Source organism: Polyodon spathula, chromosome 13 (assembly GCF_017654505.1).
Source record: "Polyodon spathula isolate WHYD16114869_AA chromosome 13, ASM1765450v1, whole genome shotgun sequence".
Taxonomy (NCBI): domain Eukaryota; kingdom Metazoa; phylum Chordata; class Actinopteri; order Acipenseriformes; family Polyodontidae; genus Polyodon; species Polyodon spathula.
In genome coordinates, this window is record NC_054546.1 from 32,197,272 (window position 1) to 32,341,450 (window position 144,179).

Here is a 144,179-nt window from a genome sequence, read left to right on the forward strand (position 1 = left end):
GTCATGTTTGAATCCTTTTACGCAGAGTTATCAATCTTAGCTCACAGGGAGCGCTGCATTGTCTCTTGCGCTTTGAATCACAGCAGAACATCTAACAGGGATAGTTTGCTTCATCTCACTTCTGTGACTCCTACTGGTCAGGCATTCCACTAGTCCAGGCAGAAACTTCCAAGCCTAGGCCTCGCCTCCAGGGTTCGATGGCTCAGTAACATCTCCATTAGATCAGGTGGGTTAAAAGAGTCATGAACTTCACAGATCAGGCTGGAAGAGTGAGGTGACATTCAAATAAGGCATTTCAAATTGGGGATAAAAAAATGGGGGGAAAAAATTGGCCACACTGCTAATGAACACATATTCAGAGAACAGTAAAACATGGAGGTTTTTCACTGAAGGTCAGTGGAGGTACTAGAGCATTAGGCAATCCAAGCTTGTTATTGTAACTTGCAAAGGGTACACAACAGCATCATAATAGATAGCAATTTTGCAGCCTGTGTTTACAAACCAGTAACCATTATATTTACTTCTCTGCTTCTGCTTCTCCAACAGGCACACACTCCAGCCTGTGATGTAGGAGAGCCAATACCCTGACATAAGAACACATATGGGACTTCACAGACTTGAACCATAGGAAGCTGCTAATAGACCTATATAATAAAGAACAATGACTGTCTGGTTTCACAGACCCCCATTAGCACCAATCTTGGAACTACCTAATATTAGGTAGGGTAGTCCGGGATTAGCGCTAATCAGAGAAACCAGCCAAATAGATTAGTAGTGTCTTGACTGTAGACTGACTCCAGTATTGACTGTATTTTTACCTAAATGTGCAATTACCTAATTTGGATTTAGTTTCTAGACCAGCTGCCATAGCAAATACAAGCTTTTTGCTTGACATCTTTTGTCACTGTCCTCAACAGATCAGTTTCAGCTGCTCAATATTTGAAGAATGTCTGCTTTTCATCAGCCTCTTCAACTTGATCCATGTTGCCTGACTGGATTCAGTCTGGGCTATGGACCAAAAACTTGAAGTTCCCACCCCAGTGTTATAACAAGGAAATGAATCGAGGGTGTCAATAATTATGCACACCACTGCATGTACATATAAAGGTGCAATCAGCAAATAATATCCAAATCGAATATCAGACAGTTAATAACTGACGACAGTTGATGTACTGAGAACAATTTATTATTATTAAAAAGAAAAATTCCTTAAATTCAACTTTTGGTAGCCACCATATATCCTGAACCTTTGTGTACATAAAAAAACAAATATATATATATATATATATATATATATATATATATATATATATATATATATATATATATATATATATATATATGCTTTTGAATAATAGTGTTCACAATGCATTGGTTATCGTCAGTTATTACCTGTCTGATATTTGATTTTTGTATACTGCAGTTATAGCTCCCTTCAAACCTATATATATAGGATGCAATTTTCTAACCCATTTTTTGAACTGTGTATCATTTTTGCTAATTTTTCTACACAAATTTAAAATGACCAATACAGACGCCACCACACCCAGTGCAACCTCCATTCTCACTCTCCATTTGTAATTTTTTCCCTGCTAGACTGAAGCGATGAATAGGTGAACTATGCCCAGATGATTTTCCCTCCCAACCAATGACAGTGCAAGGGTCCAGCCAAGCTGGTAAATTTGGTGCAGCCAGTATTCAAACTAGCAAGCTCCTGATTGTATGACTCACCTTGAACTCCAGCATGGTAGTGCCTTTACTGGTTGAGCCACTGGGGACCAAATTCTGTCAGGAGCCAATTCTGTTGGTACACCAGTGGCATGCCTGACTGTCCCTCGCCTTTCACAAGCTCTTTAATTGTAGCTACCGAAATAATTTCATACATCTTACCTATTTTACACTTCCATTGGCTAAATAGATACCAAATGTGCATTTCTGAAAGGCACACATGCTATAGCACACACGTACTTTCATTTTAAAATGTGGTGCCACTTTAGGTTAAAGGAAGCGCTTTGTTTATGTCTTATTCTCTGGCTATCTGTTTACACTTACACTTCCTCGGCCATTTCACCTCAGCAATGTCTTATTCGTCAAAGTATGTTACTGGATGACAGCATGTCAGTCTACGGAGGAAGCAGCTGGTTTTCTAATGGTAGAAAAGAAGCCATTGAAGGAGTGGGAACAATTTCACCCTTCAGGTGAAACAAGCAAGCAAGCAACTGTTTCACTAACTGGAAGCACGACTTGCAAACAGAGATTTATTTAGCCAAGCGAAGTACCATATACCACGTTTTAAAATAAAAAATACAAGTTTACTATAAAACACAACCTGGAAGAATTAAGGAATTATTTTGTGAGCCACAATCATTTAAAAAATGTATAATTGTTGTACAAACTGGAACAAAAGTGTAGTTAATCTGTAGTTCCTTATACCGGTACAGGATGTTCATTATTGTGGTAATTCTCCATTTTAATGGCCACTTTTTTGTTATTAACTGTTAATACACTGTTGAAGCACCTATCACATGGTTGAACAACTGATTCAGGTCAAATGCGTGATACAGAATTTGAATCCTCACACTATACAAATAATGCAATGCAGGGAAAATACTGTAGTGACCCAACAGCGCTTCAAAACGAATTAAATAAAAAATACAGCCGCAAAATATAGGTCAGTGTTATATAAACACACACTAGTCTTCTGTTAAGGTCTACAAACTGATTCAGTAAACAGACCCTTAAAAAAAACACAAGAAGTACCCCACCTCCTTCTTAACAAAGCAATAACCGCCCAAAGCCTCACAGATCACATCTCAGTCGGAAACAAAACACAGACCCAGAGACCAAAATGAATTTTGGCGCTCTGACGTCAGAATCTTCCCCATAATTCCGTTCTACGCGTGCGCATTACTTACTGCAAATTTGGGCAGCGTTCTGAGTGCAAAGATGGCGGGCGCTTCCGACCCTCTGGAAGATATGCTGTTCTCCGAGGTGGACGAAAAAGCCGTTAGCGATCTTGTGGGCTCGCTAGAGTCAGAACTAACTGGCCAAAGCAACCCAGCAGCTCCCAACACAGAAATCAGGAGCACTGCAGCCGCCGGCGCCGCTAACCACCACTTAGGAAGAATGCTACCTGTCCAAGTGGGTACTATACTACAGCAACAGCAGCAACAACAACAACAACAAGGACAGCATAAAGCTGTGCTAAACCAGGAGCCCAGCTGCAAAGCACTTAGCTCCGGGAAAACTGTGATACCGTCTTCTCTTAGTTCCATTCCGCCCTTTGAAGGGGCTTCCATCACTTCTGGGACCGGGGTAAACGCGAATAGTAGCGGTTTACAATCACATGGAGCATCTAATATTACAGCACTGGCTGCACCTGGTTTAACTTTGCCACCTCCGCTGGTGAGCATTAACCCTGCCAACAGGAGCTCTGTTTTGGGGCTGGCAGGAGCAACGACGACAGGAGCAGCAGCAACAGATCCTTTGAAAAACCACATTGCTTCAACCATAAGGACTGCTCCACCAGGGATACAGAGTTTAAACGGGAACGGAGGAGTTGTCGTGAACTCTCCTGCCAGTGTACATTTTTCTACCGGTGGCGGTACAGTACAGCTCCTTAATAACGTAGTAAACTCCGTTGCTAGTACCAGTAGTACCGTTAATTCTAATTTGACTGTGGCATCTAGTGTAAATACTACCGCTTTTAGTGCAACACAAACTGTGTTCCCTGCTGGTCAAGCCGACCGGGCAGGCACTCCTACAATAGCGCTACAGAGACCTCCTTCAAGCCACATAACGAACATTGCACAGAACGGGAATGGTACTGCAACTTCTACTTTGATCCAGTCTGGTGCAAGGGCAGGTACCCCTGCAGCTGCAGGAACGCAACTAGTAAACCATAAGAGTGCGGATGCCAGCGGTATTCCTAAAACAGACTCTCCAGCACAGTCTAAGATCGTTATGCCAAGTCAACCGTGTGTTGTGAATTCATTAATGAACCCTACCACTTCTGCACCTGTAATGAACCCACCCACGAGTCAGCCACACAGTTCAATAGCGAACTCCGTGCCCGCAGTAAGCAGTGCTGTTTCTCTGAACGCCGTGGCTAAGCCTGCTACTGTGAACATTGTAGGACCGCCAGTTGGAGCCCCTGTCGGAGTGGTCAGACCTGGTACCCCGTCACCTTCACAGGTTATGCCCACTCCTGCTCATCCTCAGCAGCCTCGACCCGGAGTGAGTGCACCTCAGCAGAGGCTTGTAGCTCCACAGCTGATTGTCAGACCACCTCAACAGACCACTATTCAGCTGCCTTCTGGATTTACTATTCCACAGGGTGAGTTAAACATGCTTTGAAGTAAACTTTTTTAAATTGCTGAATTCTTTGAACTAAACATTGCTAGCCAACCGTAATCTATGTATTACTCTGGAATGTCACTTAAAAGCCTATCAGAACAGGTAGTGTCTCCCCCCACAATTCCTCAGTCAAATTTTGGAATGTGCTGGATCACTAGAACTGCAACAGTCAGTACTGTAGAGACCAATATAGGAACTGAAGGGAAGAAAGTCCCAGATCTGCATGTGTGTGTTTGTTTATTTTAGGAGTCAGTTATAAATTAGGGTTGGCAATAAGACACTGATTCTATAGCATTTCTATCCAATGCAGGAAATACTATGGTATTGTTTATCCACATTGTATTGAGCGAGGGATATCTAATTAATAACCAGGAATAGGTGTGCAGTGGTAGCCCCTGTAATCCTTGAAAGGCAGTGTTTTATCAACAGTATTGTAATACAAAACTTTCCCCTAGAGTAGGGGAAGTGATTTAGCAAATGTGATCATTTTAATTATTGCAATAAAGTGTGCATTCTGAAAAAAAGGAAAATTATTTGTGTACTTGCTGTTCAGGTTGATAAACTCTGTATTGAATACTGTATTTGGGATATTTTACTCACTTCCTGAGTCCCTAACAAAACAAAAGTTGTTTTTCTGTAACCCTTTCCACAAATATGTATACTATAAGGCAGTGGTTCCTAACTTTTTGGGTGTGCGGACCCCTTGTTAACCGCCAAAAGTTTCGCAGACCACCATGTGCGACTTTCATAGTGACACAGTCACTATACAAGGACATTCAATTAATATTGCTTTACACTATAGAGCGGCAATTGATAACGATGCCATATGGGACATTGATTAACTTACCTAATGATGACTGGTGCTGTCAGGTTGGAGTGGTGAGTTTTAGCTTTAAATCTGATTCCATATCCAGCCTACTCCGGTACTTGCAATTCAACGCAACAAGCTCAGAAAATCCACTTTCATAAGAGTATATGGTAGTGAGCGTGTAACCAGATGCCAGTCAGATTTAAAGAGCTATCACATGAAAGCTCTGTTAGGCTGTCTTATTCCTTTGATGTTAAGTTCATGTGCATTTCACTGTCATCGTTCTCGAATGGGTTTCTAATCGACTCATTTTTTGAGTTTGTAAGTGGCACCGAAGATTAGCTTGCTTCAAAGTTTAGTTCCACAACACCTTGTAACGCACAACATGCAGCGGTCGCGGCTCCTATTCGCTGCAGGTCAAAGTAAATCAGTTTTCCATGTATGTTTCTCTGTATATCTGCATGTTGCAGGGTTTCATTTGGTACTCCACCAGTAGCGGCTCATGACTTAAATGCAGCCATTGGAAGGTCGGTCATGATGCAGGAAGGATTTTTACTTGTGTGAACCATAGCTGTCGTAGTCTCTGCAGGAGCCACCTGAACGATCACCATAACCTCCTTGTCCCCAACCTCTCTGGTAATAGCCTCTGTCAGAGGAGGAGTATCCCCCTCACTTCTGTCAAAACGTCCACCGCTGCTGTATCATCTGTCACCACAACCACCACCACCACCACCCCCTCTTGAGAAGCCACGGCCACCCCATCCACCACCACCTCTGGGGCCACCACGGTAGAATCCACTGCCGCCGCCACATGGGCCCCCCTGTATCCTCCTCCTCCACCTCCGGACATGCCTGCCTGGTCAACACGGATCTGCCTGCCATCAACAGACTTTCCATTCATGGCCATCATTGCGTCTTTAGCGTCATCTGGGTTCTCAAAGGTAACGAAGCCAAAGCCTCTTGATCTCTGCGTTTCTCTGTCCTTGATGACAGCAACCTCGGAAATCTGTCCATACTTGGCGAAGACGTCCTCCAATCCTTGTTTGTTGGTATCGAAGCTCTGCCAACAAAAAACTTTCCTTCGTCAGACATTTTAGATTGTCGCTAAATGTATTTTATATAGAGGTGTAGAAATCAGTTCTTGCTGCAGAGGAGATGGGTTAGGTGCCGCCTCGTACTGTTGAGTGTTGACCCAACAAAAACGGCACTATTGTCACAACACTTCCGGGTATTTAGGAACACTTTGTTGCATTCCTAAACCAAACAGTAACATTTAAAATGAGCGATTCTGCATATCGGGCCTGCAGCTTCAGGATCTAAAAAGAATATTACAAAATCTTAAATACAAGTTTTTATTAAATATGCTGCATTGAGAGAGAGAGAGAGAGCTGTGTACAAAATGATCAATAAGAAAAAAGAAAAGGATATTTTAGGTACTTAAAAAGGTCCTTCATCGGCTGAAATGTTTTTTTTTTTTTTAATTCAGCCGATGAAGGACTTACAGTTCGAAACGTCCTGATTGATTTATAATCAGTTATTCTATCTTTTAAGTACCTAAAATATCCTTTTCTTCTTATGTTGTAGTTACGTTGTCATATTTGCTGCGTCTTAATTGTTATACAATACAGAAGTAAAATAATGTGTATATATTAACAATTACCGTTTTGAAATCGGACAGCGGTATCAGTATCTACATTTAAATCCCATTCATAATTTTTATATAGCAGATTGATCGTGGTTGTGGGTGTCGCCATCTTTCTGTTCAGCTCTGAGAGTCTGTGAGTTCGTTGAGTCAACGCTGAGCAAACGCTGTGCGTCACTAGCTCTCGACGGTGAGTTTAGGAACGATTTTAAGAGTTGTTGCTTCTCAGTGTTGAATTTAGGAACGCAGCTATAGCAACGCCTTCATAAAGTTGCAGCGTGTAACATAATTTAGTAACCAGGCTAAACACGTCACACGCTGCAACCAGTGTAATACAGTGGCAGGCGCTACATTCTGCCGAAGATGGTTTGTCTTGTGAAATTAAGCTTGCCGGTGCGAGAAGGCAATTTTTATTGTTTTTCCACTGACCCCCTGCGAAGGCCCCGCGGACCTCTAGGGGGATACCACCGCTGTAAGGGGTAGATGTAAGGATACGCGCAAAGTGATTTGCAGGTGCAAACCCTCCACAATGCATCCATCATCGTGTTTAGAAGCCGCAAAGTCTGATTTTAATGGCTGCTAAAAATGCAGCGTATGAAAGAATGGTGTTCTCCTGGCGTTATGCACCCGCTATCAAATTTGCACTTTGCCTTCATTAATCCATTACAATTATATTAAAATGAAGAAAACAGAAAGGAATTGAGCGGGAACTGGATACTAAGTGGGTTCAAACATTATAATATGAAGCAAGGATTTTTGCCTTGCGCTTAGGCAGCTACCCTCCAAAAATGTTACCCCTCTAACAAGGTGTAAACCATTGTAGAAGCAAGTAGGAATGTGCTTTTGGTACATTTTTATGAAAGTTTAAATGCTATGCAGTGCAGGTATCGGCATTTAAACGTTTTAAAACATATCTACATACACACACACACACTCTTTACATTGTATTGTGATGTATCCTGACAGCCCTGGTTTAGTATTTTCTAAGAACCCCTAAATAAGCAAATAATGTTTTAACATCGCAAAGACTTAACTACACCAAAAAAAACCAAAACAAAAAAAACTTGCACACACCAAAATACATATTGAAATTAGGACTATCACTCGATTTTTTCAAATTTTTGATCCGTTAATTTATGGGCGTTAGTTGATTAACATGTAGAATCGGTACATTCAATTTTTATTAAGTAACCGTCTTATAGGGGCAGTCCTGCAAGTAATAATAATAATAATAATAATAATAAAAATCAGTAGAATAATAACAATAAAGCCCAATGGGAATGTGGTCTTTTTAAAAGCATTCGTGTTATTATTTTTATCTTGGTAAATGTCTCTCTTTGTATTTGTGCTGAGCCATTGAGATGTATCTGTGCTGGCCTGGTGCACATGAAGTGAATAAACTAAACTTTATTTATTTTTTATTTTTTTAAAACATTATGTTCAAATAACAACAAAACAAAACCAATAAATAAAAAAAAAAAACAAACAAACAAAAAAAACCACAGCTTACATATGTTACACAATCTGTCAAATGCACATAGTCCAGTACATTGTTGTATTAACTCTTCTGTCAGGGATCGGTGCCACAAACGGGAAACCAATTATATATGTGTTTAAATATCCCCTTCTTTTGACAAATTATATAGATATGAAGAACTTTCTAATTTTTTTAAACAAGTGATTTGCATTGAAGTGTACTAGTAAATTGAAGCCTATACATAATTCATTTACAGTTATGTGTTCTCTGAATTAATGTTGAAAAAAACAAAACTTTCTTAAGATCCTGTTATACATAGTCACAATCGCCATCTAGAGTGTTCTGTATGTTATGGATGTTTGTTTTTTACTGCATTCAGTTACTCGATCCACGGTAATTCTGAATGTTTTTATTTCAAATGATGCAGCATTGAACTTTTTTGTGGTACAGCAATTTTGTTTGGCATAATTATTTATCTACGAAAGTTTTCTCCTCCAATTCCTCAAAATAATTCCAAATGTGACTTTGCCTCGTTCCTTTGTTTTGAGGTGCAATTTTAGTGTGGACTGAACCATACCACACCCACTACAGCAGGGGTCTCCAACCCTGGTCCTGGAGAGGCCCTATCCCTCAGGTTTTATAGGTCTCTTTACGTCATCAGTGGCTAAAGAGCTGAAACGCCTGTTAATCTTGATTAATTAAGCCAATAATTGGTTCAATTAACAGAGATTGGTTGAAATGAAAACCAGCAGCCACAGTAGCTCTTCAGGACCAGGGTTGGAGACCCCTGCACTACAGCATGAACACAGAGTGCACCAATGAAGCGCCAGATCGACCAAGAATAAAACCCGCCCCAGTGTCAATCTTTTTGTTGCACCAATTAGAAAAACTACTTGGAGGCAATTGCCAAACTCCTTCCTTTTTATATTATCCGCTCTTATTGTGGCACCTCAGCAGTCGGGATGATTTGGAATAAAAGCTCATTTTGGGATTCTTCCATGTTGGATTAAGATTTGGTGCACTTTGCAAGATGAAGACGACCCTGCATATTCAATCCCACGGTCACTTTGTTTGGGATTCTGGAGGATGCAGTTCTAAAGCGTTATCGTATCACTTCGCAGGTCGTCCTAAACCTAATAGCTGAATTGAGGGATGAGCCTCTGGTCCCTTTCGGAGCATTTGGCATGTCTGGAGGGATAGCCCAATTCACCTTTTCCAGTGATAGGTGAATTTAAGGATCTCATGCAGAAAAGGGCAGGCCAATAAATATAATTTCCTAAGGATACTAACATAACTGATGTTGGCTGAGGCTTTTCCAAACAACTCAGTTTCATGCTGAGTGACCTCAACCGTAAGAACTCTCACAACTTCTCAGCAAACTTTTCTTTTCTGTAAGAGGATTTTGCTGCCCTTCTGACTTTTTTTTTTGGTTTGTATTTGAGCTCCTACTGCTCTCTGTACTCCTAAATCCATCACCTTAATAGACTGATGCGCTCATTGAGACCCTCGATCACAATTGTGGATCAGTATTTGAGTGTTGAGTAATTTGCATTAGTCTTAAGCTTACATGGGGCATGCAGTGCAAATGCATCTGTAATTATTTACACTGCGCCTATACTTGCGTCTACCCCCCAAGTATTTGTATTACCTTCAAAAAACCAGGTATAAACTGTTTCTTCCAGTACAGTCTGCTTACCAGACAGTAACAACATAAACACATCAACTACTGAATGTTTAAAACTGATTTGGGTAACGGCAAACCAACATTTAAGGGTGATCTGATATCAAATAAAAAGTGTTAGTCCAAATTAGTGGTCACAGACAGACAACCACTGGTTTCTGTCCTGGTCATAAGGTTGGTACATGTAGACGCACTAAAGAGCTATTTAGCAAAAGCATTGCAAATCAGAATTGAAAGTAAAGTGCAATTTTCAACATGTACAGGTATACATTTTTTTAAATAGTTTTCTAGAGTGCGTTCTCATTTTGAAGTAGTTTACTGAGTCAATACCACCATCAAATCTACAACTATTGAAATGGTTTAAAATGACCTACCACTAGGGTTTAAAGTATAGGGTGATATACAAGGTTTCAAACTGCAGTAATACAGATGCAGTAAAAGATGTGGCCAAGCTTTTGTCACATGTTTAAACTTTATTACAAGGATTGCTGCTGATCATATTTATTGAACAACAATGATGCAAACAGAATACCACATAAATAAAGTCAGGGATCACGCAATCCATTGGGGGGGGGGGGGGGGGGGGACACACTCTCAAATCATCTTGGTTCAAACCCTGCCTGCATACTCTGTCAGTTTTTAAACACAATATGATGGATGCATTTTGAGGCATAGGGTTATTAAAGTTTTGCGGCTGTGATACTGCAGCAATACATTTCAGACAGCAGTGGCTACAGGAACAGCAAATGAAAAACTCTTGAGCTATGTTTCCAAGTAATCCTTTCCATCTACAATGCAGTAGACGCCCCTGCCTACTTTGAAGTGCAGATAATACGTTACATTACATTATGGGTAGACCCCTTCCTGATTTTTATTGAACCCTGACTGCTGGTAGTTCAGCCTGTATTGAAATGGCTTAATTTGCTGTTTTTGCGAGGACCTCAACAAACAGATTGCATATGGAGAGAGGTTTTATATTATGCCATATTTGAATGCATTTTTTCGTAAAGTGTACTTGCTGCTCTAGATTGTTATTGATCCAAAACCTGACGAGTGATTTTCTTTTGAATTCACCTCCTATCACGATAAAACTGGCATTCAGCAAAACCAAATCAGCAGTTGGAGTCTTTTGAAAATGTCAAAAGATACTGCATTTATTTGTGACATACCAATGCTGTCCTGGTAGCATTTTAAAGAATGTTACAAGTACAATTGTCAGTTTTATATTTTTACCAGTGTTGGAAGACTGAGGCAGAAGCAAATAGTATTAAACATGTTTATACTTTTGTGTTTCAAGGGCACTGTCATATTGTATAGAGAATGATTTTAGAATCAAAATTCAATTTAGGGTTGGGAAAATATTGAAAATCTCTGAAATGCAAATTGTGGGAAAAAAAATTGATAATTAAATTTTTTTATATTTAAAAAAAATATATATTTAAAAAAACAAAACAAAACAAAAATACACGCCCATTTAATACTGCTCAATTTATTTTAAATTTCCCGTTTCGGCTACTTTCACTCCCCGCCTTTTCGCAACGAAATGTTGCAAAGCCTCATAACCGCTGGGTCATCGTTAGGACAGAAGTGGCAACTGATCTAATACGCTGCAAGACGTGCTAATTAAATATTACCAGAACAGATGGAAAACATGGAATTACTTGTGAAATAAATGAAAAATAGCATAACAAATTCAGCTGCCATTAAAAATCATCAGAATGAGTATAATTTACATTTCCGAAAGCTCTAATTATTTTTATAATGCATTTTTTTTTTATCGTGAATTCTGTTTGATACAGTATTACCAAGTTATCATGAATAATCCCAATCCTAATTCCAATTGCTTCTAAACACTACAATTCAAATTTGTATTGTGGAAATACTGAAGTATACTAACAAGTGGCTTCGAAGAAATTGAAGAGAAGTGTGATTTGAGCAGTTAAGTGGACATTTACCTTTCATGAGCACGAACATAACATTAAAAAAAAAAAGAGTCAATGGCACTGGCTGACACTAAGGTGCCATAAGAGCTTCTCCTCACACCTCTGCCTTTTTCTCAAACAGACTGCCTATTATGCCTTTTTTTTCTACTTTTCTACACAATTTGAAATTCCCATTTCAAATGTTGTTTCACTACTGCAACCCACTTACTGCTCAGGAGAACTGAAGATAGTACGCGCCCTCTGTTCCCAAGCCACCATCTTCACCAGCATCCTCTCAGCAATGCATGTCATCAAACTACCAAACCCTGGAAGCGAGGACAATGCAGCTTACAGGCAAGTCTGCAGACATCTAGCCAGACTACAGGGTCGCTAGTGTGTGGTGAGCCGAGGACACCCTGGCCGACCCAAGCCCCCCCACTCAAAAGGTGGCGCTCGGCCAATTGTGCGCCGCACCCTGGGAGCTCATGTCTGCGGTCGGCATTAGAATAGCCTGGACTTGAACCAGCAACCTCAAGGCTATAGGGCGCATTCTGCACTACACTCAGAGTGCCTTTACCAGATGCACCACTCGGGAGCCCATTTTGATGCACATGTGTGACGTGACCTATAAAATTCACAGCAGCTGTAAAGATTTTTGGCATAAACTGGCAAGACATAAATCATTCACAACTGACTTATGCTGGTTAAAAACAGGACACAAACACTCCTTTTTATTTAAAATTGCAACTACAATTTGTAAGATTCTAACTTCTAAAAATGAAGCTGTTTACTTGAAATTGTCAGCATTTTTTTTGTCTGAAAAAAAAAAACAAAAAAACACCAATTATAATTGTAAAACCAGATTACTTGCAAGACCTTCTAATTTAACTTTGAGTGGTTTATGTCTGGTGTGTGGACTTGATCAGGTTTATTTTTTCTGTCTGATTGAAAAAAAAAAAACTTTTGGAGTATACAGCTTTGAGAATTTAGCCCCTCATGTTTAAAAACAAATTCAAACAATACTTATGGGGCACTTATTTAAGGGACAGACCAGACAGAAGTTGTTAATTCTCTTAATTTATTGATGAACTTTGTGTGCCATTTCTGGTGTCACCTGATCACTTCCTCTCTCTTCCCTTTTGAAATATTCAGTAAGGTTCCTACCTACGATAATTGTACCTAACACACTCTAAGGCTGCCATTTGTTACTGAATGTCCCCTTCTCGCATTCTTCCAAGCTAAACTTTTATGTGTTGTTTCTTAGACTGTGCATACTGTAAACACACATACAGTCTACACAGATATTTTCTGCTGCATATGCCCTGTTGGTGTAGCATGTACTTTTCTACCAATTTACCTGATTTCTTTAATACCACAGATTAATTTGCATTAGATAGAATACAGTTTACATTAATTTGTTGTACAGAAATTAAGGTAGCCTATTCTAGCATTCAAAAAAATGAAGAGAGATCAGGGCAAATTTCAACTTACGCATTAAAGAACTTTACATTTTCAGAGCCACAGTTTGCTTACTTTGTTCAGCAGAAACTCCAGCCCAAAGATTTACCCATCGTAACTTGTGTAGACAGTCTCCTTAACTTACATGGCAACAAACGAAACAAAATGGGAGTCTTGTATCTATTTTGAGTCTAACTAATTGCATATGCGACCTCCAGAGGCGAGAGGCATGAACAGCAAGTGAGTTACCAGACACTGATGTGCTTTCTAGTCCCAAATTTATATAATAATAAATACCTAAATAAAAATCCACCCTGAACCATTACCTTCAGTGGTGTTTTCTATCTGCCAAGCAGTAATTGGGTTATTTTATACAATTGTCCTGTCTTTTATTCTTTGCTAGATTTAATGGACTTGTCTCTGTGTTATATTTAATTAAGTGCTTTCCAGTATCATTTTGTACTTCTAGGATTTTTGGATTGATACATTTTGTAGAAATGGTTATATACTGTGGATCTGCACAAATATAGAAAATAGTGTGCAGAACTAATATAAGTGGGCTATTGGTGGTATGGAGGAGCCAAGACTGAATCTAGACCTCGCAAGCAAATGTGACTCTACAGCAGGTGTTTTTGGTTTGGTTTTTAACCGATCTGAAGTTACGTTTCTAAAGACTGTTTCCATAACGTTTCATAAATCATTTGAAATTTGTTTTGAAACATTAATTCTTTATATTTTTCCATGTCAAGCCTTTACTTGTTTGGTTGCATGTAATATATTTTTTTAAATTTAGTTGACCTGTAATGAAACAAATCCTGTCAATCCAACTATAGCCTTAACCCTTATGTCAACAAACCTTGCATTACCTTATGAGCATCTTTTCTGCAATCTGGTACAAAATTCAAATGTTTACAATTGTATCGAAGCAGACTATTGAAATGGGAATGGAAACAAGGTCAGTTATTCCAATTGAGAATTGCTATTGTATTTGATAAATATAGTTAGAATTATTTGTAGTAGATGTAGTTATGAAATTACTTTAAAATCGATTTGTTTGGATGAAGTCCAGTGTTTTTTCCTAATGTTTGTTTTAAGCAAAGGTTTCTTCTAAATAAAGCAGTAGATTTCACAGTATATATGAGCATCATCCAATGGAGTCGTGGTGCAACATACTAGAAGGCCCCTTCCTTTACAGTTACACCTGAAAGGGGACCCCTTTTGACTGCGGCACCCTGACCTACCATTTTACTAATTTAGATTTATTTTTTTAAATGTTTTTGTATGAAACAAACACAATTAGATTTCATGCTGGGCAGAAACTATTTTAGGTAATTTTTCTTTTTCCTAGAGAAACCTGCTTTAGCATTCACTATTGTTCAAGTCTTATTGAAAACTGAGTGCTCCAGAGACGTTTAGTGGAAAATTATACATGTTCTGGCACATGTTAAATTTGATTGAAAGTTTTAAAGGCTTTATATAAAGAATATACAGTAGTTCCCTGTCAAGCTGAAACAGAAACACATGCCAGACAGAAAAGCATAGTACTGCAGTGTTTTATGTTTGACTAGTTACCTCATTTCCAGTACCTGGACCTACATACTTATTTTCTATCTGCATTGCCTTCTACTAGCACTTAAAAATGTGGTAATTGCATCCTCTGCTCTCTGTTTCAATTAAGTTTGTGACATGCACTATACCAAACTGAATGTCAAGATGCAAGCTGCCCAGATCCAATGTTCAGGAGTGTACTTTTTTCTGTACTGTTTTGTGCAAACTGTATTGATTGAAGGCTGAAGTTTTGATTACGACTGTAAGACGGAGGTCATCAGCCTTCACTTTTCCAGTTAAGCAGGGTCAATTATATCATTAAGGATCTGGTTGGAACAAAGTCTTACTCTTTTCAATGAAACAAGAACAATATAAAAGCATCATTTTGAATCTCACAGTTTGTGCCATTTTTTCTGCTGTTTTACCTTGCTTCTTGCAGCAGAATACATTTACAGATAGGGAAAGGCTGACATTCCAAAGTTTGAGACCAATGAATTAAAAAAAAAAAAAAAAAAAAAAAAAATCACCACAATTCCGGTCACCCATATGTAGTGCTTGAGACCACAGACTTATGTGCTGTCCGAGTTAAAGGTTGCGTGGTGGACAGTGCAAAAACATCTGAGAAGTGCCCATGCAATCAAAAACACAGCAGTATATTAACTTTGTTATAAATACACATCCTTTAAATGCAGTATAAATTAACTTAGTCTGTTTTTATATTTTAAATCTTTTCTAGGTGAATCTAAAATGCATCTTCCCTTTTCTCTCTCTTCCAGGAATGGTTCTGGTACGGACGGAGACTGGTCAGCTGGTCATGGTTCCTCAGCAAGCGCTGGCCCAGGCCCAGGCTCATGCTCAAGCCCAAGCTCAAGCTCAGGCTCAAGCTCAGGCTCAAGCTCAGGCTCAAGCTCAGGCTCAGGCTCAAAACAGCATCTCTCCCAGACCATCTGCACCCACCAGCGGACCCACCTTCCGACTGGCAACAACGCAGGTATGAACACATTCACTGTGGTGTATACAGGGTAGTTGAAGAAACTTGGTCTCTGCTGTTAATCAGAGTGGTGTGGAGACTCCAAAGACATGAGCAACAAGATTTAAGGACCACTTCCAGAGTAGGCCTATCTGAAACCTACACAGAATCGCAGTTACAAAAGTAATGAAGGCTCTTTTATTATTTTCAATGATTTCATGCAGTGGTCCTCAAACAAAATGTTTTGGTAGCCTCATAGTTTGACTAGCCACACTTCCTGGTGGCTGCACTGCTAACTTAGTATAGCATATTAAAAAAATAAGAAAATATACAGTTAGAACCAAAAGTTTTGCATCACCTAGAATTTTAGGATGGTGGCATAATTACATCATGTAATCAAATAAACTACCACGAAAGCGACAACAGTAGTACAGTATTATTTTCATGTTAGATTTTGAAATGTCACATTGTTCAATGTGTCAGTTTTTTGTAAAGTATAAGGAAAACTACAAAGCAGTATATAATTCAATATGTTAAGGAACAATAGACAACAGATTTAATTTGACTTTGTGCACTTCTAAATGGTTTTCATTTATTTCTGTAATATGGCAAAAAGTTACAGCAGCCACTGTATTGGATCTTAATCCCTAGGCCCTTTTTTAATGATAAACTGGGCACATAAATCAGATGCTTTGCAAGTTATTTTTTATTGCTTTGACAACAGACCAATCCTGGGTGTCTGTTTGCAGACAGAGTAAAATAATCTAATATAAATGAATACATTACCTAAGTTAAAGTACATTACTAATGTATTCCAGTTATATGGATGCAAAAACTACTTTCACTTTCCTGTTCGTCATTTGCTGGACAATTTCCAGCTAAATTTCATTAATGTATAAGACTTTCAATATCAATAACATAAATGATCATACATTCACTTTTGTTAAATAATTATATAATTAGCATTTGTAGAGTTTTGCAAAAAAATTGCTGAAATAATTTGACATCCTGTTTCTTGTAACTTTTCTTTTCCTCATCTGCAAAATCTAATTGTTTGACGTTATGGTTGGCCAATAGCAGCTAACAAAAACAGAAGCGGGAATAATATTAAGAAAACCAAAAATATGCCTGGAGAACTGTTCAAATTCCCAGCAACTGCTCCTCACATGTTTATATATGTGTGTATGTGTGTGTATGTATATATATGTATGTGTATATATATGTATATATAATATATATATATATATGTATATATATATATATATATATTACACACACACACACACACACAAAGTAGCAAGAAGCTCGGTGTCCAGTTTCAGTGAAGTGTGTTTGCTTGACTGGTCAGTTCATTATTTTGAAGTTCTGTTGGATTAACTGTCAAAATGGCCACCATTTGTCACAGCGAGGGCTTTCATACTGTTGCAGTCTTTTGTCATGAGTGAAACATTCACGCAACACTTGTTCATGGGTAGCATCTTTAGTCTCAGTTTGAAAAAGTTTTATCAAGTGACTTCATCCCCACTCTACACAAGGCATTTGATTTCACGTATAGTGAATATTTTAACTTTCATAAACTAATGAAAAAAAGCAATGTCGTTTGCAAAATTACAAGACACAGAATTTGCTGTACTTTTAAGCTGTACTTAATTGTACCCCCCCCCCCCCACAAGTACAGTATTAACATGCACAAAAAACTACAAAATGAAACAACTAAAAACACAAATTAAATGTGCTGGGTGTACCGTTACAGTAGGTAAACTGTCCAGGATGGAAGGATTGAGGTACACTTTGCTTCACCCAAGTAGAAATTGATAAGTGGAGCATGAATTGTGGTTAGTAAAGGGTAGCACTGCCATCTAGCTGCCTGGACTGATAGTGGGATTCATCACCAAAATACCAAACAAAACAGTATTATGTAGTAGCTTGCTGGAAATTTTGCACTTTCATTGAATTATGAAAACCATGATATTGTGAGTTTTGATATAGGGCTAGTAGTAATTTGAATGCTATGTTTTAAATTTATTTAAGTTCATTATAATTTATGGTTCAATGCTGAAAACTTTTTTTTAGATTAAGTATAAAACCAATTGCTGCACCTTGACAGAGTATAAATAGTGTACTTTCTCTGATGGATATATAATATACCATAAAATACAATAAAGGAACCATTGTGAAGACTTTGGTAATTGATGAACCATACCCTCTCCTGTTCAAACAAAGTATAATTATCAATACTTTTTTTTTCTCTGACAAAACACAAAAAGCCTCTGTGATGGGTGCTCTTGTTTTGTGGTTGTTTATTGGGTTTAATTTGACGTTTTTAAGCGGAACTGGAGAATCTGGGACTCATTTAATCAAAATTAAACTCTAGCTAAAGCATGGAACACAGAGTCTGGCCATTATAAACTGAAACATGCCTGTCCTGTCATAGAGTTCCTGATTTATTATGCTTTTTTTAAATTTAATTTAATTAATACAATGTGATTCGATGATTATGTAAGAATTACATTACGATATGATATAGTAAACTATCTGCAAACCAAAAAAAAAAAGAAAAAATCTAAAGAGGGTTGTTAAACTCTATGACACTGCTTGAATTATTGAGAAGAAAACTTAAATTATAGAGTATAAGAAACAAGTTGGTTTGAACACAGTTCAAGAATTTTAGGATTAAAATAAATGTTGATGCTGTTTTTTCTATGTAGCCTTTCCAGGTTTCTATCGCACTGCAAAGTCATTTTATGTGCAAAGTGAGCGTTCAGTGGAACAACAGGCTGGGTGCCTGCAGCACAGCAGTAACAGCAGACTATACAAGTAAAGACAGTCACTCCTATTGGATGTGTATTTTATTTGTGATTGCAACAGGATATGTTGTACATTTTCTGCTAGTTTCAACATAGTAGTTTAGACAAAAGTTTACATACCCCAATGGAAATGTATGATTTCCAGAAAACTTTCAAAAACAAAATTTTTTAGGAAAAATCTTTTGTAGCAAAAGTTTTGCTTTTCTGGATGAGGAAAAAAACGATGAAGAAAGATGTCTACAATTCTTTATTTATGCAGTTTTTTTTTTTTTCCAAAACTCCAAAAAGGCTATTGATGCTATGATTGTATTGGCTATAATCTGAGATTGACTGCCAAAGATGGCATTTACATGGACAAGTCATGACACTTTTCCTCACAGTGTTTTTGCCGTACTTTTTAAGAAATGCGTTGCTGTGCTGTTCTGATTTAGGAAAAAAAAAGTCAGCTGTACCAGTGCAGATTATTCAATTCCTAGTAATTTAAGGGAGGGGATATTTAATTGTCTGCCCAGTAGTAGTACCCTAAAAGAATGACTGAATATTGTGAAGGGAGCTTCAGGTGTTGCCTTGAAGATTTGCAAAAATTAACAAGAGGAAAGAATTAACTTGTCTTGCATATTCCGAATTATCACGTGTTACTTGTTTGTGTCTCATTACCTTTCCAACACACAAACACATAAAGTATATAAAATAAAACTTTTACTAAGTACAACTTTTATTAGTTAAATATGTGCAACATCTGAAAGTATTTAATTAAAGCAGTCTATAAATGTATGTGGAAAATGTGGGAACACAAGGGGGTTACACTACAATACAATAATAAAAAAAAAAAATCCTTAGGCCTATATGAATATAAGATTGAGAAAAGGGGGATATGTAAAAGTACATGCAAGGTTCCTGAGCAGCTTCATGCACTGGCAGTTCTATAGGCGAAGTATCAGGCTGAGCATCCTAATGTTCCTGTACACATCTGCCGGTCCCTATACCCAGCCTCTGCTCCAAGAAGCCAGTGATTACTGGGCTGCAGCTGGGGTAGACGTGCCAGGCGCAGAAGCCGCTTAACACACACATTATAATGAAATGTGGATGTCTTATAATATTATAAACATTCTTTATTTAAAGCGAAACGGTATATTTATGTTTGTTAACAATATCCGTTTACTTATTGCACGATATGCCAGTTGATCCTAACAATTCATTCCAGTTCTGTGCGGTGGAAGAAGAGGTGCAGCTCTGTTATTCCTGGACATCTTAAAAGAATTATAGAAAGAAAATACTACTACTACTAATAGTAATAATATGAGGCTAAAAGTTTGGTTAGTTGTGCTTAACAGCATGTATTTATACAAGCATTAATAATAGGCTGTGTATGAGAGGTTTACATTTGCAGTGTCTTTTGCTTTCTTTCTTGGCTGTGTGGTTTGGAACAGCTTGCTGAGGAATGACGTGAGATTCCGGCAGTTAAACGGGATCTTGACTGCTGAAATCCAGTGAGAAACGAGCACAATTTCTGCTCCGGTGTACATGGGTTTTTACAGCTATTATTATCGTGAGGACGTGATTGACCCTGCCCTTAAAGTTGCGCTAGCCAAAGGACGTTCTTTTGCTGTTTCACAATGTACACGAGTCATGACTGTAGAGTCGATTCACATGCATGCAAACCCAGTCATCGATATTCAAAGTGAATTGGCTGCAGGTGAGGCTGGGATTTCCATGGTGATGGTCTCAATGGTTGCAGGCAAGGAAAAAGCCACTTTTAGGAAAACGTCACAAGGACAATTGTGTTAAGTTTGCAAAACGGAATTTCAATGGTGGATGCGAGTACTGTTCACGCCGATAGTCGTTACGTTTGGAGAAAGTCTGGTGAGGTGTACAAAGAAAAGAACACCATACCTGCTGTCAAGCATTGAGGTGGTAATATTCTTCTATGAGGCTGTTTTTTCCTCTAATTGAGCAGAAAATGTAATTCTGATACATGGTAAACTGGATTCCATGGGATACCTAAAGATATTGGCCAATTATCTGAAACCCTCCACTACAAAACTTTGTTTAAAGCACAACTGGATGTTCCAACACCACAACGATCCAACGCACACGTCAAAATCTACTTCAGAATTGATAAAGAAGAATAAAATCAAGGTTCTGAAATGGCCTAGTCAAAGTCCCAATCTAAATTCGATTGAAAATCTTTGGTATGAGTTGAAGGCTGTGCAAAAGAGAAGTCCTCAGAATTTGAATGAACTGGAACAATTTTGCGTTGAAGAAATGGTAAAAAAAATAAATAAATACTAAAGAATCATGCCAAAAGCTTACCGACAAATATCCTAATTATTTAAAATAGGTTATTGCTAAAGGTGCCTCAACTAGCTCTTCACTTCATTTTCCTTGTCAGGGTATGAATGCTTTTCAATTGGCATTTCTGGAGTTTTGCAAAAAAAAATTGCTGAAATAAATAAGATCTATTTCTTGTAACTTGTTTTCCTTATCCACAAAAGCAAAACTTTTACTACAAGAGGTTTTTCCTATAATTTGTTTTTGAGATTTCTAAAATTATAAATTTCCATTGGGGTATGTAAACTTTTTACCAACTGTATCTTGATTAACACTAATCTTGAACTTAAGATGTTTTTGGTTAGGTGCTAATAAAGGTTTGTGGAACCAGTTTATAATTTATCTTAAATTCCCAAATGATGCTTCCTCTTTAAAATGTAATGTACATTTATTTGCTCTGACACATTTTATTTCTGTTTATCCTTATTGAATGACTTGAAAGAGCAAAACAAAAATAAAATAATACTAATTGCCCCCAGTACACCACCAGCAACACTTCCTTACAATCTTTGAACTCTTCTTATAAACAGACAACCCAAATGCACACAGTGAACATTGTTACAAGCTTTGAGAGTTGGTCAGCTCACTTAGAGAGATTCTGTTTTTTTGATATTGTGATTTGACATGTGGTGGTAGAAGACACTGCAGGAGCAATTGAAATCAGTCACACCTGGTTCTGTTTGCATCTTAGGGTTCCATATCGTTTCTCATATCTCTGTGGCATACCTTGCTGCCTACAGTGAATCCTGCTTAAATGGAGAATTCTGTTGAATGTGATTATAACGGCAGGAGGTTGGTTTAGACAGACGCAGATCTTCAAGATACTTCTGTAATACTCACATGGATGCTGTTTAGACCCCATAGCCTTACAGTGCGGAGAAAGTTTGAGAACCCCAATGATGATAATTATGGGAATTCCATAGTTTTACCATGATAGCCTCCTTGAATCAAAAGTCTTTTCTTAAATATCCAATAGGGTTTATATGAACTAATTCCATGTCTTTTGAAGCAAAAAGATGTATGAATTAGTCAAACAATGAGTAATTAAGATTTAGGGTATGTGAAAAAGTAAGTGAACCCCTGGTTTTATCAGCTCAATTAAGGGGATAATTAGAATCAAGTGTTTTTAAATAATAGGTAAATCTTCAGGGGTGAGTTTGGGAGGCTCCACGCTATGTAAAGATCAGAAACTTTGTGAGTTTGGTCTTCACCATACAGGTGTGTGGAAACACATCATGCCATGATCAAAAGAAATCTCTGAGTACCTCAGAAAAACAGTTATTGAAGCTCATCAGTCTAGAAAGGGTTACAAAACCATTTCTAAGGATCTGGAGCTCCGCCATCCCACTGTCAGTCTACAAATGGAGAAAGTTCAAGACCACAGTCACTCTACCCAGGAGCGGTTTTCCTACCAAAATCTCTCCAAGAACAAACTACAAAATTGTCAAGGAAGTCACAAAGAACCCCAGAGTAAAATCCAAGGATCTGCAGGCCACTCTCGTCTTGGCTAATGTGAGTGTTCATGACTCAACTATCAGAAAAATACTGAACAAGAGTGGTGCTCGTGGAAGGATAGCCAGGAGGAAACCACTTCTGTCTAAAAAGAACATTGCTGCCCGTTTGAAGTTCCCCAAAGAGCACATAGATGATCCACAAGACCTCTGGAACAATGTTCTCTGGACAGACTAGTCAAAGGTAGAACTTTTTGGCCTCAATAAAAAACGTTATGTTTGGTGAAAACCAAACGCTGCGTTTGAACAGAAGAATCATTCGAACCGTCAAGCATGGTAGTGGGAGTGTGATGGTTTGAGGCTGCTTTGCTGCCTCAGGACCTGGATGGCTTGCCATCATTGACACAACCATGAATTCTGCATTGTGTCGGAAGATTCAAGAGGAGAATGTCAGACCATCCCTCCTTGAGCTGAAGCTGAACCGAAAGTGGGTCATGCAGCAAGACAATGATCCTAAACATACAAGCAGATCTACAAAAGAATGGCTGCAGAAGAAGTCAAAGTCCAGACCTAAACCCCATCGAAATGTTGTGGCAGGACCTGAAGCGAGCTGTCCATGCAAGGAAGCCCTCAAGTGTCACAGAGTCGAAGCACTTCTATAAGGAGGAATGGGCTAAAATTCCTCAAAACCGATGTGATAGTCTGACCAACAGTCACAGGAAAAGCTTAGTTGAAGTCATTGCTGCTCAAGGGGTTGCCACCAGTTACTGAATCTAAAGATTCACATACTTTTTCCACATGGATATTGAATGTTCCATCATTTGTGGATAAATAAATGTTGAAAAAGTATCATGTTTTTGTGTCATTTTGTTTAGTCCCAATGAAATACACGGCATGTGTTGCAATGCTGGTCAATATTGGATATTGGTCCTACTCTAGACTGACACTGCTTTATTATCCGTTGCAAAAAGGCTGTGCTTTGGGCATCCAGTATGTCATACTTACATTTACATATAGGAAACTGCTTATCAAATTGTGATGAAACTTGACAAAAACTTTATTTAGCACAATTTTATATTCCTCCGTGGTGGATGAATGTCTCTGGTAAAGGGTTGCTGGGCATTTTGGTATTTGTTGCCTGTTATCTCTCGCTCAGACCACTACATAACTTGAAATCCCTGGATAAATAATCCAACACCTCTTCAATAATAGGAAAAAAAAAAACACAAAAAAAAAAACAATTGACAAGATGCCCCACAAGTAGAATAGTACAAAAACAGCAAATTGTAATTTTATAATTTTTTATATGATTTATTTTTTGTGTGCAGACCTCAGTTATGCATTTACTAATGGTGTATAACAACTAGGTGGGTTTTCAGCAATGGTGACAGGTATCGCATTCAAATTGATGGGTCCCAACAGCTGGCCTCCATAACTATTAACTATTAACTACTAACTACTTTTACCTACTTCACATGAGCACCATTTGTGCTTTCTACTTTTGTTCAATTATATATATATATATGTATGTATGTGTGTGTGTGTGTGTAATTGTGTCTGTATAATATATATGTGTGTATGTATGTGTGTGTGTATATATATATATATATATATATATATATATATATATATATATATATATATATATATAATATATATATATTATATATATAAGATATATATTATAATTATTTTCGATTAAATATATAATTATTTTATAAAAGCTAACAACACTTTCAAGTCATGAATGAATAATAATCTGATTTGATGCATACCTCACAGTAACACAGTCCCTCCAGCTTGCCCCATGCATCAGTCTACAAGCCTCTTCACGCCCCTTGGCACACACTTATTTTGGGGGCCCTGGGACCTACAGCTGGGTAGAATGTTGATGGCAGATCCGCTTTCATGTTTGTCTCCTCCTGAAATATAGCTTCAGGTTTTGAAATGCATGAAGTCGATCAATACCCGGTTAGGATTATGGGCACATCATGGAATAGATTGCAGTTCATGTTGAGGGGGTCATGCTGCAGGGTAACAGTGTAGCTTGGCAGCTTTGGACATGGTGGTGGAAGCTAGTTTATCAGTTTTAACTAAAGTAGATGGAGCAAATAATGCTTTTATTTGTTCCCAATTTTAACGGGTAACCAGCAAGAAACCACTCATTGCAGTACTACTTTTTCCTGATTCTTGCCATTTGTTATTTCTGTTACAATTGTATTATTCCTCTCTGAAAATGTGTCTTGACTTAAAATAAGTTGTGCAACGTGTTTATTATTTCAACTGTTGATCGTTAATTACAATGTCTTGACTATGGGCCGGACCAAATCAAAGTTAGCACTTGGCGAACAAGGACGCGAAAGCATTTGCAGTAATAAAACACAAATTCAAAACAGTCCATCCTCAAGACACACTGACCTCATATATTGAACACTTGCACACAACACTGAATAACAAAATGAATAATTTACAGTATGACATATTACATGTATTATTACTATAATATATGTTGTGTTTGTTGCACCCTTAAACGAAGTACGCACAAGACCGTTTTCTTTTTTAGCCTACTACTTTTGTTTTTGCCACAGTTAGAGTTAAATATTTAATAAAGCAATACATATTATTTCTTTTAATATGTACAAACAACGTATTCTTTTCTGCTCATGGAGAGCTTTGCCTGGAGCTGCATCTCTCTCGGTGAAAGCTTTTAGATATATTTTCTTATTTGTTATCTTTCTACGCTACGACTACGGTACATTTTAGTCTATGGACATTCTGGCACGTCATCTGTGACGACACCTACTTCTGTTCAATTTCTTAATTTCTTAAAGGCACAGTGATTGAACGTTGATCAAAACTCAAGGCTAGCAAATGTAAACAAACTGGAATGCTAATAAAGAACGTATGAATGTTTTAAACACTTTAAAGATATTAACTTTTAGTTTTTAACATTTGGTTACTCTCGTAAAGTATTACATGAAGCCCAAATTCTCGTCCTGTAAGAACAAGCCCACCGTTCCAGTACAAGGGAGCACACATTTTATTTTGGCTAACTTGTCGGCATTTAAGCAGTCCCCTCAAAGTATAAATACTTGTAGATAACAAAATTATTATTAAAGTTTTTGGATGGTCTATTTACCCCAAGTGTGTGTGTGTGCTTTTTTTTTTTTTTTTTTTTTTTTTTTTTTAAAACTCTGCATTTTAATTTTATACTAGTCGCACAGAGTTTCTTTGTTAACCTTCTTTTTTCTTTAATCTTCGTTCTTGTGCAGTTATAGCCTACTATACAGCCTTGTGCACAACAGGGCTCCCTTGTGCACCGTGCCAGTCGGATATGAGGATGCTGGCATTGCATGGTATGGATTTTTACAAAAATCACAAGAACAATGTGGCACGCTTTCATAACAGTGACAGAACTATGCACCACTATGCTGTAGACGTTGTGGAAACGAGGTGATTGTTGTGTGTGTGTGTGTGTGTGTCTGTTCTTTCAAACTTGCGTTCGTATTTTTCAATATTTTACACAATAAAAATAAATGCAGACAATTGTTGTTAATAAACATTTTTATTATTATTATTACTCCTAGTAGTAGTTGAATGTAGTAGCATACACTGATATTCAAACAAAATAGTAGTACAACACAGATTTTTATTTTTATTTTTTTTCAGCCCTGGCTGTCTGCGTCTGCCTTTTCACATGTTACTGCATTGTTTCTGCCCCTTCAAAAGGTCACAAATACTGCCTGGGGATTGTTGAACAACTGTTTTCATGTTACTTTTGGTTGGTCCCTCCTACTCCTGTGAAACTTCTCCCTCCCCCTTTCATGGATTGGAAATGGCTAGTTTTGGTTTTGGGATAAAGAAAATGTAATATGGAAACTAGCTATCGCATTAACACTCTTTTTTGCAAGAGTGATCAGGGTTTGATTTGGTCCGACCCTATATCTCATTTACTTATACTACTTTTGCACGTTTATTGTATAGATTTTTATGAAAAGTGGTGACTCTTATAACAAATTGTTGGATTGATTTGAACATTTCTTTACACCTTCATAATTGTTGGAGAACAAAACATACACAAAACCTACCAATTAATAGTTTGCGGGCACACCTTGGTGTGATTTTATTAGGCAAACCCCCATCAAGTTTTTAATGATTACTGTTATTTTTGTAGCTGTCTGTGGCACCTCCAACAATCAGACCAGGACATCCAGTGCAAACTAAAATTGTTCAGCCCCCCGTGACGCCTGTTAGCGCTCCTTCTAATCCTGTCTTGCAAGCGTCCTTATCTCCAGCACCTGCATCAGTAAGTGATGTTAGAAGAAGAGCTACTGCTTTTAATTAAATTGTTTGCTATATTTTCCTTGCATCCAAAATATAGCCACACAAAGTGACTTGCAAGCTATAAAACAAGAGATACCGATCATCAGTTAAAATGAGAATTTGTACCAGCAAAAAAAAGTGTTCACTAATTTTTATTTTATTAGCTATGGTAACATTTTGCATATACTGTCTAGGCAACTTGATGTAGTTTTTGATGATTACAATAAAAAAAGGTTTACTTTTCTGTACATTATTTTAAGTGATTTTGCTAACCCCCGTAGTACAAATCAATATTTTTTTTTTTTTATTGTAATTGGTATTCATTATACTAGTTTTTCCATATATGGGTATACATGTAGTAATTGGTTTTCTGATTGGTTACAAAGATTCCCAAGATGCTTGTTTTTAAAAAAAAAAAAAAAAAAAAAAAAAAAAAAAAAAAATGAAGAAAAAAGCGCATTAATCGGTTACTTGACCCTCTACATATATATTGTATGTCTGCATTTCTGTCTATATTGTTTGTCATTTATTCCTTCAGAAACCATCTACAGCATCAGTGGTAGCCGTGACTGCAGCAGCAGGAAGTGCACCCCAGCAGCCAGTGACTGTGATCACAGGAGGGCAGAATCCACCCCAGGCCCAGCCCCAGCCCCAGCCCCAGCCAGCCCCACAGCCTCTTCCAGCCCAGCCTGCAGCGCAAATACCAGGAGCAACCCCGGGAATCCCTGGCTCTCCCGCTGCCGGAGTGTCCGTCATTTCCCAGGTCTCCCATCTCCATGCTAAACACCCTGGGACAGATATTTCTGAATGTTTACACCAGTCTGTCATTCGCTCCATTTCCAACTTTACAAAACCAGAACACAGCTATTTATGTGTATAACTCAAAAGGATAATTAACACTACAGTGCAGTTTCAACTGGTTTTTGTGAAATAAAAATAACTGTTCATCACCTCCTGAATCCTGTAAATGTAACACCAAGAGTTTATTTATTTTGTGACTCAGTTTATTTTACTTAAAGGAAATGGAGCAAATTGTATTCTCTCTAATACAATATGTAGTTCTCATTTTGTAAAATAAACATTATCTTTTTATTAAAAAAAAAAAAGCAAAAACAAATACTGATTGCAAAAAAAAAAAGAAAATTCAAACTAAGTGCACAGTAGTTAATCATCTTTTGTGTATGTGCATGACAACACTTTTGCAAGAGTTAGTCATGGATTGTCGCAATTTGTGTCACTGTCAGTTTTTAAACTAACTAGTGGTTTAACACTTTTCTATGATGCCATCCTTTTGATCAAATTAGCTGGTTCAATTAAAAGCTGGGGAATTCACCAAGTAAACTACCGTTATCAAAGCCATAATAGTCAGCTCTAAATTGCACATCCTTTAATACATTTTTTTTAATAAGCAAAGAGAAGTGCATAGAGGCATAAATCAAGTTTTCAAAACTATGGATTATTGCTCTGATTTAACACACTGTTTGTCTTACTGAATTAATACAAGGTTATTCTCTTTAGATTGTACACTGTTTTTAGATTCTGATTTTTAAATTGAAACTAATTGTTGTGCATGTGTCTGATTTTTAGGAAATGCAAGAAAATGTGAAGAAGTGCAAGAACTTCTTAGCCACCCTAATCAAACTTGCATCTCATAATTCACCATCTCCAGAAACCTCCCGGAATGTGAAGGCACTTGTGCAAGATTTGCTGGTAAGTTTAACATTTTTTTTTTAAATGTATGTTTTTGCTTATACAGTAGCCTCTGTATATAGGAACACCTCCTAAGAGAACACTTTGGCCTAAAGAACAACCTTGCTGTGAAATGGATGTTTCTTGTTGTAAATGCTCCGCCTAAAGGAACAGGAAGTTTGCTTAAAAAAACACATTTTTGGCACCGATCGTGATTTGTTGCTACCCGATTCAATACCGATTAGGTGCTGTTTTATAACTCCTTATCGTCAAACACAAATTTAGTGTTTTTTTTCAGGTTTTTCAAAACTGATTTGTCACCGCGAGAGTGATCTAGAGCTCCTGCTTCATTTTTTAAACATCTGTAGGGGTACTGTGTTAATAACCATTGTGTTGAAATGTATTCTTATATCCATAATTACTGTTGGAGCCACTGCTGCCTTTTTACTGTATGTAGGGTGATTTGTTAATTTAGTTTCATTATTATTATTATTATTATTATAATATTATAGTTAACATACGCTTGCCTGTTGCTTTTCTCGTTTTGGTCTCTTAATTTCAGATGTTTATGCATGTTGGTCATGACATAAGTAATAAGTACATTTGTATGTATTATTATTTACTTGGCAGATGACTTTATTCATATCGTGTTTGGCCTTAGCATATTGTGTCCAGTGTTCAACTCCTGGCTAAGAGAACACTTTATTTGCTTCCCAAGGGGTGTCCTGTTAGCCAGAGGCTACTGTACAGTATATTGGGGACCATAGAGTTGTATAGCCAAAGTTTAGTCCCAAGTTTAAAAATGAAAGCAAAAATGCCTATACTGATTCATGAATTGCAAATCAAGATACTGCTACTTTTTCATTACCCTAACATCCACTAATTTTGAATTTAGTCATAATTGGATGCTTTTTACTTCGTACTTTTTTTTTTATTCTACAAAGATTCCTGGGTGTGTCTTGTAGACCAACATTTGCTGAATTTTTTTTAGCTGCAGGTTCACAAGCATCCTCTCACTTTGAAGCTGTCTTTCCTGGGTCTCCTGTGTGTCTGATCATGCAGTAACATTTTTTATTCTGTAGGTGGCAGAAAGACATTTCTTTGTTTGTTTTGTATTTTTTTGCACTGAAAATTAAATTTTGTATGGCAAATTTCAGAGGTATATTTGTTAATATGTTACTGGTAATGTCCATTAGCAATATCTGTAAATGGATTTATTTAAAAAATGGACACGTGATAATTACATATACCTACATTTTGGTCTAAAAAACAAATTTCATTTCTCAGTAGGTCTTGCATAAAAAAAAAAAAAAAAAAACTTTTTGCATTTAAACAAATTCATGCATCTATACAAGCACCTTGGTAAACAGAGATATTGTTCCTTTGACATGCAATGTTTTCCTATTTTTGTTATTTTTATTGAATATTCACCAATATATTCCTTATTGACAGGATGCAAAAATTGAACCTGAAGAATTCACCAATCGACTGCAGACAGAGTTAAAATCATCTCCACAACCCTACTTGGTTCCTTTCCTTAAGGTAATGTACGGTAAAGTTGCTGAAAGTGAGAATGTTTCTTCACTGATAGAAATTAGACTCCCATTGCAAAGCACATTGAGACATTCCAGATCTTACTGTGAGCTTGGTCATACATGAAAAGCTTAAGCTTAGTTGGGGCTGAAACTTGCAGTCCAAGCTCTAGAGTAGCTTATACCTGATACCTGATCTGTCTTTTGAAGTTCCTTTTGTTGTTTCTTTAACTAACTGTATTATACTGATACTTATCAGTCTTGCTTATTACATGGAATAGAAATAAGCTTGTGGTTGTACTTATTTTTTTTATTCAAACAAAACCAGTTCAGTTCGCAAGTAAGAATACTTCAAACTATTTGAACTTGTCTGAATTTTCCATTTTTACATTAAAATATTTTTGTTGAAATATTGTTGCAGATTCATTAGCACGGGTGATCTGATAATGTGTGAATATAAGGTGGTGCCTGTCTGTCTTTATGAACTTGCCTATGTCACTGTAGTGGAATCACAAGATATACGGTGGAACCTCCCTTTGCTGATTTGTTCTAATTTTATATTAACAACTTTAGCCCCTTTCACACTGGCATGCTCTACCCAGGTCCGAACCCACCTGGTGTCATGCTTGTCAGCTAGGCGATTTCACGCTACTTTTGGTAAAACATGTTGACCTGGTTGACAGACGCAAAAACACAAAATGTGTGTATCAATGCCCCGGAAGCAGCTTTTTCTGGACGATTCTATCCAAGCTTCTCTGGATTGAACTGTCGGCTCAAATGTTGATTGGAGCAAATGTTTCTTCATCCCTGCTGCAATCTTGCTAAATCTCAATCAACAAAACTATGGCTAAACTGAATAATTTTTCCTTGCAGAAGTAAAACCTTCACACAGACTTTTTTTTTTTTCGTAGTCTTACGAACGTCCCTCATGCGTTTTGTCTAGCTCGACCCAGGTCAAAGTGTGTCCACCCACATCCTGAGGTGGGTCGCTGTGACCCGGGTACAACCCAGGTACTTGGTTTCACACTAGGCAGGATTGTGACCTGGGTAGCCTAGGTTGGGACCGAGTAGGAGTGCCAGTGTGAAAGAAGCTAACATGCTTTTTAAAGTTAGTCTTCTGAATTACTAGATGAAAAAAAGGCAAACATAAATTTTCATAATACAATTTAGCAATGTTGATAATTGGCCTACTGCACTTTAAATACGTGTTTAGTAGAAGTTATATTTGAATGTTGTTTTTCTTGCTTTAATAGAAAAGTCTACCTGCCTTGAGGCTGTCGCTGTTGAATAGTCAGCAATCTCTGATACAAACCCAACAGCCTGCACAGCTTCAGCAAGCAAAACCAACACCGAGTTCCCAGCCTGTTTCCCTGTCTACGGGGACTGTTCCCACCATTGCAGGAGGCCCAACTGTGAAGATAAGTCAGCCGAACACCACCACCACCACCAGTTTGCCAAATGTTTTGCAACACACGCAAGTGGGTGTGCACAGCCACAGTTCTCCTCTGGTAGGTACTTTGTTATATATATATATATATATATATATATATATATATATATATATAATATATTAAATATAATATTTACCCCCAAGTTATACATTTAGCTGGTAGCATGGCAGAGACTTTTTAAAAAAAATATAAAACTGTGGAAAGCTAAGGGTTTTAATAGCTGCCTTTAAAAAAAATTCACACGATTGAGGTTTTCATTGAAATCTAATTTTTATGGTGTTTAATGTATTAACTAGTCGTTTTTTTCCCCAGACTATTAAAAGGCAACCTGGTCTACAAACAACTCCAAGAATGCCGATGGTGATCACACAGAGCATCAGAACCCAAGGTGCGCTTTGAAACTAATTACTAATAAAGGCAATCCATTTTCTAACATCCGTATTCATGGATAAAAAGGGGGGGGGGGGTCACTAGACTAATGTTGGACCAATAGACCTGTGCATAAATACCCTTAATTTTGTATGCTGCAAAACACAAGGTTAGCTCTTACTGCAAGTAACTTTCTATATAGAGGTCAATGTAAAGAGTCTGACTTTATCCTGAGCTTCTATTACTACAGCTGAGGTATGACATACAGGAGGGTAAAGTCACAACTCTGCATATCCTTCCACTATAGTAACATGCCCATAAACATTAACCCTATAACTATCACTTGTCAAAGTAGACGTCCAAGAAACAAAATAGCTGTATAACTTGATATAGCTGTTTGTTATAGCTATGTATGTAGATACAGAACAAAACTTGTCAAGAAATACATTTTTTGCCAAATAAAACAATTAAACTTAAAGTAGGTTATTTTGAAAAAAAGTGCAAAGTTTCATTTTATACAAAACTGTACACACTTAACTAAAAAAATTAATTACCGCAGGCTTGTTTCTTAACAGTAAAACAAATGTGGTCATGCAAACCTTTACGTGCTGCTTTCTGAATCGATTAGTATTCACTTCTTGCAACGATAGCAATTATAATAATTATAGAACTGTAAGCTCTACAGGAAAAAAAATATTTACCTTATTAAATAGTCTGGTGTGTATCCACATTCTGTCATGCAGATTGGTACTGCTGATTCAATCTGGCCAAATCCAGCTAAGACACTGTAATGTTCCCTTCTGTTTTGCTTTCCCATAGCCATAGAATGTGAGTTCTAATTTAAATTAACCATCATTTAAGAAAAAAACAAGTTAATATACAACAGCGCCCCATCGCTACACTGAGGACAAATCACAGTATAAAACTATAGATATTAAAGGGTAACTAATTTGTGATAATATCAGAATTTGGCACTGTCACCTTTTCATAGATTTTTACATACTTTTCATACTTTTTTTATTTTTAGCTTAGTGTCTTGGATGTACCTGTAAACAAGTTAATGTAAACTTAAATTGAAATCTAGCAAAATGGAATGTGCATGTACACGTATCAAAGTTATCTGTTTGCTTTTTATGAAGCGATTTGTAGTGCAGAGATGTTGTTTTTATGTCCTGAAATCTTAGTGGAGAGAAATTCTAAAAAGATATTCGTGAGTTTCGGCTAAGTAGATGCCTGTTAAAATTAAGTTTGATTTCACTCCGTCTGTCTGTGTGGCTGTACTGAAACGCATCTCGAAGTAGTAGGACATCATTTAAAATAGGAGAGCAGTCCTATTGAAGCACAACAACACCGACAGCATAGTGTACTGGGTGCTACTCTTTTTCAGTACACAAACCTGTAAATAACCAATCCCCATAATGTTTTAGTGTTAATAAGAAAGGTTAAATGTATTTCTTAGATAGGAGTCTGTTTGGGAATTCTGGAGGACAGCTCATGCCAACATTGCTTGTGGTTTTTCTTTTTTCTTTTTTTTTTTTTTTTTTCAGGCAGGCACAGTAGGGAAGGCACCAGTAATACAAGCAAGTAAAGGTCCTGGGGGCTTTGCTGTTCAGGTCTCTGCAAATCAGAAAAACAAGCTCAATGACCCTGGGGGTGGTTCTTTCAGGTACAAAACTCTGCATTTCTTCAGATGCTACAAAAAAGGTACTAGCCAGTGCTGACCACAAGAGGACAGCATCCTATAAGGATGACATTAAGAGGGGGGGAGGTATTCACTTACAATTCTGTCTCAAGTAACCCTTTTTAGGTTTAGTAAACAAAATTAGTTGTAGTATTTAACAAATAAACAATTGTGGATCCGAAAATGGAGAGCCCTATTCTATTATGTTAGAACAATACGGTCACCAATAAGCTAGTCAGTTTATGCTGGGAATAGGCGTTTTTCAGTCTTCTTAAAGTAAGTTTTCAGGTGTAAAGATAACAGTATGGTCTAGGACAGTTTATTACCATATTTTATTTATATACTTTTATGTAAGTGTTTAATAAAAAAAAAAAAAAAAAATAAAAAAAATATATATATATATATATATATAATTTCCTGCAGACGTCTACGTGTTTGTTTAATGCAATGTAATAGATGTATAGAAAGAAATTAAGTAAGTACATTTAAATGTAATCATTCAATCTTTCAAATTGATGGAGCTTTTGATGTAATTATCCAGATTGGAAAACCTTGGCCTCATCTTGTGTAACGCAAATCTACAGTATGTTATTATTTCTAAGACAGGTTTACAGGAGTTTGATCCATTCTTCCCCTTGGCTGTGATGCTTTGTATGCTTTGCATCTTTGTTTGCCTCAGCAACACACATGACTTCAGCTGATACTTAAACAGATGATTTTTAAATTCTTTAATTAATTTGTTACTAGTGCTCAGAGTAGCGCAATGTATATGACAAAAATGGCTAATGGTCTTTTGAGCTCATGGAAACTGGTCCAGTCAGTACAGTACAGAGAGAACTGATCTCTGACTGAGTAGAAATTAGGCATTGGATGTCTCACACACACACACACATTCACTCACAATTTGAGGTTTGGTGGAATGGTTAATTCCCCCTCTGGGAAAGTAACTGCTTGAGGCACTGATTGATAAATCAATAAATCTTTAGAGAGTTTTGTAATTAAGCTGTCAAGCATGTTTGTCAGTTTTCTTTTTACAGGGTTTCAATTTTTTTTTTTTAAGTGAATATGTTTTCAAAAACTGCGTATTTTTCTCTTTTTTTTTATTTTTTTTTTCATTTAAATATTATAGGAAGAAAAAAAAAGAAAAAGCATCCTAGTTTTGATATGTATGTCTGAACAAAGAATTCCGTTTCCATCTTTGCATTTCACCCCCTAACCTCTCCGGAGGACAAATAAATGTCTCTGTGTTGAGCCTGGAGGCAGTGAGCAGGAAACCTGTATTAATCCTCTGAATGCTGACTAGTTTTCCTGAGCATTCCCAGCATGTGTGCAGAATGTGTTAGTAGCTGGGAGGCAAGCTGGTTGATAAAGCAGAACACGTTTAAAAAAAGAAAAAAAAAATGTAATTGTGTTATGACTTCTTGCTTTTTTTGTACTTTATTATTGATATGCATGCACTGTAAATGCTTATTAGATTATTTTGCTGTTTTAATTAAATAGGTTTTGAATACGAATCCAGTTTAATTGCTGAAGTTTGTAACGGCTTAATGCAGTTTAACATACACATTTGGTTAAATCCCACATTAGTTTAAAAAGCAAAACCCTTATTTTAAATATCTATAAAACAATTAATTATGAACTCTCATTTAATGCAAAGTACATCCCCGGATTATTTATAGTACTGCATCATAGCTATATCAGCCACATTATCACCAGTAATATTAAAAGAAAATAATGTTCTCTTATTGCAGTCGACTGCGTGCCTGCCTGTGTGCTCTCTTGAAATCGGCTGATACAATAGTACTTTGAGATGTAGTCTGTGGTACGAGCTGAGGTTATTTGTAAAAACCTACCATTCATTAGAGTAATCAGACAAGAAGGCATGTCTGTTTTCTACTTCAAGAAAGTTCTGTCTTGGTGACTTAAAGATGCAGTACCCCTTACACTTTTAAACAGGTATCAGGAACTTTCTATCCTATGAACCATTTTTTCAGGTGCGAAGGCATTATCTGTGAAATGACGATTACAAAAATAAAAAGTGTCAGGTGATGATCATATTTATAGTCACAGAAGGTGGCCACCTTCAGAGTGACACAGTGGCAAGAAGGCTGCTTGAATGTAAACAAACTGGCATGCCAACAAGCTCTAGTTTCTGGGTGTGCAATGGCTGATTGTGAGACGCTATTTACCTGCCACAGGAACTGGTGTAATTTTATTCTGAAATGTATGTTTTATTGATTGCTAATCAGTGTTTGCGATGGCTGATTCTGTACCGCAGGGATGATGATGATATTAATGATGTGGCTTCTATGGCGGGAGTTAATCTGAATGAGGAAAGTGCCCGAATCCTGGCGACGAACTCTGATTTGGTGGGAACCCAAATCCGATCGTGTAAAGATGAAGCGTTCATTCCTCCTGGGCTGTTACATAAACGAATACTAGAAACAGGTAAATGTTTGAAATGGAAATGTAGCCCCTTTCTATCATATATAAAATAATGTGTATTTTTATGAGATTAACATGATGGTCAGGAATATAATCCTATGTCGGTTTTTATATATATATATATATATATATATATATATATATATATATATATCTATATATATATATATCTATATTATTATTGCGATACCCTATAAGGATAATAATTAAAGTTTTTTATATGGGATTATATTCCTGACCATCATGTTAATCTCATAAAAATACACATTATTTTATATATGATAATATAAAAAATATTATAAATTTGGTCAATTTGAGTTGAATTGATCTTACAGCACAACTGTAGGAACAGCTTGTCTGAAGTAACACCTGCATGGGCACTTTTGTTCTGTTCCACATGTTGTATATAGTTCACAGTAACTTCATTTTAGTGATGTTTGAGTCCAGTACCACGATTTGTATATTGTGGTGGAATGATTACTTAAGTGACAGAGTCGAATAGTCGTCACTTTATCAAAAACATGATTTATGAATATTAATTTTGATGTCTGGATCTGTGTGTTTATTCTTTTGTACCACGTCCGATTTAAAACAATATTGTTCTGAAATATATATTAAAATAAATAAATAAATAATGGAGCAACCACAACAGGGCTTCCGTCCAACTGAAACCGTAAACTTCACAATTACTTTCTGTTTAATTCAAACAGCGAGTTCACTTTTGCAACTCAACATGCAAAAACATGACTCTGCAGCTGCTGCTTTGAAATTGAAGTGTACAATTTGTTGTCTGCCGGTTTCTGAAGTTGATTATTGTTTTTTTTAACGGTTTAAATTACTTTCAATGTTCATTAGAGTAAAATTGATAATATTTTAATATACACATGATACTTTATTGTATAATTTTCATTTGAGTTTCTTCAAGTGCTACTGTGTTCATACAGAAACTGAATATGTTTTTTTTTCTTATGACTCTTATTCTATGCCTCTACTTGTAAATCTGATTAGTTCCAGGTTTAGGCCTTGGTTTATATTTTTCACTGCTTTCACCTAATATAATGAATTCTTCTGTGGCATCACTGCATTTTTTAAAAGCTCACTCTAACGTAAGTTGTAAGTTTGTCCTGCATTCTAAAGCAAGGGCGTTCTGTGAGCACTCAGACTGTAGATCCTGATCCCTTCATAGGATTTTTCCAATTTTATCTTAAAAATCAAAGTATACCACTGTACAAACTTAAGGATCCCGTCCAAAAATGTGTAGATACGATAAAATCCCAACTGAACAATATGTATGTTATGCACTTCTTTTTTAAAAGACTTTTAACGCTGTTAAAATGTTGTTATTATTGACACTTGTCCAAAGTGCTCTGTTTAAACAGTCTGGTGGCATAACTGGGCCAATTATACCTATTAAACTTGCTGAAACTTGCTATCCCTGTTTAAAGACGGGTTATGTAGATCCACCACTTAAAATATATGCTGTTGCCCTAATTCTTCACCTTTTTTATGTTATAATTTTATAATTATAACATAAAGGTTATGCTTAGTTTTTTCAAAAACAAAATATCTTTGCTGCTGTATGTTATATATGACTGGTTGCTCTACTGTTGCCGTAAGGACTAACCTGTTTAAAAATGTAATTCTGTCTTCTGGCTTGAACGTGTGTTTGCCTTGAGTATAAGAACTTTACGGCGCCTCCTGCTGGTGAGTGGCGGTTGGCCACCACAGTTTTGTCAGTGATTGGCTAATCCAAACATGCATCTGACAGAAAGCCAAGGGAGACCCTGAAGCCTGCAAGGTCTCTTAAATCATACCAGTAAAATAACACAAGTATCAGTGAAATGCTCTGACTCATCTGCTTTATATTTATTTATTTTTCTTTGATAGTCAGCACTTAAAATATATAGTCAAAGCCAGATTCAGATTAGCGTTAACTTTTTTCTGCCACAGTAAGCACACACTATGCCTCCTGGTTTGCCATAGTTCTAGTAAAGTAATTTTGGTTGTATTTTTTTCATCGTTATTCATTGTGGGGGATTATGGCAGAAGCTAAGATTTTTTTTTTTTTTTTAAATACATTTAAAAGGATTGTGCTTAATGTAATTTCTGAAGCCCGCTTGTGAAACGTTCTTTTTTTTAAGATTTGAAGATCTGCACAACTTTAATTTTTTAAATTTTATTTAGCTTTTGTATTTCATTTCCAGTTGTACAATATGGTAACAATGAAAACTATTTAACAGAAAACCTATACTACTTTACCAAACCCCTCCTGTTTTGACTCGGCTTTCAATGTTTCACAAGATTACAGTTAATCCCAAAAAAGATCATAAACAGGACCCCACTCCCCTGCTTTAAAAACAACTTTTTCCTAGAAATAGGCCAGTGGGTTCTAATGGATACAAAAACAAAAAAAAGCACAATTGGAAACATTTTAAATATGGCTTGGAGAAAACAAGAGAGAATTTTTTGCTATTTAATTGTCATACTTTCTGTATAGCACACTGTTTTTGCTGGAAGCAATCTTAATTATTCTTGTACAGTGTTCTTAAAGATCCTTGTATGGTGGCCATGCAGTTTATATGTAAAAATGAAAGTGCTATTAATTCACCTTTTTTAAAGATTATTTTTTTTTATTCTTTTGAAAGTTGTTCTAATTAAAATGTAAAAATGTTTTGACCTAGCTGCAATAGCTTATGACCCAAAATCTTGATATAAACATTTTAGAATATTGAACTAAAACTTAAGTGCGGTGTTTTGTTTATGTTTCCTTTTTACTTCCCTTTTAGCTAAAAAGTTTGGAGTTACTGAAGTACCAGTTGATGCTGTCAACTTCATCTCCCATGCAACACAGGAAAGGTTAAGAACAGTGCTGGAGAAAGTGACTATAATTGCACAACACAGAATGGAGACGTGTAAAGTAAGTATATGCTCATCTTTTTTTTGTATATTGCTTGTAATAAACAATAATGCTTGGCATTGTACTTGTTAATTAACTGTATTTGTTAAATGGCTTAAACCCCACACATATAAATTACATTTTGTGGGCTTGTTTCACCAACCAAAGTAACATTAGGTAGTCCAAGGTTAGCGCTAATCTGGGTCTCCTAAAGATCTTTATTCATTTTCCTCTGTTGGGGTTTCTTACTAACGTTCATCAAAATTCATGTCCTCATGTCCAGTTAGCTCTTCATAGCAGTAGGGAATTTGGCTACAAACTTGTTTACAAATTCAAACAAGCGCACAATTGGCAGCGCACAATTGGCAGAGTGCCGCCCGGGGTGGGGCAGGCTTAGGGTAGGCCAGGGTGTTCTCTGCTTACTGCACATCAGTGACCCCTGTAAATGGCTGAGCACCTGCGGGCCTGCCTGCAAGCTCCCCAGAGCTGCGTGGTCCACTGACGCTGTAACTCTGAAGGTAGCTGGATGGCAGGCCTTCAGAGTGAAAAGTGGTGGATGGCTTATGGCACACATTTTGAAAATTGGGTATTTCAAATTGTGGAGAAAATTGGGTAAAAAAAACAACTGGAATCTAAGACCTTGTAAAATATTCAATATATAGTGCCTATAGTAGGTATTCACCCCCCTAGGATGTTTTCACAGTTTTTTGTGTTACAACCTGAAATCTTGATGCATTTAAATGGAATTTGATTTACTTTCCTTTGATTTACACAACCTACTCAACACTTTGAAGAGGCACGAGAATTTTTATTGGGAAACAACAGTTAATGGGGGGAAAAAAAAACAAAAACTCAAATGTCTTGGTTAGATAAGTATTCACCCCCCTGAGTCAATACTTGGTAGAACCACCTTTGGCAGCAATTACAGCTGTGAGTCTTTTGGGCTAAGTCTCTACCAGGTTTGCACATCTGGATCATTCAATATTTGCCCATTTTTCTTGGTAAAATTGTTCAAGCTCTATCAAATTGGATGGGGATCATTGGTGGACAGTCTTGCCACAGATTCTCAATCGGATTCAGGTCCGGACTTTGACTGGGCCACTCTAGGACACTCACTTTCTTGTTTTTAAGCCAGTCCAGTGTCTCTTTGGCTGTGTGCTTGGGGTCATTGTCCTACTGAAAGGTGAATCTCCGTCCCAGTCTTAGGTCTTTTGCAGACTGAAGCAAGTTTTCCCTAAGGATTTGCCTTTATTTAGCTCTATCCATTTTACCCTCAACCCTGACAAGCTTCCCAGTCCCTGCCGATGAAAAGTATCCCCATAGCATGATGCTGCCACCGCCATGCTTCAGAGTAAGGATGGTGTTACCTGGATAATGTGCTGTGTTGGGTTTGTGCCAGACATAATGCTTTGCATTTAGGCGAAATAGTTCAAATTTTGTTTCATCGGTCCACAAAATCTTTTGCCACATCTTTTCAGTCTCCCACATACCTTCTTGCAGATTCCAAGCAGGATTTTACATGGGCTTTTTTTCAGAAATGGGTTCCTTCATGCCACTCTTCCATACAGGTCAGATTTGTGGAGTACCTGAGCTATTGTTGACACATGGACAGTTTCTCCCATCTCAGTGTGGAACACTGTAGGTCTTTCAGAGTTATCATTGGCCTCTTGGCTGCTCTGTTTGGGAGGACGGCCTGCTCTAAGCAGATTCTGGGGGGTGCCGTATACCTTCCACTTCTTAATGATCTACTTGACTGTGTTCCAAGGGATATTAAATGCCTTTGAAATCTTTTTATACCCCTCCCCTGATCTGTGCCTTTCCACAATTTTATCCCAGAGTTGTTTTGAAAGCGCACTGGTCTTCATGGTAGTGTCTTTGCTTTGAATGCATTACCCAACTGTGGGACCTTACAGACAGACACAGGTGTATTTAATCTGAAATCATGTAAAGCACTTTTACTGCACACAGGTGGACTCCAATTAACTTATTGTGTGCATTCTGAAGGCAAATGGTTGCACCTGAGCTTATTTAGGAGTGTCACAGCAAAGGGGGTGAATAGTTATCTAATGAAGACTTTTCAGATTTTTATTTTTAATTGATTTGTCCACACACACCCCCCTCCCCCATTTTTTCACACATTGAAAGTGTTGAGTAGGTTGTGTAAATTTGAAGGAAAAGAAATCCCATTTAAATGCATCAAGATTTTAGGTTATAACACAATAAACTATGAAATTGTCCAAGGGGGTGAATACTTCCAATAGTCACTGTAATACCACTGTGTTAGAAATAAGCCTGCATTTACATAAAAATTTTAGCCATTCCAAGTTTTTTTTTTTTTTTTAGCAATCAACTGACAAAGTATACCTCAATACAAACTCATTTTGAAGTAATACAGCCTAAAATTAATAATATGTTTCTCACTTTTTTTTTTAAATATTAATGTGTTAAAAAAAAAAAAAAAAAAAAAGAATTTAATAAAATTCTCAGATTGGCCCAATTCACTTAACAGGAATATCTCATTTCATTCATGCTCTATACTTATTATTATTTTTTTATTTGCTATATTTTTTTGGAAATAGAGACCTGTGGTGTGTTTGATTTGAATGTCGGCTCATTTCAGAGCAGATGAAAGTTTAAGTGGGTTTGCATCTTGGATTTGAACCGTTGACATCAGCGAAAAATGATCAAACTTGAAACGGAATATAGTTTATGAAAATGCAAGGTATTGCTGTGACTGAGTTGCAGTATCAGCTCAAAATAAAGAAAAGGGAGAGATGACAGGCGTCTGCTTACAAAGGCAATATGAGAATTGAGAACAATACATTATACAAATGCCTGCAGTATTTACCTTTTAAAGGGAAGATTATCGGAATGTCAGAACACTGTGTGAGTGATAATGTAGGGGTGATCAGGCAGAAGTCATTATGATGTTATTATAATTGAACTCCCAAGTTGGAAACTTTCCTTGGAGGCCAAAGGCACAGTGCTGCTTGAAATATAGCATGCGTCTGATGTCAGATCAGGTGGTTTCTATCAAATGCATAAATAGAACTGGTATAAAATGACCTAGGGGGTGGGGGGAACCAAAAAAAAAAACCCCATGTACCATAATTGAATCCAACCCAGCTCTTTTTAGTTGAATGGTGAGATGCTCGTCTTTGAACCGTATATTTTGCGGTTTGAGCTCAGCCATTCCATTCAATAGGCTGAAATGCCAATTCATTACAGTGGTGCCCTAGGGGAAAAATCCTGACCCCTGTGGTTGCAACAGGTCATTTTAAATATCTCCTGTTTTTTTTGCATTATTATAAGCAACAGCATGTATGCTGCTTGTGGGACACGTGACTATCTAAAAAGTCGCTCTTAATCCTTGGGGACAGAGAGTGGTCGCGGTTGCGAATCCAACATTGAAACTCACTCCCTAAGCCTAGGTGGATGCGCACTTGTGTTCACGCTTGGAACAACTTTGATTAAGCGGGGAGAGAATGTAATGAATCTCCTTGTAGCTGCTGATGAGTTAATAATACAGAAATTAGCATAAGACCCATACTTGTCTCTCAGCTGCAGAGCTTGCTCTTTAGTTGAATAGAAAGATGTTCCTCTTCATACCATTTGGTTTGTGTTTTATGTCCAGGCCTTGCCAATGCATTATAGTCTCAGTACCATTGCACAGGTATGGATGCCATTACCCCATCACACTTTAAGCTGATGTTTCTTTGTTTTTTTTTAATTGACTAATTGGATCATCACAGATCTTGTATAAGTCAAATGTAATGAATTGTAGTAATCAGTTACCCTGGGGATGTCAATAGATTTTAAACATTCGTCAAATGTTATGAATCTTTCTTAAACATTTAACCATTGTCAAAGATATGCATGTTAACTGTAGTTTTTATACAGTTGGATACGTGCAGTATGAATATTTATTCAAAGTCTTTTTCCCCGTACACATGAATGTTGTACACATGTACTCTCATTCTCATTAACTATAATAAAGGGACAGCAGGGCTTTTTTTTTTTTACATTTTTTAAAACCGCATGATCCTAAAGTCAACATTTAATAAATTAAACTAAATATAACATAACCTAGTAAAAAAATAAATACAAAAATTAACAAATAAATGTGATCAGACTTTATTACATTTAATTTATTAAAAATAACTTGTGTGATTTGGCTTAATCTTTTTTAAATGATTAAAACCCTTAATATTTTAATTGATTTTACAGGCCATTTTATGAGCACAATAACATGCAGCCTGCTTCAGATGTTACTACTTCCTTAATGTGGAACTGTGATGCATAAAGTTCTGTTTTTCCTAATTCAAATAATGCCCTTTGTCCCCTGTTGAATAGGATGACGAATGGCTTGAACAAGGCTCAGACGTCCGGTCGCAGTTGAAGTTCTTCGAGCAGTTGGAACGGCTTGAAAAGCAGAGGAAAGATGAGCAGGAGAGGGAGATCTTACTGAAAGCTGCTAAGGTCTGTCATTTCAGATAGTTTATTACAGGATCTGCTTTGGGGGTTAAACTGGGTAAGAAATTATTGAAGTTGTTCTTCCAGATTATGCGCAGCAGCACAATAGTTTAGAACATTTAATGACAAATCGCCTAACTTCTGAATTGCAGATGGCTGTGCCCATGTGGCTCTCGTAGAATAGTGGGATAGTTCCTTCTTAGAGAGCAATTGGTGTATTAATGATTTGAAAACTGTGTCAAACTGTGGTTAGCAATAACATTTGCCTAACCCTACTGTTACACCAAGCCTACTTAAGTTTAACTTTTTTTTTTTTTTATAATTTTGAATTTATAATTGAGTGGGAAGTCCTGGATACATTTCTGATTTGGAAGACCAAAGACGTTTAGGATGATTTGCGGTGAAATTGTACATCTCTGCATTTCACACTGGCAATTTTACCTGGGTCCGGACCCGGGTCTTGGCTAACCGGGTCACAATCACGCGTAGCGTGAAACCACGTACCTGGGTTGGACCCGGTTTAACCTGGGTCCCAGTGACCCACCTCAGAATGTGGGTTGACACCCTTTGACCGGGGATGAGCGAGACGAAATGCTTGACAGCCATTCGTGAGCCGACGCAATAACAAACAGCCACGCCTGTGTGAAGATTTAATTTCAGCAAGGAACGTTTCTGTTTATTTTGTTTAGCCATATTCTTGTTGCTTTAGACATACAGCGAGCCAGATTGCAGCAGGGATGAAGCGTTTTCTCTAATCAACACTTGGGCAGGTGTTTCAATCCAGAAAAGCTTGCATGGAAGCTTTAAACAAGCTGCTTCCGGGGCATTGATACACGCATTGTTTACTTGCTTCTGTCACAGAGGTCAACCCTGCTTTATCAAAAGCGGTGTTAAATTATGTACCCAACCTGCATGGCACCGGGTCCTGCCTGGGTAGAGCATGCCAGTATGAAAGGGGCTTTAGCTGTACAGAATTGAGACAACATTTTGTTGAGATGCAGTTAGTGTATTGTTTATCGTGTGGGTCTCAGGAGTCCGTAACTGTGACAAAATACTGGCACCAAAAATCTAAATTCCCTTCCTCCAGAATAAAAAAAAAATAAGCTGTTTAATGGGATCCGCTAACATGTAGAGTAGCAGACTTCAATCCACAGACATTTTCTCTTCAGATTTAAGAGGGTCTGTTCCTTTTAAAGTGTAATAAACATGATTTATCACCAAGAGAACTACTGTCACTACAAGTAATTAGATTTACACTACACGTAATTAGATTTACATGTAATTGTTTAGTTACATCATTTCTGTATACATTTTTGAGTCTGTGCTGTTTTAAACAAGCCTACGGTACATTATTGTCTGAAAGCATAGTTGCATTTAGCTACAACGTTATGTAGAGGTTATCTATCCAATATTTAAGTGACATAAGTCCTAATGTCCCCACTGGCATCGAAGTTTTTAAATCCGGAGGAATGCTTAATTGTATCCAAAAACACGTTGTATGAAGAGTGTTTTTTTTTTTTTTAAACATTGTGATATTTCATCTTGTGACATCCCACGCCAATCTGTGTGGTTTGAGGTTCTGCATTTCAAATGGAGATCATTATGCATTCTTTAAATGGTATTCAAGGAATAATGAATCTTTAAGAAGCATGCATTTAGCGGTTCTTAATAAATATAAATACTTCTCTCAATTATAGTTATTAAACTAACAAATTGCTACACATTTTTTATTCTGGTTAAAGAACCATTTTTAGGTAGCATTAATATCAAATGGATTACAAAAACAGTAACATTTTGTGATTTATTGCGTAGTATTTCTATGAAATACAAAACTTGCACACATATATTTTATAGCCCGATCAGATTCACACTTGAGAAAAGTCCATTAAAATATGTTAAGGGCAAACCTATTATACAATTCTAATTAACTTCACCAGTTTCAATGATCACTTGAACAGTGGTTGAGTAGGTTTGACGGTAGTGTTTAAGAACCGTGTTTGAGAGGTTTTTAAATGTCGATTTATATATTTGTAATAAATCTAAGAGTAATGATCAAGTTCGTCAATTGGAATAATCAATAAGCTGTTCAACAAAACCCTAAAATATACTGAGCATCAAAAGAAACGTGTCGCTTCTATTTGGATAAAATTCACTAGATGTGATTGAAAAATGACAAATTCTGTTTTAGAGCAGTTGCAGTGACTTTTTATTGTGCTGATTAACAATTGACATCACGAAGATGCTGCAAAATGATCTGTCAATCGGTCTCCCAGTTCGTGGCCTGTCATTGACAGAGTGTATCTGGTTATACCCTCTCGCCAGTTTTGAAATTGCTGGCTGTGAACACCCAAGACGGCGAGCCACAGTACGCTGCCCTAGTCCAGCCTCCAACATGCCGATTGCACAAAGGCGCTGCTCTCTTGACAGACATGGCATATTGTTTTTTTCTGCAATTTTTCTTTTATTGCTTTTATTCAAGCCTGTAATTCAACAGCTGAAATCACTCCATATCCAGTGTCCAATCAACTGTCTCACTAATTAGGTAATTAAGTGCACATGCTTCAGTCATAGTCACAAAGAGTGTCATGGTCAAGGATGAATGATCAAGTGATTTCAAAAAGAAACCAAAAACATATCATCAGTCCATTTTATATACCTTTTTTTTTTTTCAAAAATAAGTGTTTTAATAAGTGATAAGTTTCTTTTGATGCTCAGTATACATTTCAAAGGCTTTAAAATGATTCTATTAAGGCCTCTGATTTCAATTATCAAGATGGAAGGTCCTCCTATAAACAACTGTTTTACAAAGAAGCCTGATCTATATATAGCCATTCTCTTCTTGCAGTGGTGTATGCTATTGTACAGCATAATTCCTTCTGCGACTTCTTAAATGTCAATTAAAGAAATGTTTAATACAGATTCAAGGCAATGAATTCTGTCGCATTTAACAGAAGTAAATTCCTTTGATTATTAAGCAATACCGTGCAAATCCATCCTCTAACGACCATGCTGAAGATGCTGGGTTCAACAGAATCCTTAATAAACCCATTTGATTCAAATCTTTTTCAACCCTCTTATATACGGCTGAAGTTTTGTACAGATTTATAGGGAAGAGATCTGAAGGGTTAAAATTGCACATCTTTGATTTTAAGCATTGCGTCCTTGACACGTTGTATCTTGTTCCCTTTTCTTTTCCCATTTTTCCCCATTGCTGCAACATATGAGTAAGTCCGTAAACCAGCTGTTAACCTGTGTTTTTTTTTCTTTTCTTTAACTGTGCAGAGTCGCTCAAGGCAAGAAGACCCAGAGCAAGCTCGACTGAAACAAAAAGCTAAGGAGGTAAGCAGCGTAGAGATCATTACACTTGGCATTTCAAAGCTTGAACATATTAATTTTTCATGTCTTGCTACATATATATCACCATTTAATGTCTGACTTTTAAAAGTTTTAGGAATTAATGTTATCTTTGATGTCTGCATTGGAAATGCATTTTTATCCCTACAAATATTGCATTTTTTCCATATGTTAGACTTCATTTTGTGTAGATTGAGTTTGTACGTAGGTACGTTTGATTTGAGTAGGCTGTGATTTACATGTGATGCAGTTTATTTCCCCAATGCATTCATGCTTAAGGATCCAAAACCAATACTGGTAATGTGTATTAAAATTGAAAGGTTAGGATTATGGCTGTTAAAAAAATCAATGCATATGTAAATCTTTATTCTTTTGATACTTTAAAGAATGTACTATGAAAGGTGCATACCCTGACTGCCTGAAGCCCATTCGGCAGTAGAATATGTATTAATTTAATGTTTTGAGTGTTTACTAGTGTAGGGGTGGAAATAAGGTAACTACTCGTTTATACACAGTGATGGCAAAGTCAGTCTGTCACTTGACTTTGGAATTATCAATTTATTTTATTGAAATAATAGTCCAAGAGATGGTGTTAAGTTTTGTTCTTGACCAAAAAAAACAAAACACTTTCATTGAAACAAATGGTGCCACTAGTTAAGGTAAGGTACTTCCATAACATAAACATATTCACCGGCTGACTTTATATGCACTTTCTATTTTACCCTGTATCCCCATTTCCCATAACCGCATTTCCAATTGTAATGAAACTTGTTAAGTTATCAGACCTGGTGCAAATAAACAAGATGGGTTGTCATTTTTATATTTATTGTATGCTAAATGGGTAATGCATTGTAAGTTTTACCCTGGACAATCCTACTGGTAATAGTATAGGGCTGACCATATTGTCAATACAGTGCATTCATCAATTGCACATATGGTTCCTGCTCAATTTCCTAATTGCAATTAAACACATTTCTTCTTGAAATGCCCACGTTTCTTCCTGATGATTGCATACTCTGGTTAATTGCATAACAAATGTTAAGCAAATGGTCTTTACAATTTTATTGGAATCCAAGAAACCAAATGGAGCAGATGTTTTTATAGTATTTCTTTTTTTTAGTGGGTGATGAAGACCATAAATACACATTGACTGCAGCAAACTGTAGCTCAAGGGACACAAGCCCCGCCAACAGCCCTCGCTTGTCTGTGTCGCTGTGAGCCAAACAGACATGCTTCTATTACTACATGCAGCAGTAGTTGGTTATAAATCACCTCTCATGAAGCAGTTTCCAATGGTGATTTTGTATACTGATCATATTTGATGCAACAGTATTTTTTTCAAACAACTTTTTTAGGTAACAGTCTTCTTAAATATGTAAAAATAAATAAAAAAAAATAAGACCAGTAAGTAAAACAAGAATGCAGAATAGATAATGTGGCTGTTTTTGGCACTTTTTATGTAGTGGCTCCTCACCATTGTAGTATGACTGGTTGCCAAGTGACTGGAAGAACAAAAGAGGTGTTAGCTCTTCTGTGTGTGTGTGTATATATATATATATGTGTGTATATATATATATGTATATATATATATATATATATATATATATATATATATATATATATATATATATATATACATATATATACACACACACACACACACACACACACACACACACACACACACACACACTCTACCGGTCAAAAGTTTTAGAACACCCCCATTTTTCCAGTTTTTATTGAAATTTAAGCACTTCAAGTGCAGTGAATAACCTGAAATGGTACAAAGATAAACTCAGGTTGAAAAAAAAAAAAAAGTTTAGATTATCAAAAACTGAAAAATAATGTAAATTTCAGAGTTATACAAAAAGGCCTATTTCAGGGAACAAGTAATGGGTTAACAATTTACAGCTGTTCTGCAGCAATGTAAGTAAATTAAGCCTTGAAAGTTGATGCTAACAATTCCTACAGCTGTCCTAACTTTTGTTGATTACTTACAAACCCTCATTATAACCCTTAAAAGTGTAGGTCTTTCCTTTAGAGAAATTGCAAAGAAAGCCAAGGTGTCAGTGAGTACAGTTTCCTACACCATCAAAAGGCACTTGGAAACTGGAGGAAACTCTGACAGGAAGAGTTCTGTCAGACCCAAAGCCACAACAGAATCAGAAGACAAGTTTCCGAGAGTCAACAGCTTGTGTGATAGGCGGCTCACAGGACAACAGTTTCAAGCACAGCTTAACACTGGTCGAAGTAGCAAGTCTTAGTTTCAACTGTGAAGAGAAGACTTCGAACTGCAGGTTTGACAGGTTGAGTGGAGGTAAGAAAGCCATTGCTAAGATGGCAAAATAAGAAAAAGAGGCTTGCCTGGGCCATGAAGCACCGCCAGTGGACTACTGAAGACTGGAAGAAGGTCTTAGGGACCAATGAATCAAAATTTGAAATCTTTGGTTCATCACACAGGGTTTTTGAACGCCATCAAGTAGGCGGAAGGGTGGTTCCTTGGTGTGTGACACCAACTGTCAAACATGGAGGAGGAAGCGTGATGGTCTGGGGCTCTTTTGCTGGATCCAGAGTCGGTGACTTGCACAGAGTGAGTGGCACCCTGAATCAAAACGACTATCACAGCATTTTGCAGTGCCATGCAATACCCTCTGGTATACGCCTAGTTGGTCAGGGGTTCATCCTACAACCAAATAATGACCCAAAACATACCTCCAGGCTATGTCAGAACTACCTTAGAAGAAAAGAACAAGATGGTAGGCTTCAAATCGTGGAATGGCCAGCACAGTCTCCAGACTTAAACCCCATTGAGCTGGTTTGGGATGATCTGGACAGAAGGGTGAAAGCAAAGCAACCTACAAGTGCAACACATTTGTGGGAACTTCTGCAACAGCGTAGAGTTTCCAAACAATATTTGATTTCCATTGTAGAAAGAATGCCACGAGTGTGTTCGGCTGTTATATCTGCAAAAGGTGGCTACTTTGATGAGTCAAAAATTTAGATTAAATTTTGTTAAACAAAAAGATTCCATGATTTCTTTTTTTATCTCCAATTGTTTATTTGCTCTATGCTTTAATTTCAGAGTACATTGAGACATTAAACTGTGTAAATTTCAATAAAAACTGGATATATATATATATATATATATATATATATATATATATATATATATATATATATATGTGTGTAAATGTGTGTGTTTTAAACTATATAAATAGGGATTTTTTCCATATAACTGGCAATATTTGTTGGTGCCGTGCGTCTACATTTTCATCACCTGATTGGCTTTAGGGGAGAGAAACTTGTAGAAAATGTGTGTCACAGTTGAGCCTGTCAGTGGCACGTATGTCTGGTGCAATTTCATCAGGATAATGAGCCATCTTCGTTTTAAGGCAGCTGGTAGAGACTTTTTTTTTTTTTTTTTTTTTTTTTTTTTTTTTTTTTTTTTTTGCAAGATGGAATTATTCCTTCTGAGTGTTATATATTAAAATGAATTGAAATGCAAGCTGAACTGAAGTTTGAATATGATCTGCTTGATAAAAATTGCAAAGAGCTTAAGGTTGACTATTGTAGTGGATTGAGAACAGGAAATTGGCCCTCCAGTTTTAAGTATGGGATCTGTGTGGGTTGTTAATTAAAATATAAATTGTATGTTGGAGGAATACTGTATATTGCATCAATATGTGGCACTCTAAATCACACCGCTCATGGTTTTATCACATCATTGTGTGTGAACTACTTCACCTTATTAATATTTTAGTTGGTAGACACGGAGAAACTTTTGCTATCCAAGCTTTCCTTTGCTTGGAATGTTTGTTACCCCTTGTGGAAAAGGATTTTCTACCAGATTTTAGAGAACTACTTCGTTGTGACAAAACCTGGTCAGGACATATTTGAAAACAATTTGAGTATCGGAATGTGTTCTTGTATTGTGAGACCTGTCCATACGTAACTGCAGATCCAAATGTGAATAAAGACCTATCTTTGTGTCTGTGAACCTGTCTGTATTTAAAATGCTATCGATATGATATTTGAGACATTAACAGCATTTTCTATACATACAGTACAGTGTGGTAGAACAAAGGCTTGCAGTGGTGCCAGCACAAAAATACTAATGCAGCAGATATGTTCTCCAAAAGAAAAGACTAGAAATAATTGAAGCCAGTGAAATGTGGTGGTCTCTGGTCTGACAGTGCAACTAAGCTATTGGTGGCTGGGGTCAGGACCTAAACTTCAAAAGTGTTTGAATTGTGAAAGTTTCTTCAGACAGACATTCATCGATTTGCATAATCTCAATGGACTGTAATACACCATTTTTATATTTAAGCATTACTGTTGCCTTCCAAAATATATTTATATACAAAAAAAAATGGTAATCGTAACTCTTTCTCAGTAGATGCAGGCAGGGCAGTTGTGATGAAGCTTTGCTATAATTCTGCATGGATCTTCTCTTTAAACAGGTACTATTTTAATGGGATTGGGTTAAGTAACAGATTGCTTGTCAGGATATGTTTCTGTGACTGCATCATTTCATGAAAGTAAATTTCTATGTAAAACAACAGTTGCCCAGCAGTGATGTGAAATGTCAAGTGATAAATACTGACCTTTACTCACAATGTGCTTTGTTGGAAACAACGATACATTATTTATTAGGAGTATGTTTGTGGGAAAAGCCCAATTATGGTTTAATAAACAAGAGCCATTGGCTTTTAAAAGAGCGGATGCAGTATTGCAGCCTTTACTGTAGATATCTCAACGAAAGTGTAAAAATAATTGAAGGCAGTGAAATGTGGCAAAACAGTCTGGTGTGATGACAGCTACAGCTGTGCTAGTGCTGGTTGTGGTGAAAAGGAAACTAAATATTCATTCTGGAATTTGAAGGGGAGAAAAAAAACATCTCATTTTCCTCAAGAAATATCTATATCAGTGTAGTCACTTTTGCAATAATACAAGATATATAAATATTCTATAATTTATATATATATATATATATATATATATATATATATATATATATATATATATATATATATATATATATATATATATATACACACACACACACACACACACACACACACACACACAGTATGCAAGTTTGCATTTAAAATAGATGTACTAGTGGTTGGACAAAATTAATTAGAAACACATGCCATAATCCAATCAGTTGTAGGGCAGCTAGGGTGTCACTGATTCAGCTCTGTTTTAACATTGAGTGGCTGCACAGGCGCATTAGTTACAAATAGCTGCCAACACACTGATGTATATTTTGATATACGCAAATCTTTTGGTTGCCTGTAATATACAACATTGGGCATATAGTTTTAAACATTTTTTTTTTTTTTTTTTTTTCTTCCCATACACATGTAGTTTTATACACATGATTGTTGTAGAGATGTGTAAAGTAATAGCATGTTTTAACAAATGAAATCCAACACCCCAGAATACACATACAATAGGAGCTTTGTTTTTCCCAAGGCCTACATGTATTTTCTCATCCCATAGGAAAGTGATTCCCTTTTAGGTATGCTAAAAGCACAGTCTGCTCATTTTGCCCTGCAGTTACTGAATAACCCAAACAGTGGTTTTGAGATGCAAGCCACGAGAATTCAGAATGGAAAACATCAAATATAATTTTGTATCCATTGCGTAGAACTATGATACCAAGTCAGGAAGACAAACGATTTGTCAAAAGCCTTTAGCTGTTCTCACATAGTCAGCACATTTGGTTGCCAATAGTTTTTTATTTAAGTAATCGCTAGTGCAATAATCATGCAAGATCTGCTATGAATTTGAAGAAAACACGCAGTACATTTGTGGGAAGTATTTTTTTTTTGGGGGGGGGGGGGGGGGGACGACACTGAATATGCCAACATTTAAAAAGGTTTTTCAATCAAAATACTTATTGCATATGTAGCTTAATCCATTGCATCATACAGGTTGGTATAAAATCTAAAGTTTGTCAGTTTGCTAAAATGCAATACAAAAGGTCTGTAGGAGATTAGGAATCTATGATAGAAGTTTGCAGGAGGTTGGAGAAACTTCGAGGTGTTTATCTTGTTTATTGAGTAAAGCATGACAGACGGAGATAATCTGTTCACATTTTGAGTTCTATTTGAGTCGAGTTTAGATGAGAAAGAAAGAATATTAAATTCTTTGCTAGGTGAGAAGAATATTGATGTATCTTATGTTCAAGATTCACAGGGAGTAACCTATTTTTACCGTATGGTTTTAGTTCAGCTTTATCAAATGTCAGTTATCGTTATGAACTTGAAAATGAAGTTTATCATGATAGTGTTTTTCCATCTTAATAGTTGTCTTTATCCTAGATTCATTGTTACTTTATCGAGAGTTTATCAGATCATATGCATAAATGTACATGCAAACATCTTTTTTCAAGCTTACGTTTTTAATTTGGGAGTATTATCTATGTATATGAACTGTATTAGACACTGGAGGTGAAATAGATAATCATATCTTTTAAAACACATTTTTGCTGTGAATAAATTTGAATAGCTGTATTAATTAACAAGATAACAGCAGGGGGAAAAAAAAGTGAAAATTAAATAGCAACTAATTTTACTTTCATACGTTTTAATTATATGTCTCCTACCGCTGCTAATTATAATTTAGCTGGCCTTTAAATAACATTGTTAAAATAAACATTAGGAATACAGCCAGTTTCTTTGTCTGTTTTCATAAACAAAAATGTTAAGTCCTGTTACCCAGGGTTCACTGCATTGTTGGTATTTTCTAAATCTTATTTAGATTCCTAAAGTATTTTGAAGATGTTGTGCCTGATATACTTTTAAAAATAGAACACAAGCATTACCCATTGCAGTTTTCAGGGCTACTGCATTTTAAAGATGTATCCTATAACCTAAACATTAAATAGGCTATAAAACTGGAGCTCCCATACAAAATTTTTTTTTAAAAAAGGTGCTTATCCAAAGGTAAAAGATCACTCCTAGCGGCAGGTGGAAACAAGGCAGTAGAAACTGTTGGTCTTTTTGTCCATCTTCCTTGTAGAGGTAGTAGTCCTCACTTGACCATCTTTAATAAAAGCCAATGTTTTCCAAAAAGATGGTACTTCACTGTTAGAAATACGGGGGGATGCAGGAAACTAAAGTCCTGCTCAAAGTCTAGACTTGAATCCAATAGAGCATGTCCGGGGACTGCTTATTAGAGGTTTGTGAAAGAGACACCAACGTTGGTAGAGGAAGTAAAACGGTTTCCCCGCACAGGAGCAGTATAATATGGACCCAAAACTGCAGTCCAAAAGAATGATTCTGACACTCTAGAATGCACTGTAACGGTTGTTGAAAGCTGAATGGGGAGCCACAAAACAAAAACTGTTAGGAGGAATGGACTGCTGTACAACTGGCCACATTACAGTTCCTTGTGCAAGCAGTCACGGCAGCTATAGAGGGCCAAGCAAGTGACTGAGAGATGGGTTTCCTTAGTGTACAACTAAGATTTTGATTGAGCTATCTTAGGCCCCTCTCATCTCACCAGGCACAGTTGATTTAAATTTGATTGTGATGAAGGCAAGGCCTGAAAGATACTATGTGTGTTGAATTATATTGAACCATTTAGCAGGACCTTTTAAACCATAATTGTAAACGTGGTTGCTTTTCTGGAAGGAGAATCCACCCATAACCAATACGTCATCAGCAAGCGCATAAAAGCTCAGTGTACTATTCATTCTTGTCACTTTTTGTTTCGGCTGCTCAGTCAAGCGCTGGGAGGCCGAAACGGGAGTTGACTGCTTAGAGCCTGGAGGAAGGGCTGCCCTCAGCCATGGATTTCCTGAGGTCTCCCCCTAAAAAAATAAAAAATATGTGACTTGGGGTTTTTTCCTTACCTGAGTGCTGAGCGGTGCGTATTTAGTAGTTCTGCAGGGTGCGTGGTCGAGTTTGAGAGGCTGGGCGTTAAATATTTTTCATTATACATTCATGGTTTGGCGGCCTCGTCATTTCAGGGAGAGGTGGCTACAGCCACTTCTTATCTGTGGCACTGGATGCATGTATCTGTTCATGTATTTCCAGCCAGCCTTGCGCAGGTAGCCGTCGTGCACCCGTGGCCGAAACCTCCGGCCAAATCTATCTTTCACTCGGGCCCCGAGCGCCTTTCACAGTCATAAATAATCTGCAATTGCAATTGCTATCATCATCATTCATTCACTGCCATTCATTTAAGCGGATTCTCCGTGCTGAACAGCTACGTTTTTATAGCTTTCTCTGAAACAAATATTCCAGTTGGATGTAGTGTGTATCAGGTAACTCCACATCTTTTTAAGTCATTATGGCTTAAACCTGTAAAGAATGCCTTATGTCAAATTTATTTATTTATTTAAAGTAAGATAAATGTGTAAATGAAAAGCAAAACAGAATTGCCAGATAGTCAGTGAGCTGCAGCTTATTTCCCAAGTGAAAAGTAAAAAAAAAAAAAAAAAAAAAAAAAAAAAAAAAAAGCCTGGCAAGACCATTCTCTCGCTGTAAAGATTACTATTCCATGGGACTGCAGTGGCGAGGGACTAGGGGAAGTTTGGCTGTCCTTGTGTCATTTTGTCTGCTTCTTTGCATGGGATTAAAGAATGGAATGTGGGACAAGTGATAGATTTCAATTAGTGAAAACTGTCAAAGAAAATGTAAAGTAAAGGCAACCAGAAATGCATTTCAAGCACATTATATATGATTTACTAGCACAGTGTCTCTTGAAAATTAGGATTTTTTTCCCCTCTTTTGTTGTCGGTTTGTGTGTGCCAGGTCTCTGTGCATGTTTCCATTAGATTGTCATGTTCGCTAATTAGAGAATGGCTGCATGATTCACCTTGTTAATTAGAAGGACTTGCACAAGAAGCCCCTTCAGGCAGCGCGAAAGAAGAGCCTAGCGTCGGCGCCTCAAGAAATCTGCAGCCTGTGAAGTAATTCTTCTTCTCATCTACCTTCCAATTTTTCATTTGAAATGAATAAATCATTGAGATCTTCTTGGAGTGTGAATATATGAGTTCACATCTTTGCAAGATGTAAATTACATGTGATCAGTAGAAGGTGATGACTACTGTATTTCAATTTCAAAAAAGCAATAATTTCACTAGCATGCCTAGGAAAGTGAATATTAAAATGTGTAAACATTTGAAATTTCATAAGAAAAGCACTTTTTAGCACTTTTGAGTTACTGGCTACTAAAATTAGCAGTTGTTCATCCGTGTAAATGATTGTAATGTTTCTTTAGGAATATAATGCCTGAATAGGAGAATAAAGGCATTCATGGAATGTTTTTTGTGTCTTCATTTACCTTAAAAATTGTTGAATAAGTCGATTTTCTAGGCTTTTTTACGGGACCCTTAAAAGGGGGAGCGTCTAATACACCGGTGCGATGTATGTGCTGGTGTGTCTAATATTCAACTACTGTACCAGTGCCACGGTGGGATTGCTACAGCCATGGTTTATGTCTCATAGCACCTACGGCATTCAGGCCATGTTGCTAGGTACAAACAGAAAATCACTGTTCTAATTAAAAGTTTTAATTTCTTACTCTCAGTACCTGTAGTCATTTTGAATATTAAACGCAAGATTTCAGACTCTTGACTGACCTCCTCAAACGTCACGGCTATACTGCTTCACTTGGTGTTAACACAATAGCTGTCAGTCTCTGTGAATTTCCTTATTCCCACCCTCCAGAGCCATTGCTTTGTCAACATTCAAACTGAACCCACCCCTGGGATCCGTACCTAACAGCTATTGGTTAGAAAGCTGAGTAGTAAACTTTTCAAGTCTTCCATTTGTTGTAATTGCAATGCTGTAATAATAATGCAGGTGACTGTGACTGGATAAAGTAGGACAGTAAGAAAAAAAGAAAATGCTACTCAACAGGTTTGAAATTGCACATTGAATTTGCAGAAATACATGTTAATTGCAATGCTGACAAAACAGACAAACTTAGTGGCCAAAGACAAACAATCTGATAGGAGGGAAGTGTTTATGGCCTGATGTAGAAAACATTTTGTTTGAATGGAGTACTTTTGAATGACTTTATTACATACTGTAACTTGTTGTACATGTTAGTGCAACCCAATGATACACTTGTAAAGTGTGTGGTTATGGTTTCGATTTAAAACAAAATGAATGTATTTGTACAGCACCGTATGCAACACTGAAATGTTTTGTTTACTGGTTATTAGAGGGTGCACTGTTTTAATGTTTTTTCTTTGCGTTTTTAATTGATGAAGCAGCACTGTAATACTTTTAAGATTTTAATTAATATAACAAATTTGTAAAAAGCAAATGCAGCAGGAACTATTGTGCAAGTATGATTTTGGAAAGACATGTTCAGTAAAACCTGTTTGGGTACTTGATAGAATAAAATACTGGTAGTTTAATACAGATGTGATGTGCGAGGTATACCTTGATTTTACGCTTTGGTGATTATTACTTTTAAAATTTTGAAAAATGAATAGCTTCTAGCAGTTTAACTAAAAACAGAAAATAACACAGTAAAATTATTAATGGAATAAAATGTTGCAAACAATTCAATGTTGAGCATGTAGGAAAAAAAATAAGTATTTTAAACACAAAAAACTGTTTTTCTAAAATTTGAAGTCTCAAAGAGAGGAGCGACCTGGAAAAATATTTTTACGGTAGTTGTCCATCTTGTATGATGGTAATGTTCATGGTTATGGTTTTGTCATGCCCATAAAATACCCAGTGTTCAGATACAGTAGTTTTTATATATTAGCCTGAATCTGTACATATATTAACAACTGTAAGTTATTCTCCTCTGTGCTCCAAATAATGTTTTGAGGTGTTTCAATACTATAAAAGTGTTTGACATCTTTTTTTTTTTCCTTTTGGAATGAAAGTGTAAAAACAGATTTAGCTTGAAATCCATAATCTGTGCTACACTTGATCTAAAGAGAAATATTTTATATTTAATTTAATCTTTGATTTAATCTGTTTAGACACACTTATGTTTGTTTATGTTTTCTGTGAATAAAGGAGAGATGGAATTCACTTGTTATCTACTATATGTAAGGGCTACTCTGTTGGGGAAATAGGAAATGCAAAGTTAAAACAAGAAAATCATACTTTTGAAAGAGAAATGCTTTTGGTGTTTGTCTAGCTTTTTAAAGATATGGTCCCATGACATCGTAACCAGAATGTAAAGTCTGCTAATTAAAGCCAACAGTTTTGTGCAGTTTTCTTTAACAATGTGATTTTAATGCATGGTAGATCAAGCCACAAGATGGTTTATGTTGCACACAGTGCCAGAACCTGAAGAATGTTAAAAGCACAGATGTAGTGATTTAGCTAAAGAGGAAATGCCAACTTAACCTGATTTGAGTTTTCATTCTGTTCATGATTTATCTGTTACATATTCTTTAAAGATGCAAAAATATAAACAAACCAAACTGTAGAGACAGTCTTGGCAGTAAACTGAACATACTTTTATAACCCAGAGTCTCCGGTTCTGTCAAAATGCAGTGCCATCAATGATGTCACGCCTCAGAATTACGCATTGGTAAGGACATCTGTCTGGCAGGCCCCCAGGGCAACATCAAAACCCTTTGTTATGAACTAGAAAAATAGAAAACAGCAGGTGAGGGTTTTTGTTTGAAAGAGTACATGCTGCTTCATCTAGGTTTGTTTTAAAAGGATTTATTGTAATTCCTGTTTCGGGAATGTTTGCATTTAAAGAAAATCTAGCCATTTAGCAGATTGTGAAGGTGCAGTAAAATAGTAACTTACTGTAGCCTGACTGGAATAAGATAGTGCTGTTTTAACACACCAGTACACACATCGGGCAGATGATGCATATACGTGTGTGTATATGTGTGTAAGGGTAAGCTCTGATTCAACATTTTGGGATGTATTTTTAAAGTAAATTGACTTTCTTTATTTTAAATCTCTGTTCTGGAAATAAATGTATTTGACTTTTTATAATTGACTGGCTTAGTTAGAAATCTTGCTGTTAACGTAGCAATTGGACTAGTTGACAAATCAGCCTCTTTCTGTTGAAATCAGAATTAATCAACTAGAAGATCAAAGGTTGACGTCACAAACGTTTTAGCAAAGGGGAAACCATTTTCTTTCATATCATAGCTGCTGATTTGACTGAATATGTGAGTTTAAACTTTACTATTAACAATCACCTGGCTTTTATAAACCAAGTTTTAGTACTATTATGGCTGCCTTACTTTATGGCCCTGAATTTATTGAAGTAACAGTTTCTAAATTGAAGCTAAACATTTACCAGCTACTTAGATGTGCACACATTTATTTACTCTTGCCTTGGAGGCTGATAATTACAATATAGCTGAAATACCACTTATATTCTCTTTGGCCTGACTACAGACGTGGATCAATCAGATTTTAAATCATTGCTCACAGGCTCTCTGCTGCTCCTGACCTTTGTAAATGATTAGAGTCTACAAGTATTTCTCTCAGCCTCCAAAGGTCAGGTGGGCTGGCCTGGCCTGTGTAACTGGCATTTAAACTGTATGTGAGTTTCTGATACTTAAACAGAGAGCCTAATAGGACTTGGCGAATTGGTTTGTTTAGATTTATGAATAAGTGGAAAGGTATGGGTTTAGAACAATTTTTATTTTGTTTATTAGCTTTCAGACTTCTGAGTTGCATGGCCTGCAAAATTTTGATTTTACATTATCAAATATTTTAGAGCTAAACTTGACTATTGTAGAACTGTGATGCACCTGTTTTACCTGTTAGAAAATATACTTGTTTTTCATGGTTTGCAAAAAAAAAAAGAGCAAAAAAACCCCCCAAAAAACCCTGTTTCTCCAGTACTGATGCTGTTAAATGTACACAGAGCATATGTACACTGAGCGTGTTTTTCGAAGGACAGCGTGTCTTGAAGTAATGGTATGTTTTCTCCAATAAATTCAGTTTACTGGTTAAAGGGCAATCTGCCCTGTACCTTTTTATAAGTATATAAAAAAGTTTCCATTTAAGGCATGCTTATTGTGTATTCTTGAGGTAAAAATAAAAAGAATAAATAATTCTGCAATGCATGGTAAGACCCACAGAGGGCACCATCTCCAAGTTGCAATGAAGTTCTGAAATTGCTAGGTGATAGATTGACTCAAAATAAATAATACATGCATAATTTTGTTTTTAATTGTAGATGCAACAACAAGAGCTTGCGCAGATGAGGCAAAGAGATGCTAACTTGACTGCACTGGCAGCTATTGGTCCACGAAAGAAACGTAAGCTTGATTCCCCTGGAGCTGCTGCAGCAGGTGCTGAGGTAAGAGCAGAAGAGTTTATAAACATTTTTTTTTTCCATTTCTTTTTATGTCACCATAAGGGTTACCTGGCATAGAATAAATAAGCCACCTCTGGTCATGTAATGTACCTGAATTTATCAGAAGTAGTTTACTTCCCTGCCTTGATTTTTATTTTTATTTATTTATTTATTTTTTTCAGTTTTCACAAGTATACGTTTTAAAGGGAAAGGGTGAATTTTAAAAGACACATTAACAATCTCCTTGATTTAAACAGAAACCCAAGTAATACCATGGCAATTGGACATAGAAATTAACATTGAGTGTAATGACCAATTCAGATTTAATATCTGTGTGTGTGTATTTGTTTATATGTATATCTGTAACTGTCTAAATGCATGTTGCTAGTTTACTATGTACAACTGACTAGATATTTTATAATTTAATTTTTGCATGCAATGCTTTTTTAAATTGGTTTATAGAGACCTCATGTTACTGTTTATAAAGTAATAGTGTGGTAACTGAGAAACCGAAATCAAAGCTTCATTAATCAACCTTTTTAACAGAAACATGATGGAAGTGTATTTTAAATGCATCCTGCATTCTCTGATTTAGGACTACCTTAAGGCGACTGAAATATTGGAGATGTAGAAGCTAATATTATTTTCCATTAGGCATTTTCTCTATGTCCCTTATTGTTTGGGTCCCTTGATCTCAACTTACTTTCATTCTGCTAGAGAGAGAATGGCAAATTTTAAAAACAGCTTATCTAGTAAAAAAGCATATAATTCAAAATAAAAACACTACTTTTGGTTATTGAATGTTATGGCTACCTCTCACAACATTTTATAGTGATTGTTTTGTGAGCCTGTTTTCTGTTTTTTTTTTTTTTTTTTTTTGGCAGGAAGTCTTTAATGATGAGTGTGATTAATTCAAAGATTATTTTAGAGATTTACCATAAATGCTCTAAATTAAATTAATCTGAAACAGTATTGCTTACATACTTTTAAAAAGACTCATCCTGAGAAACTGCAAAGGAAGATGATGAATTTTAACTTCTTTTCACTTCATTTTCACCTCCTCACATTTCTTCATTTCACATAGGCTAGAATTGCCTGAAGCATTCTTTTTCCTTTCTCAAGAGCAAAGTGAATGTGACTCTTCTAAGGGGGTCACAGGATGCCTCCAGGGCCTGTGGGTGTTGCTCGACTGTTGCCTGCTTTCAGCTTCACTGAAGGGCTTGTCATAGATTTCATCTCCACAGAAATGAGCCTGGGGGCCTCTGCCAGGAGCAAGAGAAAGCAGCATTATGGGGCCCATGCTGATTTTTTCCCACTGACATCAAATCCTGAGGTTTTTGCATTAATCCCAGACAGCTCTTCACTTCAGAGCCAAACTGAAATTAGAGGGGATAATGACCTTTGAGATATCTTGCTGTTAAGATAACTCCTGGTGAAATCTGGAGGCAGGGATTTGCTACCAGGCATTGACACAAATGTAACCAGTGCTTTGGTAGGTTTTTGTAAAGGTAGGTGAGTTTATATTGTAGCCAGCGCCTTGATACAGACTGCCAAAGGGGGTGAAACTGATAGCCAGTCAAAACTGCAGTGTCTGTCTTCAGCTTGATCTCGCAACCACGGGAAAACAAAGGGGCCTTAAGAACTCCAGCAGGCAGATTAGTTACAATCCAGCAATGGTAGCTTTTCATAGGATTGGAAGGCCTAATATGCCTCAGGTTGTGGTATTTAGTACATTCGTTGAGGGGTGTGGGCTGGATTTAATAAATGTTTTTGTTTTAAGCCCCCTGAGAGGAAGAATCTGGAGAGATTGAGATTTTATGGGCATTGTTTGAGCAAATTGTGTTTTTTTTATTATTTTTTAAAGTTTTTTTTATATAACTGTTGAGTCTTGGTTAGGACATTCTTTTGTATGTTATGAATAATTTAGAATTTGGAGACATGCAGAGGTGCCTTTTGTCCATCAAATCATGCATGGAACATTTGCATTTATATGTACAAGAGGTTTACCCCCTTTATAACGCTACCCTCGCATACCACCAGCTATTTACTCTGAAAAAATGTCGCCAATATAAAAACAGTGGTATTTGTACCCGCTATATCACCACCCTGCTGTCTGCCACCCAGCAGCTTCCCAAGCCAAGCAAAATTAAATATAAGCATTGTAGTTTCCCTACATTTAACACCAGAGCAAAAGATAAAAAATGCATCTGAAAATAAAGCAAATGTTTTCTCGCCTAAGTAGGGCATACTGTTAATCGAAGGACAATTGGAGACATTATAATGGATAAAAACAAATGGCTTACCTTGATGGAACGGGTCAATTTTGTTTTAACCTGAAAGGATTAACGCAGTCTAAAAAGTGACTTTTTTAAACCATAGTAAATGTTAAAAAAAAAATTAAAGTTTTAGTGTTTGTCTGTACATATTCAACGTTTTTATTTAACTGCTTAAAAAAAGAATGCTCTTGAGCTTAAATTGCTTTGTGAAATAAATACAGTGCCAGGGCAAATACTTTTTCACCTGTTTGATTTTCTGCATGTTTGCACATTTTTCACACTGAATTTGGTCAGATCCTTTTGTGGGTTCTATTAGTATATAGAGGGAGTCTGAGAGAAAAATGACACCAAAGTTTGGTGGTTCTTTCATTTGTTTGGTGAGCAAGGTAATCAAACATGCAATCTTCAGGTGTGAAAAAGTTATTGCCCCCCTAGTTAACTCAACCCAATTAAAGGTTTAGTTAGGGTCAGCTGTTTGAATACTTTGGTTAACAATCAGGCCTGATTTGGACCAGCCCTGTCCAATATAAATCTGACTAACTTTGGCACTTACCATCAGAGTGAAGTTGTCAGCACAGAGGTTCTAGAGGCACATTATGCCACGATCAAAAGAAATTCCTGAAGACCTCCGGGGGGAAAAAAGTTGTTGATGCCTATTAGTCTGTTAAGGGTTACAATGCCATTTCTACGGCTCTGGGGCTCCACCAAACCACAGTCAGAGCCATGTGGTCCAAATGGAGAAAGTTTGGGACAGTAGTGAATCTTCCCAGGAGTGGCCGTCCTGCCAAAATCTCTCCAAGAGCAAGACGTAAAATCGTCTAGGAAGTCACAAAGAACCCTAGAACAACATCCAGGGATCTGCAGGCCTCTCTCGTCTTGGCTAAGGTAAGTGTTTATGACTTCACCGTCAGAAAGACACTGGGCAAAAATGGGATTTATGGCAGAGTAGCACGGTGGAAACCACTGCTCTCTAAGAAGAACATGAATGAATGAATGAATCTCAAGTTTGCCAAAAAGCACCTGGATGATCTTCAAGAGTTCTGGAACAATGTTCTATAGACAGATCAGTCAAAAGTGGAACTTTTTGGCCAACATGGGCCCCGTTATGTCTGGCGAAAACCAAACACTGCATTCCACAGCAAGAACCTCATACCAGTGGTCAAGAGTGGTGGTAGTGTCATGATTTGGGGATGCTTTGCTGTACCAGGACCTGGATGACTTGCAACCAGTGAAGGAACCATGAATTCTGCTCTATCAGAGAATTCTACAGAAGAATGTCAGGTCATCCGCCCTGAGCTGAAGCTGAAGGGCAGCTGGATCATGCAGCAAGACAATGATCCGAAACACACAAGCAAGTATACAGAATGGTTGAAGAACAAGAAATTGAAAGTTTTGGAATGGCCTAGTCAAAGGCCAGACCTAAACCCCATTGAGATGTTGTGGCAGGACCTGAAACAAGCAGTTTATGCTCGAAAACCCACAAATGTCACCGAGTTGAAGCAGTTCTACATGAAAGAGTGGGCCAAAATTCCTCCACGGTGCTGTGAGAGACTAATCAATAACTACAGGAAGGGTTTGGTTGCAGTTATTGCTGCTAAAGGTGGCGTAACCAGTTATTGAGTCTAAGGGGCCTTAGACTCAAAATGGCCTGGAGATACTGTAATTGTAACTAAAAAAATAATAAATAATAAAGTTGACCATTTGAATTTATTGCAAACATAGAAGTGGTGTGTTTTGTTTTTTTTTTTTTTCTGGCCCACAGTATAACGCCACCCTCGTTTATTACCCGTTTTTGCCCATGGCCCTTACCTGACGGTATAAAGATGGTTGACTATATGTTACTAACACACTTCTTAATTCTGGCCATTTCAAAAATATTTCCTGTAGATATTAAACCACGTTGTGCATTTTTTTTTATTTTTCTAAACTTATATTTTCAGTATTACCTTTATCGTACAGCCCTGAGAAATTCTTGTAACATTTGTGGATGGAGTGATTTATTTGACAGCGGAAAGACTGATCACATAAAAGTAGCTCCTTTTTTTTTTTTTTTAAATAATTTGGGTTTTTTTAATAAAAAAGACAATAAGTGAAAATAAGTTTGTCAGCGTAGACAAACAGAATCAAAAAGGTTGTTGGAAGAACATTAATAGCTGCAATCTTATTTTTCATTTTAATTCATTTCACCTGCTTTGGTAGTATGGATCAGAAAAAAAAGCACAAGGAAAACCGATGCCCTTTCCTGCAGCTAAATTAACAGGAATCACGTGGAAAACAATCTGAGCCTTGTATGAAAAGGGGATCCATTAAAATTAGCCTGAAGCTATGGACTGCACCCAATATCACTAAAGCTGCACTCACTGCAGTTGTGGAGGCTGGCTTGCAGGCAAACTATGCTGTGTTCTATAGCTACAATTAAAATCAACTCCTCTGCCAAAAAAATAGAGGGGACTGGGGGGAATGGACGACAGAACATCAAAGACCGATTGAAATGTGTAGTTAGTAATAAGAGTGGTCTCCTCTTGAACCAAGCCCTACAGCGCTTCATGGTCCTCTTGTTAATGAGAAATTTTGACCTCTGGTTTGTAAGTTAAACTTGTAATCTCAGTTAATGAAGTAAATCAATCCAAACTTGAGTCTGTTCCTTTTTTTTTTTTTTTCTCTGCATGGGAGTTAGTAGCCAGGTCTTCAGTCAGACAAACAAAAACAGAATTATTCCAGAGGAGTGACACTTACTCTTATTGGGTGTGTTTTCTTAGTTTTTTTTTTTTAATGGAATTTGCATGCAACAAACGGTTGAGTAAAAACAAGTTCGTTAAAAATGGGAGTGTTCATCTAATTTTATTCTGCACACTATTAAAAAAAAAAAAAAAAAAAAAAAAAAAAAAAAAAAACCTCTCTACTTTTGACCAGCTCCATAGACAGTAAGGACAAGCTCTGTCTCATTCTATTCAGAAAGATCCTCTGGTGACCTGAACATGTTTGTTCATTAGATTCAATTCCCCTTTGACCTATTGATAATTGAGATCAAAATAAATTAACTCCTTAACAGCAATAACCAAACTAGGGATTTCCATTCCCTTTTGTGATCTTAATAAAGAGATTTCACTGCAGTTTATATTTCCAAAGACATATACGTTGTTGCTAATAAGTATTGTCTTTTTAATTCCATCATGAAATGAATTGGGGGTGGGAAACTGGAGGGGCATTCTGCACCAGGTTTAATATGTATAATGAATCGGTTAACTGCTTTGGAACCTAGTTGGTGACTTAATGTATTCAATGAAACATTTGCAACATGGTTGGACCAAAGATCTGGTGTGGAAGGGCCAGAGTTGCCCATCCCTGCAATCCATTGACTGTTTTAACAGTGGCAGAAGCATCAAGTTTTTTAGTTCATAACCCAGGCTGCTTCAGTTCGGAATGCAGTGAAATGTGAAATCCTCTGAAATGTGTGCCGTCAACCATCTGCTTCTTTTCACTCTGCAAGCCTGCCATGCAGCCACTTCAGAGCTACAGCGTCAGAGGACCACTCGGCTCCGGGCAACTTACAGGCAGGCCCGCAGTCGCCCAGCCAGTCTACAGGGGTCACTGGTGCGTGGCGAGCCGAGGACTCCCTGGCCGACCTAAGCCCTCCCCACCGAGCGGCTCCCCTATGTTTTATATTAGAATAGCTGCTATGGGGTTTCAACTTTCTCAGTAATGTTTTCATACTTCAAATCCATGATGGATATAGCTGGATAATCAAGTTGTGCAGAAACTTGGTACAGGCATTCTCTGGTACAAGTTCTTTTAAGTCTGGTTTGGGGAAAATGATCAGATTATTACTTTTGCAATACATAAGGCTGCATCTTTTAGAATCATGTGTACTATTTGATACTTTTGAAGTGTTGTTCTGTAGTACATGCAGTAAACCTAATTTTCAGGACACAGTGTTTGCTTAAGTTCGACAGATGCAACATTTTCTTTCTTTGTTTACTTTTTTCTATATGTGTAACATGTATACAACTGACCTCTTTTTTCATGCATTTTAAACGTGGAATATGCATGACACAAGAATCATTTTATTAAGACAACAATAGTATAAAGTGAATATCCCTTTATTCAATACAAAAATTCTTTATTACTTGCTTAATTTAAGTTTGCACTATAATAATGGTTAAATATACAGTTTTGACAACAAAGTTGAGCTCCAGGCACTTGTAAAGATACCCATCTTAAAGAAATTAATTACCTCCCTTGTTAATCTTGATATAATTAAATTTATGAAGAATTAAATTAGCTGTAGTTGTGTAAGTTAGGGACATTTGGGGACCAAGCATCAGTGCTGGTGTGCCTTCTATTGTTAAACCAGTAACCCATGCCTAGATATTGATGCCAGCATAGCCATGCACACTGCAAATGTTTGTCTTCATGGCACAAATTCAGCTGCCACTTTAAAGATATATTTTTAATTGCTGTGTTAAATTTATTTCTTCTTTTAAACATTTGCATTCTGTATTTATAAAAAAAAAAAAAAAAAGTTAAATACTTTCATGTAGGCTCTTGCCTTGCCTTTTTAAAGCTAAGGGTAAAATAATTAAAATGCCATCTCCGTTTGAAGTTATTTACACTATAAGAGAATTAGGGTTTTAAATATGTGGTAAGCCAATCCTTGTGCTAGTCTGGCAATAAAATGTTATACGTTGCTGTCGAAATGTCATATTCCAAAACCAATCCGGTAAAGGGAGAAAAAGTTTTGACTCTCAGCAAGGACAACAGTCGGATAAAAAATGCATTCATTATGATTGTTGTCTGGCACTCACATGGCTGTCCCTAGTTCACCCCAGAGGTGTTCTGTTGAGTTGGCGTTGGGGCTCTGGGCATGCCAATGTAGATTCAAGACATGTTTCTGGAAGAAGTGCTGCACCACTTTAGCTGCTTGCCAATGTGCATTGGAAAAGGTGGGGTTAGCGCCCAAAAGGCACAATATCAGTACCTATTATCCTTGGTCAATCATGGCTGTTTATTTACTTAAAGGTCTGACCCAGAGCAGCACCACAGAATAACATCTGGATCTTTAAAGGTATATGTACATTGTTTGGGAGCCTAAATATTTGATTGACCCAAAAAAAAAAAAAAAAAAAACATTCAGAATGATTTACTGTAATGTGTATTGCCCTCTTAGTGTGCTAAAAAGTGCTGGTCTTTAGATCTGCAGTTCAGCAGACCCCAAGAATATGAGAACAAGTGACTGTTGCAGAGTACTGCCCTAAGAATGTCAAATACCCACAAGGGAGGAAGATAATAATCCTTCACTTAAAATCTCTTCTTGCTACTTCAGTGCTGCAGTATCATTGTAAATGTTACGGTATCTATTTGGATTCTTTAAATTAGATTTTGAATAGCGGCATGATTGGTAAATATGTGCTTGTTGTCTGGTTTTGCAAAACATACTTATGTGATATTTAATGTTAAAACCTGGCCCTTAAATGCTTTATTTTTTATTGTAATTTTTTATAAACTTAAGACAGCTGGAACTGATGATTTCAAAAAAGGGCACTACATATCTGGTAAATTGATCTTCCAGTTGTTCTGAAACTTGATGAGGACACTGTTCAGTACACATTGTTGAGTGTCTCTGAATTTTGGGATATAAAGAGTTGCCTTATATTCCAAAATTGGGTCTATCTACACAATATGCAAATGAATGTACCTACTGAGCAGAATCTTCACAGCCAGCAATCACAAATCCATTCTTGGTCTATCTTTTTAGATGTTAAGAGGTCAAAAAACAGCATAGATTTACACCTTGAGAATGCAACTTGTTAGAATCAGTGCTATAAAGTAAACAAAGAAGGTTACCGCTACCAGAATATTTCTTGCTATACTTCTAAAAAAAAATAATATTCTCCAACATACTTTATTCAATTTCTATAACCCGGGGATCCCTTATTTAAAGGTATTTTATAAAGCTTAGTAATATTATTTTCTAATGAGGGTAAATGTTATATTTGTTTTCTCCCCACCACTTCACTGTGATTCCCGCTGTGACAGGGGAGGCAGTATTAATGGCAAGGTCCTTGGTGGGTAGCGCACACTACTGAGCTGTAGCCAGCTGTGCCAATGGCAATTTTAATTTGCCAATAGCCCCTCCCTGCCCAACACCAAAAATATAAAATACCACTAGTGAACAATTCTCCCACTGGTGTTGATCCATTACCAGGAACCAGTTTTGATTTGGCACCAGAAGGTTACACTTTTAGGCTATTAAATCATGCTGGACATTTTTGATATCTGGAAGCTAAGAAAAGGAACTAAATGTGTGTTTTGTCTGCTTTTTGTGGGTGTAAGTTTCTTTTTTAAATTTATTTTCTAGAAACTAAGACACTTGAAATCCCTGTTAAGACTGCTGCATGATTTTTTTTGTTTTCGTTTAGTATTTTTTTTGTGTGTATGTGTCTAAAATTAGCTGCAGAAAATGGTACAAGTGAATAAACAAGCTGATCAGTTAGTGTCGATGGGTTATTGGCTTCCTTGCCTCTTCTCAAATGGCGTCCCATTAAAAGTGGTAATGTCTGCCTGAAGTGATGCCTCGAGGAAAGAAAGGCGGCCAAGGAAGGCATATTTCACATGCATCAGACACAAGAATTAAATAGACCAATGTTCCCTAAAAGACTGAAGTACATCTCTTTCTGATGTTCGTCTCGGGCAAAAATGCATTGATCTCAGAATGTCCCTTGGCAATTATAAAATATTAAATCCAAGTCACACTTTTCAACTCGGCTTAATTTTTTTCTCTATTCACTGCTTTCCATTTGATCAATTTTAACAAGTTAGGAATAGCTTTTGCTAGTAAAAAAAAAAAAAAAAAAAAAAAAAAAAGCTCCTTTGACTTGAAGTTTCTCACTTAAAAATGTTCTTTGTTAAATTTTTCTGAGAAAATACTGAAAAATAAATACCATATTGTTTTCCAGAGGAGGGGTAAATTACCATGTTGCTTTGCAATGCAGTAAACATGCAGCCGGAACCCCGCTATATTCCTATACTGTTATCTCAGTCTGCTTTATTTTTCTTAATTCAGATTTTTAGAAGTTATTTCTGAGAGTGTATCCTTTTTCTTTTTAAAACACAAATACATTCCGTGCAGTAAACACTGCTTAAATATAAGACTCTGTTACCAATTAGTAATTATCTTACCCTTGGTTACAGAGGTAGGGGTTATTGGAAATCAAACCATACTGTTTCTCTGGATATTGATAACTACTGTGTACATAGATGCAATTGTAAAAGAAAAAAAAAAAACCCACCAGTCTTGAAAAGCCTTATTAGCCCTCTCCTGGGTGGCCTTTTATAATAGGAGAATCGGAGTGTTTTGACATATATTAAAAGCATTCTTAATTGCTGCATTACTGTTCATTAGCATAGATCCTGCCCACCTATTATTTATTTATTTATTTATTTATTTATTTATTTATTTTTTTATTTTTTAAATAGTTTGAATTCTGTCTTGCCATGTAAAATTGCCCAGTGGGGTTGTTGCATAGGTGCAAGGGAGGCATACCCTGAGACTCAATTTCTCTGCACATTTAAGCATTTTCCATTACAGGGAGCCTTATTCACTTTAGAAGCCATGCTTGGATTCCATTCCAGAATATGCTCAGATCCAACGATCTATACAAAGTGAATCTAAGCTAAACATGGCACGACTACATCAGGGATGACTTTTAAACCTGAAGAAACTGGCTTCATCCCAACGTGAAGTCGCAACTGAGTTGAGCCAATTGATCAGCATAAATCAAATCCCAAATATGTCTTTAGAGATCTTTTGTAGTTTCAAACCAATCCGAACATATGTTAGGAGCTGCTACAGAAAGTTTAATTATAGAATAAAAACCAAAAAAAAAAAAGTATTTTATTTTTCAGTGATGCATTCCGCAGTTCTGCAAAACTGGTAAATGGTGCATGGGTTGTAATGAATGGTAGCAGCAGCTGTCCATTCTCAGTGCTGTAGCAAAGAGCTGAATACTAGAAAACTATTCTGTATCTTTGTAGTTGACACTTCCATTGAAAAACGATTTGAATTTTATGATGTCTAATGAGGCTATTTAAATGGGTTTGTATGAGCTTAGGTATACCTGAATGTGTTACTTATACACACACACGCTTAAACTGCTACACAAGTGTTATTGCCATCTTTGTAATACGTTTGTGTGTACGTTATATTACGTTATATTATTAGTGTATTTGTTCAACGCTATGTAGTTCAGTGTTGATTGTTATGACTGTCTGGCCTCATATGGCTCTCCAGTTCATCCCAGAGATGTTCTGTTGAGTTGACTTTGGGACTGTGTGCATACCAATGCAGATTCAACGCCTATTTCTGGAAGCAATGCTGCACCACTTTGGCTGTGTGGCAAGGTGCATTGGATCAGGCTGGACCGTCTCCATAGAATTGCATCTGCGTGGGCTCCCAAAAGGCACCGTATCAGTAATTATCCTTGGTCAATCGGACCAAGTTGGGTTGTATTTACAGTGCATCCTGGTAATGCTTTACAATATTACCGCCCCTAGGTCTTTTGGAACGTTCCTCTTTCTTGTACTGTCTTAGTATGAGAGCGTGCCTTCCATTATATTTTATTGAACGTTGCTTTTGTCCACAAATTCTTTGTGGACTATATGTGATACAATCCTAGTTAGATTTCTGTATGCAATGTCAACAGCTCTTCTAGTTGATGCTCTCTTTCTCTCCTTTATTTAATCATAGAACTGGAATTTCATTTATGCCCATTTTTCCATTAAGCAGTCTTTGAGCTTTGGATCTAAATCAAGTTCTAATATTTGTTTTCAGGCAATACCAGCTTATGTTTGACTTGCTCAATATAAGTGGAATTGTGATGCAACTTTCCATCATTAGATTGAAATGCGAGTGTCTTGGATTTTCCTATATTTGCGTGCCCTTCCTTAGTTATTACATTTTTTTATCTGATTGGCTTGTTTTGTTGAATTGAGAAATGTTACAGCTTCCCCATGCAGCTTGACACTCCGGGTCTTTGAATGGAGTTTAGTATTAAATCTTGCAAACTTTGTTCACACTGTCATAAAGAGATCAAAGTTGGTGTCAAGTCATTCCATGGTAGTATCCTCAGTTGCAAAACAATCTAGAGTTCTACAGCAGAGGGCCAGGATTAATTAACCAATTAGCTCACACTTTAAAATTTTAAAACATAAAAAACACTACTTCAACAACACTTAATGAGATTGTCAAACACTATCAAAGCCTCGTTAGTTACTTTTTGAAGAGATTCTGCACCAGAACTTGGTACATTGCTCCCACTTTAATTGGCTTAAGTTTAATATTTAATACTGTTGTTTCAGAACTGTTCTCTTAAACAGTACTAGAAACCGGCTTCTCTTTAATGGCACAACAATCTGTTTTATTACAGATGTTTTTGTGCTAGTTTTTTTTTTTTTACCTAGTCATTTTTGTAGCATGTTGGTCTCCTGAGAAGCTATATTATCATTTTTAAAGGCCATTATGTTCAGTTATTAGAGGTGGCCTAAATATAACCTTTTTCACTGTACTTGCACATATCTGATGTATGGTGGTAGCATTCAGAAATGTTTTTCACCGGGAGTTTCAGCAGCAAATAAATCTCGGCCCCATCAGCTATACTCATAAAATGTTCCTTCCAGACAACATGGTCTGTTTATTGTGTAATAATAGAAATGGCACTAAATTGCAATGATTGCAGTTCACATAGGAGTTGCATTAACCGTTTATCTACCAACAAGCTGCTTTTATCCCTTTTTAAGTTTATTTTTCAAATAAATCTAAATGAATATCTTTGTGGGTTTAAAATCAAGCTAATTCAGGTTCATATATTGTGGCAATCTATTACAAAGCCATCTGATTTTGTATAGGCTTATCATTTTCAATTATGAGATGTATCGTAGTAAAAATTTAAAGTTATTCAATCTAGATAATCTTTGTTCAAAAGCAAGATGAGCAAATTGTGTAATATGAATGAGCAGCGACCAACTGGGTAACATGAGGGGGGGGGGATAATAAATATGCAGTTTAGTTCTGTGATCCTGCCACTGTCTGTCTTCTAAGGAAATGTATAAGTTACCCCCAAGAATGAGCTGTAGGGTCAGCTTTCATCCTGTCTTTAACCTGTGGACATGGGAACTCAAGGCAATGGAATTGCAGCTTTGTCAGTATACTGCTAATTAGAAAATTCCATACCTAAAGCAAGATGTTTGAATTATGTGTTGTGTCAACTAGTTTGCCGTTTTTAATTTGTGATTAATATACATTTAACTGTTAAGTAGCATTTTAAAGTGCTGATCGTCTTGACACCGATAAGAACTTTGTTTTTTTTATAGCTTTTGAAGTTATAATTGCTTTGTCTGTGTTATAAATTTATATTTAATTGAAACGTATGGTTGGTAAGCATATGCCTCCACTTTTAATGTGTGTTCAGCTGTGTTGGAACAGTGTTTAATACCTCTGAAATGAGAATTCAGTTCATGAGAATGAGTTTTGGAAAGGTAGGGAAGGGTTAACAAGAAATTGAGCGGGTATGCTGGGGGCAGCAGTGCTGCAGAACATAGCAGTGTTCGTGCGAAGGCAAGTCATTTCCCGAAACACTGCAGATACAAGCCCTCAGGCAGTCTAAAACCTTTGGAGACCAAAATGGCTTGCAGGAGTTAGAAGTAATAAGGTGTTTTTTCCCTTCTTTCTCCTTGACTGAAATTCTGCACGGTTGCTATGCATTGCCATGGAACAATGTCACTATTTTTGTTGGTTTTGTTTTTTGCGTATTAAGATACTTTACAATGTTACGTTAAAGATTTGTTGTTCTGTAGTTCAGTGGTGAATTGAAGTTGTTTGTTTTGACTTTAATGCTTTCCTTTTCCATCAAATACAAATACCGTGTGTGTGTATGTGTGTGTGTGTATATATATATATATATATATATATATATATATATATATATATATATATATATATATATATATATATATATATTGTGTGTGTGTTTTTCCCCTAACAGTCACCAAGGTAAAATGTGATGCCTAGGAAACCTACTGCTTTTTATGTTTTAGACTAAACTGTTTGCTTCCCTGTGTGTTTTCCTCCTTGATTCTACTTGCTTCTAAACAATAACTCTAACGGGGACGGTGTGTGGGTGAACTGTATTCTGGATCTGTCCACAGCTCTGATTTCAACACTAAACTATATGCCCTGTCTTTGAAATGATCTGCAAGCAGTTGTGAGATTAACTAGCTCTTTCTCCTCTTCCCCCTCCTTGATGATTAACAGTTTATATAAGATTGTTGGGCTATTTCGATTACAATTTTTTTAATTTTTTTTTTTTTTTTTAATTTTTTATAATTATCCTTGTTGGACTTGTATACATCTGTAAAATATTATTTATAATTGTCTAAATTTTATTAAAGCTTAAACTCCACATCAAATACATTACTGGCAATGTCAATAGGCCAGCAGCAGTTCAAACAGCCATCTGTAAACTCTTTCAAACGTCCTTGTTGCGTCTTTCTGTAAAAACATTTCTGTTTTTAATTAATGCTTGGAAATACGGCATGGAGCCTAGAAAAAGAGCAGGAAAGAAACTGGAACACATCTCTTTTACCAAGAAAAAAAGTGGCTTTAAATATATCCCTGTCGCAGGCCTTTGCAATGTAAACATTGGATAACTGCATTACATGTAAAGGGGGATGGTTGAGTTGTTTTGCTTGAAACACAGATTATAGGTTAACATGTGGTAAAGCTTTGTTTTAATGGCATCCATTCAACTGGATGTCTCTACTCTATCATTACAACAGAGAGCTTTCAACTGGTAAAGTTTAGTTTGAGGGGATAATGTTGAGTATCGGGGTTATAAAGTCTGCCATATCCCTAACCACCGTTTCAAACGGATGCTCCAGTGGCGTGTCGAAATTAAGCATGCGTTAAAGCCGCACTTCATTATATTCCATGAACCAATTGATTTCATATGGGAGAACTGAAGCGTGCCACACTTATTCCAAAGCAATCTCCCACAATGCAGCGTAGTACCCGATGACAAAACCAGGAAGTGAGAGTGAATTTATGTGTTTGTTTACGTTTTGTTGTCAATATTGTGCAGTTGTACCAGTGAAAACTTTTCCTAACTCTATCACATAGCATTCCGTGTTCTAGCTAGCCAGTTAGATATGGATTCAAGGGAAAGAAAAGAGGAAAGATGATGGCTATTCTCAGCATGATGTTGTCCAAGAACGTTTCTTCATGAAATGCTGGATTACAAGTGTGAGTCTCAGATCTCTGTGAGTGCTGCCATGATTGATTCTGGTGGTAACAGGTGATCAGTGTAGCATTGTGGGATACACAATACTCTAGCATATCATTTGCGTACGTTAGCATTAAGTACAGTTCGCTGCTGAAGCACTGTATGAAACCAAGGCGCACTACTGTCGAAAGAGTGTCAAGGCGCACTAATTGTTTGATGCCGCTCTACTCATGTATTTTATGGGGACATAGATTTAGGACACAATTTAGAATTTCTAGAAGTTTGTAGCAAAAGTTTTGTGGATAAGCAAAATGTTACGCGAAATAGATTAAACATTTTTTTTGCAAAACTCAAAAAATGTTAATTCAAAAGTATTCATACCCTGACAAGGAAAATGAAATGAATAGCTAGTTGAGGCAGCTTTAACAATAATAACCTCTTTTGAAACGATTAGCATCTGTATCAATGAGCTTTTGTTCCATTTCATTCAAATTCCAAAGGACTTCTCTTGTGCACAACCTTCTTCAACTCATACCAAAGATTCTCAATTGGATTTGGATCAGGACTTTGACCAGGCCATTCCAGAAGCTTGATTTTATTCTTCTTTAACCATTCTGAAGAGATTTTGATGTGTGCTTTGGATCGTTGTTGTGTTGGAACAACCAGTTGCGCTTTAAACCAAGTTTTGTAGTGGAGGGTTTCAGATTATTGGCCAATATCTTTTGGTATGCTGTGGATTCCATTTTACCATGTACTGGAACTAAATTTCCTGTTCCATTAGAGGAGAAACAGCCCCATAGAAGGATATTACCACCTACATGCTTGACAGTAGGTATGGTGTTTTTTCTCTGTACTCCTTGCCATACTTTCTCCAAACGTAACGACCATCAGCTTGACCAAACAGACCATTTTTTTTGTTGTTTTGTTTTATCATTTCACAAAACCTTTGACCAGAACTTCTATCCATCATTCAAATGCGGTTTTGCAAACTTTCACCGTGCAATACAGATCTTCACCATGCAATACAGATCTTCACCATGCAAAACCCAGTCTCACTTGCAGCCAGTTCACTTTGGATATCTTTGGCAGTCAATCTCGGATTGTTCCTCAGAATTCTTCTACTTGTTCTTGGTGAAAGAACCTTCTTTCCTCCAGACCGAAGGAGCATTGTGACAGTACCATGAGTCTTGTACTTCTTGAAACAGTAGTTGAAATTGGGATACTCCAATGCTTGGAAATCTTATTGTATCCTTCTCCAGTTTTATGACAATGAATAATGTTCTGCCTAGTTCTTCAGATAACTCTTTACCTTTTCCCATATTGACTTATTGGTAATGACAGCAGTCATCCTATACCTATCCCACCTACAAGCCAGCATTTTCTAGACTTATTTGTAAAATTAGTGATTATATATACAGGTTCTGTATTATCATAATTAAATTTCTAGCACACTGTAGACAATAGTGTAGCATCAAAGGGTATGAATACTTTTGAATTGGCATTTTTATAAAAAAAAAATAATAATAAAAAAATAAATAAATAACTGTAGACTTTTTTTTTTTTTCCTCATCCACAAAAGCAAAATTTATGCTACAAAATATTTTTCCTAAAATTCTTGTAAACTTTTGACTAAACCTGTATATGTTGCTGTGAATGACTATTACATGTAGTACTAGTTACATATTTAGCTGCATTGTTCTTGTACCCAAAATATGATCAACCACGGTTAGCTTCTAGGAAAAGCATAGGCACCCTGAAATGGTTCCTGCTGTATATTGCAATATTACAAGTGCGGTAACCTAAGGCTTTTAAACCTTCACTTCAATGCACTTTCCATTGCCTCAATGTCTTTTTAAGGCATCCCCATCTTTTAACAAACCAAACAGTAGCAAGATGGCTAAAGTGATACCAGTTTTATAATGTTATCAAAATTACTGCCTGAAAATGTTGTACAACGTGGTGTTGCTTAAGAGCCTTTTCCTCTGTGCATATTAAAAAAATACAACCAACTGTTAAAACTAAACATTTACATTGTAGACTTAAAAGTGGTTCTAATACCATTAATTGTGCACCCTCAGCATTTACATTTTTAAATAAATTGCAGCTTTTGTTTACTGTATATAGTGACTCGGGTAACTGCGTTTTAGGTTGTTAGATACCATACGCTTTACTTCTGCTAAGAGGTGGAGACTTTCATTTGCAAAGTGATGATGGGTCATCACTGCTGGCAGTGGTCAGCAGAAAACCTGCTTGTGTAGGAAACCAGTTATAGCTAAAAGGTGCAGATTATTGAAGCTGTAGGCCAGTAGAGCAGTCAAGCAGGATTGGATATGAAGATGCTGTGAAAGCTCAAAATTGTCCTTGGAAATATTGTGTATACTTGTGTACTTGATTGCATTTTGACTTTTCTGTATTGGGTGCTTTCCTAGTAGTACCATGTTGCGGTTGGTGGTCTTCTTTTAATGTAGTCTGTGTTAATCATATGAATCCACCACAGAAATCTTGCTTTAAAATGCTATTGGCATCTTAGGTAGTGGTGACAAAGTGATGACGCACAAGTTAATTTTGTGTTTTATTTTAGCTACTGGAATCTGATTAATCTAAATGAGCGCTTCACATCACAAAACTTGTTTGTGATTAACTGTGCACGTATCTTTTTTGTGGGGCGAGCATACCAGTGTACTGGGTGCCTGGAAATACCTGAAAAATGCCTGTTTTCTGCTTTTACCGAAGGGCAAGGTGTGTAATTCTGCCCGAGGCAAATTGATCTAATGTAGGTGTGTCAGAAATATGCATGCCAGAACTGGATAGTTGAGAGCAGGCCTTTGAAACAAGCTTAGTTTAGGCTTTTAATTTGAAAAAAGACAAACAAACACATTATTCTTTGGAAATGTGTTATGCAAATCACAGCTTGTAGTTTAAAGGAATTGTTTTTGTGGTGCTGTAGATGTGCAGAGTGGCGTTTTGGGTTATGCCATATTACATAATGCGCAAGCTTTAAAGATAGCATCGACACAATTAAAATGGCAATGTCTTGTTTTCTGTGATAATTTAGTTTATTTATTTATTTATTTATTTATTTATTTATATCAATCATGCAGATGATATGCCGATATAATGCTGTGCAATGCCATACAAAATTCAATTTTTTGAAATTTAATACAAGGGGGCGGGGGGAGGTATGACTCTGCAAGGGAGCAAAATTACAGTCATTATTCAAATTATTAACATAATCTAGATTTGTTTAAAATTCAAAAGAATCGCAAAAGAATCAAGTGCAATTAATATTTATTGACTGATGAAATACAGTTTATATATAAGTCCACTATTGTCCTTTCAAATATTCACAAAACAAACATTGCACTTTAAAGCGACAATGTGCGGTGCAAAAGCACTAAGGCTGGGGCGATGACTAATTTTTCACTATCAATATATCGTTCTCCAAAAATGCCAGTGCAAGTAACGCTTTAAAAACTATTACGCAAATTTATATATTAAATTATTTATTTATTTATTTATTATTATTATTATTATTATTATTATTATTATTTTTTTTTTTTTTTTTTCTTTTTTTTTCTTTTGTGTTGATTTGTACCAGTTTGGGGTCAAAGCAAAATAAAAAGTTGTTTAAATCCATAACCAGTTAGAGTAACAACCAATCAAGAGAAAAACTACCCAAGTCATTTTAATAAAACGCAAAACAATAACAGCAGTGTGTTTCTAAAATGCAGATGTAAGACCATTTCCCCTTTTCATCCCTATCCAATAATTGTGTTTATATAATGAAGTAGTTTTATGAAATGTGTAAAAATGGTTCCACTGCTCCCTGCATCCTCTTTTAAAAAAAAAAAAAAAAAAGCCCAATCCGTGGAGGTCCCATGTAGCGTACCAGCAGAACAGGGTGCAGACCAGCAAACGCTATCCTTTACGTGAGGATCATCTAAAACATGGCAATTTCAGTAGAAGCTCTTGAAGACTGATTTGGAAAGAGCATGAGTATTTTTTTTGACTTGGGTACTAAAAGAAAAACTTTTAAACAGCAAAAGTGTAAATAGTTATGGTGTTGACAGCTATATGCAGAGACATTGGTACGTGTTCTCAACACTGATTTTACGTCGTGAGTGGGGGGATTTTCAAATAAATCGTTTTATGTCTATTTCTACTGCTGGTACTGTTTTACTTGTTAACTTTGTTAATCTGAAATAGTTACACTGGAAAAATAATTAAACTATGTTGATGTAATATGTAAAAACGCAGATTTTGAGATGGCTAGTGCAACCCCTGCATCTCATTAAATGGTCACGCAAGTTAGTTGTGTTACTGGATTATCACAAACGTTGCTTTCTTTTACTTTTCTTTTCGTGCCTTACTTTAGAAAATAATTGTCAAACATCAAAAGACATTGTAGCTCGCTTGATACAGTATTTGTAATTCTAACGCTCTTAACTTACTCATTACTTTGAAGACTCCTGCAACATCCAATCCCATCAATAAACACTCACAGGGAGCGGGGCAGGGGGGAGAAATTGAGCTCAGTCGCATGCAGATTCAGAGAGTCACACCTGAGGGGAGCAGAGAAACTCTGCTCTTAATTTAAAAAATAATTGCTGATTCCAAATTTAATAAAAAATAAGTTTTCCTTTGTTAAAACCCTTTACACACAAACGCTTCACTGGCTTGACTGTCGATGGCTGTCAGATGATATGATGCATCGATGTATCGCTTTAGCCTTGAACACGCATATATATATATATATATATATATATATATATATATATATATATATATATATATATATATATATATATATATATATATATATATTAGCTCAAAGAGCCAGCTGCCCAACGTTTCGATATGTTGTGCATATCTTTCTCAAGGGAGCCTGTGTTTGAATCAAAACATTGGAGGTATTTATAGGTATTTGACGGCATGACAACTACTTGTTATTGTTTATATATATATATATATATATATATATATTAGTGCTTATAGAAAGTCTACACCCTCTTGAACTTTTTTTTCTCATTTTGTTGTGTCAGTGCCTCAGAGTTTCATGGATTTAAATGAGGATTTTTTTCCACTTATCTACACACCATACTCCACACTGTTAAGGGGGAAAAAGGTTTTTATTGAGAAAATATTAAAATATACATATACAATATAAATATATAAAATATATATTAAAAATACAAAACTGAAAGATCATAATTGAATAAGTCTTCACCCCCCTGAGTTAATACTTGGTGAAAGCACCTTTGAACTTCTCACCCAGTTTCAGCTTTCTTGGGGAGAGCAGCAGGTTTTCCTCAAGGACTTCTCTGTACTTTGCTCCCTTCTATCCTGACAGGTGCCCCACTCCCTGCTGATGAGAAACATCCCCATGCTTCACAGTAGGGATGCTGTTCTCTTGGGTGATGCGCTGTGTTGGGTTTGCACCAAACATAATGCTTTGCATTTAGGCCAAAAAGTTCCATTTTAGTTTTGTCAGACCACAAAACTTTTTGCCACATGGCTACAGAATCTCCTGAGTGTTTTTTTTGCAAACTTCAAACGGGATTCAAGGTGGGCTTTCTTGAGTAATGGCTTCCTTCTTGCCACCCTACCATACAGGCCAGATTTGTGGAGTGCTTGGGATATTGTTGTCATATGCACACTTTGACCAGTCTTGGCCATAAAACCTGTAGCTTTTGCAAAGTTGCCATTGGCCTCTCGGATCAATCTCCTCCTTGCTCGGTCATCCAATTTGGAGGGACGGCCTGATCTAGGTAGGGTATTGGTGGTGCCATACACCTTCCACTTCTTAATCGACTTGACCGTGCTCCAAAGGATAGTCCAGGCCTTTGATATTTTTTTATACCCATGCCCTGATCTGTGCCTTTCAACAACTTGGTCCCAGAGTTCTTTTGAAAGGTGCTCATGGTTGAGTCTTTGCTTTGAAATGCACTACCCAGCAGAGGGGGAACCTACAGGAACTGCTTAATTTATCCTGAAATCATGTGAATCACTACAATTCAACAGACCTGGAGGCAACTTAACTTGGTGTGTGATTTTGAAGGTGATTGGTTATACCTGAGCTTATTTAGGATTGCTGTTACAAGGGCGGTGGACACTTATCCAACCAAGCTGTTTCAGTTTGTATTTTTAATACATTTTTTACAGATTTCTAGAAATTTTATTGACTTGGAAGTGGTGGGGTAGGATGTGTAGATAAATGAAAGAAAAACAAAACTATTTTAATTCCAGGCTATAAGGCAACAAAAGGTGCAAATTTTGAAAGGGGGTGTAGACTTTCTATAGGCACTGTAAACACGTAAAGTTTTCGGTACAATAAAATTAAATGTCTTTACATAATGTCTGAGTAAGAAATGGGAGTGTCTAGTGTGAAAACACAAAGTATAAATTAATATAGTGTCCAAAGTAACACTATGTAATTAAAATGTTCAATACAAAACCATGCCTGCGTTACAAGCTCTTGCAGTGTAAAAACTAATAATTATCGTTCAAACCGGGGCGTTGACTTGGCAGAATCTGGTACTTTAGCAAACCTTTGTGGTGTTTCTAGCTCGGTATTCTAACCACATTCATTGGGCTTCTCTTCTCTTGCGTGTAATTTGTATACCAATTATAAGGACTAGGAGTTGAATATATTTAATATGTATGACAGCAATTGGGTATTCCATCTAAAATGATGACTCTGCCCTCTGATTATCTTTCAGCTGTATGTTCAAAAGCATTTGAGTTGCTATACTTGGAATATTTTACTGTAATAAATAAATCACTTGATGTTTTTAAATAAAAAAAAATCTGGATTTTGCCAGCAAATGAGCTGTACAGAAATTGTCAAACTTTCAAATTTACCCCTTGAGTATTAGTTGTATGTCATTATGCAGTACCAGAGTAAATGTGATGCAGACTTTAAAGTTCAAAACGGAAACTAAAGCACAAACTGGCAAATTAGTTTTAATATATCCCATTTGTCTTTTTAAAAATGAAAACATAAGAACCATTTTAAATGTAGTTTCCGACTTGTCATATAATATTTTAAACTTTTAGCATAATGTGTTAACAACAATCTGTATAATTGAAAATAAACGTAGGTGGCACATCATTTATAATGCTTAACACATCTTTTTCTGTTGAGGTTTAGCAATGGAAGTGCAAACTGGTGGAATCAATTTTAAATTTGTAAATCATTCTCTGATCTTTTTGTAGTTGTATACTCCATTGGCACCAAATATTTCAAATTGAAAAGAAAAAAATAATCTAGTCTGCTCCGTTTAAAACTGGCATGGTTTTCAATGCCCAGGTATTTCGTTAGAATAGGGCGCTAGGAGGGGCCGTCTTGTATGAAAAGTTAAACCCAGGTTCTTTGTACTTTGTGGTATTGGTGCTTGGAAAAATAATTGGATATTAAAACACACTGCTTTAAAATTTATTTGTTGGCAAAAATGACCATGTATGTGTTTGTTCATAGCAGAATTGATAAACCACTTTATCAAAAACATATCAACTTGAATGAAATTACATCTGAAATAAATAACTGTACTGTATAAATACTGTAGTGTGTTGAGAATTTTGTGTTTTCCAGCCAATTCAAAATTAAAGAATACATTTTGAAGGGGGGGGGGGGGGGGGGGGGGGGGGGGTTTGTCACAGTTTGTCACAGCATTACTTTGTGGGTAAAGTTGTAGGCCCTTGCATCCTGCAACAGTAATTTTGATTTGGAACTTAGATGTTCAATAAATCTTGGCACCTCTTTCAAGTTGTTCTGTCTTTTAAAATATCTCTCCTTGCTCGCAGGTTTCAGGAAGTTCAAGTGGGTCTCCATCTGGGTCGGCTGCATCTTCTTCCCGACAGTACTCAAGGCAGAGGATCACTCGAGTAAACCTCAGGGACTTCATCTTCTATATGGAAGAGGAACGAGAAACAAGCCACTCTCTCCTGCTCTACAGGGCTCTGCTGAAATAGTGCAAAATGCTTTGTTGTTCTTCCATGCGTTTTGTTAGGGTATCTCCTGTTTTTTTTTTCTGTCTTTCTTGCAATGTGCCTTTGATTTAGGCTTTATTGCTATGTCTGTTGTAACCAATGCTTTTACAGTTTTTAGATTCTGTAATTCTCAACACTTGTAGCTTGAAAAAGAGTGGAAAAGGATTGTTTGGTGTGCACATGAATTTATCCTTTTGAACCCAAACAATACATTTACTTAGAGAACAGCTGTAACATACTATGTTATAGCCTGTTTGTGTCCCAGGCTTTTTTTTTTTTTTTTTTTTTGAGCCATTGAATTTTACTTGAATGAGTTTACTTTAAAAACTAAAATCATTTACTAAATCATATGATCAGGCACTGTTGCGGAATTTGGGAGCAAAAAAGCAACACAAATCCTCAATAGATTGTAAAATATATATTTTTTAATGTTCATGTCATTTTATATCAACTGAAGAAGTCAGTTTTCATTGCACCCTTTTGCATGGCTTTTTGGAGCTTCTTGCTTCTGTGCAACTGCTGTCTGTTGTTAAACGTCCCATTTTGTAATTTTATTTGTTTAATGGCTGGCTGTTCCAGGTGATTTTTTCGAAAGAAATATGTATCGAAGGGTTTTTAAAGCAATTTCAGTTTTAAATGTGTTATTAAAATAAATAAATAAATAAACGCTGTGTTACTCGAATCACCTGTCTTGTTTTAAGCATAAAGCAGTATTGTCTGTAACTGGGAAATTAGTTTTATAATTTATGTTTTCCTGCTTTCCTATGTTTTTATGCTTGCCACTTTTTTGAGGCAACAGTTTTATCTCAGCAAAGTCTCATAGCAAAAAACAAAAACAAAAAAAAGCACAAATAGAATTTTGTCCAATTGTTTAAAACAATTATTTTAATAATTATTTGTATTGTTTCTGATACATGAGCAGAGGGGCATTTCTACTACTTCTGCTTTTTAGCCAAAATATTATTGGGAAGGAATTAGTGAATTAAACAGATGGAAATCATGTTTTAATGTATCAATAATTTGTACATATTGTTTACAAAGACCATGTGTTTATTAGAATTACGTTATTTTTGGTAAACTCTGTACATATTATGAAATTTTCCCGTTTGTGTGAAAAGCATACTTCTGTATTTGTACCTATTTTGTAAAGGAATAAAGAAGCTGTTTACTAAACTAAACCTGTGTTCTTTAAAACCGTGAAGCTTGCTGTTTTGGCTTTCTTTCTTAATGTAATGCAGTACATTTATAATATAGTAAATATACTATTACCTTTATACTAAGGTTGGACAGATGTACTGAATCGCCCCCCATCTGGTTCTTCACTTCTATCCATTAGATGGTTTTTATATTAAGTCACATCCATTCATATCATTTGCAGAAGGATTTCACACTTCATCTATGTGAGTTATTGAGTTACCTATTTGTTAGTCATGTAGCTCTATGTAGTTGATCTTAAGAGTGTTTCATGTGGATACTGCTGCAATTTAAAACAGCACTCTGCTGGTTTCAGACACTGAATAATCTGTCTCTCTGGACCTGCCCAATGTATACCAAGGTTTTAAAAGCCTACACTACAGCTTGTGTGAGAATCTAGTTTTCAGTAGAACACGACAATATCGACATTTTGAATAATATTCTTTTTATTGATGATTATGCAGCGTACAGAGCTGCACAATCGCCTCAGACCCGCTTGGTTTGAGGCCTGCTGGATGAGGCAGTAAACCCCCTATATCGGCGATCACCAAGGGGAGCTACAGGGGAGGAGAAGGTGATTGCATGCAAATTAATCAAACATAATAGAGGGGTAAGCTGGCTGTCCATTTATGTTGCTCTCATGGGCCAGAATTTGATGATGATATGTGGAGGAACAATGCTTCCTGTCAAACTTAGCTTTTAAACTGTTTTCTGTCTTTTAAAGCTAGAGAAAGGCCTAGTTTATGTTGTTTTTTTATGGCATTGGTAAATCTTTGTTCTTGTTTGAACAGTCTGATAAACTAAACTTTTTCCATTCGTCCATTTTCTTTGTGAATGATATTTATTTTATTATGGAAGTCAGGCCATAGTTATTTTTCAATCAACAAATTCGGGCTCGAGAAAATGGCAGGTTGGTCAATTTTTACCATGCTTAGTATTTTCCAAGTAAATAAAACATAACGTTTGCAGAATGGTAGTTTTTTTTCGGTGAATTTGCGGAAATCTAAAGCTTTGGCCAGTACATGCATTTTGGGGTCATTCAGCATTTTTCCTAAACCAACTAGACAATCAAACCGGCACCTTATGTATTAAGTATTATTAAGCACTATAAGGATAATTTAACTTAATTGACCCAGGAAATATGAGGAGGTTCTATTTGCTAATTACGTGACAGTATGTAAAATGCCAAATTGTTTAAGTTCAGTACAAACCATTAGATCTGGAGTTAGGGTTAAGGTAGGTTACTAAGTAGATTTCTGTAGAGGCACAGTTATGTTTGGACTCACCAAATACAGGATTTTGTGAATGGCTTAATATGAGAATTTTGGTACATGTTGGCGACTTTCCAGCAAGTATCAAAGAGCAGTAGATAAGAAATGTGTATATATATATATATATATTCCAAATTCTAATGACGAGTATAGTGACGGTTTGTCTCACCAGGACAAAACCAACTTCTATAGGTGGAATTGCGCTCATTTAGACCTGCAGTGAACCAATGATTCATCCCAAAGAATAATCTCTGAGACCATGAATTTCAGGATATATCCAATTGTGGTCCATTAAAATTTAACTGTTGAAATAAGGATTGTTTTATTAAATCATTACTGTTCATGGTTTTGACACAATATGCCATGTAAATAAAATACAGGTTTATTATAGAAGTTAAAAAAACAAAAGGCTCTAAAAGCATGTAATTGAAAAGTGTTGGTAGAGAGCATTCTCTGTACCAAACATGACCAATTAAAACGTCTTTATCCTTTGAAATACTCGCTGTTTAATCCAATAACAATATCTTCCATGTAAGCTTCATAAAAGTTTCTTTTAAATTACTTTGTGAGGGTCAGACATGACCTATTCTGCTGTGCTCTGGGATTGCTGCTACACCCTAGAGCTGTGTGCTTGTGTGGCGTGGGGGAGGTGGCAACAGAAAACATCGAATTTAAACATTGCAGCTTCACTCCCACAAATTCTCTGGCTTGTTTGTTTCATTATTGGTCATCCATCAAAAAAACTTCAAAAAGGAAGTGGTTTTTTTTGTTTGTTTTTTTAAACAAGCGCCATTCCGTTGCTTTATTAACCTAAAATATGCAAATAAAACCAAACACTATACTTTAAATGAACATGCACTTTAATACTAAACTGTTTTAAATAAAATACATTTCCCATGGAAACCGTCCACAGAATCTTTTTTGAAATATTAAAAAAACAAAACAAAAAAAACCCCAATATTTACACACATATTGCTTGCAAATTTTAATTGCTGGTAACATTTACAGAAAACTGTATACAGAACTAAAGACTCTTGGCTTTTAAATAGTTATGTCCTCATTTTCCTTTTATTCATATGAAGAGTATACTTTAACCTAGAGTCCTATTACATTTCAATATATAAATAAGTATACATGTCACTAGTCTTCAGACTAAATAGTTGCACGCATCCTGGGAGCTGTATATTGATCATTTTAATGTACACTGATTAGCAGAAATACAGCCGTCATGAAGTCCTGAAGTCTAAGGAAATGCATGTGTACACATGTACTTGACGGTTGAGAAAACATTTTTTACAATAATGCATAATAAACAACTCTGCAGGTATTTTACAAAACAAAATGTAAAAACTGCTTGTGAAGGGAGGATTCCTGTTTGATACAGTATTATTTAAAAACAGTCCAACCTTCCATTGCGACTGAACTTCAAAAGGCTAAAACTAGCCAGTGCTCATAAATAAAGTTACTAATAATGTCCACTTTTTTTTTTCGTTTACTCAAAACTGGCTTTCAGGGAGAGAACAGCCACATTCAGAGACATAAAGGTTACAATTAAAAAGTCTATCTCTGTGTCATACACAAAATGGTCATTTTATACTAATGATGTTATTACAATTATATACAGGTAGTTTTTTTTTTTGGGGGGGGGGGGGTTAAGGTTTATTTGATCAGCTTATGCCCTGACAAGCAACAGCTGTATTTTATTAAAGCATTTTACAGAACTGGGGAACCCCCTTGAATTGCATCAACCAACTATTATGAAGCATTTAGGTACAATTGTTTTCATTTTTCTCAGATTTACATTTTTATTTTCCTTTGTTTTCAGTTGTATGTCAGTGAACCTGAAACAACAAATCACCTGACAAAGCGTAGGTAATCCTCAGTTAACTGAATGCAGTCATTATACCCAGGCATCTTCAAATCAAACTGACACGGCTAGGAATTTCACCAAGACTGGTCCAGGAGTTGATACTCAAACCGGGAGTAAGTGACAAGCTTTTTTTTTTTTAAATGCAAAAATGTAAATCTAAAAGTAGAAATCATAAAAAAAGTCATCTATATGTAAAGCTGTTTAAAATAAAATCCTGATTGATTAAAAAAACAAAACAGAAACCTTCTATCGTCTTACTTTAAATGCAAAACCGACATGTAAGATCTCAAAACTTCTATGTACAAAATCTCATTTGGCCATGAATAAATACTAAAAATCAATATGCTTATGGCTACTAGGATATTATTTTAAATGGCCTAAAAGCTAGTTTTCATAGTTTCATTTTTGTCAGTTACGGAAAAAACAAAACAGTTTTCATTAGAAACATTTTCTTTTATAATTTACTATTCAAGAGTATTGTTGCTTTTCTTTGGCTACCAAATTACGCAACTGTGCCTGATTCATAAGATTTAGTAAATCATTTCACTTTTTAAAACAATCTCATTCAAGTGAATGATATGTAAAATCCTTTACAATAATAAAATCTTTACAATAATAAAAATAAGACTCGGATACTGGGGACCCAGATCCACCTTTCAAAATACCCCAGGCCTCCTGAGAAACGAACACAATCGTCTCCTTTCAGTAACACGGGGAGGGAAACTCTTCATACTAGTGCGATTCACAGGCTGCTTGCATCCTGCTTTCAGTGCATCATTAAAAACAAGATCATTCAAAGGCCCTTAATTCCCAGATTTTACGAAAGCTAATGGACGGCTTTTAACCTGAAACATGGCCAACTAAAGCACAGAAGCAAACTCTGTCTCCGTATTACTACTATTTAGTTTACATGTATTTTTTTTAAAGATACTAATTTTCATGAAATCAAAAGTCATTTGCCATTTAATAAATTATTTAACTTATAATCCAGTAGAGTGCAAAACGATAAGAAACTCAGAAGACCAGTAGCTCAACTGTTATAACTAGGGCTTCTGTTTTTCGGTTTTTACGAAATTTATTTTTCGCTGCTTTATTTTTAAGCTATTTTCGAGTTTTATTTAAATAGTTTATTTCAGAGTGTTTACTTTTTATATACTTTGTAATTTTTTTTCTGTCACAATAATTATAGTAACCCGACAGTACTTGCACACTTAAGTTGTACCTTCTTTCCTTTGCTGTCTGCAAAGCAGGAAGGAAGGACGTTGCTCAACTGCACTAGGAAAGGTAGTTGCTTTATTTTTTGTTTTAGTTTCTTTAGGTTTTCTTTTTCTTTAAATGGAAAAGGGATGAAGTCAACGTGAATGGAGTAACCATTTCCAGTGTTTTTACGGTGTTTTTTGGGTACCCACTCATTTTTTTGTATCGGTTGTTTTTATCGTTTATCGGTTAAAACCGAAAATCAGTAGCCCTAGTTCGAATGTAACACTGGACTCGAGCAGACTGACGTTTTGGCTAATACTTTCATAATAAAAATTGATAAAGGCATTACTGGATTTGTATTTGTTTCTTACAGTTCTTACAATGGATTTTCTAATGCCATACAACTGTACTGCTACAGCACTCGATTCGATTATACTTTCAGGACTGTGTAAATGCATGTCTGCAGTCAGACTAGCTTTGCAGTACAGGTTAAAGAATTCCGCACCTGTCACTAAACAGGATGCTTTTGGCTTTCAGACAACCCTGGGAAATCCTTCATATGGAAATTCAGAACAAAATGAGCAAAAAGAATAACAAAAACATTATTTAAACTCTCAAGAATTTAAATGAATGTCTTTTTTTTTTTTTTATACTGCACATGATGGTACATAAAGTCACTTGACTTAATGGGGGGGGGGGGGGGGGGGGGGGGGGGGGGGGGGGGGGGGGGGGGGGGGGGGTAGGTATTAAAGGGGGGTGGGGGGGGACATTAAAGTTCTTCGGACATCCTGGATGCAGAACAAAACTGATGCAAAGACAACAAAAATCGGACCGACACTCAGGATCATACAAAACGAGCGACTGGGGGAGAAGTTCCATTTTTCCTCAGCTGAGATTTCGGCTATTGTGTGCATCGCCATAGAAGGTCACAATTTTGAAATGATTACGGAGAGCTGATGTTTTTGTCTTCAGTGTCCTGGTCTTCTTTTTTTTTTATATAGTCCAACATTGTCCCAGTATGGTATGGTACTTTGTTCCATCACTGCAACTTTTCAAATTACATTCCCTTAATGCAGTGTGTGTTGCTGAGCAGTACAGTTTGTGTGTTTTTTTTTAGTTTATTACATTTTTTTTCTGTTTAACAGCAGGCAACAAAAAAAAAAAGTCTACGTTAACACTGTTTCCTGCCTGTAGTGTTTTGCACTTTCTTCAATGGCTCTTCAGTCCAGGGGCTCCTGTTTTATTCTGATGGTGGTGGCTGTAGGTTGTGACTTCCTGTCTTCGCGACAGAGCACGTATTCACTGAACTGCGAGGAATCCACGCCACCACCGCAAGAGGCAACTGCACTGAAACCCTTCTGGAATAACCTCTCAAGCACCTACAAGACAGGAAACAGGGTCAACAAAAACATTAGCAGAGGGCCTTGCTCATTGCTTTCATCAGTTATTACAACCAGTTTCTCCCAGTACGGTTTCCAACACATAAACCTGAAGCAGAAAGCATTATCTTCACAAATACAATTGCACAATATATATTAAAAAATCCAGGGGGATAAACAGCGTAAAAAACAGAAAGCTTTATAATAATCCAGTGAGGATTTAAAGTAATTATGTCCAAAACAATCCAAAACAAATTCTTAATATTCAAAAGGATTCAAAGTTGTCTACATATCCTGTATTTTAATAGGATTCAGAAGCCACAGAAGGTTATTTTCAATACATGAATTCAAGGTAACCTTTTAACATGTTCAAATTATTTTAATGGGCTACACTCAGCTTTGTAGAGGGCCACTTTTATAACAAGTTTTTCTGAAACTATAATGATCTTTATTTTCCAAATAGCTAAAAGTCCATTTATTCACACCCTTGTTATAAAGGTCACAGACACCACTCCACCAGCAGTTTACTGCAGATCACCAATAATTCAGATTTGTATGCTGGTGAAAGTAGTGGCTGCTGTTATAAGGGGGAAGTATAACGTCATCACTAGGGGGTGGTGGTGGTTACTATGACGATGGTCAATGAAGCGAGCGGGGTTGGGGGTCACGGTTCTGATGTTTTTAAAATGTATTTATTCCATCAGTAAAAGTGAACCAGAGAACTAAAATTGTCACATGACCAAAAATAGCCTGATGTAATAACTTGTAATGAGGTTGTGTTTAAAAGCACAAAAACTCATTTGCAGGTGAAAGTAACAGTTTTCAGACATCTAGATTCATATTTCAAACAGAAAAGCTGTTGTAAGCGTTTATTCCTCTAAAACCTTTGTAGCGAGTGTTTACATTATTATTATAGTGCTCTTTAAAGTGTGTAACCCAAAAACAGTGAAGGTTGTGCTTACAGCAACACTGCCAGAAGAACTCAAAGTTCATATGAACCAGAGCCATATGCATGCGTTTCACAAAGCCGACAGAAAAATATTCATCTCTGCTTTACTTCTCATTAACATGGCTGTCTGTCGCTGGGCTAAAAAAGAGTCAATTAGGCTTTGTTTCTTTTTTCTTGTGTATTCATCTTGTTGTGCAAGTCAAAAGGGTGTCTACTGAACAGATAAACACAAATGTCTAGTTAAAAGGCAGACAACGTTTCCATTTCTTTTAATCAGGGTTTAAATTATTTGTTACCCAGACTTCTTTTTAATGTTTTTTTTTGTTTTTGTTTTTTTCCCCTTTGTCAAATTGAAAACTGGCTGCTGATTTTCTGGCGGGGGTGATCTCACACATCAAAGGGCATAGACAGAAGTTGTAGCCTAATAATTATGTCTGTAGTATTACAGCGATGGTCAAAACATTGCATCATCTGACGTTTTTCAGCCAGTCTGAAGATATTTGTGGGTTTCCACAAAAGGTGTTTTTATTTATTTTTTATTTTTATAAAAATGCCATTGAACTATTACACAGATACCTAGGCTTTAAACATAAATTCGCCAGAGATGTGCAGTCTGACCTGTGTGTGTGTCTGTTTCAAAACCGTCACAGAGTTTTGTCTAGAAGTCTTTCGCAATGAGGAAATTGTGTTTCTCGTCATATTATGCTTTGATGATGTAACAGGTCAGGAGTCACACTGCAAGCAGAAGTCTTAAACACTATGTATTTGTAGTTTTGAAGCTTTTAACTAATTTCATCGACAGCAGACATAACCCTCCGCAGCAATGGATCACACAACACTGCCGGTTACAATGATGTTGCCATGAACATTCTTCAAGGCATTTTCATGATAAATATTTTCATGGCTCTTAGGGGTGGGTACATTTCAATTTTCATGATAAAATATGTGCTTACCTCTACAGATATGGCTTGATAAATTTGCTTGCTATGCAATAATACAAAACTCAAAGGTATATTAAGTTCAGAAATTCTTCAACTTAAACATATGTGTTTTATTTTTAAAAGGACAGATTGGAGGGCTCCTGAGTGGTGCACCCATGAAGGCGCTCCGCATGGAGCGCAGGATGCACCCTATAGCCTGGAGGACACTAGTTCAAGTTCAGGCTATTCCGCCTGGGAGGGGAGGGCTTAGGGCGGCCAGGGTGTCCTTGGCTCACCGTGCACCAGCGACCCCTGTGGTCTGGCCGGGCGCCTGCAGGCTTGCCTGTAAGCTGCCCAGATCTGTGTTGTCCTCCGATGTTGTGGCTGCATGGCGGGCCTGCAGAGTGAAAAATGGTCGGCTGACGGCACACGTTTCGGAGGACAGTCTGTGTCCAGCTTCACCACCTTCGAGTCAGCACAGGGGTGGTAGTGGTGAGTTATGCCTAAAATAGCTGTGTGGTCCAGTGGTTAAAGAAACAGGCTTGTAACCAGCAGGTTTCCCCAGTTCAAATCTCAGCTCAGCCACTGACTCATTGTGTGACCCTGACCAAGTCACTTTTGGATAGATATAATATAATTATAAGCTATAGTACACCATATAAAAATGCTCACTAGAGCTGTGCACTGATCATTTCTATCCCCCTGAAACAGTGAGTTCTTAAAGGTTCCTCCGGCTTGCTCAAACATAGCCAGAAAGGTAAAATAAGTGACTTATTAAACAAAGGAAACACCCAAGAGTGCTGACAGTAACACATGAGGATTAATTACACATATCATGGGGCAATAGCGAGATAATTAAAAAAAGAATCCAGAGGACATTAAGCATTATCGTCACGCTATTTAATTAAAGGTTTTCAAAGCAGAGTATGACCGATTTGTTCCACGGTAACTTTTTTTTCATTCCTAACCCCTCCTCATATGCATACCAGCATGTGAAAGAGGAGACATTTATCATAGCAAAATTCCATGACAATACCACGAGAAGCTTCCAGCCAATGTTACAAAACAGAGATGCAAACAACTAAGTGTAGCTAACAAAACTGGCCATATCTGTTAATAGGGAGAAGCAGCCTTTGAATGGGTGGGAATAATTTCACCCTTCAAGTGAAATGACAGAGAAAGTAAGCCGAGCTGGAAAAAAGAGATTTCTTTATTATAGTGGAGTACCAGGTGTTTTAAAACAGAAATACTTCTTTCAAACTTCACTTATGAGACCTAAATAACGAACAGAAGCGCGACAGGATTGATGGAATTGTTTTGTTATTTTGGGTGTTTTTCAATTTTGGGGGGAAAAAAAAAACAATAGTTAATTAAACACAACATTTTGAAAATAAGCCCCCATTCTGAAATTCATTATGGTATTGAATTGCACAGGAAAAACTGGTTACAGCTTCTCACGATTGTTCACTCAATACGTCTTAAAAAGTAAAAAAAAAATCCAAAGCCCATTTTAACCATGTAGAGTTTAATCACATTCAATACGTTCATTAAATGAGTTGGTCCCTGCTGCTTTGTGTGTTAGCACACAATCGATAGACATGTAAGATGAAGCACTACACTTTTGTTTATGCAGTTAGTGTACACGTTCATAAGATCCGTGTCGACTGTCAAGTAGCGTGACATTCTGGGTTAAACATTAAAAAAACAGCTTCAAATTTTATTTAATTTTGTCTTCTTATGATGTTTGTAATCATTCTGAGTGGTTCTTATTGAATCACTGAAATTGTTATTATTATTATTATTATTATTATTATTATTATTATTAGTCATCATCTTCGTTAATTTGGCTATGAGTTCAGCAACTGATCTAAAGTTCTAGTAACATAGACTAGATCAACTAGACTGGATCATCAAAGTCAAGTGATCTGCCACTTTAGTTTTTCTGGCAATATACTGCAGTACACTAGATGGAGCTGGTGCTTGCCAATATAAAGACACTGGCTGATCTAGCCTACGTTACACATGTCTATGGTAGTCAATTAGAACTGAAGAACAGCTCATGGAATATGTCCGTCTATACCCTAACACAGACTTATCAAAAACAACACAATAGAGTAACTGTAATATGAATTACTCCTTACACCATAAAAACCTCTGAAAATGTTCTTTGAAGACACTTACACTTCAAACTCTAAGACTGCATTACGTTGGTAATCTGATAGTTGCTCCACATTCACAATAACAAGGTAACGAACATGCTCAGTGATCCAGGAGAACCGTTCATAAAGAAATCAGTTGTGGAACAATGCACTGTCTCTCTCCCACATCTACCTTAATTATCTTATGCAGGAGTTAGCCAGGGCATCTATACCTGTGCTAGTCGTTGAACAAGCCAACACCTAAACCCTGCCTTCTGCCTTTCAGACTAAGGACAGGCAGGGTGGGGCTCCAACAAAAAAGCAAAATAGGCGTAATAGGCAGAGGTTTGGCACAAACTGTTCCCCACACTCATAGAGGACACCAACTGCCATATAGAAGGCAAATTCTATGAATTGATTGACAGAAACGGCAACTGACAAATCTTGCGTGAATAGTGATCTATTACTTTCTCTTACCATCAGGAGAAGTTTCTTAGAAACACAGACCCATGGAGCTTTACACAGAGCTAAAAAACAAGGTCCAGTTAAACTTACCTAATGTTACTGTCATTTTCATAGGTTTCCTGTATAACAGATGCACACATTATGGTGAACATGTATTCTTTTTTAATGTTTTTTTTTTTTTTTTAAAGCTATTAATGAACAAAATGTACTCCTTTCAGATATTTCACTGCTACCCTTCTGGTTCAGAATGTAGTGGAGTTGAAAACAGATCATGCGATTGTCTTTTTTAATTGAAGTGATCAATATTAGGTACGAATTACTGAAACTACTTGTGAGTTAAAAACTTTTTTTTTTGAAGTTTTCATTTATTTAATACAAATCTAGAACAAACTTTCTGGAGACCAGCCTCCATCAACCCTGTTACATCTGGGATATTTTTCAAGAATGAAATTGTTACAGAGCAGTGTGGCTTTCATTAGACAGTACATTAGGGAATTATCTGTTCTGGGTGGAGCACACTTTCAATTCAAACAAATGACCATGCTCTGCTGGGTCAATAAACTGGTCTTTCAATCTGCAGTTAAGGTTTGACTTGTACTGATGAAGCGCCTTCTCATTTCCACATTAAGCATTCGTCATAGTTCTTTTAAAAAATATAGACAACTAAAGGTAACAACAGTATTTTTTCCCATAAAATGGAATCTGTTTCCAATTTTGCCTGTATGAAAAAGGAATCATTACAGTTACAGGTTACTGAAAAATGTAATCAGATTACCGTAATGCGTTACATGTAATTGACTACTCCCTCTAACAGACTGCCTGAAAGTAGAATTCCTTTCTCCAGCTTTCTTTAACCTAGTATAGTACCAGATTTTATTTTTTTTAAATTGAAATATATTTTTTCTTTCAAAACTGCTCAAGCAAGACCTGCATAGTAAATTGAAGGGCATGATTTTTGTAATAATTAAATTCGTTAAAAACAAAACAAAAAAAAACATTTTGGAAAAAGGCTTACCCTCTCAACCTAATGTCTTCCAGAGAGAGGTTTTACTTTAAAAGTGAACAAACACACACACACACACACACACACACACACACACACACACATATACATATATATATATATATATATATATATATATATATATATATCTCTATATATATATTAAAGGCCTACTAATTGAAGCTATTGTAAGTAAGAAACTTCTCTTAGATTCCAAAGACAGACGGTTATCCAGGTGCCTCATAGTCAAACACAATTTACTAAAATGTTTTCTTAACAGATGTGGCCAATTAATTATATTGCAAAGCTATTCAGAATCTCTATACATAACAAAAGGAGAAGTATGAACTAGTTTAGGATGTTTGAAAAATTCTAAGTACGGTATTATAAAATGCAATACATGCATTTAATCTGCTTTAGGCTGTCTCATATTGAAGCATTTTTAAAAAGTGGAGCTATATGCATAAATTATGCATTTAATTTTTTTTCTTTTCTCCACACAACATGGAGAAGGCTTTGTTCATTATCTGGTTAGAGGAACACACCACCAGACTCTTAGCTGGCCTTGCTGCTTTGCACTCACTGGGAGGGCTGATAACTCATCACAGCTGCAGAGTAGGCAAGGTGGCACCTAGGCTCCAGCCTCTATAGCACAGCACCACATGCTGTCACAGCCTGGCTCTCTCCCACACCTTAAACAGGGAAAGCAACACCGAGGGCTCGATTTTGAAGCAAGTGCAAAGTTTGCCCACCTTTTTTTTTTTCCTTAACAAAATTCTAAAACATAAATTATATGAGTTCCATCCATTGATAGAGGCAGATTTAAATATGGGTGATGAACGTTGGTTTGTACTTTTAAAGTGTGAACTAATATTTTAATGGTCTTTCGCCTGTAATTAGCTAGAAAACCAACGTATAAATTGTACAATATCGCTTTATCAAATTACCCACTAAAGAAAAGAGAGAAACACTCTACTATAATGAACAAAAATGGACATGGTCATAGACATTATTTTAAGCAGTGCTTGTTTGAATAACTGCCTATTTCTCCTTGTGTTACTAAATACAGTTGTCATTCAAACCATTAAAAAAGGGGGAGAGCATTGCGTGTGAGTCTCTATAGTGTCTGTTTAGTTTTTGTATTTAAACATAAGTAAAATGGGGGCTCTGAGTGGCGCATTCAGTAAAGGCACTCCATGTGGAGTGCAGGATGGGGTCCAGGCTATTCCACTGCCGGCTGTGGATGGGAGTTCCCAGGTGTCGGCGCACAATTTGTTGAGCCCCGCGCGGGGTGGGGAGGGTTTAGGTCAGCCAGGGTGTCCTCAGCTCACCACCAACCAGCAAACCCTGTGGACTGGTTGGGCGCCTGCGGGCCTGCCTGCAAGTGGTCCTGACGCTGTAGCTCTGCGCTAGCTGCATGGCGGGCCTGCAGAGTGAAAAGAAGCTGGCGGAACATGCGTCTGTTCGTCTTCATCTCTCCCGAGTCAGCATGGGAGTTGCAGCCAGGCTTAAAATTTGGCATTTCAGATTGGGGAGAAAATGGGGTAAAAAACAATTGGGGATTCCAAATAAAAAAAATAGAAAAATGACAGGTTTGGTCCTAATTTACTATTCAAACAGCCTCTGTATTTGAATAAACACCGGTGTCAAAACCTAAAATACTTTAAAAAAGAAGGAATTCAGAAATAAAATGCACATTTCATATTATTTGTAATTTTTCAGATTACAAACCAGTAAGCGACCAAATAATGCTTAATTGTTCTCCATTTTTGTTTGAGCCTTGTCACCCTAATCTTTTACAGTACTAAAATCCACTCGATGATTTATAGTTCAGGTTGGAAAGTAAGAGGCCTTTACACTGAATGAACCAGATACCATATCATACCAGCCTGTAGACCCTAGAGCAGGAGGGCACAATTCTGGCTCTTCAGGGTCTGTAGCTGTCCTGGGCTTTGTCCAACCTAAATTACTGAGCTGTACCAATTTACCCTATGCAGCTCTTAATCACGTAATAATTGAATTATTCCCAGGTTGTGCACCCCTGCCCGAGAGCAGAACCTGGAGGAAAAAGAGACAGGAGTGGCTATTTTAATAATCTTAAAACAGTGGCAAATCACAATGTTTCTGACCCACTACAAACAATAAAAATACAGTGAAATGAGGGCATGCGAAAAAAATCAAGTTAATACCTTTTCTGGTGGCGGTGGATCAGCCAATGTTAAGATTATTAAAATAGACCCCATGACTGCAGTTTTGAGACATGCATTAAATCCTTACTCATCCTTGTATCATGCTGGCATAGTTCTTGCTTTATGCTAAGGTCCTGCCTCTTTGCTTGATACTAGCATGATTCTTGAGTTTCTATTGGCATGGGAAGGGAAGCAGCACCCAATATGAGAAAAAGCATCCCGTTCCTGCTAATATAAAGCAATAAACCTGGCAGTCTAAAGCGTCCAGGTGCATGAGAAATTCTTTCCTCTGAAGTATGAAACCCAATTACCTGCACGGAATTCAATCTGCAGTACCCGTTCAATGGAAACCGGATCACATGAGTGGGGTCCTGATTCCAGCCAGCGTTTACCGAATTGCACATGACGTCACCCGTCTCGGGGAAGATCTCCTCGATGAGCACCTTCTCCCCGCTCAGCGCGATCCTCTCGCCCAGGTCGGGGCTCACGCGTACCACCAGGCAGTCGCAAGGCTGGGAGTACTTGCGCTGCTCTTTCTCCTGCTTCCAGCGCTCCAGCTCCTTGATCATGGGGGCCAGCTGGTAGTACCGCGCCTCCTCGTACAGGAGACTGAAATCCTGAAACAAGCAGAGAGGCCCAATAACGTTACACTCCTGACGAGGAAATTCCTCATAAGGAATAAGAAAGCTTGTTCATCATAACAAAGGTAGAAATCAGATGTTAGCTGGGCATTAGTAGCTCAGAGCATAAACATTTCATTTAGAATTGTGTCTAAATATTTAATCATTATCAGATATGTGCATGCGAAATATATACCTTAGTGTGGTAAGCGGTATGTAATTCAGTATGTGAACGTAACATTATCCAGCGGGTTTCATTTGACTTTAGGAAGCAAAATTAGTTAATTCTATAGAGTGATGCAAAACGTTTTGACCATAGCTGTAGGCGTTTCCATTATATCCCCGTTGCCACAGGTGTTTGAAATGATTCCGTACAATTGACCCTGTGACTTATAAGACTCTTGTGAGCAGCACTTTGGATGTGCAATAAGACTACAATATTGTAGCTTTGTCACCAAAGTGCCAGAAAGGATATGGTCTTATACAATAAGAGACAGCAAGCATACTGGATTATTATATAGCTTTGTATAAACTCTCTTTAAATGTTTTCATCTCTTTGATTTCATTTCTGCTGCAGATTTTTCTTTTGTGCGTATATTTCTCTTTGTAGATATTCCAACAAAGAAACTTCTTTAGAATATACAAAGCCTTTTCAGCTGGACATACACATTTTATTATTAATTTATTCACACGTATATTATTATCACCCCTGCTGGGAAAAACGAGCAAAAAACTGTGACTGGCGAAGATATTTATCATACAGAATATGGTTCTCCCCCAGCCCAGCGACACACAGTATCTTAAACAGATCTTAGAATATTTAACATCACTGTGTGTGAAGGTTTTTTTTTTTCCCTTCTGCTGCTGACAAAATGCATACAGCGACATTCCCCTTCAGGGTCATTTCTGTTTCAAAGTGTAGCTCCTCATCGTTCACAAGTCTGAGGCGAGGGATAGACATGTTTTTAACAGGGGTCTGTCTCCCAGGCAGTTTAGTCATCGTGAGCCCAGCAGAAAACAACACTGTAATCCTAGCCACTGAAGTGAGGAAGAAAAAAGACTTTAAGCACTGGTGAGTTGTGGCTTTAAAACAGTAGCTGCCAAAACACTGGTACGCTGGCAAGCAGAACCCTCAGCAGACCATAAGACTACAATGAATGGCAACATGGTAGATTTGTTACTACTGAACCGTGCTCCAGAGCACGCTGTCTGGCACTGATGTCGTCTCATAGTAAAGGAACCTGTCTACCACCGACACGTAGCATAAAACCATGTAATTGTCATTGGGCGTTGAAGAACCTTTGGTGATGGTACAATAGTTTTAAAATGACAGACTGATTTGTTAAGGCAGGAAAGCAGTTTGAAAAATAACATACATATCTCAATCCATAGCTGTAATTACAAGACCTGTCAGGATAATGAAAAAGCGGATCGCTATGACCTGCGTCCCCTGTGTGCTAATGTAAAAAATGTAATATTGCAATACGGACGTACAGGAAGATATCCGTATATCCCCAAAATCTTTTGGTTAAGAATGCGTCCCCATATTTTACCACAATAGGATAGGTGTATGTAAAAATGCCAATGTGCTGCCTCCACATTTCCCTAGATCTGTATATTCTATTCTATTTCCAGATATATTACAGTTCTCTAGATAAAACTCTTGAGGTCTGACGCATGTATGTATGTATGTGTGTGTATGCGTGCGTGCGTGCCCTGGCTGTCATGATAAAAATAAAAAATAAATGTTTGTATGGTGCCACCCACACACCCATGCCAAATGTCTGTTTGCATATTAGTATATAGCATATTTTTTCTCATGTTTTTATTACAATAAAACAGCACAACTGTACAGACAGTTTCTCCTCATTTTCAATACAAACCCAAAACAGAAAACTAAGACAAGAAAACTATAAAAAATCTCCTACTTACATACCCAATGTTAAAAACCTGGTTTGATTTACAGCAAACCAAACTGTCTTCAGCCAACAAAACTGGTTTCTTCTGAGTGGCACTTTGCATGAGCAATAAGACTGCAAGATATTACTAGCCTGATTTAAATTGCCCATGACGTGCGCAGAACTCTAGTCACGTTCCACAAAAGGTGGACACTTTCAATAGGGGTGTTATCTCTCGAATGTGCTATGCTGTCAATGCTAACTTACAACATCAATTAACATAATCACACAATTTCTCTGTAAATTAAGTTTGTGATCCAATTACGGTTGATAAAGGGATACATTGTTACTGTGTTTGTAGTTTAATACAACCTCCAAAATTCACTATAAATAAAATACATTAAGTGCTGGTAACTTGGTTTAATTGGTGTCAGAAGACAGTCGCTGAAAGTCTTGACATGTGTGAAAGTTACTCTAATAACTAATATCTGGTAATGCTTTGTGGATGTCTCTTTACCTCAGACCACCGCAGAAACACATTAACAAACTTGTCTGCCCCTTTTTTTAAACTCATCTGTGAAATGGACAATTTCATGAGGTTTGAACGCAAAGTCCAAGCAAGGAAGATGGTCCGATAACACAGAGACGTGGTCCACTGTATAAACTGTATCACCATGTGATACAAAACATCATCAGCTACAGCAGGTGCTACACACCGTGACAGTTTCACATTTTACTTGATAAGAATTTGTCACAGAACTATGCAAGAAGAGAAACTCATGTCGAGAAGTCTAGTATGGGGATAATTTCAGTCTGTGCACTTGTATATGACCTCTACATAAGATGAAGGGTGCATCTAATTCAGTAAGTGTGTCTCCCGGTAATTAGCCTCACAGTCAGAACTGGGATGGGAATCTTAGTGACCCCAGTCAACCCCGCTGAAGCTATATCTGCTGGGCATGAAGATTGACCCTGTTCCTGACTTGAGTACTGAACTTCTCAAGCACATCTCACAGTATCAGTTTACAATTCTAAGAGGTATCACTAGTTTGCCACTTAATAGAAGCGTGCATGTCTTAGCTGTTTATCACATACTGTACTGTTAGAATCAGAACACATAAATATCACCTTAATCCTACAGTGGTATATTTGCAGTTTCCCTGTGCTTTTGCTAAGCTTATACTGGGCTGGAATAAAGTTTCTTATGGTATATCCACTCATGCAGTTGCTTAGCCAGTCAATGTACAATGCTGAAATTTGGCCCTGTTCTGTTAAATCAAATATGTGCATATTGCATGGTTAACTACAGAATACAAAATGTACACATAAAAAAGACAAACACATTTCATTTCAACTACATTGGCTCTATTCTATGTGCTTCCAAATCCATACCATTTCTCACAATATCTTCTTTTCTTTAAAAAGAATGATGCAACTTTTGTTCTGCAGCAAAGACAATTGCAAACCATTCTTTTGTTCAAATAGCTGAGCTTTCATCTTTTGAAAAGCAGGCAATGTGTACGTTATTGCATTATGCCTTTAACTCATGTTCTAGAACATTGCCGATATGTTGGTAAAATAAGTAGCAAATTAACACAATGAAAATTAATTATTACTGCCTACTACTGATAAATCTAATGGACTGCTGTCTGTATCTGTTTTAATACCCTTGTTTGTGAGTCAGCTTTTGATATTTTCTTTGTCTTTCAAATAGCTGTGAGCACTGGAAGGTAACACCTTGAGGGATTAAACTGCTGATTTTTTGAAGATGCCAGTCAGCTCCAGTGTGCTTCACATTATTTGCATTTTTTTCAAGTGAGCAAGGACTGAAATGCCAGAGCAACAGTATACATTACATTTTATGAATTTAGCTTAACCCCCCCCCCCCCAAAAAAAAACTCAGTCAACTGTTTTTCTTACAAAGAATACACTAAATATAGATACAGGGGGGTTAGGTGGAGCAGCTTGCTAATTCATCAGCCTCTCAGGCCTTTTACCTTTGGAGGCCTGGGCTTGGCTGTGTCAAACTAGCCTCCAATGAATAAACCACTACACAGCAGGGATTGCCACCTGTCCCTGTTTTGCCTGGATCATCACAGTTTTGATAAAGATGTCCCAGGACTGTAATATGCTTTCCCAGGACACTAAAAGATCATGGTTTTTAATCTTATGCTTCCGCATCCATATAGATTACTATAACGACACTGCAATTAGAGTGGCTATTTGGCTCCAGATTTACCGGACGCTTTGAGACAGAATGGATTTTCAAAATTCTTCTTAAACTGAAAGTAATTGGTGTGTAAATTAGCTACACCTTTGCTGAGATTAATCTTGTGGCAGAATTGTGGTGCGTAGCAAACAAGTCACACTGATCAGCTGCTTCCCATCAGATCTATAATGATTAGCTATGGATGAATAGATGAGAAACGGGATGATGCGTTGCTTGGGAGAGTATTTGCATATTATTGGAGATTGAATATCGATGAACAGAAAATAAATAGCGACTAAGAGGCTGCAATAAATAAATACATAACAATAAAAATATATAAGAATCGTATTAATTCGTATTATAATTAATTCTTTGATGCACATGGTAATTAAGCATCACTATTCATTTTAGCAAAGGTGTAATGGTTAATTTACACATTAATTGCTTTCAGTTTAGGGGCAAGTTTGAAATCCCGTTCTGTCTCAAAGTGTCCGGTAAATTTGGAGCCAGGCAGCCACCCTATCCACAATGCCAGCACCATACTTTGAGCAAAGGTTAGATAAAGATATACCATTCCTGCAATAGAACCAAAATATTCATTGGCTCTCAGTCCTATAGTAGTAAAGTAGTTATGACTACCCTGTGGATGTATATAGGATTTCTAAAGAGGGTTTACATTTTTAACAACCCCTCTCATTTGGATGTCCCATCTGTTTGCACCTCAGAGGTGGCAACCTTACCACACAAAGTGACACAATTGCCAATATTTGCTTGAAAAATGCCTAGGGCTGAATAACAGGCAGGGGGCATTGAGGTTCTAGGCTGTTGATTCATCCATTGTAAAAGCATCCTCTACACAGATCTACACCTGAACTCAGCAGCATCAACATCGTATCTTTAAGCTTTAGGTTGCTGTTTCATTGCTGTTGTGAACCTCAGGATGTCAAAGGTAGTACTGTCCTTTTTCAAAAAATCGATATTTCAAGAGAGTTAAGAAGTTTGCTTTTTTTTTCTTGTTTAAGAGCTAACAACACAATTCCATAAATCTTAGCCATCTTGCACTTCCATTAGCTGCAGATATCTAAAATGTGCAGTTTTAAAACAAACATATGTTATAGCACACATGCATTTTAGTTTTAAAGCATACGTTTGGTTTAGTTTTAAAGCATGGGTTTCACTGATTAACATCAGTGCTGAAGAAACTGAAAGATTTATATTGGAGTTTAAAGAAAAGAAAATGGGTAGTTATACTAACAATTAACAATACTAGGTTAGAGATATCCCAGGAGCCTCTTGTAAACGTGTAACAATTATTGGGCCTAAAAGTAAAATACTCCAGGAAAATCCTGAGGCAAGAGTGATCAGCTGATACACAGAAGGACTGCTGATACTGAATCCTCTTACAGCGGAGGAATAACCCTGCATTCAGTTTAGTAGTGGGGTGCGCTTGCAGAGCTGTGAGGTTCTGTAGCCAGCACCATTGTTCACTGCCTTTCATAAGCACCAAAAAATAAGAACTGAAATAAATATCTAGCTACTCTTAATAATCCTATCTATTTTGGGTGGTTCCGGATTAATTAAAGCATCCAAATCCAATTTCGTAGTTAAATAAAATCCCCCCCTTTTTTTTTTAAAGTGTTTTGTCTGTTGTGTTTTTATTTATAGCCAATAATTGCTCTTGCGCACCACATAACAGGGACCAGATGTGTTTAGGCAAACAGGTTTAATTAAAAACACACACACACACACACACACACACACACACACACACACACACTGTATGACATCTATATAACACAACAACCCAAACTGTGCTGTTTATTTTAGCGTATGCATATTGCTACACTGTGTGCTGGAGCCATTGTTGTCAATGCTCAAGTTTTTCGGCCTCCACCAATATTTACCCACATTCATTTTATATGTATTTAATACCCTGCCTCCTTGTCATATAGCCCCCTCTCCAGTTTTCACCAAAATCCAATTTGGGGCCCCAAGAGTGTTGACAGAGTGAGAGAGAGAGAAAGAGATAAACAATTTAAGTACAATATTTCACCTGAAAGGCCTTATTTAGAAAACACTAGTCCTGGACAACAGTGGCTTCAGTCCTTCAGGCCTGCACATTACCTGAAGACAAACGACCATTTGCACTACTTCTACCTGTATTGTTGGTTGCTGTATTATACTGTTTTTGCTGCTTTTCTAGAAAAGTGTTTTAATTGTTTTTTTTGTATTATGTTTGGGATGGCTCTTCACAGTAACAAAATCAGTGCAGTCTGTGAAAGAATCGTTTGGTATATGAGAAAATACCCTCTTTTTAATTATGTCATATTTAAAGGTAATAATACACACAGGTTAATCTAAATGTAATTTTATTTATTTATTTATTTATTTACGTACTATTGTATGGTGTTTGCAAATATTCTGAGCGATTGGTTGCTCCAACACTGAGCTATACTAATGGTTCTCAAAATCTGCTTTTACTTTTCTGGAGAATCTTAAGTGCCGGAACTGAACAGTATTACTCATTCCATTTGAACCATGTGATTATAAGATTTTTCCCAGTTCAGATTCTGCCACATGGCATACTTCATCATTTTCACTCTCTTACAACTCTAAATGAATTTCCTGTGCAATAGGTAACAGGAAAACCTGTTTACAGAAAGCTTGTAATCTGGTGGGGCACTATTACCTGTAACACAGGAAGTGAATAGTGTAGCTTTGACTCATTCAATAGTTTTGCTCACAGTTTCATTTAGAACTTTGAAAGCACCCTTACCCTGAAGTCATCTGGGAGAAGCAGCTTACACGTCCTCAGGAAGCTGAGAATGAACCGAAATATTTCCCCGTCTCGATCGATGAAGTAGTGCTGTTTCAAACTGTCCAACACGATGGGCTCAGTGCCGTTAAACAGGCGGCTTATTCTGGAAGATAAATAAGAAAATGTACATCAAATTAAAGTTGTGACCTTTTATAAGAATTCAAATGCCTGGCACACTCGCCATATTAATGTCCTGGCTGGCTCTGATATCTTATCATTTCTCTCTTAACCTGCCTTTACCTGTCTTTCAGCTTGTCTAGAGATCCCTATGTGCAATGTCTAGGTGATGATTATTTAAAATTATTTTCCCATAACATAGCCACTTTAATTCAAATGCAGTTGGGAGTTCATTTTCAGAATTTTGCTTGCCTGTCATGCATTCTCTATGTTATAAGAATCCTGCTAGCATGAGTTCGGGATTCCAGTTTTGATACAATTTTTTTTTTTTTTTTGGAATGAATGTCTTTTGAATCAGAAGGTGTCCTTAAGTAACTTTCAAAAAAGAACAATTGAAATTAATAAAACATGTGCAGTAGTGTTGTCCACAAGGCCTAAGAAAAAGGGTTTATGTCCCACATACAACCTTTTCCCTGCAGGATGAAGAGTTCTTTTCCACTCCACTTAACACATGGCGAGTCTCATACAAAAAGTTTAATGCGTACTTATTTACAGACTGTATTATAAAGAACAACTGTTTAGTATAAAGAAATATAATAGTTCCATGCACACAAACTGTATTGTATTTTTATTCCATGAATATTCGTTAATATGGATTCAAATGCACATATTTATAAAATAAAACATTTCCCAGAAACAGTAATTTCAGCGGTTATCAAAGTTAAACTACTTTAACTCACACTCATGTACCCTCCCCCTTTTGTACGTCCTTCCTGCTTCCTTATAGTTTCTTTTAAAACAACTGTTGCTAAGAGGCAAGACCAATGATATCATAACAGGCTGATGTCATCCAATCCTAAAATAGCAGTCCAATGGCAGCTCTTGCTCATTCAAACTGATTACACAATATATACATTTCCAATTTCATATTGTAACTTAAAGAAGAATATATAACCAAGCATCTCCTAATTTTATTTAATCAGCCAGCCTTTTTCCATACATTATATTATTCATACAGATAACTGCCATTTTGGTATTTATTTGAAAAACCATGGGAAGCATTTACAATGTAGATCATTCTAATTGCTATACTATGCAGCATGGCTTAAGAATGAAATGATCATATTTAGGGTTATCTTATTAAAGCTTTCCAAATTCACCATCAAATTTGAATGGGCAGTGTATTTTTCTGCATGTAAGAGGATGACTCTTTCTTTCTTTCTTTCTTTTTCTTTCTTTCTTTCTTTCTTTCTTTCTGGAAATCGATGCAAAATGCTTTATAAAAAAAAAAAAAACAATAACCATCCAACTGCTGGCCTAAGGTAATGCGCCTTTGCATGGTTTTGCCATTCTTCAAGCTAAAAATGCTCTATTTCATTGCAGGGCTTTTGTGTTTTTCATCCTGATTTGTAAAGCAATTAAAAATGCATATGCCCTTTTTTAATGCACCCGCTGCATGCCATGGACCTGAAGCTGTAGATGTTAAGTTCTAGTCTGGAAGGCAGTGCCTGAGTGGTTAGAGCTGAGGGTTAGGTTGTTTTTATCAGTCACGTATAGGAATATTACATTTGTGACAATACTCTACAGGTTGGGGGTGAGGAGCATCCGATTATGTGCTTGAGTAGGAAGCTCCTTCCCCGAGAGCGTAATTACGCCACTATTGAAAAAGAGTGCTTGGCCATAAGATGGGCCATGGAAAATCTTAGGTATTACTTGCGGGGCTGCCGTTTCACACTTGTCACCGACCATGCCCCTATTAAGTGGCTGTATAGCCAGAAGGATAGCAACCCAAGTCTTACACATTGGTTCTTGACCCTCTAGCCTTACTGTTTCGATGTAAAACACCGGGCTGGTAAGGAACATGGAAATGCTGATGTGCTATCAAGGCTGCATGATGACTCTGTTTTCTTTTCCAGGGATATGCAGCTGCATAGGGGAGGGAATGTGAGCCAGCTCACAAGTTTACCACCAGGAGTCATTCATGGCAGGCTTGGTATGAGCCCACAGAGGTTGCCAGGAATGATCAGATGGACCTGTGGGCAGCATACATGCCTGCCATGATGTCAAGGAGTTAACGGACCGACAGGCTGCAGGTGTGGTTAGGTAGGCAATTAGGGTTTGACTATTGTTAGACTATCATTGGCCTTAATTGGCCCACACCTGTAGCCTGTAACGGCCAAATGCCTGGCTGGTAAAAGGGAGCATGTGCCGCTAGTCTGTTGGGTTGTTTGTTTTGTTTGCCTGCCTGAGAACTTCTGAGGATTATCTACAATAAGATCGGAACGGGATAACGTGGTGGTCCTTTGCATCTGCAATTCCCTGTTCTCTGCAGGGGCTATGAGGAACGGCCTGTCCGCTGCTGAGATTCGCAAAGGGACTGGACTGCGGAATAAGGGTAGGAGAAGGGTTCCTAAAGAAGAAACCCAAAACCCAGGTGGAATTACCTATTCACCAACTGGACGGGGTTATTGGTCCGGTTGGTTTACATCAGCAATTTTGCTTTGGTGGTTTGGTTTTTGTTTGAAACCTTGTTTGAACTGTTTATTTTCTTTTGGACATTGCAATATAAGAGCCAGCTGTATAGAATACTGGAATAAAGACTTGCTTTGTTTTGGAAACTACTGTCTGTTTTCTTCGTGTGCACCTACCCGCTCACTATATATATAATCTACATTTTCAGAATATCTTGTTTCTGTCCTGTTTAGTATCGTACTGTGTGTGTTCTCTATCAATATCTGCTGTTGTTTCTGAGTAGATCATTACATTGCTCCCCATTTTTAAGGCAGACTTTTATTAACCAGTTATATGCCAGCATGATTGTGCCTCCCATGTGCCTCCCATGCAATTTCACCAGTACCTTCATTCTTGGAACACACATGTAACTACGGCTCCCTGTACTTTTTCGCAGTTTGTAGCAAAGGGGGCAGAAATTACAGTTACAAAACCACCACGTCAGAAACAGCTTTTACACATTGAAAAAGGACGTTTTTCACAGGAATAGTTAGTAAGCGTGGTTAATAATGATCTAAACACTAGCAACAAAACAGAAAGATAGGGAACACACATAATAAAAATTATAAAAGTATCCTATTAAGATAAGGGGAATAATGCTTTTAGCAGGGCTGTATTTTTTTGTGCTGAATCTATGTACACATAATAAGATTATAAGCAGGTACATGCTGAACATGTACTGTAGATGTATTAAAGTTCCCTTCAAAGCAGTATTGGCACTGTCACAATATATCTGTGTATTCCAGAATAGATAACCATCTCCTCTTCAAATACATTTAATAGATTTATGAGCAGTGTACCACTGCAGAAATATTATCCATTTACTACCAATGCAGAGTGAATAGGTGAGACATTTGATTTTCATTTTACCTTTGTCTTGGCAGTCACCCAGCACAGATTTGGACAAATATATATATATATATATATATATATATATATATATATATATATATATATATATATATATATATATATATAAACACCTGCCATAACATTGTCAACAGGATGTTGGGCCACCATGGATAGCTTGGATAGCTTTGATATCACATGCCACACTACTTCCTGCCTCCATTTCCCTCAGGGAAGTTGGGGTGTGGAAATTGGCAACATATTTTCTCTGTTAGAGATTCAATTTGCATGAAATGAATTAACATAAAAATGTCGCCCACATACTTGCAAATATTGCAGGTATTTGCCCAACTCCATGACATATCCTTTCTGATGCATGTATTTTAGCATTATGCTAAGGGTTGGGTAGTCGAAGCCTTTTTAAAAAATATTTTCTAATATCCTTTCTGTTTGTAATGGCTTCTATCCACACATTCTCTTTGTGTTCAGAACAAAAAAAACAAACAAAAAAACGTGTCTGAATGATAATTGTGAGCTGTTTTGAATTCCAGCTGCTCATGGTGCCTGAAGAATGAAAAAGTAGATCTCAGCCATGACCTATATTCACGGTATGCTGAATAACTTCTTGTAACAGATATGCACAAAGGATTTCATCAGATCGAGGCCAGGTCTTCCCAGGTGACATAACTTCTAGTATCCTAACCAATCAGAAAACAGATGCTACAAAAATATGTCAGAATGTGTTATAGGAATGCCCTCACCAGGTTTCATCACACTAGCATAATGTGACATAAACATATAATGTTGCTGTATGCACCTTCTGCAGGGGTTACTACTGTCTTGAGTTGTCAAGAACAAATACGTTTGACAGGACTAAAATAAGTATTTTTAATGACTTCGGTGGAAAAATGATTGTCAAGTTTTATTTTGTATTTCTAAATTGAGCATTATTGAGTGTTTTAAAGTACACAGGTATCAAATATGCAGTTTTTAAAGAGACAAATGTATTTTAATTTTAAAATGGACATATGGTACTACACTAAGTTATCAGTTTGCTTGCCTTGCATTCCATTACTGCTTTACTTCCTGGTCACGCCAGCAATATCTTCTGGGTCAAAGCATATTGCTGATGGAATGCATGTCAGTCAAAAGGAAGCATTTGATTGGTTATTGACAGGAAAAAAAACAATAAAGGGGGTGGATACAATTTAATCCTCCAAGTGGAATGACCCAAGAAGTGCAAGACAGTTCAAAAACATGGCTTGCACACAGAACAGTGCCGGATATCATGTTTGAAAATGAAAACATAAATGTTTTTTTAAGTTTCTTTAAAATCTGCACATTTGAGACCGATATAATGAACTGTTGTGCAAAGATGGAGAACATTTGGAATGACAATTATTTTAAAGTTGTACATGAGGCAATATCTTAAAGGGCATCAGAGGCAATTTCTTGAAGGGTTCAGTTTATGGCCCTCCCGCGTCACACTGCAGGTCCGTGCTTGTAACATCGCGCACAGACACCTATTTGCATTAGTTCTCACCTACAGAAACTGACAGGGTAACAACTATTGCAACTCTGCTACACTGCAATCTGCCACTCCCTGGAAGGATGGGCTCCTTTCATATCGCAAGCTCAGCTACCTTAGTCAATTTTGTGAACTTACCTTTAGCTCTACATTTTATTATAGAGTGCAAACTCACTATAAGGCCAGTCAACGGAGCAACCAAATGTGGCCTTAAATGGCAGATGGTGTTAGTACAGAATTTTCTGAATAACTTAACCATATTTCTAGATCTTATTTATTTAAGTTTTCTTTTATGCCAATTGTTCTCATGTACCATTTCAGTTTTAGACATAAATGAAATGTGCAAATCAGTTCCATCATGTTGCATCTCATTTTTCAGGAAGAAAATAGATTATTTTTCATAGCGTTGACCGTTGAGATGAGTGAACATACTTGGGACTGAAGATGGTTGCCTTAATACTAAGTACAGGGGTGGCTTTTGAAATAGAAGATTACTTTACACTGACAATAAAAAAATATACTGGTTCAGTCAGGAAATCATAGATTACTTATTAAAACACAGTAGACAACACTACTACATTATGTAAGTTTTATTTTACACTACATTGTTTAGCCTTTGGTGTCGCCTTTCATACCCCTGTCCATTAAATCACAGCTAAGTGGAGAGGCTACAGGGGAGCCAAAAAGCAGGTGGAGTCTGGGGAGGAGGAGGCCAACAGCTGGTACATGCTGGATTGAGGTAGGATATAAATACTTTCCTTGCTGATCATTCGATGTATTGTTTATCGAAGGACAAATAAGATACTAGCTATTCCATTCACGATTTGATCTGATATTGAAAGCGCCTAAAATATGCTTCTTGTTTATGTGAATTCATCTAAGGTTAAGTGAGTTCCCTCCCATGGAGGGTCACCGGTTGGCTTTGCGAACTATATATATATAATTATAACTTATATATATATAGATATATATATAATTATATATATATATATATAAATATTCCCATACCCCTTTGAAAGATTGTTGTGCCATTCATAGTTGACAGCTTTTTTACACTTTTGCCCAAATAAGATGTACTGGAATGTTTGTGAATAGCTGTAAGGGACTTTATTATTTATAATTACTTTTATAGATGTTGATCCACCTTTATCTCACTAATTCCCTTGGCAGATATTCAGTGCCTTCTTCTCACTGATAAGAAGCAACTCATTAGCGTAATGGGGGAGTTGAGTGTACTCAGTATTTTTTTTCCCCAGAAGCAAACCCCTCACTCCTTCCCAGAGGAATACAAACTAATGCTGTACCCAGTGGAGTCGTTCCTATCCAAGGCCTTGCTGCTGTTTGGAAATCCTTTTTTTTCTCCTTATATGTTGCCGCTTATACATGTATTTTATAAGTAAAACACAGCCGTGCTGCTGGTCACCGTCCAAGCTTCCCCTCACAGCAGTGTAAGCGAGAGAGTTCTCCTCAGTCCTGACCTGAACATGCCCATTCCATCCTGGGCCTCTCCCAAACAAAACTGTGGGTTTGTGGGAAACGAGCGCTGGGGAATAGGCTGAGCTAATTTGTGAAACTCGGCCAACAAACACCTGCACTGCACACACTTCTATTCTGCTTCTTTTGTTAATCAAAATGACATAAAAGCTGCATCTCCCAAGTTGGTCTCTGACAGATCTGAAAGACTTTGAGAGAGGGCTGATAGTTGGTGCTCGGTTGGCAGGTGAATCCATACCCAAGAATGCAGATATTATGCCAGTCTCGGATGTGATTTCTGGAGAACAGACCACTCCTACCTTCCCTGAAGGCATTAGAGTCTGATAATAACTGTCCTATATCTCTGTTAACCAATTTAAACACCTTGTAAACACTTCACATTGCACTAGCAATTTTGTACAACTTAAAGTGTTACAATGTCAACATTGTACAAACTCCATACAATGTGAAGCAATGTCAGACTACAATAGTTATAGGGAAATGCTATAGTACCCATATCAACATAAATTCTAATGCTTAGGTTTTGGGTAGGGTAGGGTGTACTCATGTGATACAAATTCAGTATACATTATATTAGCTTAAAGATCTTTAAACCTGTGTAAAGAATATCAGACAAGCCTATTACTCTGCTAGATGCTTTCATATGAGCTATGTCTTGATTGCATTATTTCTGCTGGTGCTTCATCTTTATAGATATACATCTGCTGCACTTGACAGCTCATTTTATTAATGCCACTGAACTCCAGCAGTTCAATACGTTGTTTTTTTTTTTTTTTTTTTTTGCCCATGACTACAGATCTCACTATGTATGTGAATGTTTAATTTAATTGCATCTCTCTGTGGTTTTAATATATAAAACCATTGACAGATGGAATTAAATGAAAAATTCACATACGTATAGAGAACTGATATATTCCAATATGTCTCTGCCGTTTTTTAAATTCTAGGTGTATGGATATCTGCCAGTGATGTTCCCGTTTTTGAAAAATAAAAGTGTTGACCCATGGTGATATGCTGTAATATCAACACCCCCATGTGACCTATTTCGACCAATCAGGATAAAGTATTTAAAATACCAATTTTATAAATGGGTATTGTTTGTTTGAATATATTCAAATGAAAATACTTAATTGTCAAGTTCAAACTTCTGAATGTCAAAATGAAACATGACAAGTACGATTTAAACATATTTAAGTAAAAAACAAACAAACAAATACAATAATATAAGTTATGTATTAAACTACAAAAATATTCAGAGAATGGGAAACGACAGCTCCTTCTACTTACATAACATAACTTTGAAGGATTACCAAAACCCACGAACCCTAAGCACGGGGTAATTCGCATACAGGTTGTTGCTTATTCTTGCAGAAGGAAAATAGGACGACCTCAAAAATGCAGTAGCCAGACTAGTGCCTACAGTTTAATAAATATGTTTCACCCCTTGCTCAAATGTTTATAGTTACACTATTAACAAACATCTTCCTGACTTCAATTTGCAAAGAATGACTTGTCAATGTGATACGTTTAATACCATCTAACTACTGCATGACGCAATTAAAAAACAACTGTACAAAGAACGACTAATGACTTCATTCTCGTGCGTAGTTCGTGGTGCAAACAGAACTGTATGTATATATGTGAGATTGCATTAGATGGGCACGTTTTGTTATTTATTTATTTATTTTTATCCTCTGCCAATAACCACCACATTTGCCAGTTTTATAATAGGCGGCGACTTTAAAACTTTTCCTAAACATTCACTCCCAATAAACGTGGCGGTGGAAAAAGAACCGAATTCGATTGCTACAGTGTATCTGTACCGACTAGGCTTACATTCAAGATATAACGAATCATTCATGTGTCTTCGTTTTGTTTTTCCATTATTCTAATAAATGGAGCCCTTGTGAATTAGGTACTGCGATTGTGCAGCTAAAATAGTCGAGTGAAGGGTCGATATATAGAGGCTCTGCGTCCTATATAAACCAGAACAAGTTATTTGTGAAACGTATTTATAGTTATCCTGTTTCATCGAATTTGAATGCTTATAGACAATTTCATGAATTTGTTTGGCAATATTATGTGGTAAAAAACGACATCTTTTTTTAAAATTCTAGGTTCACATAAATTAAACTGCAGTTATTTAATTTCTAAGGGGTTTCACTGAAATAATGTTATCATAATCTCTTAAAATCTCATTAAAGGTATAAATAATAATAATAATAATAATAATAATAATAATAATAATAATAATAATAATAATAATAATAATAATAATTAACGCATATAAATAACATTACTGGATGGCATTAAAGTTTTGCATCACCCTATAGAATTAACTAATTTTGCTTCATAAGTCAAACCTGCTGAAGCGCTTTGTAATTTTCCATACACCAAAACTGACAAAAATTTAAAAATGTGGAATTTCAAAATCGAACATGAAATACTGTACTGCTCTTATGGCTTCCAGTAGACTTTGCAATATAATTGGTAGTTTATTTGATTACATGATATTGAATAAAAAGTAAATACATCTAAATTATGTGCAAAAGATGCACTGACAGGAACGTACATTAAAATATGTCACAGCTCTGTCACGTACCTGGAGTCCGGGTATTTGGTGAGCGTTGCCAGGCTACTAGTGTACATGTGCCCTCCAACATCGATATGGACCGGAGCATTGGATTTCGTGAGTTGAGCAGGAAGTGGGATTCCCTGCGAAGCCAACGGTGAAACTGGGGACCGGGTCAAAGACAGACGGGACATGCTTCTTCCCTCCTAGAAGCGATTAGAAGAAAAGAGTCAGCTGCTTTTTTTTTCTCCACTGGAATGCCACTCACTTATCTTTTGAGCAAGGTGTGATCTTGGTTCTTATCAGATCACTTCCATATCTGATCGCTTACAAATTAGCTTACAAATCATTACCACAACTTTAATTAAGTGTATTTGCATCCCTCTCTTCATAACACCGGAGGGGCGAATGGAAGGATGCTTATTAGCGACCAAGAAAGAGAAAATGTTAGGTATCGGCCTCAAGGGACACAAAACAATGCAAAATTCAAATTAAAGATCGTGGGCTTATGTGTTAGACGTGAAATATCCACTGACAAACGAATAACCAATTTGCGAATTGGGATTCGGGGGCTTTTGCAAGTTTGTCTCAATAACGAGACACCTCTAAATTAGCGACTTCCTTATAACCAGACCAGACGCGTTGCATGCATACGCTACGTGTGCTGAAAAAAAAAAAAAAAAAAAAAAAAAAAAAAAAAAAAAAAAAATATATATATATATATATATATATATATATATACACACACACACACACACACACACACACACACACGAAGTCGATAATAGTATGCATAGAACTCAAAAAGGTTTGACGTTGTCAAAAGCTGCAGTGCTAATTAATTTGGTCCATTCACTTCATTCGTAAAAAGTTTACCCTTGTGTGCACTTCTTCTTTGCCTTATTGACAGTCCGGTTTGCTTACATAACCTCAAATTCGTTTTAGCTGTAGGGAAGCAAGCCAAATATGTATTTTTCTACTACAACTTGCAGTTGTGGGAGGTACAAAATTGCATACTTGAAAAACGCTGCAATTTGTATATATATATTATTATATATATATATATAATATATATAATATATAATATATATAGTGTATCACTGTGCTCAGTGTCATGTAAACAAACTGGACTGTCAACTTCTTTAAACGTGACTCTAGGCCAAAGCAGATTTAATTCAACAGAAGGAGGCAACGTATTGGTTTTACAGATTTTAATTTCCACAATACATCTATAACATAATGAAACGTATCCCTTTCTTAATTAACAATTAGAAATGTTGTTCTTATATTAAAGCTAAACAAAACAAGTATTCCTTCCTGAACTCTGCCCAAAGAACCCCGTGGTGTTGTACATGCATTGCCGCCCAGGAGCAACAACTGAACTCCACTGCTGTCTGATTGCAAGATGCTGCAAACCTTGTTTTTCCACATCATTCGTGCGTTATCTGTGCTGTCCACTTGCGCATCATAATCACTGATGTCAAAACTATTTACACTACGTTTGAGCAGGAATGTAAAGAACCGCATCGGTGCGAGGATGATTTGAACACAAAATGATTTTCTGTCCCATTGTGAGCGCTGTTGTTAGGTTTTCTCGGGGTGATTAAACAAGCAATGTTGCTGAAATGGTTTCATCAAATCGTTCCTCCATGAAGTTGGCCATTTCTGCTAAGCTGCTATTTTAACCACACAAGGTAAACAGAAGGCCGTTGTTGGAGTGCCATTCCGTTCCTTGCCTGGGGCGAAGCGCCCGGGGCAGATAATGCTGAAGGTCTACAGAATGTTCCAGGGTGTGCCTTTCTTGCTCGACCGGGAGCCTACAGGAACACTGTTCATTCAATACGCAAGTCTGGATGATACATTTCAGATCCCAGTGAAAGAAAAGACTTCAAAAGACTTAAGAACTTTTGGGCGTATGAAGCTATCCCACCTCTTCATTTGGCCCGCGGACATGGTAACCAACACTGGTGTTAATTTTGGTGGAATACAGTAGATATTATGAACAAAATGGTGCAAGGCGCTGAGGGAGGGGCAACCGGGGCGAAGGGTAACATGAAAATAGAAGACAAACGGAAAGAAATAAAGGTTTGGGATTATAAACAGCAATAATTAACACACGATAAAGGTTATTACCAAACAACTATTGTTGATGCTAAACTGATTATTTTTCTTCATCCAAATCAATATGTATAATCTCTTGACAGAAATAAACATCTGAACTCGTACAGGACCACTGACTCGTCTTTAATGAGACAAGTCCCAGCATCTACTCCCTGACTGGGTACGGGTATCTCATTGCTTAAATTCTTCAAGTGTTGTCGTGTTATTTAATACTAGATGCACTAGTCAGCCCTTCCACGTTCCCATGATACGAGCTGCTAAGGACAATTTGTCTTTGCTTTACAACTTCAGTTTTACGTGAATACAAAAGCATATGCATTCATTTATTTTCCAGATAACACATGATAAATGTTACTGTACATAATTATGAAGAAAAACAACAACAACAACACACACACACACACACACACACACACACACACACACACACACACAAAACACAACTAAAAACAAAAATAAAACTAAAACAGAAATGTCATATTTAAAAGTTTTGTTGGTTTTTTTTTTCATCAAAAGGAAAATCTATACAACTTGAATTTAAAACATTTAGCCTTCAAAAATGCAGTGCCTGGAAAAGTTATTACACACACACACAAAACAAAAACAATGCTCTGTACATTACTACCAGTGTTCTGTACATACTGGTCCCCTGGGGTGGCGGGGGTGGGGTAGGGGGGAAATTTTCCTAACAATATGGCGTCTTAAACATTCTGTACCCGCATATTATAAATGATGCTTTTGATCTGATGAGAAAAAACTAACAAAAAAAAAACAAACATGTATCGTTTACACTCTTACATAAAAAGAGAACTATAATTAAACATACTGTAGCATTGTATTGGAATAGTGTTCCCACACAAAGCATGTAGTAACTGCGAACTGTCGTCTCAGTGGTTAAGTATTAAAAAAAAAAAAAAATCGTTCTTGCTGGCGCCAGTGTACATTGCGCACAGACTATACACGGTGCTGTACTTCCCTGTTTTTTTTTTTTTTTTTTTTTTTTAACGATGCCCATCTTATTATAAGTTGGCTTTCTTTGTCTAGTGGAAAGTACTAGAGCTAACATTCTGCAGGAACTCAAAAGCTTAACGATACAACAAATCCAAGCCAGATTTTATTCGCCCCCGTTCAAAAGCTACAGCATCCCTTTTGGTAACATTTCCGACAAGTTTCATTAAAACTAAAGACAGTGCAATTCAATACGCCAGCGTTCCACTTCTTGCATGCTCCTCTTCGACACTGACAAGTTTAAAAAAACAAAACAAAAAAACAAACAAAAACAAAACAAACAAAAAAAAAACGCTATTGAGCTTTTATTTTATTTATTTTTTTTAAATATATGACAACTAGAAATGTTACATTATTTAAAAAAAGGTCGCTGTAGCTTTAAAGCTCCACAGAGTGCTGTACTCTCCAGATCAAGCACTTTCCAAAAAACACAGGAAGAAAGGTTTCGCCCTTACCTTGTTGTACATAGAAGAAATGTATCCTTCCTTTTCCGCTCGTATTTCTACAGACTTTTTAATATCAGATGGTTGGCGACTGCTGCGATTTTCTTTGGAGCGTCCTCTCTTTCTTTTTGCTAAAATGAAACTACCGAGGCTGTTATGAGAAGAAGAAAGCCAATAATCCGTCTCTAAATAACAGAGGGGAGCTAAAAACGAATTCTTGCTCAAGGCTTTCCAAACGCCTTCGGGGCAAGGATTAGGCAGCAATTAGCTCAACCCTACTCGCGCCCAAGCTAATTTCGCGATGAAAATTTGATATTTTTCTTTCTTTTCCCAGGATGCTGATGAAGACTGGACCTTTTTTGGTAATCTCCCCCTTTTTACTACAAAAAATACAAACAATAATACTAATAATTAAACCATTATAACGGTTTTAAGTTCTCCTTTGCTGGGGGATAACGGTTTAATATTGTAGTCAGGTCACTGTCACGTCGCTCAATAGACTTACTGAAGAAAAAACAGATTTTAATCATTGTCATTTCGTCTGATGTAATATTTCCCCAGGCATTTTCAACTAGGCATACATTTCCAGTTCCCAGATAAGTAACGCTGATCACGTTTCTCGCATCTCTTGTACTTTATGATTATTGAAGCGCAGTGTAACTTGTTGATAAAGTGTCTATAGGAAATGCTGATGTTGAATATGCAGATCTCTATAAACAGTTTTCATGCGGCTGTGTTCTTTCCTTTCTCCCCTCGCTAATGTCTCGTATTGTAACGCCAAATTTCCTGTAGGCCATTAAAACCAAATGACGTCTATAGACATGCATTCTGCTATTGCAGAAAGCGCCCTCACAACCTGCCTCTGGCAAAACGCGCCATTTCAATTATAGCACAGGGCGAGATGGAGATGTCTGCCATGAAGATTTCCCGTGCAGGCAGGCAGGCAGGCAGGCAGGCAGGCAGCAAGATATTTTTGTGTGTTGGCTATAAATCTTTATTTTGTTATTACAGAAATCAAATACTACAACTGCTTTTTAAAAACACACATGTGTCAACATTTAAATACATCTGAACATACATTATTAATGTTCTGTCTAAAATATTGTAATGTATTCCCAGCCAGACCATCAACAGCAGGCACAAGTCGGACCCTGCAGTGTAGATCAGTTGTAAACTATTTTGTTTTTTGACGTTTGAAGAGTTTAAAACCTGGATGTGGTCCATCCAGGTTGTTAGAATAATCCCCAAACACACACACAGTACTGTACATTCACTGGATTCCTGAGAATAGGTTTCTTGATGTTTGGCGCCTACTAGCGGGCAAGTGATGTAAATACCAGTACAGTTTGTGAAATAAGGGAAGGTAAAATTAAGGTGAATACACTGTCTAGTGGTACCAAAAAGAAACGTGTGAACGAGAAGTCTTGTTTTCGAAACGTTTGTCTAAAATAATTACTAAGTACATTTGTAGCAGTTTACCTGTACTATACAACACAGTTTTTAAGTTGTATAAAATTAATGGTGTACTTTTTACTTCGTTTTTCTACTGAGACGAAATCCAGTGTGCCATTTCTAGTAATACTGTAATATTAATACTAATAATGATAATAACAATAGCAATAACACTGCTCCTACTACTAGTTATATTACTACTGCTAATAATAATAATAATAGTAATAATAATAATAATAATAATAATAATAATAATAATAGTCAAACTCTTGTTCCTTACGATGGCAAGAGGAAATATAACATTTTTTCCTCTGGTTATATCTTCTTGTGTCTTCAGGAGTACAAAATACAAGGGAGACAGGGTTTTTTTTCTCATTGAAGTAACAACCCTCTAGTTAGTTCAATTACATGAAGTATGCAGAAGATGTTGCAAATTTAAAGATTTAAATAGCTTACAAAGTTGCCTCGGGTCCCATCAGTTAATTTCCTTAATTTATGGATTTTAAAGGAGTGTCTGAAATGAAAGGCAGACTGAGAACTAGGTCGTCAGAGAGATTTGCATGCGACATAGACTACAGAATATGCTTGACCACTTACCTGCACAGGTGAGCAAGGAAGTAGCTACAAGACAATGGGAAGTGTCATTAACATGGGTTCAGATGCATTTAGATGTTTCTAGCAGTAGGTTTTCTACTGACACTAAGGCAGCTGATTTCTCTGTGCCATGAGGTGCGCAAAATACAATCTTAAAATAACTACCCACACCCCTTTCTCCAAACTTGAGGGCTCTAAGATATATTTATCTTCAACCCTAATGTTAAACTACTGGCAGCAGTCTCTTTTTTTTTTAGTTTTCTTGCTGGTTATAGTTTGTGTACTGATAATAAGAAACCCGCAAAGCCCTACTAGTTAGATATCTGTGCTCTCTATAGACTTTTATTATTTAAGTCTCTATTATTTAAGTGAGGCCTATGTGGATATTTGTATTCAGTTATGTAAAACATGTGAACTAATATTTTTGCTAGTGTACTGAACTACTACAAAATATATTTGAAGTATTTGTACAAAAGATCAAATAAGAAACAATATGCAGTTTATATAGAATTTTTTTTTTTCAATCATAGTGGTAAACTACACCATTTTACCAGTGAATATGTGGTGATCATGGTGGAGCATCCCTACTCTTATGTTCTTGTAGAGGGCATGGTTGTTATAATTTCTTTATGATACATATTTAAAACACTTACTTTACTAATTGTAAGAGTTTGCTTTTCAGCATTGAGAGGAGTCAAACCTTAATGTTCATTTTCTTCCTCTAGAATATTTTTTTGATATGGAACTGGTAGCAGCAGACTGCCAAGTCAACAGTCAATTTCATCCACATTGGAAATTATTTCACATGCTAAATAAAGAAGCAAACGTTTACATTGGAAATCAGGGAATAAAATATGATTATTTTAATGAATGCAGGAAACGATTTAATTAATGCAATAAATATTTAGAACCATATGGTTATATTGCTCCCGGAACCCTTGTTTTGTTTGTTCTATAACGATCCATTCTTGTATGAATCTTATATTCCGTATAATGGGTTCAATATTCTATTAATTAGAATGGTTGGTTTCATATTCAGTATAATAATGGTCCTTAATAGAACCTTAACAAAATAAAGGTCCCAATGCAAGTTCGTTGTGACACGAAAAACTGAGTTGTCCAACCAAACCCCACAACTTAATAAATATTAACTCATATCAGTGGAAAGTTGTAAAACACTAAGTTTATAGTCACATAGTAAGTGACAGACCTCTTATGGGAACTATCCATTAAAGAAGCACATTAACGATGAGTACAATAACGTGTTCTGTTGGACATAACACAGATGAGCCTTCATTTATGTTTTTATGTTTAAGATACACCTTTTCATTTTTTAACAATGCGGTAATCAAGATGGGACCTGTATGTATGTGAACAAACATAGACCTACACAGAAATAAAATTGGAGCAAATTCTTTTTCTTAAATACGTATTTTAAATAATGTTCTATTATTTCATTTTAAAATAAAAGCACGGGTTGTTCCAAAAAAAAAGAATATCAACCACATTTTCCGAGACTTAGCAGAGGGAGCACATTTATGTAAATAAGGTGTATGCATTAATGCATGACCCTAAGAATAATTGACGAACTCTGCCTCAAGGCCTAAGGCAGGTGTCATTAACAGTCACATTATTGGCATCTCTGACTTACTGAGAGATAGGAATGCACCAACCCTAGTTCTGAACATGGACAATGTTCAATTGAGTATCACACATGGTACAGTCCGTAAACCAATTAACATAGACAAACAGTAGTAAAGCAATTTTAATTAATTAATGAACATATTTTAAAACAGAGTTCTTAGGTATTCTGTAAAGAACACTTTAACCCTTATTTTTCTTAAAGGGTCTGTGAAGCACAATTCCATAGAGGGTTATATAGGGATTATGTATCAATGGTGTATTATGAAACCAGTCATTGTGAGGGCGTTACAAATATGAATTGTCAAATTGTTCTCATACTGACCTCATAATGCTGCTTTGCTTTTCCAGCAAACATGCAAATCCAATTCCAAGCAGCCAGTTTGTTTAAAGTTATTAAACTCATGCCTTTAACTATATGCAACGGCTGGATCGCACACATATGCTTTTCTCTCAGCTGTTACAGTACATGGAATCAACATGACACAGGTGAAATGAAAATATCAGTACCTATGCAATTATGTCAGTAGAAATCCAATCAAAATTCTGTCACTATTTTTGTTCGTTAAAACATTCAATATACCATGCAAAATGGTTCCAGTAATTCCAGTGATTTTACATAAAAATGTGACAGATTACAGAAATTCAGTACAAACAATGTCATTAGTCTAATCAATTTGCCAATAGTTGTATATTGTTAAAAAATAAGCAAGTTAGATGTACACATGCAAAGGCAAATTTTATTAATATAGAAGGAGAAAGAAACTACTGAGGATAATTTAACTTGTTTCAACTAGCTGTAATTATAGCATTTCATTTCAAAGGTTAAACAGAAATTAGGTCGTTCTACAAATGCGGTAGCAAATGATGTCACTCACTTTTATAGTAATTAAATTCAGAAAAAAATGGCAAATAATCATATAATACCAAAATACTTAGTTTAATTAAGGTCTTTATGAGTATTCACATTATTTTCTACTCTTTTAGCTGCAAAAGTTAAATTTATTTTACATTTCAAAGTCAGTGAGAGCATTAAAATTGGCCCGTCACTCATATTATAAGCAGAGGTGTTATGACATTTTTCTAGTGTAAAAAATATATATTTTGATAGTTTTTAAAGCTTGATTGAAGTGTATTTAAATATGTATTTAGATATGTGGAGAAGTAGTAGTCTTAAATAATTATTTAAACATGTTTCATTAAAATTTGTCACTGGTGTTACCACAATGAAAATTCTCCATTACAATGAAATAAAAAAGCCTCAAGAAGTCCTTACTGTTGCAAAAGGTCATTGGAGGCAGGTGTCTTTAGCGATGAGCAGATGGTAAGTGAGCACACCCTTGCACTTAAAAAATGTGATTAAATATATGGTTATTTTGTGTGTCACACTTGAAAACAGTGGTGTTACCTGCTTTTATTGGTGGGAAAATGTAATTTCAGTAAAAATATCAAATACACTTAATACTTAACTGGTACATTAAGGGTTGATTAACTTTTTTCTGGGAGGCTATGGTCTCCATCTTGGAAAATCTCTCGTTCCTCGAATTTGTCAGTGGTGTTACCATCAGTGGTGTTACTGGTCTTGCTGGTAACACCACTGAGAATGGGTAACATCCTTGACTATTTGTGTCTTTTTTAGATATTATCCAGCTCTTAAACAAATGTTCAACATAAAAAGTATTTATTTGTTTTATTTAGCAATTGTTATAGCGCCTTTAGCCCAGGTGCTTTACAAGTTTTTAGAATTTTTATAATCTGAAAAAATGGGTGAAGAAAGAGGGTAAGATTATTGGGTTAGATTATTATGGTGAGTGGGAGTTTATTCCAATGAAGGGGAGCAAGAAGAGAGAAGGAACAGAAACGGGATTGGGCACAGGGCGAGGGTGGGACAGAGGGGGACAGTAGTGATTGGGAACGTAAGGGATGGGGAGGAATATAATAGCAAATTAATGCAGCCAGATAAGGTGGGGCAAGGCCATGAAGAGATTTCAATACTAGTGTAAGGAATTTGAACAGGCAATGGTGGTAAACAGGGAGCCAGTGTAGCTGGAGGAACAGGGGAAGTGTGGAAAGAGTGGGGGAGGTTAAATATAATACGAGCAGCAGCATTTTGAATTTGTTGAAGTGGTGTAAAGACGTAGGAGGGGAGACCAAGGAGGAAGGAGTTACAATAATCAAGCTGGGTGAAAATGAGAGTGGACCAGAAGTTTGGTAGCGGAGAAGGAGATGGAGGGGCGTATTTTGCGGGTTAAATAGGTGAAAAAGGCAGGTGCGTGTTATGGGCAAGATATGGACAGAAAGGGAGAGGGTGGAATCGAGTATGACCCCAAGGTTACGAGCAGGGAAGGTTGGAATGAGGGACAAGGGGGGGAATGAAATGGTGGGGCAGGGTGGTGGAGACAAGGGGGAGGGGAAGAAAAGGATTTCAAGTTTTTGATGGGTTGGTGAGGAGGTAACGGCACGCTATCCAGGATTGGATAGCGACCAGACAGGCTGATATACGGGCGTCCAGGTTGGGTAAAAGAGGGGAATGAAAAGAAAATCTGGGTGTCATCGGCAAAGAAATGGTGGGGGAAGTTAAATGAGGAAATGATAGCTTCTAGGGGTGAGGTGTACAGGGAGAATAGTAAGGGTCCGAGGACTGAGCCCTGGGGGACACCAACAGTTGGGGGAGGGAGCAGGGTAAGGTTATTGAAGGCAACGGCAGAGGTGCGTGAAGAAAGATATGACTGTAGCCAGGCAAGGGGTGTGCCAGAGATGCCAAGGCTAGAGAGTGGAGAGGAGGATGGTGTGGTCGACAGTGTCAAAAGCAGAAGAAAGATCGAGAAGAATGAGGATAGAGGAAAGTCCAGCACGGGAGGAGTTGGCCAGATGGTTCTGTTATATATTATATGTTAGCATTACTGTATTGCAATATCATAACCATATCTTATCACATGACTTGTCGATATGGAGAAATTAAGGCAGAACAAAAAAGATTTTTTAATTAGTCCTAATGTCAGCTTTCAAAATTTGGTATATTTCTTAACAGTGCATAAATTAATAAAGTTTATTAATATAACAATGTGTCAGTGTCATTGGAGTTACATTGTGTCAGTGGTGTTGCGGTGGATTGATGTTCTGGTAACAAGCAAATTTGATGAAACATACTCAATTATTGTTGAAGTTAGAGGAAAAATGGGCCAGCTCAAATCGCTAAATAGCATGCAATGCAATTTTACACTTTAAAAAAAAAAAAGAAATAATTATAAAAATCTTATTTAGAATTGGTAGAAGACATTCCTAAACATGTTGAGCAAAAAAAAAAATTAACAAGTTAGATTGTGGTTAACCAATATTTGCATTTTAGGTATAAGTAACACCACTGACAAAAGAGCAGCTTAAACAGTATTTGATTAAAAATATTAAAATCACTGAAATTCATTAAGCTCTAAAATTAGTTGTATAAGAAAGATAAGATGTTCACAAATGTACTACACAACTTTTTCTTAATGAATGGTGACATTCAATTCGAAGAAATTTTCAGATCCAAAAGCCACCGCATTTGTAGAGTGACCCAATTTTGATTTGTTGTATTTTATTTTTTAACAATATACAAAACAAATGTATACAGGGAAATATTAACTGATTTTTGCAAATAGATGGTAACATTTTGAATAAAAACATGACTCTAGAATCCCATGTTATTTCCAAAGCTATACGGTATATACAATACATAGTGTGTACTATCAAATACAAGTAACTGGACAATTACAGGTACAATCAACCAGTGTAGCATTGTATGAGGCTAAGGGTTTACATATTGATTTTCCAAAGGATAAGAACAAGAGTTAAAGTATTTTACTTAATCTCTGGGGCTATTGGTTACAACTGACTGAAGAAAGTTCAAATGAGGAACCAAGTAATTTTACTGTCATGGTTCAACCCAACATGAAACTACTCAGAAACAATCACTGAACTGCTTCTTGAAACTTTCATGTGCCTTTGCCTTTGCACTTGCTTCAAGATTGACAAAGCTTGACAATCAGAATCATTCTTTCCTCGCCCCATCCTCACAACCACACCACACACTATTGTTTCTCAATGTCTACAGTTACAGCAAGTAGCTTAAAATGGCATTTGGACATTTTACCTTAAGTCTTTCCAAATGTATTCACTGTCTTATTCAAATCACCTGGAAAACTGCCTCCCTTCTTGGTTACACCCAGAACTGACCATAAATGCATACAAACCTCGCCACCTGTGGACAATCGATGCATATAGTGTTGGAAGAAGACACGAGGAACCCCTGCCAATTATACAGGAGTATAGCAAACTCTTTCAAATGGTTTGATGGGAATTTTTTAAGTCCTCAAATTTTAGTTTGTGAAATGAGTGTCTGACCCTCACTTTGTGTGAGATACGCTATGCACAGTATTTAAAAAACACCCAGGTCTAATTAAAAGAAAAGATATAATCCCATAATGCCAAGCGGTGGTCCACATGGTTATCCAGAGTAGATATGCCATAGAGTGCAAGGTTTAATAGGTGATACGTGACCATTCCTCTACAATTTCAAAATGGGCCACAAAAGTCTTACACTGGCCATTTGAATACTATCATTAAATTCAGGCAGATCTGGTGTCTTGCCTATGACTCAAACAAGAGCAATAGTCAATTTAAATAAAACTGTGTGCTATATATATTTGTCAAAGTAAACATTTATGAGCACGAAAAAGCAAAGGTCCCAATCAGTTTGTTAGCAGATGGGACAGAGTCAACTCCTGGTGGAATCTAGTATAGGAGAGAGGAAATATGGTTAGGTTTTGTTTTATGAATTAATTATATAAAATGTCCATTAATTAATTCAAGATAATTTGTGTCTTGTAAGCTTTATTCCCCACTGCCAGATGTTGGTTCATTGTTCCAAGATGAACAGGAAAGAAATACTTTTATAGCAGTAATTGGCATGCTGTGTGGTGGGAGAGCTATGGCTGCAGATGATCATATGGGAGATGAAGTCTTCACATTACAATACCTGAGTGATTTGGATAATGCAAAGAAAATAAACACAATGGGGTATATTATTGATCTACACAGGGGTGCCTCTAGATACCGCTACTGAGATAATTTCAGTTTTTGTACCAAGGTTATGCAAATCAAACAGCCAACAATGCATATAAGTCTGTAGTACAAGTCTGTCTGTAAAAAATCTGTATAATGCCAGCAAGGGTCTTATTTAATGATTTAAAAGATGGTGGTATTTTGATGCGCCAGTGTTTTAATCAATTAAATACACCCTGGTGTGTTTATCAACGACGATAAATAAAAGTGCCATGCATTCAAATTGAGTCATGGTATGAGGTATTGATTAGATGCAGTTCCTTTAGCGGGTTGATGCAGAAAGGGCCCAACTAGAAAACATGTCTTAATATATTACCCCTGGCATTCACTGCTAGATAGGGTTACCACAAAGTTGGAGCTGCATGCATGAAAGCTGTTTCAGATGGAAACAAAACTGGTATGCAAAAGGACTGGCAGTAGACTCTATTTGGCAGGGACAGTATTTCCCTTAACAAAGGGGAGCCCAATTATTTAGGAAAGAAGAAGAATGGTCTGAAAAAAAAGAAAACCCAAAAAGTAGAGGCATATTTTTGCATCACGGGGGAAAGATTTTCATCTGGGGTATTTTGTAGAAAAGTGTAAAAAACTGGTGACCAAATCTCAGGGGAAACTTCATCTTGGAGTTCATTCTTTTCAGACTCTCACTTCAAAGCAGATTATAGCTACCTTGGAGACCAAAACAATTACTTTTAATTTTTAATGGCACTCAGCGGCAATGGGTTTCAACATGCAGCACAGTCACGCAGGACAATGGAAACCAAGCGATCATGGCAGGAGACTACTCAGCTCCTTCGTTTGATTACAGACGCTTGCAAGGGGATTATCTCTTTAAGGATTTGATAACTGATGTGGAGGAAATTTCACTTATTAAAGCTCTGGAACTAGAAAAGACGCACATTATGGTTATTTGTTTAAACAAAATCCAAGTGATGATAACCTAGGATTTAAACACTGGTCCTTCATTGTGATGGAAATCTTGGTGGTACTTTAGATCACGGGGCATACAACTGTGATCCAATTAGTAACTACTGGCGGATAAACTGTGTGATTACATAGAAGTAGCAGTTAGCATGCTGTTATCACCAGGTAACCACATCAGTAACAATATGTTGTTTGAAAGCCCATTTCTATGGAATTTCACAGTCGTTTGTGAAGGGTGAAAGGCTTTGATCTTTATTTAAAGCGATTCTCCAAGCTGAGATTAATGCATAACAGAAAGTAAAAATAAAGTCTTGCTTTAATAAGGACAATCAAATTGAACAAAAGTCCCTTTTCTGTACATGATAAACTGCAAGGCACTAACAAAACGAATGGGAAGGTTACCCTTAAAGTAACTTGCAAAACATACATAGCACAAAAGCATACGTTGCTCATATGCAGACCTGAATACACAACACATGGACTTATAGGTGGCGTGTCAATTAAAGACAAATATGGTCCGGCTGCAGCTTAACGTGAAACTACAATACATCAGAAGTAAGCGACTAGGCAACGGCAACTTATAATTATACAGAGTTTACAAAAGTCTAATTATACAGAGTTTACAAAAATCTAATTATACAGAGTTTACAAAAATCTGTTGCTTTAGTGGCAAATGTTGTAGTTCTAATAAGAGGTAAGAATGTAGTTTTAAATCTTGGTTACTGTACTAAAGGAATTCCTTTAAGTTACTATTAATTGTATTTCTTACATTCACTGGGGCAGTATTGCAGGGGGACGGGTTATTTGTTACACTATGGTGTACTAACTGTACCTAAACTCTAGGTACACTGCAGTGTAACCAATTACCCATTGGTTTTAAATTCTGAGATTTTAAAAAGACAACCTTGCTATACTGACCACCTATATATATATATATATATATATATATATATATATATATATATATATATATATATATATATATATAGAGAGAGAGAGAGAGAGAGAGAGAGAGAGAGAGAGAGAGAGAGAGAGAGAGAGAGAGAGAGACATATATAGCTAGATAGATATATACATACATACATACATACATACATACAGTAGATATAGGGTGGTTAGCGCTGCTGCCTCACAGCGCCAGGGTCCTGGGTTCAATTCCGGCCTAAGGGTCGGTCTGTCTGTGTGGAGTTTGCATGTTCTCCCTATGTCTGCGTGGGTTTCCTCCTACAGTCCAAAGAACTGCTGTTCAGGTTGATTGGTCATTCTAAATTGCCTTCTGTGTGAGTGTTTGTGCATATGTGTGGTGCCCTGTGATGGACTGGCATCCCGTCCAGGGTGTAGTCCTGCCTTGTACTCTGTGTTTGCCAGGTTAGGCTCCGGCTCACCGCGACGCTGTATATATATATACACAATATGTTTTGATGGAAAGCTTGATTTAATAAAGAACATAATTTCCTGAATTCAGCTGTTTAATTTTGGTTAAGTCATACTTCCTTTTTCATACATTTTTATAGAAATGTAATACTCAATGATATCCAAATCTTGATTTCTGGAATAACTACAGTACTCCATTAAATTCATGGATTATCCTCTCTATCACTGAATATTAGTCTTCAAATACATGCAAGAAGTTTAACATCCAATCACCAGTCTCAACACACAATCCCTGTTATCGAAGCCTTTTTTTAAAATGAAGAATACATGCTTGTTTATGATCTGTTAGCACCAGCGCAAAGTTAGTCCCCATTTTTCCCTGGCTCGAGCTGCAGCCTGAGGTCAGTAGATGGTTATAATGTACAGATGATATCTGTCAGGAAGAAATGTGGAGAGGAGGCATTAGGCTGCAGGGCTCCTGAGAGCGAGAAAGCTCTAGCAATGAACTTGGAATTTGCACTCGGACAACAAAGAAATACATCTCTAAAGAATGGGAAGAGGATTGGTGAAAGCCAGGCTGTCCAGCCTTTTCTCTTATATTTCAGCCTGCATCGTGAAACATCTTTAATTTACTGACACTGAAAAAAGTTGAATACAAGCCACTTGTGAGAAAGAAGTGCTGTCAACATTTCATTCTTATCCTGTGTACAGACGTCATTCATGACACATTTCTAAAGCTGAAGAATCTTTTCATTTGTCATTTGTGTGCGGTGCCTCCTATTATGAGAGTTTCTCACAGTTTGAGCCGATAGAACTCTTTCACAATTAGAAATGTGAGTTTTTGTGAACTAAAAGTATTCCCAGCAGCATTATTTAATAGGCATGTCATATCAGATCAAATAGTTTGTATGAAGTAAAATGTGTGAAATGGAAGTGTGGTGGAAGATTACAAACATAAACAAGATCTCCTCACTGTTTAACTTAGATAGAATCTCCCCTTATGTGACATTGTCCCTGTAACTGAAAATAATACTAATAAATACACAACTAGTGTATCAATCAACTAATTACTAAAATATACTGAAGTATTACGTCAAAAATCCTTCTGTATAACTGAAATGCTGTATTGTGGGAAGTAAGTTTTTAATACAACCCAAGGTATATTAAGATGCATAGTTTCACTGCATCATATCTACTACATAATGACATTTTACAAAATCAATTTCATTTTCTAGCTATTTTGTTAATGCAGAATTGAAAGATCTGCTTACATTAGCTTAGCTTGCATTGATGGCAGGCTAAATGTGACACCTGCGTCCGGATTCAAAAAACCCTGCTTTTTTTAAACGAATTTTTGTTACGAATGTATCTATATCTACTAATATATATATATATATATATATATATATATATATATATATATATATATATATATATATATATATATATATATAATAGAAAATATTTACTAGTACTGATAACAAACAAAAAAACATAAAACAATTTAAATTTACATCACAATAATTAGGTAATGAAAAATACACACACTAATATTAACTGTGTACCATTGGAAAGGGCATGCCAACGCATGGTTCTTAAGCCATATATGGTTCATTCAGCTCAACAGTAGGGCTCGTTTGAATTTTGTTTCATAAGGCTTTTTAAGAACTCTAGAGGTTCAGGGATAGGTTGGACAGTGTATGGTATTTATTTTGCCGCCCTCTTGTGGTTAAATATATAAATTACTATCTTGACTCGCTGAAACCAGGAGGAGGAAACTGAATTGATCCAAACTAGAGTTATGATTCAATTTACTTCCAGAACACTTGTGTTTACAGGATTGGCTGTCACAAAGAAAATGGATTGTCAAAGAAATGTAAGACAATGAGTCATAGATACGGAGATAAATTCCAATATCCAGCCAACCCTATAAACACGATTACGTTTTCTGGATGTTTGCAACTTTAAAGTGTTCCTTCTCAGCAACCTTTTTTTTTTTTATTTTACAGTGCTCAACTTGACAATCTTTCTCAGTTTAACGCTAAAATATAACTGTTGGTTGGTTACATTTTTCCATATTTTATAATGCACTTTTTAACTTGAAGGCAGTCCTGGTTTGCAATCCAGTTTGCTATCATCTATGGTAGTTTGAACTCCTCCACCCTTGAATCCTGGTGAATGTAGACAGGCAACTATAACTCAAGAGCAGCTCCTGAACAGGGGAAAACAGCTGAACACAAACTTCAGTAGATCCTATTGAAGTCTTGTCTGACTGTCCATTGGAAATCCGCTCAAATCCTAACGAACTATAAAGCATAAATTAAATGGAATACAAAGAGCAGAGTTCAGATTTTTTTGCAAAGGCTACATTGAGACTTTTGCATTGCTGCTGGAGGTGGCACATACAGTAATTGAAGCTTGTATCGCCCCTGTTCATTCTAACATTCCATTAGGTATACAGGAGGGAATATTAAGTATTAATAATTACTTCAATTGACAAATCTTAACTGAGTTGCCTCTGAAACACACTGAATGTTGTACTAATTGGCAAATGCAATGTGAAACAGCATGTCCCCTGACCCTGGTGGAATTGCTAGGCTTTGCCAGATAAAATACATTAAACAAAAACTGGGATGCCTCATTAATTTGATTTTAACACAGATGTAGTGTAACAGGGCAGAGGCTGGGTGCAAACATACAATCACATTTATGCAGCATTTTATTGACATAATGGTTGCAAATCAAGGCTATTTACAGTCTGCAGTACATTAAATGCATTGTAAGCATGTAAAACAGTACAGATGGGTCTATTGGGTTAAAGTTGTCAGTAAACTAAAACGTTTTCACCAACAATAAGGAATCACTTTGAAGTCTTTCCTGTTTGTTTCCAGCGGCAAGTGGACTTGTTTACATTGAGATGCCCAATTTGAATGTCACCTCATTGCAGACTCCATATCAATGGAACCAGCAGCAGCTTCAGTTTGGTATCTGAGAGAGTTTTACAGACTGCTTTCATTGTGCAGCTTAAAAAACGTAACAGATAACCGCTTTTTTTTTCACACTGCAGACTCACCGTGCAGCCACCTCAGAGCTACAGCGTCAGAGGACAACACAGCTCTAGGCAGCTTACAGGCAAGCCCACAGGCGCCCGGCCAAACTAAAGGGGTCGCTGATGCGTGGTGAGCCGAGAACACCCTGGCCGACCTAAGCCCGCCTTGGGCAGCACTCGACCAATTGTGAGCCACTCCCTGGGAGCTGCCGCCTATAGTCGGCAATAGAATAGCCTGGACTCGAACCGGCAACCTCCAGGCTATAGTGTGCATCCTGCACTCCACTCAGAATAGATAACTTTTTAAATGACATTTTCTATATAAAACCAACTTTGAAACCAACTAATTAGTTATCACCTCCACTAAGTCCTATCACAGAGTTTGAGTTAGCTAGTAGATGTTTACTATATATTGTTATGTAAGCAGAAACAGTGGACTTGTGTGCGTCAGTCTCATGACACGACCGCACCTCTCTTCTGATGATTTATTAATTCAAACTGTAGTTATTACTTTAAAATAGAAAAAGCAGCTTTTGTGAGGTTTTGCAATTTTAAATGGCTATTATTTTTAATGAGGAAGTTTCAAATGGGGAAAAGGTTTGAGATAATTTATTCTTGCAGAAGATCTAAGAATTCACAACATTAAAAGAAAAAAAAAGATAACTTGTGCTTCTTTTGAGGATCTGTTCTTAGTCTTCTAGATCCCCACCCACGATTAGACATTATAGTCACAGACACAGTCTTGTGGGTACACCTGTAACGGGCTGTGATGTTTACACCAAACTGCAATTTGTTCATTTTTGTGAAAAAAAAAAAAAAAACTGTTAATGTAACATAACAACTCAAACAATGTGCCCAAGGTGTTTTTAATCATGCAAGAGAAATCTCAGTTAAGGCCTTGTCCAAATGACAGATTCTCTTGTCGCTTGCTTAGCTCATACAGCACAATTATAAGCTTAAAAAAGGCAGATGTTACTGGCAGCTGATTTAACTAAACTTAATAAAATACAAATATTGAACTCCCTTCAGCTCTAATGTTAAACTACTGGCAGCAGTCTTTTGGAGGATTCATACTGGCAGTAAAATGTGTGCTGGTACTCAGAAATCCAAAAAAGGCTGAATCCAGCAGATTTTCTAAAAACCTCACTGTTTAACAATGTACTTCGCGAGCACAGTCTTCATATTTCGGATTAGTTAGCTGATATAAAAAAAATATATATAGATAAAGTGTATTTTTCTTTCTCTCTGCATGGATGTCCATTTCATAATTGAACCGGAGTACCCTAGGTGACAGGTGAGCATTTTAATAACTACGCCACCTGCATCTGTGCATCAGCTGCCATTAAAACCTATGAGCGTATGGAACAATGCTGGGTCTGTCAAGGAGTCCAGATCTAGCATCCCCCTATGGGCAACTCAGATAATTTTAGGTGTGTGCTCTGTAGAAAATACCAATAGCAATGGGCCAGACGCTAAAGTTAAGTCAGCTCCCCTATAAAGCAATCCATCCTCAATATGTAGCTTGGCTGAAAGGCTTTTTGGAGTTGGGTAACTGGTCCACGGCACCCTATGTGACACAATGAGATATGTCCAGAAGCTGTTCATCCTCCAGTCCACAGTCACACATTAGTCATAACAGGGGTCTGATTAGATACTTCAGTCTCATGCACCTGGGTATCAGGCTGTGGTTCACGAGCAAGTGTTGCTCTGGGGGGTGGTAGGGTTCAGAACCCTGCAGTTAAATTTTAAAACACACACAGTACATTTATACTGCAGTATACTGGGTTATTAATACATTTTCTATGATCAATCAGTCTTGATTAAATGCTTGACCAATCATAGAGCAAGTTCCTCATGATATGGAATAGTTCAGAATGCTTCCTTTAAAATTAAGCTCTGTAATACACATTCTTGTTCTGTTTACACCACTGCTAAGCTTGCTTTCTTTTTTCAAGGATAAAAAACATTTTGTTCTCATAAAACGAGAAACGGCTTAGGTTTAGGTAGAAGCAGTCCAATTAAATTGTTTCTTACTTGTTTTATATCATTTACATTGTAACATTATCCACGGTGACAGCTGCTTCAGTAAATTCATTTACACACAAATACATCTGGTACATCACAGAGTAACCATTAACCTGTCCCCCTTCAACACTGTCCCTAGTGGAGATACATCAGTAAGAAATACCACATAGAATAAAAGTGTTATTTCTTACATTCACTAGGGGTAGCGTGTTGCAGGGGGGACAGGCTCATGGTTACACTCTGGTGTACCAGCTGCACTCAGGGAGAAGACATGTTTAGAGCCTGATGGAGGCTACAGGTGGAAGTCACCAGGATGTGAAGACTGAAACAAAAAATGGTATACACTCTGATTCTAAACAAGAAGAAGAATACATTTGTTAAGATAACTGTGATATATCAGTACTTGGTTGCTTTTAAAAGATGCTCTGCTTGTTGAATCTCGGCTTGTGGAGTGCTATGCTGGTATAATACAATCCATTTAATCCTGTGGCTGTATGCTGATGTGGCAACACCACATCACTGGAGGTGGTGTTTAGACCAGGAAGGGAGACTCAGACATATAAGTTGCAGGTTTCAAGGTGCTAATGCACACATTTAATAACAAATAACAAAACACTAGACAGAACCCAATTCTTATCCTGTAATTCCTGTAATTCACTTAAAACACAATGGGTGAGAAGTATCAAGGGTATTACTAAAACTACACTTGTCTGAGTCGACTTTAGAGGCTGCCAGCACTCATTTCACCAAAAATTGTGCAAACTGCACATCTGCATTAAGAAGGGAACAGATGCAATAGTAAAGAATATATATCTTTAGAAAGGTTTATCATAAATGGATATGTGGTTTGTAGATATATGCTATATGTAAGTTTTTCTGATCACTGGGGTTATGCATCACCTGCAAGCTATTGCTAAAGACAACAAAAAAGATGAACAAAATGCTATTTGGAGCACTATCTGGACACATTACACAGAAGTTGAAATATATATGTTGTAATTCCTTACTAAACTATTTATTAGCCATATAAAATCCTTTGACTCTTACACCTTTGATGTTGCACTAAACAAAATCATTTCAATCAATCTAGCCTTACTTATAAAAGTTTACCACAGTATTTTTGATGGTATTTTGACGGTATTTTGACCAGGCTTTTCCCATGGTTATGCTATGCATTTACCATAGTTTACCCAGGTTTTCTTTCACTAGGCTTCATTACACTTTGCTGTGATTTTACCATGGGAAACTTTTAGAAGGGTTTGAAATCCATCAAGAAGCCTCTGAATGAATGACTTCCAATTACGGCTATGAGAAATGTTTTAACAGGCCTAAACATTTTACTGTATTTATAATTCATACAGTTCTGGATATTTCGGAATGAAAGGCAACGGTACCACTAGATAAAGAACGTTCATCACGCTCTGTATCTCATAACATGCTGGGTATAAACTTGACTCCTATTGCTAGGCTCATGCCCGCCATTTCTCTGTTTAAATGAATGGAAATGGATACCAAAAGGTTTCAGGCAGTAAACTTTATACTGCTGCAAAAAAATGTATGGACAGGAAAATCCTTACAACGATTATCGAAGGTTAAACAGACATTGGACTATGTTGTGTTTATGTCAACCTACAGTCTGTAGCAGCTACCAATACTATTCAAGGTAGGTTCATTTAAACTTACCTGTTGTTTCAGTCAGTGCCGTGTCATGAGTTTACACCCTACTCCCCAACAGTGTCGCTCTCCAGGTGAAATGACCAGGAAAGTGCAAGGCTATCCAATAGCATGTCCTGCAAACTGAGATTTCGTCAAGCCAGTCAAGTGCCAGCTATTATGTTTAAAATATTTTTATTTTTACTACAAATTTGAGACACATCTGAGAACTCTGTTCTCTTCGGTCACAAATTTGTAATGACATTTTTTAAACAGTTTGCGTGAACTCTATGGAGTTCGAGATGGTGTCTTGCTATAACTGCATAACTGCTATAACAAACCTGCATATATGCATTTAAAATAGATACAGAGATAGGAACCTTAACATGGTACATAGAAAATGGATGTAAAAAATTAATGGAATGATTTTGTTAGTTACAATCCCTTTAATGTATTGGAAGGAACTAGAGGTCGTTTTCTCTCATAGGGACTGAGGAACTGCTGCTTCTTGTCGAGGAATCGCTGAGGTTTTGTTTGGAGCACATGGGCCCAGCACAGATTTTTTTTTAATTGTATCGACATTACGAGTGAAGGCAGGCCAGATGGCAGCTTTTCTTTTTTTTTTTCTTGATTACTACATTTATAAAACAAAAGCTAAAGTTCTGCAGCGTCTGTTTAGGAATCTTTTAAATTAAGCCTATGAGCTCAAGTTAAAACTCCCGAAAGATGCTCCACAGAGACTTTGCTGCTCAGAGGTCAGAGAGACTCTGTTTAGCCACAGAAGAGGGACGGCCCAATACGAGTTTTCACTTGTGATTTGTGTTGCCGGCCTGTTTGTGTAAACAGACTCCCCTTTACATAATTCATTTCGACTTGTACAGCTGTACAAACCAGCTGGCAGAATCAGCAGATCAAAATGGCGTCCAGATTTCGACTTATTTTTTAAATGTATTTAAATTCATGACAATGAAAACATTTTTGATGACATTAATAAATCACTTGAGCTACCGCTCTCATGATTTATAATTCACCAGAAACCGTCGACAGAATTACAGCCTTATTATACAATTGGGTGTGTATTATTCCGTATGTCATACATGTGGAATCCCACAGATGTAGTCCGTAATACATCTGCATCTCCTTGTTGCAAAGTTTCAGTCACATGACAGCAGATCAGACAGACGGTGACAGAAGACTCATAGTAGGTTCTCGTTTCAGAGGTGATTTGCATCCAAAACAAATTACTAGAGATGCAACATTTAATCAGTTAATTTGACGACTTTCATGTACAGTCTACATTTCTTTCCTTACTTTTTTAATCATATCTGGCTCAGTGTATATGAAGCATTGTAGTGTGCTCTTACCAAAGAGGAAACTTGGCTAAGGACCAGAAAGTTCCCCTGGTGGTTCCACGTTGAAACACTCCAGTGTGTGTCTGTGGCAGTGCTTGTGTTCGGAAATGGCATGTTATGTGGGTCGTGATGGAAGAATGAGGGTCCCATGTGTGTTTTAGGGGGGGTTTGATTCAGGTTATGATAGGAGATTTGCTCCTGAGTGGGCAGCATGAGGAAAGGATTACTTAGGGACAGTGTCCTCTAAAAAGGGCAATAAAATCTTTTCATACCTAATCAATGTGGTCCTGGGGGGTTCTCAGATGGAGAATGCTTGAGTATTATATTACTTTGTATAATCATTTGCACATGTATGTTTTCAATTGTATTAGGCTTGTGTGTTTTTTTCTTCTTGCAAATTTACAGTTATAATATTATTATTATTATTAGTGAATGTATTACATTACATTGATTACCCCAACCTGTCTCTTGTTGTGTGCAGAGCTCTTCTGCCTTGTTGTCGTAGAAAATGCATTATTCATCCATCAGTCTCTGGTATTTACAGTACAATGTAGTACTGCAAGGTTAAGAGGTTGAGTTATTTATTTCTAGAAGTTTCTTTATTGAGAAAATCACACAAACAATTTGCAATTTAATTGTCTGTACAATTTGTTATCCAAAAAGCGCATGGTCCCAACTAATTCAGATAATAGAGGTTTTACTCTATGTATAATAATATACACGCATATCTACATTCTGTATGATTGACTTCAATCAAGTATAAAAGAGATTATATTAGTCATACTCATGTCAGGTATTCAGAACATGTCTTACATGAAAATGTTTCCAGGTTCTGGGACTGGGAATTGTAGCCTCGTAAGAATTAGGCAAGTCAGAATTGAACCTGTATTGGAATTGATCCATGACATACATCAATGTTTCTGAAAAAGAAAAATGCCTTGAAAGTTATCTATGGTACAGGGCTTGTCAAACATATTGATAAACCTGTCTATATAACCCCTTACTTCCATGTCTCTCATCTTTCACTGATTTTTAAATAGATACATATAGCAGTCTGTAAAGGACTGGTGCCATTTAGGTGAAATACTATCATGATAAAACAATTAACCACGAGTACCCACGAGCTGTGTACTTGTATTAGGATGATCTCAAATGGGTTTCCCATATTTGTTGAGTTTTGGCTCACCATCAGTTTTGGCTCACAGTTCATCCCCATGGTTACAAGACATTTCAAAACAACCGCAAGCAATTTCTGTTCCCCTCAAAAGTATTTGTTTAACAGACAGTCAGTTATCTGTGAGTAACAAACTAGGCCCTGAAATCTTAAAGGTGTACCTCCTCATCATTCATACAGTATTGAAGCTGTGTTTATTTTTACATATATGAAGAAGGTTGTTAGGTTATATACCCATGTTGAAAAAGTTTCTTGTAAAATATCAACAAATATGCTTCCTATGGGAGGAAGTGAGTATCATCTTTTTAACTTAAAACAGATGTCATGTAAACTGCCTGGACACTTGTACTTGGACCTGTACCAAATATCTCCACACGTTGCTGGAAGATATCTTGAGGATGTTAATCCACTCAGTCACTAATATTTCACACAATTAGTGCAGAGAGGTAGTGTCACAAGGCTGTCTGAGTGGTGACATCAGACCTGGAACAATAACACACAGGACAGAGAGACATGGAGTTTGGTGAAGCTGAGTGCTTGCTTGCGCTCAGCATTTAATAAATGAACAAACAGAAAATAAAAGGTTGTAACAAAAAACAGCACATGGCACTTGAGGCCAAATTAAACAGACAAACAAAATGAATAGACACTAACAAACAGTGTGGACGAACGCTGAATACAAAACAGGTACGCTGCTGGTGCTTCCAGCACTCGTTATATTTACTTTTCTTTCTTTGTTTTTAATTCTCTCCACTCCACACCCGTTCTCGACTCACGAACACACAACCCTGTCAGTGAAAACATGCTGCTTTTATGCAGCTGTACCGAGACTCGATTGCTAATCAATCATTCAATTGGAGTCTCGGTACAACTGCATGTGAATTAATAAAGTGCAACTCCCCGTGCTCACATATTATCTGCACGTGAAGTGCTGTCCAATCCTTGTGCCTAAATACAAATAGACATTTTAAACACTCATGCTTGTAACCCATATTATATCCCATGTACCAATGACTATGCCCCAATATTAACACACAACATATAACACAGAAATATACACAGGGGTGGGGCAACATTGACACAGGTAGGTAGAGGATTGTGATGACAAATACATTGTTCAAGTTCATCCCATACATCCTCAGTTGGACTGAGATCTGGGGATTGTGGTGGGCGTGGAAAACAGGTGAGGTCTCTGTCATTCTCCATAAAGCATTCATGCACAATTCTAGCTTGTAGCCATCGATATCAGGGTACAAGAGCAGCATTGGTGGGCTGCTTAACCTGCTGCATTTGTTCGGCTCAGAAGGCTATGGAATAAAGTAGAAAACAAACACCTAATTTTAGTTTTAGTGTAAAACTTAACATGTTTGTGGGGACATATAGACATAGACATTATAGATCCCCTGCCACTGCTGTAAATTCCAAAACAGAGCTAGAAGTATGTGGAAACAGCTGAAGACCATGACATATGTCAACAGTGTGTACAGGACACTGGAATAACAATAAGTTTCAAGACAATTTGATATGCACAGGGAATGATAAGCAAGCAGCAAAATCTTAAATGTGATATAAGCCAACAGAGCAATGGAATAATATACTCAGACTGCTGTGTCAGCATTATATAATATCTTTATATAGGGCTTTTCATAGTGGACCACCATCACAAAGTCATTTACAATAGGACATTGATTTGAAATCTCATCCACAGGATGGAGCACAAGGAGGTTAAGTGACTTGCTCAGGGTCACATGGTGAGTCAGTCAGTGGTTGAGGTGGGAGTTGAACTGGTGACCTTCTAGTTACAAGCCCTGGACTTTAACCACTGGACCACACTGCCTCCTCCCCCACACACACTTATCTATCTATCTATCTATTTTACCCTCTGTATTCATTAACCAACTTGATATTCTGCAACTTGTATCACCTGAAGCAACTTCAAAATGGTGTGCTCATTGCCAGTTAACTTACTGTACAGCCTCAAAGATCGACAGTGTCTTACCTTCTGCATGGCTTCGCTATGTGTAATACAGTCAGTGCACTGCCAGTTCTGCCTCTGTGCTGCCATCTAGTGGTCTCTCTACATCACTAGTTCAGGTGTTGAGGTGTCTGCTCCCTGCAGCACAGACACACAACTTGTATTCAATATTTCCTATTTTACCTGGAAAGTAAGCAATGAGCCTGAAACCTTGTTTACAAGGAGTCCCTTATAAAAATCAGGTAATATCAGCAGATAAGCAGCATTGAAACACATTACATTAACAAGACATAATTTATACCAACATAATGACAAACATCACCAGTACATTTGTAAATTCAAAATATCAAAGGAACATCCATTCGTATGGTTAGCAGTCTCCAAAATATACCTATAATATGATCTAAAAGATTCAAAGTCCACAGTTGATAGGCAAGCACCATTTTACCAAGTTTCAGATTTTACCTAATATGTTTTCATTCTTTTTATTGAATATGACTACAGCAATTTAAAACGGAATCAAAAGATTGTTCATAGGCTCATTGTAATTGCTGTGCTCACCTCTTACCCAGCCTGCTCTCTGGGCTGCAGGTGGCATCATCACTATACAGAACGAAAAGAGGGGCTTGTGACAGGCTGGCTAGTGGATAGAGGCCCAGAGGTAGACTACAGTTCAAAAGTAATACTTTTATTAACAAATAAACACAAAATAAAAGGGCACAAGGGCAAAAACAAAGGTATTTAAACACAGATAACAAAACACAAAGCAAAACTTACAAAATAAAGGTGTCCAGGCTGGGCACTGCCTTCACTGGACCAGAAAATACCAAAAACCCAAACTTAAACTTAAACTTGCTTCTCCAGCTCCCTCCTCTCTCTAATGGGAAGCTGTGGCCTCCTTTTATGTCAGGTGGCTGGGTGCTGATTGAACATTAATCATTAACTACTCCAATCAACTCCCAGCCACCTGAACACAATAAACCCAGGCAGGTAGGGGAATTTTACCCAATCCCTGCCAATCTATACAGGGCAGAGCTCTGCTCTGCCACAGGGCTTTACAATCTTAATTGCAATATTTATTACCTGACTCTGGCATGAAAAAGCTCTCTGAAGATATTAACAGGCTCACAAGGGAAACTGCGTTTGCCAGAACAGCTCTCTCTATAACAGGTATTTTATTCTGGAACTCACTTCCTTCAGAAATTAAGGTCTTAAGGGATTTTAAAATATTTTGTAATAAACTTAATACTTGCTTGATAATCAATTATGCAGTTATTAATTTATTCAGGATGTATTTGAATTTGAATTGTGTATATTGGATATTTATATTATATAAATTGTACTGTAACTTGATTATGCAAGCTGCTGATTGTTATGAACTTTTAATAGGTAATTTATTACTTTAATGTTGCATGTATTTTTTTAAATCAGCTATTCAATAGGAGGTTATTGCTATAGTTTAGAGTAGAAGAAATATGGAGATTTATTACAGTCATCATCAATGTCTGCCTGGGGACTGGCAAAATTGAAAATGCAATGTATCTTGTGTCATGTAAGTGACACTTACATTATAATTCTATGTGTCCCTGATAAATAAATACAATAAACAAAAACAAACATGTTCTTAGTAAATAGCAGCACAGGCCTCTGTTACCACTGTACATTAATATAGAGCTAGCTTGGATTAATCCCATATTAACTGGAACTGGTGATTGGGACCCACTAGGAGGTCACGGGAAAGTTTTGACTACACCACAAGCAAACCTGCCTGGGATATAATGGCTACAGAACATTGCAGAAGGTCTTTTATAAAAAGTAGACATTGCCTTTTGAAACTCTTGCCTTGCAAGAATACGTCTTTTTAGAGTCTTTTTACTTTATTATTCATTCTGTGCTTATTTATAAATGGAAAACAAATCCAACTCGATTTAGATATTTCTTTTATAAACTAGTTATATTTGAATAGGGGGCCAGTGCCAGGTTTCAGGCTTTCCGCATGTCAGTTCTAAGCTCTGTGCTCCCTAATGAATTGAAGTTTGTGCCAATTTCTGCTGCTTGCCCAAGCAATTGCAGACCTTGCCTGCCAAGAGCTGCTGTTATTACTTACTTGTCATGTGCACTCTTATTTCCTTGGTCCAGGAAGATTACATTTTGGCAGCTTTTAATCCTGCTTTAGTCATGTGAATGATAGTAGCAAAATCCCTTGTAGATTATATCCTGTATAATTGAAGGATTTTCTAAACCCTTCTGTGTTGATTGTTTAGATCACATATAAAAGCTGCTTTGGATATATAAAAATATTTATGTCACTCGTCCTTTTTTGTTTTTTTCCTTCAACTTCTGGTTTTTAGTTTTTTTTAAAAGACTGAATGAATTTTGGCCTCTTTCTCATGACATGTTGAGTTTACCCACACACACAGGGGTGTTTTCAGTCAAGCCTGGTTTGAAATGCCTAAACAACCAATGGTCTACAATCTCCATTTCTATTTGTATCCCCTTTTCATTGTCTGATCTCAAGAGCATTGTGTTAGTCTGTTGTTAGTGCATTGTGTTAGTGTGTTCTTTTTGGAAGATTAGAGCAGTCCGTTTTTGCTCCTTCTTTGGTAAATTACTGGTCTGTCTATTTGGAAAATTTAGAGTGGAAAAAAATGACAAATTTAGTTTTGCAGCAGGACAGGTGAAATTGCTTTGCCATAATGTGGAAACCATTAATCTCGTATTTAAATAAAAAAAACATACCCAATTGTAAATGCTTTATAATTAAATCATGTAGACTGAATACAGTGGTGCCCTTTCATAACGCTGTAGTCAAAAGCCACAGTTATAAGACTGTGCTATTTGTGTTCCATCTTATAAATAAATGAAAGTGCTACTAGAAGGGCAAAGCAGTGCTTCAGGCTGGGAACTCACTTTTAAGCTACATTAAAATCAAGCATGTTAGGTGCCTCTGTTACCAAGCATTTGTCAGTCAAATGGCAATGAACAACACGTCCAATGATCAGCTAGAAAGGGCTTTATCTCATATCTCAATCCATTCTTCCCTGATGTGCATCAGAGTTTGTCTCCTTCTCCACAGCCTCCATCTGTATTTCTGCTCTATCTAAGGGGGAGGGCAGCTATCCTGCCCCCTGCCCATGGCTTCCCTACAATCAGCCTCACCACTATCAGCAAACTAAATCATGGGCAGGGGTACCTCAAAGGGCAAGGCCAAAGATGTAATGAACATATGTATAACGTAGTATTGGTAGCCATGACTAAGTATAGATCTGTTTATGTATATTAAAATGAATATGTGTATATCTATTAAATATGTGTCTTACTCACTTTATTAATCGATCTATCGACTCATATTCTGTTACTATACATTTGTGCATTAACTGAATATTTTACTGGAAAATGAGGGTAAAAAGAATCAGAAAGATTATAGTAATGAGAAACTAGCTGAACATTAGTGAACATTTCTACCATGCCTGGTCAGTAGCGGGGTTTTCGACAGTTCATGAAGTTTCTCTCCTGTATCCAAAACCCAGACCGGGTGGATGTGCAATCTTTCGGATGACACTTTAAACAAGAAAAGATCAATAGAACAAAGATACCTGTGGCTTGATTTTACACAAGATCAAGCCACAGAATTGAATCTGGGGTTAGTGCACCTCATCCTGCTCAGTGGCCCCTACTGGTCAGATACCCCACAAGTCCGTCTGAGGCTTTCCAAGCTGGACCCTCATCTCCAGTAGCTTGACAAAGTTTGGAGCATAAAAAGGGTGATTGGTGTGAAAGCAGGAACTGAGTTTTTGAACAGGGAGACTCTTTTAACCCTTTCAGTCCTGGCAGGGCCTCCAGGTGCCACCTTATCTTAGAGCTGTATGTTAACATAAGCCGTTAGAAATCACGTTGGAACCTTGTGGGACTGCTGGGTCCTAGTCTGAGGCAGAGTATAAATATATGTAAAAAAAAAAAAATTAAAATTATAAAATTGTCTTGTTCTCATGTATACTTAATAAAGGAGATCCTTCATCAACTTGATAAAAAGAATCCAGGACTGAAAGGGTTAATGAGGCTTTTTCTTTCTTTCTTTCTTTCTTTCTTTCTTTCTTTCTTTCTTTCTTTCTTTCTTTTTCTTTCTTTCTTTCTTTTTTGCTTTTCTCTCACAGGCTCACTACCCATATACCGACGAACATCCAGAAGCACACACTGTGAAAAAGGTGAATACAATTTATAACATTTATTTGTAGACATAGTAGATGTAGCAAAGATATCAATAATTCCTGATTGTATTATTACTTGGCAGTGTAACATAAGGCAAACAGTGGAATTGTATATAATGTATATTTTGTACACTTGTGCACCAACAATAGAAACATTTGTACATTCACTTGTTTTATATATAGATCTATAAATTTCAGAAGTGCCTTGGGCTCAGCCTGTAATCATATTCACAGGTTAAATGAAACACCCAATAAAACATCCACATTCCCATTGGTACATTGTTCATTAACCCAAAGCAAAATCAGCACTATAAAAAACTATTAAAAAAAACGTCAAAGCCACTACACAGACAGGAACTGGATAAAACTGCAAACGTCTAAATCTCTCTTTGATTTAAATCATAAATATTCACACCAATCAC

The 144,179-nt window shown here is 36.8% G+C and overlaps 2 protein-coding genes and 1 pseudogene across 3 annotated transcripts; 1 reads left to right on the forward strand and 2 right to left on the reverse strand.

Annotated features, from left to right (window-relative positions):
* The first annotated feature begins 2,934 nt into the window (after nt 1–2,934).
* LOC121325823 (transcription initiation factor TFIID subunit 4-like) lies at nt 2,935–83,669 on the forward strand. 2 transcript variants are annotated; one of them, XM_041268910.1, is made up of 15 exons: nt 2,935–4,336; nt 15,669–15,883; nt 26,626–26,757; nt 27,313–27,537; nt 28,362–28,484; nt 29,916–30,005; nt 31,249–31,503; nt 31,759–31,834; nt 33,367–33,481; nt 35,775–35,944; nt 38,728–38,858; nt 43,191–43,316; nt 46,593–46,649; nt 59,811–59,933; nt 82,285–83,667. In XM_041268910.1, exons 1-15 carry the CDS (start codon nt 2,947–2,949, stop codon nt 82,450–82,452), a joined length of 3,396 nt encoding a protein of 1,131 aa, XP_041124844.1. In that variant the 5' UTR covers nt 2,935–2,946; the 3' UTR covers nt 82,453–83,667. The 2 variants fall into 2 exon arrangements, with proteins under 2 accessions (XP_041124844.1, XP_041124845.1); XM_041268911.1 differs by lacking the exon at nt 26,626–26,757 and having other exon boundaries at nt 82,285–83,669.
* Nucleotides 5,695–6,256, reverse strand: LOC121325825 (annotated as a pseudogene).
* A 5,093-nt stretch (nt 83,670–88,762) lies between the features above and the next one.
* LOC121325146 (BTB/POZ domain-containing protein kctd15) lies at nt 88,763–118,478 on the reverse strand. The gene is made up of 5 exons (XM_041267457.1): nt 117,249–118,478; nt 113,695–113,870; nt 104,552–104,696; nt 97,360–97,665; nt 88,763–89,384 (listed from the first exon to the last, which is right to left on the reverse strand). The coding sequence occupies exons 1-5, from the start codon at nt 117,258–117,260 to the stop codon at nt 89,226–89,228; spliced, it is 798 nt and encodes a 265-aa protein (XP_041123391.1). The 5' UTR covers nt 117,261–118,478; the 3' UTR covers nt 88,763–89,225.
* Between the last annotated feature and the right edge of the window lie 25,701 nt (nt 118,479–144,179).

What these genes read in the sequence shown, in the direction of transcription:
- LOC121325823 (XM_041268910.1), top strand. Translation starts at nt 2,947, where the DNA reads ATGGCGGGCGCTTCCGACCCTCTGGAAGATATGCTGTTCTCCGAGGTG. An exon ending in ACAGAGCATCAGAACCCAAG is followed by an intron (nt 31,835 to 33,366) that starts GTGCGCTTTGAA and finishes TTTTTCAGGCAG; the next exon opens with GCACAGTAGGGAAGGCACCA. An exon ending in CTGCTGCAGCAGGTGCTGAG is followed by an intron (nt 59,934 to 82,284) that starts GTAAGAGCAGAA and finishes CCTTGCTCGCAG; the next exon opens with GTTTCAGGAAGTTCAAGTGG.
- LOC121325146 (XM_041267457.1), bottom strand. An exon ending in ACCAAATACCCGGACTCCAG is followed by an intron (nt 104,697 to 113,694) that starts GTACGTGACAGA and finishes TTTATCTTCCAG; the next exon opens with AATAAGCCGCCTGTTTAACG. An exon ending in TTCTCCCAGATGACTTCAGG is followed by an intron (nt 97,666 to 104,551) that starts GTAAGGGTGCTT and finishes TGCTTGTTTCAG; the next exon opens with GATTTCAGTCTCCTGTACGA.